We start from the raw sequence: 103,680 nt of genomic DNA on the forward strand, positions 1-103,680 counted from the left end.
AAGGCTTTCTAGTATCTGCAATAGTGTCTGGCACACTGGGAACATCCACTTCTACTGTATCACATCCATTTGGGGTAAGACTTGACATTCAAGAGACAAGAGGGCTATTTTCTCTCATAACGCCAAGAAGTTCTTAGCCATGTCTGCTGTAATATGCTTTGCTGCAATGAGGGAAACATGATTCTCTGTCCACCTGCAAAGATACAGTGTGTCTTGGACTTGAAGAATCTCCTCAGTCAAAGGCAGAGATCCTTGAGGAACTGACCACCAGACTGTCAAACATTATCAAAAGATTGGCAAGGGCATATCTCAGAACTGGGACTGGGAACTCCATTACATAGTGTATTTTTGTCTGTCCTTTGAGGAAATTTCAGTACAAGGTGTAGGGATTTCAAAGTCCCCATATTAAGAGGTAAATTACAGAAAGACTCCTCTCAAACCTCAGACACAAGTGAGGGGCTTTTGTAGTTCTGTATCATCTGCATACATCAAACAAGAAACTGTTCTACAGATACAAATGCAATGGATAGATTGCATTGCTTCAAGAACAACAGGATTTTAAAAAAAATTGTTTAAGCTTTACCTTTTCAGATACTTTGAATATCCCCTGAAATATCTGGTAACATAGTGGTTGGCAAAGGGAAGGAAAGGAGGGAAGAAAAAAGGCTTTTGGAAGTATTCTGGAAACAAAAGACAGTTAATCATTCACGTTGTCTACAATTCCTTTGGCTCACAAAAGTCTCAAGACAGACTCTTGCTTTATATTAAAAAACAAAAGTAATAAATTAAAATCCTCTACTGTCCTACCTTCTCTCTTCTACAATGTATGATGGAATCCAGAGTCACAAACTGCCTGGACTTCATAGGCAAGGGCATGTCCTGAAGCAGTTCATTTCATGTCTCCCTGACACACCGCAGGCAACCTTTCCCCTTTAAGCGAAGAATCTCACAGTATCATTTTGTGTAACATTCTTTACATATTTCGACTTACACTCCCAATGCACATTTGTTTCAATCAAACTGTGCACACGTAGGTTTTCTGGGAGATCTGCTGGGTTTTTTGGGTTTTTTTTTTTTTAACTTTTTCTTTAGCTTGATATTCTGCACTCTTTCTGAAGCTGGCCATTTTGATTAAAGATTTTGCTTTGTTATGAAAGCAAACCAAGTACTTCAACTTTGAAAGAGAGAGAGCAAAAAGAAGCAGCCAAAACAAGTGGTGATTCTTATTTTCCTTTTAAGAGTGACAAAACAGCATATGCAATTCAATACCCAAGATCAGTTAATTGTATCTGAAACAGCAGCTTACCATGTAAGTTAACATTTGCTATGATTATAACCTATACAATGCTAATTTCCTATGTAAAGCCCCTCTGGTGCCCACATGAGTCACCTTCACACTTTGGGAACATGGGCATGGGGCAACACAGGTCACCGGTTATCAGCCTCTGTTTTATTTTACGATACATTCATGATTCTCTGTAATTCCAACAGCAAATACATCATGCTTGGTTGGCCAATGCTGGTATCTGATATTCCATGATTACCTTGGCTTCAAAGTGAGACAGTAATGCACATTTGTGTTACTCTCCCTTTAATGCAGTACAAAGCTGGACACAGCTCAGAAAGAAATCCCTAAAATCCATTACCTATTTATGATCATGTACAAATGGATATTTATCATGTTAAAAGAGAACCATATGTTAAAGTGGAGGCTAGAGCCCAATACATCTTTTTGGATGAAATCCCTTTTCAAAAAAAGGAATAAAATAATTAACATTTGCTTTTGCCAGTAGAAACATTTGCTCATGAATCTCCTGGGAAGGTAAGGGCATTTAACCTTTTTACATGCCATCCCTTCAGACATCTCTGACCCCCACTGCAAAACAGACAACAAAGATTCCCGACTCCACGCTGCTGATTAAACCCCTTGTAAGAAACATCTGGATGAAATTTTCTTGGCAGTTGATTTGAAAATTATACAAGAAGTACAAGAAGCAGAACTAGGGAGCAGCCATAGTTCAGCTGAGTCACACAAAGATGATGCTATGTAAATGCAGATTTTTCCTTGAACGCGTTAACTCCTAAATATTAGTTTGTGACTGTGCAAGCGACCTCATTAGCACAAGGAAAATAAATCCCTCTTCTACTCTGCATGCCAGCGTAGAGAAGGCAAATAGACTTTGAAAGAAACTCAACTGGATAATATCAATTTTTAAAATAAAATAATAAAAGGCTTAAACAGTTTACCTGCCTAATACTTAACTTTAATTGTCAGGTAAGAGAGAAGTTGTCATCGTTAACTTCCAAAAAAACATTTCTTAAATTTAATTTCAAAAGCTTCTATGGTTTCTGAGAAACTCATCAAAAAGCTGAAAGTAATGTCTTCCTACTATCTCAGTCAATACACCCCCAGGCCTAAATTAGCAAAAGTGACCTATAATTTTCATGGCCTGACATTCAAAATAAAGGATGTCCCAGTGCTCTGCTGCTTAAGCTTAAAAAGCCTGTCCAGTGCAGCTTAATATATTGTTCCGTTTCGGAAATACAGACCCTGGAACTCTCACAGTTTTCCGTATGTGCAACAGATCTAGAAGTGAGAAATTTTCACTGTTGCTATTAAGTGAGTAGCAGCAGCAAAAAATCTACACAAACCAGGCCAACTTTACACTGCAGCTGCTATGTGTGGAAAAAAAAATAAAAAGAAGCAGCAATAGGGAACAGCACCAGAGAGAATGTGACACAAAGGTGCAGGAAAAAGAAAAGCAGTGGGTAATCTTCTGCCCACATCTGCCAGGCTGAGAAAATTCGAGGGGATGGGGCAAGGAATGGGCAGAGACACTTTGGCCTTTTCCAGAAGTCAAGGCATAAAGCACCTCAGACTTATCTAACTGAATTATAATTACTCTGACATATAAAAAAAATTAAAGTGTTATCACAGTTCAGAGCCAGCAATCTGTAATTTGCTATAGTTGTTGAAAATTTGATGGGGTATGGGAAGGGCTTTGACTTCTCAGCTGGGGCACTGATCTGAAAAAATACATGTGTGCTTAAAATTGATTGGTAAATATTTTTAAGTCATAAAGAAATTAACACATAGATACAAAATCTGATCTAAACATTTTATCTCCAATCCAAACTTCACATTCTAAAGCACCCCTGCTTATTTTGGCTACACCACTGCGATTCCAATAGATCTAAAGTAGGGGCGCCTATTCAAATTAGTACTGCTATCAGTTTCTCACTAAATGAACATATACACCAATGCTTTGTTATATGTGTTTCAACTTATGAGAAACCACGCTTTGAAATTTAGAAAAAATCTGGCAGATAATGAAATTTCAGCATGGGACAAGAACAGCCAAATTGAATGCAGACCAGAAATTTGATCACAGAGGTGTAAGAGTAAGAAGAACTAAGTCTGGAGCTGTTTTTCTTCTATCAAGATAAAATATTGTAAATATTTTGTACCACATTATTCAGTACTACCACTGGAATGGTAATGAATGAATAAAACCAGAAAAGAGGTTTAAAAAATCCCAAGTAAAATCCAATATTCATCAAAAATACTGGAAATAAAAAGTTGTCATGTAGAACATCTACATGCAAGGGCCACACTACTTGTCCAGGCAGGAGGTAATATCAGTGTAGATTTAGGGTAGCCACCTGCCACGCGTTCCATTGTAACTCAAGTGAGTTGATTTCATAGCTAAGAGAAATAGTTTAAGACTAAGTGCATCAAGGGAAAATCTGCAATTTTATTAAGACTCTTTGATGTAACCAGTGTATGCTTTGCAACTCCATCAGACACCTCCCTCTACACACTTGGTCTGTACCAAATAGGGAAGATGAGATATTTAGAATCCTGCAATGTGTATGCAACCAACAAACAATTAAACCAACTAGTAAAAAGCAGGTGACAGGAAAACACAGAACCAAGGCTTACAGTGTATCAAGAAATGTCCTTACACTTAAAAAATTATAATGCACTCCAAAATCCACTTGTTCAGGCAATCCATGTACAACAGAAGGCACTGTTATCCATATGAATCTATCAATTCTGCACAGCAAAAACCTGAGAAGTGCAACTCAATCAGATGCAGCCTGGCCCCTCCCAGTCATTCAGGTTCCTCGAGGACAAATGTTTCCTTTCAGTCCATCAAATTATAAAAACATCACAAGAATTTGTACATTACAGTAGCTGGTTAGAAAGAGCATTCTGGTGGGAGAAGCACACTGCTATTTTTCAGAAAACCTTCAGCAGCATTAAATTACTCTCCCCTGTCTCTCAGAAGTCATGATGATGTCAAGAAAATGTAATGATGAGACCCTTCCCAATGACCTTTGTAGCTGATCCTTCAGTTGCCACCAGGAGTACTTCCAGCAAAGTTAAAGGCTGTGATCAGTCCTTTGTTGTCAAATGTGTAGCCACTTTCTTGGACTATTGTCTTAAGTCCCTAGAATTCAAAGGGGAAAAGCATATGAAAAAGTCTATAGAGAACGTTTTTGCCAGAGACACTACAGCTCAGCTAAGAATGCAACGTTGTGGAGAAAATTCTTATTTGAGTCAAAATTTCATTCCTTAAATGCAGTGACAGTAATAAATTACACCCAGATTTTCTCTAAATGCATAAACACACACACCTCTACAACAGAGCTGAGAAATTAATCCTCTGCAGAATCCGTCTGTTACACTATCCTGCGTGCTTTTTGAATAAATTTGAACTTATTTTCCATGATGCAAGCTTTCTAAACATCTAAAACCTCACACTGACTGTGAAAGCAACATTAGCAGTTAAAAAGTTACAAAACTATTAAACACACAATAATCTATAGTAATCTTCATCAAATGCCTGGCTGACAGCTAGATAGTACCTTAATTTGCTCTTCATTCCAAATGTCAGATTGTGCAAAACTAGTTCGCACCCTGTTCAAACAGCAGCACATGTCAATGAGAAGGCAATTAATTAGAAGCAACAGTAATCTCTCTGAATAACACACAATTCCAGGCAAGGGATAATATAAGTGCAGTATCTTACTCACGCTTCTCAGGAAACGTTAATTAGCACAAAGATTTATTCTCTCTGCTGTTACAAATCACATGCAGTTCCAAGATCCCTGCAACAGATAAAATGGCCCCAGAGAAGTGACTCACCTGCAGCATTGCGCCGGTGTTCTGCTAATGTATGAATTTCCTGCAGCTGTTTCTTCTGATCCTCGCTCAACAGTGCTGTCAGCGAATGGTACCAGGCTGCATCTCGGCTCTGCACCGCTGTCAGAACAGGAATGGATGAAAAGTGGTTATCAGGTTACCTTGCAACTTAATTTCAGTAGAACAAAATGAAACACATGGAATCCCTGGTTGGTTTTAAAACAGAATTTGCACTGCAAAACAGGTTCAGTATTCCTGTTAGCCTTCTTAGCACAGAACCCCCACTGTAATAGAGGCAATTCATCTCGGGGAACTTAATTACATCCTCTGCTTTCTGAAACAGAAAGTTGACCATGTGGCCATTATTCATGGACAATGATCAAGTGAATCTTCTCATTTAAAACGCATATCAAAACTAAAAGCAACAGGATTAGTCAAATGGGAAAGGGAGAAAATTTCTCCATCATGATTTTAACATCTAGGAAGTGACAAATATTTCTATATATAGGAGTCCCTCTAGTGACTGAGTCCCACTAATTTAGGTTGTGATTTAGAAGTTCTGAAAGAGAACATGAAGAAAAGTAATCTCTGGCTGTATTTGCTACCGTTTAGTACTTGTAAGCCAAAAAATCTTAGCATTAACTTTAGACAGAAAGATCACATCTTCAGTTTCAATAATCTAAATTATTACTTGTAACAAAGAAAAGGGCTTTTCCCGGTGAGGACCATAAACATCTCCAAATGATTTCATCATATCATTCTGCCAAGAAGCAAATACATACCTAAAAGTGCTTGTGTAAAAAACTGGTATTCATCAACACCATTTTCAAGGTCAATAGGTGTGCTGAACCCTTCAAGGGCAGTCTCTTCCAGTGCTTCTTCATCCCAGTCATCATCATCATCATCCTCCTCCTCTTCCTCACCACCACCACCACCATCACCTCCTCCTCCATTATGTTTCTCTTGGACTGCCAGGCTCAATTCATTTGTCTCTTCCTCATCACTCGGTATCTCTTCTGGAAAAGCATTGATGTGTTTTGTAAAACAAGGTTTAAAAAGTATAGGAAAACAATGACTTATGAATGAAGAACAATTAATAAATCTACATTCTGGCTGGAAAGGGGACTCTCTGTTAACACCCTTCCACCAAAATCTTAGAATTGGAAAAATGAGGCTGCTAAAATGTTTCCTACATTCAAGATCAGTTAAACTTTTGTTTCTAAGCACACCTGGGGAACGTGAAACTGCTGCCTTTTTTCTTCCCTCATTTATGCAGTCGTTGTGCAATTATAAGATCCAAAAATGTTTAGGAAATGTGTCTTTGACAAAGTGCTCCATCACTGTGCTTTTTAGATTATGAACAAATAGAGACTTGCATAGACTTCCCAAATTGACACAAAACAAAGAGAAAAGCAGATGCAGACCACATGTCTGCCTGCCGTTCTTCATAGCGCTCCTTTATTTGAGTAAACTTAAAATAGCACCATTCACTTAGCTTTACTTTCTATTCCACTTATGAAACAACTATTACATCTTGAATTAAATGTAACTCCAACATGCAATTATAAACACTGCTATTTTTTACTGAAGGAAAAGTATTTCCAACTTACAATCAAGATAAAAAAAATCCCCCTCCAATTTCAAACCTTCAGCTCTTTCTGTGTTAACATTTTAGAAAGAATAAACATGACTATATCTGCAACAAGCAGGGGCTGAATCAAATGAAAGAGATTTAAAAATTACCGTGCTGTTTCCATACTGTAATCCTATGCATTGAGAAGAATTCTGTAATTCCATTACAGAAAATCACGTGTGAAATTTGAGTGGATTACATAATCTGCTTACATCCAATCTAATTTTCAGACCTCAAACTATCGATCTCCTGTTCCAAGTCAAATACAGCCACACTTAACTGCCTGCACTGCTGTGTAAAATTCACTCCCCACAATTCCCTCCACAAGGTATTCTTTGATGTTTTTTCTCTTCTGGCAGACACAGCAGTAAGAGGTCTGTCTACTCCAGGAACCTCAGCTGTCTCAAACTCCACTTTGCAAATCACTTTCCATTTGGGCAAAGACGACTTGCTAGGATTTCCTTCAAAGTTCAAGAAAACAAGTCTTTCAAACAGTTGAGTACTAGGAACAGCTTCTTTCCAGGAATCAAGAATACAACCAGTGCAGTCCTGGCAACCTCCTGCTGCCTATGTGAGAAGACAAAGCACATTCCAACCCATAAGATTGGACTTGCAAGTTTTATTGTTACTCTTAAACCAATACTACCCTTTCACGAAGCGTTAGCTGTTATGCATTGAAATGTTTTGATTATATTTTGGGAAGAAATATCAATTCCTAAGATGATCTTTCAAGCACCCAGTAAACGGAGTTATTTCCAGCAGATTGATGAGTTTTAAGAATGAACCGCAATTTCTTACCTCCTTTAAATTAAACCCAGACAAAAACCACAATGTGAAAAGGGGAGACACTTTACCATTATCTTCTGCAACGTGTTTTTCACGTTTAGCATGATCCTCAGGTTCTGTGAGTTCTCGTGAGGTGCGAACTTGTTTTAAGCCCAGGAAGAGGAGGAGGATTGAAGGGACAATCTGGGCAGCCACAGCATCCACTGTAGGCGGTCGGTTCTGCAATTCCATTAGGATGCTCAGTCCTATTATACACATCTTTCTGTCATGGCGTCTGAAACAACATACACTTGTTAGACAAAAAACAGATTTTCACTGCAAGGATATGTAGTGTCCTGGCACTTGACGTGGCAGAAGACAATGTCACAGAGACTATGTTCAAAGCTCCTAAACATATTATTTACTTTGCTTTGAATGCAAGTCCCCCACTGGAAAGGGCTTGTCCAATAACAATTAAATACCTTTCAAGCACAGGTCAAATTCCTGGAACAACTGTTTCTGATTACCAAATGCAAAGTTTGTAATGCTAAATAAATACTGTTTAATAATTATGTAGAATATCTTGTCTTCAATAAAGCATTTGATACAGATTATCATCATTAAATAGGATGGAAAATTAATTTGCCTTGGCTTCGACAGCAGTACTGTTGCAGGGATTGAAATTAGCAAAAAGACTATTAGTGAAGAGTAATGATAAGCAGGAATGCAGTGAATCGCAGGGTGCATTTATGGAGTGCCACAAGGCAAGCTGTATTTAAACATGTTTATTAAGAGTCCATAAGAATGGCTGTATTATACACCCAATTTCCGACACTAACTTGAGACACAGTGCTAACTCCAGTGAAAGCAGGGAAATATTTCGCTGTATCAAGAATAACTGGCAGTACACTCAAACAGGGAACTTGCAAATGAGTAGATCTCCAGTAAAACAAACAAACTATACATAATTCAAAGGAAAGAAAATAATGAAATTAGTAGCAGAAAGATTTTTATGTGACCGTGGCCAGGAAACTAGCTAGGAGCCTATGCTCTTAAAAATAAGAATTGATTTTCACTTCCAGAAACAGAAGTTATTTGCAAACAAGACAGGGAAAAATTCTCTAACTGCCTCTGCAGTTACTCTTTGGTTCTCCTTTACTGGAAACACCAGTAGTTTTCAACTCTTCTCTAACATTACGGTATTTTTCTATTAAGGGCTTGAGAGGAGCTTGTTTTGTTTGAACTATTCAACCTGATGCTGACAGCTTCTGTGCAAGCCTTCTGCAGGACAAGCAGTTCCAGCAAAAAGTTTCAGTAAGACCTACAGAAACCAAGCAAACCCCCAGAGTCGGAAGAAAATGGCCATCCTCCAGACTCTCAGTAGATACTTCCATTACTGAATCAGTTTTACTTTGAAATGAAGAGGATAAAAAAGGAGAGAGAAGAAACCAATGAGCTGTGTACCACAGACTGTAATAAAACTTACAGGGGAACAGCCAGCAGCTCAATCCACCACTTCAAAAATTGCTGCAGAAATACAATTTTAAAAGTGCTTACAATTTCATTACCAAACATGCCATACAACATGCTACTGAACTATGATATTCTTTAAGTAATACAAGTGACCACATATTAGAGCTTTCTGACCTTTACATGTGCTTAAACAAGACTGGGGATCTGGAGGGATTTCATTACACCTCCCACGTTGTTCATCTTGTTAGGGCTTAGTGAAGTGATTCCATTCTCAGAGTAGTGGACAACAACAATAAATTATATATGACCATGCGTAACATTATGATCACAGAAGACCTTCCAAGAAAAACAAAGTCACCTAGCATATCAAATAACACACTCTGTCACGTTGGGTTTGGCTGCTCCATTACACGTGTTGAAAAATGCACCAAAATGCAAGTAGGCAAAGAGTGTCCTTCCATCATTGCTCACTGCAATACTTTATTTTCAGAAGGAATGGGGCACAAAAGAGGACATATAAACCAATCAAAGAAACTGAGCGAGGGGAACAGGGTCTGCTTTCACAATAAAAAAAAAAATTAAACCCCTTACTCCTGCCAGTTTATCTATGTTGAAAACAAGCTCATCACCATTTGCTCTCATGCCAACACTGTGAAGACCAAAATCCAAGCTAAAGATGATGCTACCTATGAATGAAGCATAGCTTTTCTGGGAGAGTTGTCCTTACTGTAAGTATGAAAGGAAAGAACTTTCTCTACCTCCTCTCCCTGCCAGCATCTTAATCCAAATTTGACCAAAGCTCTGTAATCTATGCACAAGACTTCTCTCCCACATCTTGACACTGGAAAGGCATGAAATTTCTTCAAGTCCCAAATGTATAACGAAGCAATTTCAGTGTACATCCACCAGAGTAGTTAAAGACACTTGGCATTACCTTTTATAATACATTTGAAAAAGCTACCGATACACAATGCCAATTGCAGAACACAACACAGTGAAAAGTAAAAAAATCTCTAGTAATTAGTGGCTTCGCTTCATACTAAACTACCTTTCTGGACAGCAAGCAAAAGTGCAAGAATCAAGCATTGCTGTTTAAAGGGAGTCATCATTAGGAAGCAGCCCAAATGGCCAAAAATACAGCATATTTGTCATGCTCCATTTTCAAGCTTCTAAGCAGAGACGTTGTAAGAATGAACACGTCTTCAGAATATGCATGTTATTAGAAGACCCAGCAGGACAGCAGAAATCCAGGCATCAAGCTATCTTTAATGAACCTCAGCCAGAAGGAGACTTGTTTATTCCACCTGCCAGCAGACAAACAGCAGGACAAGCATCCGCCTTGCCTGAAGTTCAGCATTCTATTACGCCCCAGATGTATCAAGTACCCACAGGACTGAACAAGAAAAACATAGTTCTATGTCATTTGCATATTTTTGTAATGGCAAATAATGGTTTGAGGACTATTCCTTTGCATTCAAAAGGATCATTATTTCAGCACCCTTCCATCTGCGTGAGGGAGCCTGGATAAAACTCTCCTTCGTGCTTTGTCCTGGGAGATCCATGCTTATTTGCTCAGCGGCACAGAATGGTCCTCCCTAACAATCACGGACTGCTTGCTCTCTCAATGGCGTATCAAGCCTGGAGTGCTAAACATGCAACACATGGCAGTGCAGTGCATAACTCCCAGGCAAGTCTATTTTTAACAAGCTGTGTGTGGTCTTCATAATCTGCAGGACCTTTTCTTGCTAATAAACTTCCTTCCAATACAGGACAAAAAGATCTAAGAATCTTCTGTATTTTAAACTGAGCTGAAAGGATTTCAAAGGGAAATCACAAAGCCTTTTCTTTACTGCGTTGCTGTGCTCCTTTATGTGAGGATCAGGTTGCTTTCTATTACATCAGTCCAGTTCCTGGACAAACTGCAAATGATTAGCCATTTCCTTCTAGTTGCAAAGTTGGAACTGACCCCATTTTCCTATATAAGATTGGGATTTTATATACAATTCTGACAAAACTAGAATTTCTAACTATTTAAACTCCTACCAAATAAATCCCCCTAGCTTCTAAAAAAAAAAAAAAATCACTCAGGAGTTTTTTTTGAAGCAAGTTAGATTTTCCTTTCACCCTAGTTTCCACAGAAGAAATTTTAGTATAAGAGTATGCGTAAGTCATGCAGAAGTCTCACTCAAATTTCAGGCTGTCAGGGAAAAGGTGGAAAGCAATAAGGAACAAATGTTTCTACAAACGGTTTTTCAGTCTCTTGCTCTTAGTCAATTTGAAGTTATTGTAGAAAACATTTAGAAATAAATAAATACCATATAATGTGGTACATGGGCATTATGGGCACACATGCACAAATATGTAATATCCACAATGACATACCGGATTTATGCACAGTCTTACACTGAGTTCTGAGCTCTCCTTGCCTGGGTAATTTTTAACATTCCAAATTTCTAATCAGTTTTAAATAGTTTCCATGTTTTTAATGACACGGAAGAGCAGTTACTTATCTTACCATAACTGCTTTTCCCCCTGAAGATGTATTATTCCCACGCATTCCATCTCATCTGTTCACAAGTGCTGCTCAAGAAATACTGCATTCTTTTGGCAAACATGGTTGACTCCAGCCTGAGAGCATGCAGACGCACACAACCCCACACACTCCTGGAAGAGCACGTTCTGTGGATACTAGGACTTCACAGGAACAGAAGAAGGACAGAGGGGCGTGAGATTTACATGGAGAAAGCATCTTGAAGAGTCACTGTTACCAGTAAGTCACAGATTTCCTGCATGGCTGACAATGAAATGGCAGTAAGATTCACCTGGTCCTTCACACCTGGAGGTGGATCTACTTCGATCTTCTCCAGTTTCTCTAGGATCTGTGAGTCTTCCAACTGATTTGAATTTAAGCCTAAAACTGCCTCTTGATGGAAAGCAATCTAACTGTAAACCAGTGCAGCAGTGAACGATGGCTGGTGAGAAAAAGGACTGTTCAAATTAGAGTGCCTGCGCCTGCCTTCACTGATGAAGTCTGCAGAGGTGGACCCAAGAAAGGGTTTCAAGAAAGCCAGATTTTGTTTGCATTTCTGTCTTTTCCTGTTCAGTTAGGCCTCTGAATATCTGGCTGCTTTTCAGATGATGACCCTTTACTACCCTTACTAAAACAAATGGTCTTCTAGAAGCAATACTATCCTGAGGGAAAGGAACTCCCTTGCATCACATCACAGTGCCTGACAAGCAGTACTACAGCAAAACCCCTACACCTGGAAGCCTCATACTGAGGAGACAGCACTGAAGGAAAAGTGGGGTTTGGATTTAAGCTGTATTACAGATATTTATTTCACTGCTGGTAGCAGCAGATCAAAGAGATACATTTTAACCTCCTGTTGCCGTTCAAGTGCAGAGTCTGAGCACAATCCAGCATCATGATCTCCATGTTTCATTTTCATAGGCTTTGTCAACTTTTGTCTCAGCTCTGAAGAAGAATTTAGTTGAACAGTAGTTGCAGTAGCTGATGCTTTTTGAAAAGCAGCACAAAAGAACTGAAAGTTAAGCTGCACCTCACAGGAGTACTTGAGGTTGGAGCCTAGTCAGATCTGCAGCACTCTTCCCCCTCCGGACCTAAATAGTTTCTCACTGAATGCTCCAGGATGAACTGTTTAAAGCTATAAATCTCTTTCATTTTTTATTTCTTTTAAAAAAGGAATGGCAAGCTTACCACCTATAGGGAATATCTTCTTTCATACTGTCTCTGTATGCATTCATCATTTGATATGCAGAAGAAAAAATGACAGCACAAAGCACTGAATCTCAAGAACTTTGCTTCAGCCATAAAGAAAATCAGTACATGGAAATCCTAAAACTTCTTGCTTTTTTCTAAAGTTGGTAGATATAAAAATAATTTAGTAATGAACAACAATATTCCCACAAGGTGTGGGAGAGGTAGGCTTAAAGGTGCCCTTTTTCATTCACTGGCACTCCAAAAGAAAAGGGGGACATTTGGGTCCATTACGCCTTTTTTGTCACTGACTCAAGTAACCTCTCTAATTGATAAGATATGTATTTATGTTAAGATACAGAACGTACTATAGATATTTCATACACAGCAGGTAGAAGAAGTCAGAATGCTCGTGCTAATATGAACTGTCCATTTTTGTCATAAAGAATAAGAGATTTTTTTTCCCCACACTTTTTATATGCTTAATTTAGTGCTTTCAAATTTTTTTTTCTTCAAGGAGAGACTGCTAGGGTAATACCTTCAAACACAGACACACACAGGGAATCTGCACAAAGCTTGTATGCACCAAAGCAGGCAATTTCTCTTGTATCTCCAAGTGCTTTTCATTCTAGTAAACCAGACAGAATTAACTTGCAGACATGAAATAAAGTAGTCTATGCTGCAATTCTACAAACTGCTGCACTTTCATCCTCATCCCACTGAATTGTGCTTAGGACAGAGGAGGGAGGAAAACAATCTTTACTGTGTACATTTGGTACGTGTTTTAAAAATACTGCAAAGTACGCTGAGAGCAAAACCTGCATATGCCAGTTGGTCATTGACTGACTGGGAGTCAGTATTTTATTACAGATAAGAAAAAGGTAATGCAGTGCTATGATGCACCACACAGTTCTAAATTCAAGATGAACGCTGAGGCAGTAACGTAGCTGTACCAAGATGGCATATAATTCTGTTCAAGACAGATTAACACAAATAAGAACTGGTATGGAAAAAAGCTATTTGGATGACTAGGGAGTGGAGAAACCATCTTAAATGAAGGCCCTTAGAGACTTGTTTTGAACTGGAAAGACAAGACTGGACCAATAAAAAACACGTAGGAAAAGAATAACAACCTAAAATAAGGTATGCAATCTATGGGTCAGAAGCTGCCTGTCTTGGCCCCCTGTTCATTCACAGCATGACTCTTAAGACGCTAACACTTCGTCTGTTGGCATAGGCTATGCACAGAGATGTTCTAAGCCTATCTGTACACCTACAGTCAGATGTCAGCCTCCAGTGACAAAATCTAACTCATAGCAGGAAGGTGAGAGGTAGCTGTTAACTACATCTGACCGTCTGCTTTGCTCTTAAGTGGATTTGAATCTCACAGTCAGACACCACATCTCAGCTGAGGGGCAAGCACTAACTGTTAGGCACTGGACTTCACATCTGCCCAGCATCAACTGCCTGCTTAGCTATGTGATGACAGGCTTTGTCCACCTTCATTTATTTTACAAATGTTCAGCTCCTGCCCAAGTGCACGCTACTGCAGTGCAGACACGTGTTCAAGGGAGGTCAGAATAAAGTTTAAGGAAGTTTAAGGAAGTTTAGAAATATGCTAACCAGTCAGTACATCAGTTGCATAATGATAAATATGCAAAGTTGATCCTGAACAACTTACAGGAATTAAAATCAGAATGTGGATTCATTGGACAGAAAAATGTTTTTTCACATTAAATGGATAAATTAAAAATACTTTATAAAATATAGGACAGAAAAATATGTATACACTGTGTTTCAGAAAAAAAAAGTTAACATCTCACTGAGATGCTGCTGGTCAGCTCTGAACATTAGCCTCAAGGCATGTTGGACCATCTCTTGGAGAAGCACATAGTTTGTAATTAAGGAACTTAAAAGAATTCTGAAAAGTTTTATGTATTTTACCCTTGTATCCTCACAACACAGAAAATTCAGCAAGTAGCTCAACGGACACAGAAAAGCTACACAGACACAGGTCAGCTTTACTGGCATCATAGCAATTAGACCCGGTGTGGATTACTGTTATTTAGACTAACCAAGGAATGAGAACTCTTACATCAACGTGACTAGAGATACAAACAGAAGTCAAAACCATGGACTTTTAAAAAATAAAAACCACAATACTTGCCCAAGAAAACAGTCCGTGTCATTCATCCACTGGTTTATGAACTGTGCAGTGACAGGTGCAGGATTGTGTGGAAATCTCATGTTCTCTAAGGTGTGCAGAAGTAGGTCAGGATTGTAGTAGAGTGCAGCTATGGCAACCTGAAGACACATGGTACGAAGCTCACTTGTTTTAACTCCTCTAGTTAACCGCTCCAGAACAGCCTCCACAAAGAGTGGAATACACTGGGCATACAAAGGAGAAGACAAAAAAAAAACAATCACTAAACAAAAAAACCCAGGCATTATACATGTTGACAGGTTACACAAAAGTTTAAAATACTTTTATCAGAATTGATCTCCAGAGTTAACTGAAGTCCAGGTATAACCTAGGAATGCATTCTATTCACTTCCTAGTATAAAAGCCTTTTAAGCCTCTGATTACATTCTTATAAATCTTCCCCAAAACAGCTATTCTCTGAACTGAAAATTGCCAGTGTTATTCTCAGTATGGAGGAGAATATTTAGGGCCATTTGGTGGAATTTGTTCTAGCGTGTATAAAAGGTTTAGAAAAGAACTCAAAGACATTCTCATCTTTGAATAAAGTTATCCAACATTTTCAAAACTAACAGGCATTAAAAAAGAAATTACCTAAGTCTGCAAGAAAAAGAAGTTTTTCCTAATAAAACTAAAGTGATGTTAAATTCCTTATAAAAGTTTGAAATGAGTGAGTTTATTCAAATAAAAGCAAGTGCGCACAAATTCCTACACAACAAAATAAACACTACATATATTTCCATGTGCCGGTTTATGCTTTATAATAATTTGGGAAGCATTATGAATGTTTTAGTTTATGAGTTTCAGTTCAGTGTGCAACCATTTCAATTCACAGAGTTGTGCAGCTCAGTTAATCCTTCCACCACATACTCACTTCAATGCAAACACATACAATTCACTTTAATCCCTTCCAGATTTCTTTTAAAAATAAAATCTTTCGCGGAACCCTTTTATGTTCATTTACTTCAGCATTACATTAGTGAAGTTATATTGCTTTCAGTGAAATTAACTAAAAATTTATCACTGAAGTCCATGGATTGCACCGTGGCAACATCAAACGTGAAATGTAAAAGTAATTTAGGCTGGAGTGTCATGTAAAACATGAGAGACCGGAATTTAGCCCTTAATAGGAAAAGGACTGCTATCGAAAAGTGTGTTATAAGAAACTTTGGAAAATTGTGATTATTTTTTTCCCAGCAATCACAATCCAGCCACGCTAGAAATTCTTCATTTCCAAATGCACTGAGTAATAATTTAAAATATTAAAAAGGACCAAGTTCATATTGCTTGGAGAAACAATTTCAGTAGTTGGATACGTATACTTAACCTCTCAGCTGCAACAGTTTTAAGAATGTGCGTTTTGCGCCAAAGGGGAAATCTTATTAGGAGAAAGCCAAAAAAAAAGACAATTCTGCACATCATACTATATCCTTACCGTTCAGTCTATATTCATTTTCTGGTCATGCCCACTAATCTCTCACCTCAAAAAAAACCCCAAAACAAACAAACCCAACACACACCCAACCTTACAAACTCTCCTGTGCCCATTTACTTCTTTCTGTATTTCTCCCCATTTCTACTTTTTACATTTCCCTCAAACTCTCTAATTCCAACCGCTTCTCTCAGGAATCATATGCGTATCATTGGAAGCCAGTAAAAGAGAAAACCTGTTCAATATATATCACCTGGTCAATACCCCGTCCTTTGCATTGAAGAACAATTACTTCTAGGAGTTTGGCTGCATGGCACTCTGCATCTTCTCGTAAATCTCCTGTTAACACCTAACAACCAGAACAACAATTTAGTTTATCAGTATTAACCACTGACAATTTTGAAAGCAAGTGCTCCTGTAGATGCATACATCAAAAAATGTGGTATATACATATCTATTCGTGCTATATTTTGTGAGGCAATAAAACACATAAAAAATCATCTCTACAGGACATAAACCAGGATAAGAGGCTAAAGATGAATTTAAAATTTAGAAGAAATTGCTACAGTTCTTTATGAATGTTAGTATTCTTTATATGTCGTTGCTTTCCCTTTTTTAAAGGAAATGTTACTTATAAGAATCATTGATGTTTTCCATATGCTGTTTCTGTTTTGTGACTTCAATTCTAATAGACACTAGCAGATTAACAGCCCGGCAAAGTGAAGTCCTATCTCTAGACTAGTTTCTGATTAAAAACAAGATGTATGCAATCACTCTATGTATATGTGCATACATGTGAAACTGACTGCTTCTTCTCAGTATGTTTCAACCCTATGGTCAGTGTCAATCAAACCTGACAAAGAATCAGAATTCTCAAACACATTCAATCTCTCTAACTTTCCTAAAAATAAGCAGGTAGCTAGATGCCACTCTGTAATGCCCAAAATCAGAGAAAGGCTGCAGTGTGATCTCATACTTTATTATACATCAGAGAATCAGCATAAAAGAGAAACGTTATAAATGTAGGAAGAACTTCAAATGAGTTCGCACCTTAGCTGACAACTAGAGAATCCAATCACAAGATACACAGCCCAAGGAAATCAAGCTTCATTAATTCCTCTACTTACCAAAATAGCCTGTTCATAGAAGAGAGTCAAGAGGAACAGCAACTTTCTCCCACACAAATTTGTGCATGTAATTTTTTAAAAAGCATGTCACTTAAAAACTGTGAGGGTGCTATGTGTACTCAGAACGGAGGTGAGACCAAATTTCATTTCCTTCTGAAATGACTGGCCACCACCTGGCACGTTCAGGTCACTCCGCCAATGTGATTGTTAAGTAACAGTGATAAGCGTTAACAGTAATAAGCCTTACCTCTTTACACATAGCATAAATGATTTCTAAATGCTTTGGGTTAGACAGTAAAGTATCGGTGTCAATGGTCACATAATTATGCAAGAGAGGCATCATTTCTGCAGAAGAGGGAGAGCAAAAGAGAAAAAAATTACAAACCAATCCATGCAAGTGCTAATGAGTGAGGCTGTAGTCCTATAATGGAATTTGTTAGCTCAGATTCTTGGATATGGTTGGAAATTCAAACTCTGCAGAAGTCTATTCTAGCAGAATTCTTCATAAAGTGCATCACGCAGGTTGCATTCTCAGAAGAGTAAATAGAATAGGACTACATTTTAATTAATTCATTTGTAATTTCACATTAACTTGGTATATTTCAGCTTTCTTTGAGTTCAGGACCTCCTACAATAACTGATCACACCGACAAGATTTGAACATGCTTCTCCTACTTAAATATGCTCCTGTTACACTCCCACACTAAACAGATGGTCAGGGCATGACTCAAATACATGATCATTTTAAACCAAGACACTAAATGCAAGCGACCCTTATTGAGGTGGGCTTTATTAATGAATTCCCAAACAGTGGAAACATCAACAGAATAGAAGTGATCATACCTGCAAAGCACCCATACCAAACCTGTGGGAAAAACTCATATACAACACCTAAGAGCTGCCACATTTGAGGTGAAATCATCTGGCATGTCAAGCTGTAGGCCAAGGAGAGAATGTCTTCGTAAAACTCTGGAAAGGAGAAAGAACTTTAAGTAGGGTGCTTTAAAAAATAAATTTACCTTGCAAATACCTTGAAATTTGAAACCAAGGCCCAAGTCATACGACAACCAGAAGACAGCAATTAGTAACAAAATCAATACATGGTACAATAATACAAATTGGAAAAAACTCTTTTAGAATGCTCTTACGTTGGCTATAGTTACAACAATATGCACAGTTTTTCATTATAAATACACACTAGAAAAATATATTACCAGCACAAAGACATTGTGACTAAACAATTTACTGCAAAATATTTTTATTTTCCCAACCCTTGTTTTCATTTAAAGGTCTTACCACAAAACTGTGTAGCTCTTTAGTTCAGGTTACTGATAAAGCAGTAATTTAATTGCAGACCATGTCCATAAAATACTAATGTAATTGCAGACATTGTCCTTTAACACAGCTAGCTAGAACTATAATCAGAATTGCATCTTCAGCTTTTGAGTCTGACCTTCAAAACACAATAAACAGCCTGACTAATGTACAAGAGGAGATCAGGAAAAACAAATCATAACTGAAACTAACGTCTTTTTTTCTTCAAAGAAGCACACAAAAAAAAGATTAATTTCTGTCAGGAAGACAGTGTGGTTTACACTAATTAATTTAAGAATGTTTTTTAATGTAAAAACATGTAAATGTTTTTCTAAAAACTATCTCTAAAACATACCTATAACACGTTTCTGCATAACGAGGCCTATGATCTGTAAACAAATGCTCTCGAGCTGTTGAGTTATCTGAAATAAAAATATAAAGCAGTTTATTTTAAAACTCAGAAATACAATAATTTAATCAATGTCTTTGACTAATTCAGTTTGAGAAGTTCTTCAAGGCAAAAAGGCTTTTATCAATTTTTAAATGCTGCATTAACAATCACAATATTATGAAGTAAGGTCTTACTGATGTAAATACTCAAATTCTCACTAAGCAGTTTTTCTTTAAAACTTGTCACTTACAGCATTTTTCTTTATTTTAAAAAAATCTTATTTTGTGATTATTCCACACATCCTACCAAAAACTGTTTCTGTTGTCCTGTCTGGATATAAAGCAACATTGTACTCAAAAGTATTTCTGATAAAGCCTCTGTCCAAAATCTTTGAAGTAGAATGCGTAAAAAGCAAGAAAGGAAGAGATGCTTTTGCCTAAGGTCTACAGAGAGCCTCCCCGAGTAGGCTCAGCAAGAGGAACACATGCATACAACTGTGTTGAAATCGGGATTCAGCCTTGCCACGGTGGACACAGAGGCTATGAATTAAACTAAATTACAAGGAGAACTACATGGCCACTTTATAAGTCTAATTAAAACTAGTAAATACAGACATTTGATGTTATTACCACAGGCCATTCATTACAGACATAATCTTGGAGGATGTCAGGCTTTCTGGCCTTGTTCTAGTGAACGGATCAAGTATGTGACCACAGATTGATCCACTTATCTTCAGGCACCTGGCTCAGAAGCAATCATCCCCTAAACTCTCTCCATACGTAAAGGATTTCTAAGGATTTTTTTCTTTTTGAAAGGAATTTATACGGAGTTTTCAGCCTCATATATAATTTGTATATCATTTATATCACTTCTAAGATGATTACAGATCCTGAGATGAAGAGCACTCTGCACAATATTTTAGTTTGTGCCTCATACAACAGAAAAACAAGCTGCTAAGTTTATACCAAAAATATCCCAACTCTAAATGTTTTCCTAGGCTAAAACCTGAAAATCCACTTCAGGTTATCATTCGTGATGCTGAGCTTAGCTACCAAATTTTATTTTAGCTTTCAAAAGACGCAAGGGGTTTTTGTAAAGGAATGAAAAATGTTTTGAAATCCAAAGGAACACAATGGTCTTAAGAGAAAATAATTAGTATTTTAATTAATGTATTTTTAAAATTATAAGCTTCATAGCTTCATGCACAGTGAAACTTTCTCATTGTAAATCTAGGAGAAAGCACTTTTATGCCAACAGAGCTTAAGTTACTGACTGACTTTGCCTCTTCGGTCATCACTTAACTCCTTCCTACCTCAGTCAGCCCAGCTGGTATGAGCAGAAAGAATCTCTTTCTTCCCTGAATATGTGAAATGTAAACTTAAATTGCACCACAACTGCTAGACCAATTCCTAGGAATTCTATCCAAGAAACTGATGGCTAAACAACAAAATATGAGTTACTGTTGTAAAAAAAATGAACCTTATGCAAATTTTTTCTCCCTAAAATCTATTTTAACAGTCTATAATACAATTATCAAATTAAGTGCTTAACAGAGTAAGGGCTAAGGATTTTACCCTCAGGATGTAAATTCCCCTCAAAGTTGAGATCTAAACAATTAGGAAATCACAAAAGTAAACTGGGCTTTAAATTCAAATTTGTCAGAGATCACTTGGTACTAATTCACCATCCTGCTATAGTAAAGGCAGAGTCATGTCAGCTCAAGCAATGCGCCATACATGGAAGTGCTTGTTGTCATGAATGAAAGGCACGAGGCAAAACAGCAGGAGAAAAGATGTATAAAAGAAAATCTCACCTCCTTGTGATCTTCCACAACTGTCAGGATAGTGTCAATTGTGTGCAAGATGTCCGTGGCCATAGCTCCTTTGTCTTGGTCTTCGTCTTGTTCGTCATTCTGAATTATTTTACCAAATATTTCAGCCTATGAAAAAAAACAAGCAACTTGACATTCAGGAGTAAACTCACATTTCTAATTTGTCACGCAAAACCAAGACGGTCAATGCAACAGCAGCAATGCCTTATCTGTAAGAGCTGTCAGTGCTGAAAAATATGCTCCTTACTTTTGAAAGCGGAATACAGAAAATTGAAAACTCCTCTTTTCTTTGAGGAGTCTGGCTATGATAAGTCATTTGAAATGTTAAATAGTTAGAGCTTGTCTCTTTAAAACCAGTGTCAAAATTCAGTATCTTTGAAAAACCTATAGGTTTTAAAGATGCTGCATACAGAAAACAATATATTGTGAATACTATATGTGGACCTTTATAAAGGTTATTTTAAATGGTGTGCATGTCAAACAAAGCTCATTAAATGTTTACTGAACTAGGCATGTGCTTCTGACTAGACTGTTACTTTACTACTGTCTCTTACCAGGTGTTGAGTCATGTCAACGGCGATGGTAGCTACTTCCTGACTGTACTCACAGATCATCTTCTGGATTACATTAGTAAGATCATCATTTTCCGTCTCTCTAACAACGTGCAAGAGCTCTTGCATAACTGGCCTTACATAAGGCTTCACATATTCCTTGGCTAAAAAAAAAATAATTGAAATTAGGTGAAATCAATTATCCATAAACACAATTATACCATAACTCAAAACTATTAGTAACTGACTACTCTTGAACAAAGTAATTTTTTAAAGTTTAATTTGCTAAAAAACAAAAACAAAACAACCAAAAAGTCTACCCAAGGCACTTTTATAGCCCATAACTAGTAGACTAACAAAGTAAATAAATTGTACATTTACCACATTCAACACTGAAATGCCATCTACAACAAAAAAAAAAAAATCGACTGTTCTGGGGGACGCATGCCCTCAATACATAGGCAGCATTCATTCTTAAACATACACACTATTTTATTTCACTAAAGAAAAACCAAGACAGCTGCTGTTTACTTTATTAAAGGAAATATGTTGATTCTAACTTCTTTTGTGCAGAGACCTGTAGTAAAAACTTGAAGTCAGAATTCTGGGATGTACACAGTAACTGATGAGCAAGTGACACTCTCTAAACATGATGAGATGTTTTGAAATGCATGTCTTTAAATGGTAGAAGTGTTTAGATAAATCTGCACCAACCTCCTCGTCTACCAAAAAAAAAATAAGCAGTGTATACAACTGATGAATCACTGTAGCATACCTTGCTCTTGGTTGCTTATTAACATCTGAAGAGCTATGGCTGCTTCTACTTTGACAGGCATTTCCTTATCATCAATCAGGCTCTTCTTCGCCAACTCTACAGCATTCCTCAAGTTTAGCTCATTGTGAAATTTCAAAGCACTGAAAGAATGAAGCACCCAACAGGACTGCATGACAAAAAGAAAAGCAAGTTAGGGACTACTGCAATTTTTTAGCATTTTTTTAACTGATTCAAAAACAATGCTAACTACCTCTATGTTTCCATGCATTGCTTTTTTTAATTATGGTGTATTCATACAGTAACATGTAACAAAGTTTTTTTGCACTTAAGCAGTTCTTTATTTTCCTTTCACAAATTCCAATAAATTCAGTATGCACATAATTGGCATTCATAGTTTTGGTCCTTCTGGGGGAAAAAATCAGAACAAAAGTTAAAGAAAATTAACTGTTTGCTTATGACTGATATGGGCAGTCCAGGATTTTCTTCAAGCTACACTTAAACTGACATTATCTACTCTGTGGAAATCCCACCATCTTCACAGCCATCCAACCGCTCTAGTTATTGAGATCTGCTAACGAAAACTGGTCACAAAAGGGCCACGACCACTGCTCAAATTCTCCAGTCTGATCAAAGAGGTAAACAACAATATGACACAGACTTTCCATCAATTCATTTAACTGACAAATGATTTTTTCAGCCAACACACTGAAAAATTACTGCACAGGGTGGCTATTTGAAATTTTACTATGTATTTGCTTTATTTCTTTCATTGACATTCAGAATGAAGTGAAACTTGGAAGGAAAGAATCATGGCAAATACTGAAATTGATATAACCGGTGAACTTACTCTAGCCCTGAGGTACCCCAGGTTAGACATGAACAATGGAAAGACATGATTCTGTAACGTCAGCTCCATTTGATCCTTGAAGACACTCTTCTGTTGGTGTAAACAAAAATTAATTTTGGAGACCATTCATTTTACATATTTCATTCTAGCCAGTTATTCATTTCAACTATCAACCATGAGAAATGCAATGATTTGTCTATGTAATAAAGCTATTCTCTCATGAAGAGATCTGGATCTTGTACCTTGAACTGAACGAACCTCATAAGCACAGCAAGTTCAATGCCAGATAAGTGAAAGAACTGTACATGCAACTCATTACAATACTGTAAACTGGAATTTTCATTTTCTTTAAGGCAATTGATTCCAGCTGATTTTTCTTAAAAATCAATTAGGATAAATAACCTAGTACCTCCATTCTTCCCACAAAGGAGTATATACATAGCTGAAGATAAATATAAGCTTAGTATGAAACACATCAGTTTCAATGACCTACTATTACTATAAGCATCAAAACTAATTATTTTACACACTATAACAATAACTCACATCATTTTTCATGTTTATTAATGGACTAAGATAATTCCTTTGTGACAGAAATTTCCTTGGCTGGAGAAGGATATTTGATGAAAATTATCCTCCGTTATTCCAACCTTGGCAAATCCCAAGATATTCACAGGAAGTCAGGACCATAAACATGGAGACTTGTGACTTTCCCAGCACCTATAGTCCCGGGATACTAGAAAAGACATATGCTGGGGACTGTGTTACCATCGAAAGGAATGATTCAGTGGCTGAGACAGGAAAAGGGTGAAAGAAGACATTCAATACAACGTGTATCTCAGGTGATCACACATCTACTTCACCAATGCATACATCATTTTTCCCCACACTGATTCCCAAACCTTCAGAGAGGCAGATAAAGAACTGAGCAGAGAAAAACACAGAGAAGGGAAAAGAATTTTCCCTTGTGCACAAAGGTCAGAGGTTTGCATGCATTAAACCGGAGCCACTGTGGAGAGCCACGTGGGTAAGGCAGGGTCATTGTGTTTACGAGCTCCTTACAATCTGTATCTCAGTCAGCTCACCAGCCAGAAAGCACTTACAAGTCGAGTATTTTAAGCAGAAAGTTCATGGAATTTTTCAGTCTGCCAAACCCCAAACATAAGAAATTTAGAATTGAGAGGAGTCTGCAGTGTTTGGGGATTATTACTCTTTTGTAAAGTACATTATAGCCTCATGTTTCAAGACCAAAAATTTCAAATGAGAGCAGTATACTAGCATAAATCCCCTTTTTTTCCACAGGACAGAGATAAATGGGTTTAGAAGCCCACAGTCAATATGAAAGGCTCCTCACAACACAAACAATGTCCTCCTCTTTCACCGCTATACTCCAGCACAAGGGAGGGCATTTACAATGCAACCTAATCTACAAAAATTCTGCAAAAGTTACTGATGTTTCAGGATTTCAGATCAGATCAGGGATTGGTACATTGGTCAAAAATAAATGTTAGGAACATTGATAAGATGTGCCTTGCAACATGAAGACACATCCTGCACAGAGAGAGACAACTTGCATAAAATAAAATAAATTCCTTTAAAAAGGAGGCCTCCAGCACAAGGCCGCCATTCTCATGCTAAAAAATTATAACCTTTTGGCAGTTACTTTTGACATGGAGAAAGGGTATACTTTGGACTCCATTGTCTACAAAAGCGTAAGGGAAATCATAATGAAGATTACATTACAGAGCAACAGTGGAGATTAGACATGTATTCAAATTCCAGAAAAATACTCAGAATTCTGAAGATACTGTCTATACAGAATGGAGGAAGGACAGAAACTCTGTGCTCTTTGCAGTTATTTTCAAAACTCCCAACTGGCTGATGAAACAAGACTTACAGCCACACGTTGTAGGGTAAGAAAGCTGGAAAGCTAGACAAAACATTCCTGCAAGATGTTAAGTAAATATTTTTATGCAACCAGAAGCAGCTCACAATAGTACAGGCTGTTGGGGAGTTTGCTAAAGAATCATAGGCAACGCTATTGATGGAATGTTTATTGATGGCACGTTTGCTTTTTTAACACCCTTCCATTTTATTAGTAAAGCAGGAGAGGACCAAGGGACTGTTCTGTAGCAAACAAACACAGCTTTGGAGAAACTTGAGAAGAAAAATCTGCAAATAAAATGGGAATTTAAAAAACAGGAAAGAATGTTAATATCTTTAAAGAAACAAACCCTCAGATTCTTATCCCACAGTGCAATCTCTCTACAGACTTTATAAATACAGGTAAGGGCTAGCCATACTTTATAAACTAAGACTTTTTTATTGGCAATGGCACTTGATATTAAGAATTACAAACCTTTTTCACTTCTTTACCCACTTACTTTCAGTAAAATATCTGCTAGGGATCCTATAACATGCAAAGCTCCATCTTTTTTCCTCGGATCAACGTTTGGCTCTGTCAGAATCTCATAGCAATATGCCATCATTTTTGGTAACACCTATGCAAGACAGAAAACACTCAATCTCCTTTTGTCAGATTATTTTAATAGTATTGTTTAAGTCAAAATATTCACATGACATTTTTAAGTAGAAATTTTATTCTGGTCAAAGCAACTGTGAGGTACTACATGTAGCATCTTTGCATAGTTAAAATATAGAAGGTTCCTTTTTCAACTTTTAAGCCAAACTCGTCAAAATTAAATTAATCTCCTTGAAATTTCACATTAGTAATAGTAAATAAGGTATTTTTGTTGTCTTGAGGCAAATCAAAAAAGGTGACGAAGAGGCAAGAGGCTCAAACAGTACCTCACCCATTTTTTCTCCCCTTAAGTTCTCTTCTGGTTTCTCTCACACATATAAATACATACGTGTGTGTACATATATGTATGAACACATACATATCCAAGAACAGCTTGGACTAAAACCTCATAAACTTATATTAATCTAACGATTTTGGCAATAACTTCTAAAGTTGACTAGACTTAGAAAAGGTTTCTTGGCAAAACCAATTGTTTAATGTCATTTCCACACCCGATATGTGCTTTTCAGATATCATGACGTTTTGACGGTCTCAGTGCAAATTATGAAAATGAGGAGGTCAGCAGGCAAGGGCTGTTTTGACAATAAAGAAGTAGAAAGTTCATAGGCTATTCCACCTGACATAAAGACTATGCCCTGCTCTGAAAATCCATCTGGAAATGGAGCTCCATATTTACCAGATGGTAAAATGGTACCCAGAAAAAAGCTTGTAGCTCTAGCAAACTGACGTGCTTTCTAGGGCTTGGTTGGGTGCTTTTGCAGAGATCAATGGAAGTACAGAAAGATCTGCAGAAAAGTTATGTCCTCATTTAAAGAGCAGCTGTATGAAATTGGTTTCATTCCTGCTAATTTCATTGCTGTCAACAGGATTTAAATAGCATCAGTGAAAATTAATAAGGATCAGGTTCACTTTTCCCCCTACTGCTACAGTTTGGGAAGCTCAAAACAGCCATGACAGAGACTGTTTGTAAACTTGGGAAAAGGACATCTATTACAACTCAGTTCGTATCTGGCAGGTTAATTTTAAAACTGCAAGAGGAATCCCCTTATTTATTTATTTATACATAAACGCATAATTTAATACTCCCAAAATTCATAGTGCACAGGCAGGAAAGCGTGTGATTATGTATTAGCAAGTAGATTTTTCAAGACTAGCTTCCTGTAGCATCTTCAAATTTAAGGGAAAATGACATTACTAAGGAAACTTCAAATCATTAAAGACCACTGTTTCCATACCTCTTTTCTCTTCTTCGCAGCGGTATAAAGGAGATTCTGTGCTGCTGTTGTAGTGCATGCATAATCCTCAAATACATCTAGCAAATAAAAAAAGGCAAAAAAATTTCCTTTTCTGAATGACATAATAATAAGATTGTTATAAACCCTCTTGTTTGTGGGATATCACAAAATCAGGAATCAGGGTGAATATGTAACTTCAAAACTATTGACACAGTTGTCTTCACGTTGTGGTTAAAGAGTCAGACCCAAGCTTATGTCACATAGCTTATGAAAGCATTTACTTCATGCCTTCCAAATCTACTGACCACTCATCATTCCCTTTACTAGGAATGTGTTATTTATTCATTAATTCTTTTGAGACCATGTAATTTAAGGGATGAAAAATCCTAGCTTTTTTTTAATTAAAACCACTCTAGGAAGAACAACAATGTATTCCACTACCATCTGTATACCATATGTACACAATTTTGGTTTGATTTTATTAAAACCTCATGGGAAACTTTTTGTATGTAAAAACTACTTGGACCTGGGGTAGTTTTAAATCTGCTGGAAGTCGAAGCTTTTTAGCTTCGTTCATTAGAAGTAAACTTCCTTTAATCATATTGAAAATATAATTTATATATTGAGAAAAAAAACAATCTGTGCTGCCAAACATATTCTAATCCAAACATACCTACACAAATTGAATTACATAAAAAGATCTAAAAAGGTAATCTTAAAATGTGGTTAAAATTACACACTAACTTTTCCTGAGAACTTGAAGATAAGACATGATTAAGAAATACTACCAGACTACTGAAATTCTTGTTCCAAACCCAAATGTGCCTCACTAAACTTCAACTTAATGTACTTTCATGCTTGGTTTTGTTTCTTTTACTTTCAACTATACAATCTAAATCTGTATTTAACTGTCTCAGCTACATATAAAAATAGGATTCACTCCTTACACAGGAAGAACTGGATTCATTTACCAAAAAGCAGCAACGTATTTGTACACCAGTGATCAACACTATATCGTGATTAATTTTTTTGCATAACAACCCTCCAAGTTTTTTTAAATTATTCTATGCACATTTAAATTCTGTTTTCACATATGCTAATCCCAAATCAACTAATTAAAAGTTCCCATATGTTACATATCTCTGTAGTACCCACCTTACTGGAGTTTTCCAGCAAAATTTGCTGTATTTTTGAGTACCTTTTGAAAGAATACATACATCTAATTATCTGACAATTTAGTAATAATAATTGGGAAAAAAAATGCTGAAGACATTAGCAATTTTCAACAGGGAAAGAGCAAGTCAGGCCTCTTCTGGTCAAAGTGAGAGCTGCAAGAACTTGCAGACATCTGCAATTCGGGGCTCTGAAACTGGCATTAAAAAGTGAGCAAGCCAGTCTATTTGGGCTGCACGGAGCACATGTGAAGTAGAAGAAAACGTTAAGTGAATCATTTAGTTTAAAGCTACCAGCCAAACGGCCAAAACTCACTTGATCTGCCTTCTTCTTTTAACTACAGAATGGTGAGATTTAAGAAACAGATTTTCTTCTTCCTATTGTTCGGGACACTGGTGAAGACAGAGACATTACAGTGGCCGTGCTGTTAATTGAGACTATAGTGTACAGTTATGATGAAAGCAGAAAATAAATGCTGAACACAAACATTTACCAAATTTCATGCGGATATATTCATACGGATCCTCTTGCCAGAGCTCTTCATCCTCGTCTTTGTAGCACATTAGAGGGAATATCACTTCTTCTGTTATACTCTAATGTCAGGGAAGTCAAATACATGTAAGTACACATAAAATCAAATCCCTCCACTATGCACTAATTTACTAGACCTACTTTTCTGAACAGCAAAATTCTTTTAACCAGTGCTCATTTATTTTGGCTAACAGAAATAAACTTACTATATATATATATTTTCCTTTTGCAACAGTCCCAGACAGCAGTAATTATTTAATCTAACTTTATATTAATACAGTACCACACACAAAATATACTTCAGGATGTAGCCTATAACAGCAGAACATCACATTCTGCAGAAGAATCTCACCAATCCAACACTCAACATGAGAATGCATTTCAAAGTCCCTCTTAACGCTCATGGGATTAACTGACTACAAGAGGGGAGCTTATGATATGCAAAAATAAAAGCATGAAAATCACTTTTCACTTTTTCTTAGTTCACTTCTAAAACATGTCCTCGAAACAGAGTTCAGTTCCTTATAGTTCATGTTGTCTTTGCCCACTATCTTTGCACAACAACCAATTACGAATTTCCAAATCTATAGACAATTCTGAACACTAGCAACGAATAAAAGCCAGACTACGGCAGATTTCAAAAATAAAAATAAAGAATTTACGGAACAGAATCTTTAACTGAGTTAATATCTGCAATAAAAGGTAGTTATAATACTGAAAAAAAACCCAATCACATTTCTGTAGAAATGCTGTTTTCTGCCCAGATCCATTGCTGCATGAAAGATTCATGAAGCCTACTTTAAAACTGCAAAACTGCTGGGGATTTTTTGGGTTTTTTTTAATCACTCTGATGACATGCAGTTTTTATGACTGGGTTTTATACACTGACCTTCATGTGTGGCTTCATTTGCTTCCATGTTACAGAGTGAATAACCCCTTGGTTCAGATAATTTAACGTTAGCTGAAGAACACGTGGTGCAACATAGTCTTTTTGCCTGTATTGGTCTAAGATTCTTAAAAGAACCTGAAGAAATGAAAAAGTGGTTATTTTTAAATGAAGACTGAAAATTCTCTCTCATGCACAGACATGCAGTGCATCTCTTCAGTGAACATACATGGACAGATTAATTAGTTTTACAGTAGAGGTTCTAGTGCTAGTAATCAATGTAATGCCTTTGATCCAAAAATCAGAAATCATTTAAACATTGAGGAGCTAATCCTGCTAGCATTTATGTACATGTTTGCCTTTACTACTAGCCCCACCGTGTGATCACTTGTGATTGTAAACCAAAGATACACTTCAGTATTCACAGGCTGACAGTTTACACAGGCCTCAGCAAAGTTAGGAACAGATAAAGAAAAGGCACAGTGAGATTTTTCAAACTGGTTGGCTTCTAAATCCATTAGTGGCGTCTGTGCTCCCTTTTTAAGGACAGGCCCCTAAAGAAGACAAATTACTTTGGAAGAACAGTGATAAGAATAGAAATTCTAAACTAGAAAAGAAAAATAGGTTAGCACCTAAATCTGTGAATCAGAAGAGATGCAAAACCCTTAACTTCAATTACCCGTTGTAACCATCAGGTAGTATCACCTAGCATGCTATCACAAACTCTATCACACAATGTTTCCTTAATATAAAGGCTTGCTCTACTAAGAGGAACCTACAGTATAAAGCCATTAATCTGCACTAATGGCAGATGAACTATTAAGTGTTAATAAGCATAAAGAACTGGAACGTACCTGAATAACAATAAAGACCATTGGCAATGCATAAGAAAATACTGAGTCATGTATTTGCAGAAGGACAATTCTGCTTCATAATTCTTCACAACACTATAATAAACTTTATTTTGAACATAACTCCTTCCTTAGGAGTACTAAGTCTTATCTCAAGTCTTTTATATGATAGGCTCCTTTGGCAAGAATTGTCTATATCTCATATAGACTCTAGCATGATGTCAGCACTTAACAACAGATGAATAAGTAATGAAGGCTTAGCAATGTAATATTCACAATAAAATTCTTACTAACTCTGTAAGGAAATGTGACAAATCAGCATTTAAGAGCCAGAAATGCAAGAACTGTGCAGATTGTCCAGTTCATTTGTCTTGAAAGCTAAACTGCTCCCTCTACTACATAGCCTAATCTCTTAACAGACAAACTTTAAGTATTTCAAATGGCAACAGCCCATGGAAGTCTATTTTTCCACTCAGGAGCTAAACATTGCAAGGAGTTTAGAATAGATATTAGACTGTTTACTTCCCTTTTCTTTTCATTTAATGCTTACAGCCTTACCTTCCTCTCTTCAGTTCTTAACATTTACATATTTATACTGAATTAATACACAGATGGATTAACTATTCTGTTGTCAAACTGGATGGAGAAAAGTAATTTTGTTTTGCAGACAATCCTGGTATTTTGAAACCTAGTTTAAATTTGACGTGAAGTGACAACAACAGCCTGGCACCCTCCATCAAAGACACTGGAAATTTAAACTGTAAGAAGCCTGCAGATGCCACGTCAGCGATACTTCATCTGACAGCATGCTGAGGAGCCACATATTCTGGAAATACACATTATCTAAACACTTGTCACTTGAAAAACAGCATTCCCAGGTGTTTTGCAAGGTTTACAGACCAAATGCAATCAAGAGCCCAGAATCATGAGTAGGACAGCGTACTGCATTCTCCTGGCTTCTTAGAAGCCTGTTTGGAATATGTAACCCAAAAGCCTGGACAACCAAGAGCTTTGGTTGAGTCAAAAGCCTGGGAACTACCACTCCTAGTCATCTAGTATATGGTGGGATGAATGAGAAACAGGACGAGCTCTGCCAAAAATATCTGAGCTTGGGAGCCAGCACTCCCAGTGCTTTAGGCACCCAATTGCTATAGCTGTTCCACCAAACCAGGGAGATGCTGGAAACCTGGAAGCCCAATGTTCTCAGGGGCTCACAGCTGAGCTGGCAGAAAAACACACAAAACTCTGATGGGAACTACCTCTCTTCTACACGACTTTATCAGAACTGAACTGTCTCCACAACACCATGTTAATCACAAATAATTAGAATTCCCCAACAAAAATAATTTCCTTGCAAACTGTGAATTTATGCTATATTTTCATAAAAACGCTTTCTAGGTATAAAATAACTTTTATTGCTGTTCTCTAGACACCTTCTAATCTGCTTGTATCTTCCTGAAATAAAACAATATCATTGGATTACTGCGCCTAAGTTGTTTGCAGCAAAAGCACTTACTAAAGACTGGGCTGAAAATACACCCTTCTATGACATGAGGCCTCTGCATCAATAGTTTTTTTCTCAGCTATATCTAGAACCTTTATACATTACGATAACACCATTTTATCAGCACTCGTCTTTTCTGAGAATTTTCCTGCAGGGGTTTTTTTTTGAATTGCTGAAAATCTGTGTTATTATACTTCGGTTGTATGGCAATGAGTTCTAAAGAACTTCTCAATCACTGTAAGGAAAACCTGTCCGACTCTGTTAATTTTTCTTTAATGAATGAACGTCAATATGAGCACACTGTTGAAAACAATACATTTGTTCAGCCAAAATGATCTAATTCAGAAACAAATGAACTGTACTTACCTCTTGTATGCCCACAGCATAGGTTTTTAAAAAAAACTCTGAGAATTGAAAGTATTCTTTAGTTACATTTCCAGGACTTCCATATCTTTAAAAAGAAGAGAACACACATATTTACATTGTGAGAACTCCGATGCCTCAGGAAGACACAAAACTTTCTAAAACACAAAGGAGCCTGAGTAGTCACCCATCCCCAAAGGAACGCTTTCCCATAGGTTCCTTCTAAGTCATTATTTCCCATATAATGCCCCACTTCCCTTTTCTTTTCTTAGATTCTCATAAGGTACAATACTAGACACAAGCAAATATAGCCGCCTTTTTGTCACAAGCTCTGTAATTTCCATGTTTATGGATTTCTTTCCAAATCTTCCCGTGCCTTTATATTTGAGAACATAAGCACTTGTAGCTGGATGTAGTAACAATAACCAAAAAAAGTGGAAAAAAAGCATTCTTTTCCTGTGGGGCTAGTTTGTTATCATCTTAGAGAGCCAAATCATTTCACTAAGAGCTCAGACCAGTTGCTGTGCCAGTGCAAGGCAGAGGACAGCAGCAGGAACACCTCTTTGGTGACCATGAGCTGTTAAACCCACTAAACTGTCTTGTCTAATTGCACCTGAAGTAATGTTACAAATTTGTAACCCAAATTTAGTTTTTAATCAGTTTGTTACCGTTTAAAAAGACGAGCTACAATATGCAATGCCCACTTCTTGCATTTCCACCACACCAGCTCCGGTCTATCATCTTCATCAATTTGCAAAGTCTCCTATAAATAAATACATTTATTTTAAATTAGCTGTGTGTATTTTTGAGAGAAATGATGCTTTAATCATTTCTTGCTGAGTAAACGAATACAAATTCATATTGACTAAAGCTTTGGTTCTGTTAGCAGTTATATAACATTAAGGAACTTCCAAATATCTTAATTAGTCAATATAACTGCGTATGTGAAATACTTGTACAACGCCTGTACTTTAATTTTCAAAATTATGCATATTTTAAAAATGGAAACTCTCACATATAATTGACTAAACAGTGGCGTGCAACTGGCTTAAAAATAATGAATGATACTAACTCCTCTAAATATATACACCCCAACAATATACTAACACAAAAGCTATTAAAACAATGTTAAGGTTGTGAAATAAATATCTAAAGAACTTAGGAAACGCCAGTTAATGTTGTACACATACAAACAAGAATTTAATTCCTATTTTTATTTTGTTCAAGAAATATAAGGACAGATGAAAGAAAAAGAGGAACGGAGACAAATGATGGGCTTGTGATGAGCTTTTCGTTCTTGTTTGAGAGATCTGGCTAAAATATTTGGAAACTTCCAACGTATCCCAAATTGGAATTTACATGGTGTCAATTAAATTCTGACAGCTTACATGATCTTCCTATGTTTCTGTCAGAAACACCACTTATTCCAAAGATACGAATCTTAAATAGATGACCTCTTAAAAAAAAAGAACACTTACAAAACCTTCACGTTGACTGTTCCTCAAATGCCAAGACACAGGGATCAGAGTTCTTTAGAAAACTAAAACTTACCGGAGGTACATTTCTATCAATGATAGTACGGAAGAACTCCATCCACTGAGTCATAGTCTGGTTATTCAGCAACTGGAGCGGCAACACATACTGCAATAAAAAACACAGTCATGAAATACTAATTTTCTTGGAGAAAGTTCGAAGATGTTTCTACAGTAGTTACATTCTGAGGAAGATGAGCTTTTAAGTAAAATTAAAACTAATTAGGTTAGATATCAATACTGCTCTAATTGCATCCTTCTTGGCACAATTTACAGAGGAATTTTGGAGCAGACACTATTTGAGGAAAGCTCCTTGGTCTGAGAACTTGGTAATTCTTTTAATTTTTTCCTCTTCTTCACAATAGCCCAGCTGACTTTTAGGGACCACTGCAGCAGCTATACTACAGGGCTTGGCTAAACCAATAGCATTTTAGTAAGTGAAATGTACTCCTAATTACTACGTGGCTACTATCTACTTAGTAAATCTTAGTCCTCTATAAAATCCAAAGCAAAGTGACAATATTCAGGTAAGCTACTGAAAAGTGAAATAGGATCTCAGGATCTTTTTAATCCTCCCCACACCTAATAACAAACTATTTTAGCTTTTTAACCCCCAGTAAGAATTTTCAGGCTGCCCCTTTCACAGGATCTTGTTTTGTTTCTCATTCTCTAGAAGTACGTCCTCACCAAACTCATCTTTGTAAAAGCCAAACTCATCTCTGTAAAATGCATGTGCCTCCATAAATAATTTCTGCCAGATCTTCAGAAGATAATGAGAAATGCCACCTACTGAAGTGCACTCTTTGACAATTATACTACAACATGCACTACTGACACTTTCAGACGCCAACCAGCACAGTCTAGATACCTATACAGTTTATATTAGGTTATGTGTGACTTCATAAAAACAGGAACATTTCTCCAGTAAGCTTACAGAGAGGATGTGCAGAAGTACCTAGGTTCATCAAAAATTTAATCTGGGGGATCATGTGACCAGTTTTTAAGTAGAAAAATCTATAAAGATCATATTTTTGTAAAAACTGTTTATTCTTTATGACTTTTCCCATCCAAATTGGTATTCCTCTTCAATCACACGAGTGTACTGAAAGGAGTCGTTGTGCCCAACAAAGCAAAAGTTTTGGTTTTCCTCTACACAGATGCCAACCTGAACAAAAGCATAGAAGATTTTTAAGATTTGTTTCTGAAGCAGTACAGAGTAATGGGAGTTATCAGGCAGAAGCTGGATCATCTGCTGCTGAATCCGAGGCAAAAATATTTGCATTGCTGCTATGAGAGGACCTTGTTCCTCTGCTTTTCTGCATCTGCAAAGGAAACAAAAATGTTGGTCCAGGATCTACACACTGGAGATTCTAATGCCTATTCCTCACCAGCAATTTAATTTCTGTACCCTAAAAAAAATTAATTAATATCCAACACTCACTCATTTACTCTCCCCTTCTCTAGCCCGCAACTCAACAATTTGAGCAAATTCTCCGACTAGGAAAAACAACAACTGTTACCTTATATAAATGCTGTTATTAGGAGGAAGAACTAATGTTCTTTACTACTGAATTGTCAGCTCAGAGGAGCAGGCACTTGAATTTTTCTGACACTCGTATCAATGCCAAACCCAAGTTGGGTGCTGAAGAAACAGGAGTCAATAGCAATTGAAAGGGAAAGACCATTCCTTTGTTTTGAAAAGATTTTCTCTTTCTCTGTTTACATTTCTTTTACATACATTTCTAAAAGCAAATAATTTAAAAATAAAAAAATGAGTGAGAGAGCACTCTACACTTATCCTAATTTACACTTTCTGGATTTAGACCATCAGGAGGATGGTACAGGTAACAATATGCAATAGGAGTATATGACAACGACAGTACTGTATTCATGGCATAGAAGTAGAAAATAATTTGCTTTCATATATGCAGAATTTGGTGAATCTCCAAACAAAAGAAGTTATAAACATTTAAGAAATTTTTCACAGATGGGTTAAATCAGATCAAAAGTACAAAGCCTCAAGAAAAAACGTCAGTAAATCATACAGATTATTGCTGGCATCTCTGTTTTCAATTCGCTGAAGATATAAAGATGATTAATAGTTTTCATTTATTTGCAGGAAAGGAAGCATATGATAATTATTAATTCCCATTTTCTATCTGAATTCCTTGTAGAACTGCCAGTGCTTTTAAGAATGACGTTCTCAGTAATCAGCTGGGACTAAAAGTACTGATTCTTCATCTACTGATGGACACCAACTTACTCGTAATTCTTCACCAGCTCATACAGGCACAGGAGGCTCCCAAGCCAACTCCCACTGTTCTGAGACTGCAAGTAGTAGCCTATCTTGTCTACTACAGCTGTCCAATGGCCAGGAAAGTCATATGTAATGATAGCATGGAGGCACCTTGCCAGCTGGGCTCTATGGCAGGAGGGAAAAAGAAATACATTATAAATAAATAAGATCATGGTATGGTGTTTAAAAGGATAGATCCCAAATCTTGGTTTACTGGCCACAATATACATATTACCTAACTATCATACATATTTTAACAGCACTGAAAGAGTTCTGAGGAGCCGCAGAGGAAAAGCAAGAAAAAAAATCCCAGGGGATTTAACTTTAAGGAAGAAACTAATTTCAGAACACTTTAGCTACTTTTGTCCCTTCCTTTTCCCTCTCTACACCCATCAGGCAATACTTGAAAACAATTAATTGCTCAATGAAACCAGCTAGCTTTGTACTTTGAAAATGAATGTTTATACTTCTACATGCTTATGAGGCTGAAAGCAACCACAAAAACACACATTTGTACATTTTTATTAAAAAATATTGGCTTGTGTTATGATCCAAGCCAGAGTTTCCTCATGAAATTACAGGATCTTCTAGAACACCACTTCTCAACCTCTGAAGCACATGGTAGAGCCAATTAGGTAAAAACATCTTACTATTCCTCTCCCTCCGCATGCTTTTAGATGCCACTCACAATGGTGAGGCAACACAGGTTTGTCAATTGACTAAAGTAAGGTGTGACTAAAAAAGCTGAGCAGCACTGAACTGGAAGCTGTAAATAAATACTCTTGGCTCTGCTAAGGAATTAAAAAAAAAAAGTCCACAGAAAATATTGGTTCTTCTATATTTAGTTTCCCTTGGGTATCCTCTTGGAGTCTTTCACACAAGCAGCCACTATTACAAAGCAGTTCAGTAAGGGGCCCTTCACCTACCAATCCTTTTAGCTTTGTACAAACTTACCTTGTCCCTCAAGCCTTTGGAGTTTGTGCTCATTGCTGATTTGGTTCCACCTCCCCCCTTATTCTCACAAGTAAACAGTGAAAAATATCAGTATTACAGCATCAGACTAGTTCCAGTAAAGTTTCTTTGACTTTTTTAGCCTCTGAGAAATGTACAAGTTTGGCCATTATTTAGAAACCCTCTATTTTATTCCAGATGATTTTCCCGGGGTTTTCAACAATCCTTTTAGATGTAGATCTTGGGGGGAAGAAAAAAAAACCAATCTCCTCAAATTTCCATTATTTTGTGTTCTTTTGTATAAACTTAGCCTTGGCATTTATGACATAATGGAAGGGGAAACTACATGCCTTTATTACATTATCACAGAAACAACACGAGCTTCCTTACCTTGTAGCACAACCTTGGCAAGGAGCAACTACTTCTTTCAGTGGGGATTCTAGACATCTGTGTCAGAGCATGCTAGAAAAGCTGAACTGGAAACGATGTTTTAGTTCATTTTCCTGTCTCAGTGCAGGATCTAAGCAGTCCCAGCAGGTATTTGTCTAATCTATTTGTAAAGACCTCTAGTGACAGCAATGCTATAGCAGCCTAATGCGTTCCAGTGTTTCATTATTTTTTTAAAGTGTTTTCTCTAATCCTAATTTCAATCCATAGACAAGCACTCCTCCTCCAGATATGACTACTGACAAAAAAAGACACCTCTGGGCACCTAGCTGGTGGAGAGGAGGAGGAGACAATAGGAAGATTTTCTTCTGTTTTGCGAAGATGAACATCTATACACTACAGCCTAATCCCATCCTATCAGCTTCACTTTAGAGTGGTGAACAATCATAGACTGTAGTATGTCTGTGAATCTTAACTATTCTTCCAGCAAAAGAAGAAAACAGCATTTTTTTCATTCTTTCAACATCTTAAAACCAAGAAAGCTAGCACACATTTAAATACTAGGATTACATATAAAAAATTGCAAAAGTAATTGAGAAAAGGGCTACTAGAAAAAAAAAAAAAGATCTCCAGCAGTATTTCTCTGAATGGGTAATTCCGTACTACAGATAGCCCTCTACACTATCTGCTCTGAATCAGCCAAACAGGCAGGCTGTCACTACAGCAAGTGTTAGAAGACACTTTAAACTACACTGTAAAAGGACAAATCACATTACAGAGCTCTTAGCCAGGTTAATACATTTCTGAAAAACAAGTGCAAATAAATGTGGTAAAATTTACATTTTCAAATGCAAATTTTCAAATGTTACATTTTCAAAAGAAGTACTTGCTTCATCTCCCAAGAAACTGAGATTCTCACATTAACTACATCCTGACTACCAGTCTGAAAACTTGAGCTACAGAAATATCTCTACACAATATAAGGTACCTCAATAAGTCAGGAGAACGAATTATTCCTTCTACAATGTTATCACGAATCTGCTGACGATCATTTTCATGAATGTTGAATGGAAATACTACTTCTCCAGGACGTGGTTCACGGTCCGCCCAGTACCATCCCACCATGTTCTTCAGGTAAATGGCAGCTAAATACAAACATTGGGGAAATAATAATTTAATTCTAACACATCTCCACGTTACTCTGTGCTCAACACATAGTACAGCTGAAAGTAGAACAAAGAGTTGAAAAGACGACTGAAAACCACTGCATGAGTTCTTGACAATTATAGGCACTAAGCAGAGCTAAGTCAGAAAACAAATTTTTTTATGATTCCACACAAGATCCAGCTCAAGTGGCTGGTCCTAAACAGAACAGGATAGCATTTCAGACAGCTTCTATTGGAGTACATTCTTTATTACAGTAGTCTTCCCTATGGACATAATATTCCATCATTACAAACAAGCACACAAAAATCTATTTATCCGCATTTTTACTCATCCCTAAAACAACTACTCAAGCTCAGTAAGTGAAGTTTTGGAAGGCTTGTGTAAACAAATCACTGTGCATGCAGATGGGACACTCTGCTTGGGGAAATGCCCAGTATGAAACTGGCACATGGCCTACCTTCTATTCAGACAGAAATGTTTGTTGTGCATTCCCTAAGCTTTATCTCACTATTAGGATTTCCCATAATCCCTTAGAGTTGTTCCCTTCTGTCTCACATGAAAAAACACAAAAAATAAAGTTAATCTTCAACTGAAAGTAAAGCAGCATTTATGCCTCGGTACTAAAATGCCTGTAGGCATTTTTAGGAAACATAGGAAATATGGTATAAGACATTCTTAATAAACTCTTATCCCTGTACTATTTGGGCTGATTACTAGCTAGGAGTTTAAAGTATAAATAATATATCCTTGGGTACAATCATTTTTCTTGGTGAAGACAAATTACAAAGTATGAAAACAAGTTGTATGTAAAAGATTTCACAGGAGCAGGAGGAAAAACAGTTCTTTGTTTATGACGTGCCAGAATATTCAAACAAGAAACAGGTCCAGAAAGACCAGCCCAAGACTTTAATTTTCTTTGTCCATAGATTTGTTGTTATAGAAATTTCCCAGGGGAATCTGTTGACTTACATATGTAATTTATATGTGCTTTTCTATTTTATACAAGTACTTCGTAAAAAATAAAAAACCAAAAACTTTAAAAATCATGTTCTACATACTTGGGCTTTTTTTTTCCCCCTGAACAATACTGAAATGAGAGATTAAATTATAAAATTAGCCTGATGTAGTCTAGATTAAGCATCAAACTTTACTACAGAATGGTTTAACAATGCCATTCAAAGTTGGATTATCTTTGAAAAAATAAACGCCAGCATGACAAACAGCATATGTCAGCATGCACTCAGGGGATTAATAGGATCTGTACAAAAAACCCAACAGTGCTTCTATGGGAAACGCTGTTCCATAGGATAAAAACAGAGCTGTGAACGAAACAATATTGTCATGGTTTAACTCCAGCCAACAACTAGGACCACGCAGCCGCTCGCTTACTCCCCGCCTCCCCCCCGGGTAGGGTAGGGAGAAGAGGGAGAAAAGGAGGGAAAAGGGAAAAAACCTCATGTGTTGAGATAAAGACAGTTTAACAGAACAGTTACAGAAGAGGAAAATAATAACAACAACAACAATAATAATAATAATAATGGTAAAAGAATATACAAATTAAAGTGATACAACACAAGTTGCTCTTACCACCCAATGATTGGTTGCCCAGCCCATCCCGAGCAGCGATCATGGATTCCTGCCCCCCAGCCAACCCTTTTTTATATACTGAGCATGACATCTGTGGTCTGGAATACTCCTTTGGCCAGCTTGTCCTGTCTATGGTCCCTCTCAGCTTCTACAGGAAGCTGAAAAAGTCCTTGACCAATGTAAACATTACTTAGCAACAACTAAAACAGTATGCGTTATTGACATTCTTCCCATACTATATCTAAAACACAGCAGCTGCTAGAAAGAAAATTAACTCTATCTCAGCTGAAACCAGGACAAGTATTCATCAATTTCTTGAAAAAGCTGAATATTTTCTGTATCTGTCAAAAATATTGTATAGGAGTAGTTAAAATAAATTATGAATATTTAGAACCTGATCTTACACAAATGTATACCGTGAAGTCAACTACATCACCATTCCTGAACTTACAAACAGTTGGGCAATCTTTTTAGACATGCTGAGATTATAAATTTATAACTTATCAGTGATGTGACCTTCCTTCATATCTACTTTTGTGGGTGGACATCATAGATATTGACTAAGCATATGTGGCTACTCTTGACGAAGGGAACTGCGGGTTTTTTTCATTTTTCCAAAACTTTCATTTTTTCCAGGAAAAGGGATGCAAATAGAGAAACATGTATTCAAATGAGACTCAATTTTAACTTTTTTTTTAAATTTCCACTTGTCTTGGCATCACTACTTCATGACCACCAGGAAAATGAAAGAATACCTAAGGCTCCCTGGGTACCCAGTTTTAAGCAGAAATCATTTTCTTTTCGTATCAGTATCACAGCAATCCAGTAGGGATCACTACAAACACAGAGAAGCCAAAGAAGGAGTCTACCCTATATGCACAATTTTATCTGATCCTCTTGTAGGAAAGAAACAGCAAAGATAGACCCTTTTCCACACTCAGAACAAACATGAACTTACTTACATTGCAACAGCTCAATACTCTCTTGAAATAACAGAGAGACTGAATTTCTACTGAAAGAAAATGAAACGAGGAATTTATCTCACCTGCTTGACGCACTGGAAATTCAACTTCATCTGATACTATGATTTGGAGTAGAGTTGGAGCAAAATTGATGATCTTATAGGACTGAAACACATATAAAACACAGTTAGAAAAACACTATGTTTAAAAAAGACCGTATTACCAAAAGCTGAATAAGAAATACAAAATAAGGATTTTGCAGTGTTCTTTGACTCTCCTCATGAAGTATGAAAGTTTTTAGCACTTGAATTTATCCACATCTGCACCAATCCAAATAATCACTTGTAAAAGCCGAGCATATGATTGCACATGGGTGGAATAAGCATTGTGACAATGCTCTCTATTAGAGATTAGTGATAACGTATATTTAAAAAATTGTGAGACTGCATAATGAGAAACACTGCAGATCTGTCTTTGAATTATTTAACTTAACCTCATAAGTCAAATGGATATTGACATGCTTCATCAATACCTACTATTTATTTACAAAATAGATTCTGGTACAATAGCAATACTGGATTTTGAAGAGATTAAAAAAAAACATTTAAAATTATTTTCAAGTGTAAACAGCATCTGCCTTTGCCATATATTACACAGCTATCTTTTAACAAACTAGATGTATAGCGCGTCTTAACAGAAAAAAAACAACTGGGGAAACACAGCAGAATAACCATTTTTAATTAAAATCAAGCATAGGCAGATAACATTTCAAAACCCGCAGTCTTCCTGGGAACTTTTCAAACATTACATCAGTCATGGAGCTGAAGAATTTCAAAGAGAAAACAATGCTCACTGAACTTCTGAGCAGAGCATGCCAGATTTAAAAGATGTGAAAATCTGATAGCATTATACTGCTGTCATTCAACTGGGGTCCTCCAACATGAAGAATCGCGGACTTAGCATGGTGCAGTTACTACTAAGCCTTGGCAACATCAGTAGTTACTAGTAGGTCAGATCTTTCATCCATGTGCTTTACATTCAAAGAGAGATGTTTCTTAGGGCTAGATGGCAGAAGCTTTCTTTATTTCACCTTTTACAGTATTTCTTTCCAACTAGACTATGCCTGGGAGTTCTGTGGTTGTTTCCAGAGCTGTGCTTTAAGTACAAGTATACTGCATCTTCCATAAACTTTGCTGCATTCAAAAGCTGTGAAATAAGAGGTAGGTTTTACTCTTCATGTACCCAGTTCCTTGATCTAACATTTCCGTAACGAGGTAAAATTACATCGCTTTCATGATGCCTAAGTGTAACAGCTGCAACACAACACTATCATTCAATAATTTTACCAAATCACTTAACTTTCTGGCCCTCGTTTTACTCATTATAATGATTTTGTAATTCTAACCTACGTTGTGCTCAGAGACTCATTTGATGTTTATAGAGTAATCTGAGATCTCAGATAAAAGCAGTAACGGCAAATCAAAAGCATATTTTCCTGCAATTCCCTTCTCTAAAAAACTTTAATTATCCATAAGAAATGCTCTAAATAAAGTAAAAGCTGTAACAGACAGCACAGGAACTCCATTTATCTATCGACACGTTGAAATACCAGCTTTCAATGTCAGCTGGTTGAGGTGTACTGGATTCCAAAGATCACCCTTTAATCGAGTATCCTGGAGTCCAAAGTTTGTCCTTCAGTCACTACCGGACAGAATCCGTACAACGTTGGTGGGTTCTGACAGGGGCTGCAGTAGCCTCCAGCACTCAACACCCAACTTCCAGGGAGATAAGGAAAGCACAAGAAATCCCAGCAGCACAGAAAACCAAAAATGTGTGTGAACCCTTAATCATCTTTTTTCTTCTAAGTAGTGCCAATATGCTGTTCTCAGACCCAATCTACACACAGTTTTTACTACTATAAACACACTGATTAAGAATGCAACTGTTTTGGGGGTTGTTTTGTTGTTTTCTTGTAGTTATCCAACAGTATCACATTTAGGGTGGATACACCGATAACAGCATAAATTCTTTCCCTTTCTTTGACCAAATAACTTTTACTGAATCTACATTAAAGTCACCACTACTCCAGGGAGCTTTATTAGTACCACTTGTGCTGGCATACAACTGCCATCCCTGAAGTTTTGCCAGGATGTACACAAATATGGTTATTTGGCCTGCGCAGCAAATCCTCTCAGCAAGCGCCTGGAGTGACAAATGACATGTTACGCAGAAGGTACGCACAGTGTCTCAGAGGGGGCCCCATCCCTACCAGCACACTGCTATGAGGGTTTCTTTAGACTTTACACACCGACACCCCTCAAGAGATCACGGGGACACAGTATCAAGCTCCCACTAAATCCTTCTACTCCGTACTACTGTCATTAGCATAATTCACATTTTTATAAAGCTTTGTTTTCTACTCATTTATCAGAAACATAAATGCTGCAGAGATCAAAAGAGATTGTGTGCCCATTTTAGAAACAAGACACCCGATTCTATTGTAGTTGTGAAGCTCAAATACCATCCTGCTCACTTGTGCAGCAACAAACCCCATCAGGAAAACCACACACCGCTTGCAATTTTTGGAACAGAGGACTTTCTAAAAAGCTGCATGCAGCAACATTCTTTCTATAGCAGCACATTCTCGTTGGTTTAGCTGTCATGCTAACTGTGATCTGAGGATGTATCCTTTCCCTGCCTTGCTCGGGAAACCATACAACAGGCACCTGGACACTAGTGAGTAAAGTGCAGAGCAATCATCAGGTGTCCACTGTGTAAATGGAAAGAGACAAGGAAGAGACCTCGGAGCTGGATGAATTCATTTGTATTGTTACAGCCACACCTGAACTTTTACAAAGGGAGAGCAGGAATACCATCAGTCCAATGGAAGGAATGGAAAGCTAGCTGCCGATTTTGAAGAGCCGTGCCCAGGAGCCGCAGGGAGGCACCAGATGGCTGAAAAAAGACCTTCAGCGCAACTCCCATAACACAGCACGCCGCTTTGTGCAGTTTGTGAATAATTACAGTGCCTTGAATTCACACTGTTGTGATTTGGTAAAACTTTCTATGAAGGCGTCGATCAATGGGGGCATATGTTTATTTTGAAGGAGAAAGTAAAAGTTTTTGAAAAATAAACTTTCACTGAGTACTTACAAAGATTATTTTAAAGCTGTGTAAAACACATACTGACTGCTCTTGCATGAATCACAGATCAGGACATTTATGCTAAAAAAAAAATCTCATTTAATTTCCATTGTGATCAAGAGGATGGGATACAGCATGTGCAAGGCTAGCAGCTAAACTGGGAGAGGCATACAGCACTGGTAGGATACAATTGGGTAAATTTACAGCAATGACCAAGGAGATGCCTATGTCCCCACAGATCTTGTTCCATCTGTGCCCACTGTCTCAGGAGATCTGTGCACTGTGCACAACTTCCTGCACCTGGTCCTTTCACACCTTTGGCCTAACACACATTCTTCCCCGCCTCAGCATCACAGTTCCACTCTTCAAAAACATCAGAGAACAAATCAATTTTTTTGCCTGTTTCCTTTTCCATTTGGTTGGGCATAGAACAGATGATACCCGAGAAAGCCTAAGATGGGCCACTGAAAAACAGCAAGATGAACATCGTCACATGCAAAGGACTACAATACAAAGAGAGATAAGCTGGAAAAATATATAAAAATTTCCCCAAATGGATCCTACCGAAGCAAATACTTTTCATGTCTAACACTCAGATTTGGCTCCCAGGTTATGATGCATTATATATTACTAAACTCATTTCAGTAAGCATTATTCTTGTGTCTTGTTTCCTGTTGCATTTAAAGCCCAGAGCAAGCAACTGCTCCATAGTCACATCTGTCACTAAGCTTCCCATTGCTCTGATGACAACCACAGTGGCTGAATGCAGAACAGCACTAGAAGCTGTTTTTATCCCTGCAGAACAACAATGGGACGATCTAGGACAATGGATAGAGAAAACCAGAGCCTTCCCTCAGGTTCTGAAAGTGAAGCCACGGCCATCCCTTCTCCACCAGCGATACACATTTCTTTCTCTGTACCTCTGAATCCAAGCATGGCATGTAAAAATTGCTGAAAAATCAAGGCACTACATCTTTATTTGCAAAGATAATACACAGAAGAAATTTGTACCTTGAATACATATGAAATTACCTGTTTACAAAGGTTATTTTAAGGCTTACGTACATCTGATATGAATGCTTAATGATCTGGTTTACTGAGCTTTATTTTCTGTTTGCTGTGCACTGAAAATGTGTTACTTAAAAATTCCGTCAGTATTTGTCACACTCGGGAATATTTTCGCAGTTCTTAATACTATTTTCTCTCTTGTTTTTTACACTGTCAGTCACAGACAGCTGTTAAAACAAACTAGAACTTCAAAAGACACTTTCTTCTTTCCCCGTCTACACGCAAAGGTATTGTCTGGGGAGGGGAAAACACACAGTGTTTTCATACACAGGGAAAATAAGCATGTGTAAGAACCTACCTGAGCTTCTTTCCTTTATGGGTTCTGCTGTCAAATTCACTCAGTCTCAAGCAAACTCCGCTTTCCATGGAACTTCTAATCACGCAACTTCCTCATCAAATTGCTCTTCAATACAAATACCTGAGATTCCTTCCTCTAGGTAACAAGAGGTCTTCATTGTCACTTTCAGAGTCACCTTAGGATCCCTGTCCACTGTGGCAGCCAGCTCAACAAAGATATGGAAGCCCAACTTTATTCTGGACTCTTCTGCTTTTGGGCAGTCTTCTCACACTTCTTACTCTTCTTCCAGCACTGCTGCTCAGTTCCCATCAAAGTCAAATTCTGCAACTCCTTCTCGATATTTAAACAAACATCTATATTTCTGCAATTGTGTTCTTATTTTCCTCTCTGTTACAGGCCAAAGAGACATATTACAGCAGGTTGAGCCAATGAAGATTAATGCACAAAAATTGTGTGGTAATCCTATCTGAATTGGAATCAGAGATGACCTTGTACGTTCACACAATCAGACAGTACATTCCACAGCACCCCAAGAACTGGCACATGAAAGCAGTATTTAGCCATTTAAAAAAAAAAAAAGGAAATTAAAACCAGCAAAAATCCCTGAAGTCCATGAGACAGCTCTAACAAGAGGGAACAGCCTAGAACAGACATCAAAGAAAAGTGCACAGAAATTGAGTATCTTTCTTGATATAACTGACTGTTCTAAGTAGTAAAGTGTGATCGATAAACATGATCATAAGATGCACACCGATTATGATGTGACAGAGCTGAAGAAAAAAAGGGTGGGAGGGGACACGACATAAGAAAAGAAAAAGAGGGAGATGGAAAGATGTGTACGCTTAGAAAATCAACAGGCTAACAGGGAAATTAAACAGTTACATGATAGAGGTTACTGACCTGGCAGGAAATTACTGCTCTAGTTTCAAGAATCACATTTCAGACAAATCCCGCACTTACATTTGTGTTCAGGTCACTGACAGAAGTGAAGTTTGTTGATGACTCAGAAGCAGCACGCATCATCCAAGCAGAAAGATCAAAAAAATTCTACTAAGAACTGAATGATCTTTAGAACTGCACCAACAAAAATGGAATGGGGTAATAAGACAAAGTACATGGTCATACACCCAAAGATAATAGGAATTTCTCCTAAAAGCTTCAGGTTTCTTAGTGAGGAACCATAGGATAAAAGGACCTCGGTATATTAAGTGATAAGAAATATGTACACATTGGACATGAAGATAATTGTAATTTTAGGATGTATCAAATGAGGTATTAGGGGCATTGAGCATGAGACTTTCTTGAATGCTGCAAATACAAATGACCAAATTACACAAGAAAGATTAATCCAAATGGAAATGAGTATGCAGAAGAGCTGTGCTCTCCTATTATTAGATTTCATAAATTCAGTTTTATGATATGGCAGAGGAAATACAGCCTGTTGAGGCTAGGAAAACAGGCTGGTAGGGATCAGCCGTGGACAAATATGCCAGAGCAGGTACCAAAAAACCTATTCTAGCTAAGAAGTAAGATCGGCACAAATGGATATAATTAGAGCATAAATTAATTTAGGCTGAAAACCAACACTTATTTCTAGCTGCAGGAGGAAGAAAACTCACAAAGAGCCTTCCAATAGATATAATAAGGGGGGAAAATGAAAGGAATCTTGATTCCATTTCTGAATGCAGTTAGATGATAATCCAGAAGGCAGACAGCAACTTCATTGATTTAGCTCTATCTTTACACAAGCGCAGGAACATACTGAAGAAAAAGAGGCATTTTCAAACATGCTGGGACTTCTTACAGGTAGGCAAGCTTTCATTCATTTTAACTCCATTCCCCACGCTCCACACTGTAAGCAAGCTATGGAGTCAGGACTATTATGATACTGTTCTAAAGGACTATCTGTATTGGTAAAAGCAATGCAGTGCCTACAGAGAGGTGCTGTATTGGGGGACTAGTAGGATTTATACTCTCTGGGAAGCTCCTGTCACTACCTGGATTCAAACTTGAAAACCAACGTACACTGCTGATGGGGATAACACAAGAGAAGTTTTACCTCAATACCCACTAGCGTGTCTCAGGAGCAGCACCAGTTTAACTAGCACATAGAATAATGGTGACCCCTATTCTGTTTGGCCAAATGTTGTATTTCCACTTCAAGTACTTATTGTTGGAGGGTTTTCTGTTTGGTTGGTGGATCGGTTCCCTTGCTAGGGCAAGATAAAAGCTAGAACAGCATCTGGATTCCAGTACTGGCAGGAGCACAGTTACATGTCAACACTATCATTAGATACACTGCGTCTGACAAGTCGCTTTGAAGTCTCGCTTCAAAAGCATTGAAAGGCTTCAAGATGTCAAAGGCCCACGTTCAGCAACATTCCTCAGGAGCACTTTTGTTTCACTCATCCAAAGAATCATGTCAAACTACCAACGCTGCATCAGTACATTATATCAGATACATCATGCTTCATTTAGTAACAGGAAGCCTACACAATAATAGGTATGTCTTAATTTCAAGATTCACTCTTTATAATAGTCAGAAAAGAGAAAATGTGTCACCTATTTTAAATAAAAATATGTATCTCAACCTGTGCTCAATAAATACACTTGCAATCTTGAAACTAAAACCCAGGTCTTTCACGCAAATTGCATTATCCATCACTTGAACTTAAAACATGTCACCGGTGTCAGTCTTAAAACACTTTTAAAACTTCTCCTGAGCCTTGCAGTACTTATTGGTGATGTTAAAATGACAGTGTTAGGAGCAGGACCCAGGAACCCAGACAGCTGCCTCTTTGTTCTGAGCCTGCCAAACACGCAGCAATTTATTATTGTAGTTTTGATTCCCGTGCAACAGGCTGCTGACAAATATTTATACTTTCCCTCTCAGTCCTTAATAGCAGGGATAAAAATAGGTACTGATGAATTTTTAAAGTTACTACGCCAAATGAAGAAAAAAAGTTTTGCATTTTTATCTAACTATCCACAAGAGCATTCTCAATGTCCAGCACTTAATCCACCGATTTACTAAAGGAACTTGCCAACTGCTATAGCAAGGATTAGCTACAGCTAATTCAGAAGGAGTTTTAAGTTGCCTAAATAGAAAATCAAGCCAGAGTAGCAGTAATTCCTGAAAGCCAATTCTCACTGACCGTTTTGTTAACATACCAATGCAGTCTAAAAAATCCAAGACCTCCAATAGAACCAAACAAATATTCCATCGAATTATAGAGGTTAAAGTTTTATTTATGCTGCGTAAAGGAACTTTCTCCTTTTTCAAACATCCAAATTGAGACTGCGGTCACCGTGTTGATTCAGTGCATACTGGCGCTACATTAACCGTGGGATGCTGTGACAAATGCTACCCACAAAAATCCAATGTGCCTTTCCCAAAGTTTTACTTGGCGTACTGCTGGACAGGACAAAATCAGTCCCCGACAGTCACTGCTGTCTGTCACCTGTGAGAGCAAGACCGAGCGACCTGGGCAGCGCGGAGCCCAATGTCGTGCCTTCCAGCACCCGGCTCGGGCCACGCCGAGGATGAGATCTGCCGCACTTCGCCCCGCTGCGCCCTGCTCCCCGGGTCACGGCACTCAGGACAACATTGACTGCAGGCGGCGATCCCGCCCAGCCAACGGGCACCCACGCACCGGGGGCCACCTACGGACCAGGGGCCACAGACCACCCACGGACGGGGGGCCGCCGGGGCGGCGCTCCTCGCCCGGCGCCCAGGAGGAAGCTCCGGGAGCCGGCAGCGGCAGACCCCGCCCCGGGGGTCCCGGCAGCCGGAGCGGGGCGGGTTTGCTGCCCGCCCGCCAGGCCTCCCTCGAGCGGCCGCTGACAGGCAGCTCCGGCGGGGGATGCCGCCGCCGGCCTAGCCCGGCTTTCCGCTGCAGCCGCCCCGCGGCCCCTCGCTGCGGAGCGGAGCCGGCCGGTACCGGCGCGGAGGGGGGAGCCGCCGCGACCCCCCCCGCCCCTGCCGGCGGGTCCAGGCGACCCCATACCGGGCGGCGGCCGGGTCTGAGGCGCGGCCGGGGGCGGAGCTGAGGCGCCGCTGAATTCCCGCTCACCTGATCGAGCTCGTTCTCGGCGGCGATGCGCAGGTTGGGGTCGATAGTGCCCCGCAGGGCCTGGATGATCCTGTTGGGGTCCATCTTCCCCCTTCCCGCGCCGGCGGGCAGCGCTCCCCCGGGGGCTGCGGGAGGAAGAGGAGCCGCCGCCGCTCGCGCTGCCGCCCCCCCCGGGCCACAATCGCAGGCTCGCGCGCCCCACCCCCTCCGGTTCCTCTCCGGAGCCATTCACCGGTTTGCGACAGCTGGGTATCGGGAAGCGGGGCACTGCTTTACGGCCGGCTGCGCGCAGAGGTCCGCCAGAGGCGGGCGCCATGTTGTTGTACGGATAAAAAAGTCCTCCGGAACGGCTGGCGGTTTCCGGGATGGAGCTGCCGTGGGGGCGGCTGTGGGGCCCGCCGCGCCCCGCTCCCTCAGGGAGAAGGCGGCCGCGGAAGGGGATGCCGCTGCCACCACGGTGCGTGTGGAGCTGCTGGCTCCTCTGCCGCATCCAGGGGCGCCTGCCCCTTTCTCCGTCCCTGGAGACGCCGACAGGGGACGGGCCCGGCGGCACAGGGCCGCGGCGGGGAGCGGGCGGCGGGGAGCGGGCGGCCGGGCCCACCGGTTCAGGCTGTCACTGCTGCGGGGGTGCTGAGGTGCCGCCCTCCGTCCGCCGCCCCTCGGTGGCCTCTGCTGGGACCTCACGGGGCGGCGGCGGCGCCGGCGGAGGCACAGCGGCCCCACAGGCCCGGGGGATGCTTCCAGACCCCTCTCTCTGTGCCAGAGCGGACTTTCACTGCCCTTAAAAAATACATATATATATATATAAGAAAATCCTATATTCCTTTCTTAATAGCGTATTCCTTTTTGTAGTAGTTTCCCAGCTCGAGTACCGGACTTGATTGCCCGGTATTTGCTACCTCATGAGCTGGTGGTACAAGAATTAAAGTGAGAACACCAAAACTGAACAGTGGCATGGTCAGTGAGAACTGACGTTATCCCTCTGGCTACCCAGGTACCTCAGGTATGTGCTGCCGCACGAGACGGGCTCGCAGCTGCGGGAAGGGAGAAACTTGCTGCAAGCAGCTTCCTAAAACGCACATCATGCTTCCCACCATGCTCCTGGTACTTCTCCTCATCGTTTTGTAGATCAGTAGACCCTGAAAGTGGTTTGCTTATCTTGATGGCATTTGCGTGTGACAGTGGGCTGAAGATGCATTCTACTCAGTTTGTCAGAAATACACAAACACCACTCCTAACTGCAAGCATTTACCCCGCTATGATTCTCCTCCTCTGTCCAATATTTCCCCTTAAATCCTAGAACATGCAGGTGAACCAAACGAAGGTTTAAACATCTCTTATGGTTTGAGAAACCGACAACAATTTACTGTCATTTAGAAAATTATTCTATCACCCAATGACTCCTCCTCACCAGGAAGGAGAATCAGCGTGAAAAAAAATGAGGAAGCACGAAGGTTGAAATATTAATAGATTTAACAGAATAAGGTTAAATAATTAACATTAATAATGCTAAAGAACCAGTATTGATCCTGATACCAATATAAAATCTACAAGGATTATACTCAGACAGTTCTATCAGTGGGAAGCTGTGCACTCCCAGCAGTGGACGGCAAATGACGGACACTGCAAACACAATGGCTTCGGGAGGAAGAGAGGGCTCAGGGGTCTGGCATTGGGGCAAGGAGTTCTCTGGAAAGCCACCATGAAGGGAGAGAGAGAGCATGCTATACAGCAAACTTGCAAATTTATATTGAATGTGTCATTCATGGTACGAAATAATCCTGTTGGCCAGCCTGGGTCAAGTGCCCGGGTCTCGCTCCACATCCCTGCACCTGGCAAGGCTCAAAAACACCAAGACCTTGAATCCCAGATAGCCTAGCTGTCTATAAAGTAAATATTTTGGCAAATTCAGATACTAGAGTCTTCAAAAGCGCAGTTTTCCCAAGCATTAGACAAGAAATTAATCCTGTGTCACTCAAACCAGGACAACATCCGTGCAGGCATAAGATAACTATCAAAGGTGCAGTTCACAGCTCAACAGCACACCAGAAAAACCTCATGTCTAATATGATCTTTGTGAGCCAAATCCTTCGGTTACTTCTGCAGGTGATGTTTTACATAACATTTACAAACCAGAGACCTGTTATTAACTGGTAGAAATAACAGAAAGACTATTTGCTGTGTTTTGGAATAGTCAAACACAAGGGCAATTACAAGATGCTACTGTTATATAGACGCCTTAAGAACAAAATTGGACAATATGTCATTTGTTCATTGTAATTACAGTATAAAGTGTAATTTCTCATTACTGCTCCTCAATTAAGAAAACAGCAGTACTTCCCTCAACTTACATATTATGTGACCTATAGTGAAGAATATTCTTCTTAACAACGGTGAACATGCAGGAGTGCCGTTTATGGCAGGGATACCCTTCTCTTGCTGAGGGGACTATATGGTAATGCTTGCCACAACATCTTTACTGTCACTAAATAACGTAAGTTCCTAAATTGCTTACAAGGAAAATCTTAAAACATCTAATACTATAATGATTTTATACAAAAACATTGTCCCTTAATAAGTTTGCCCAGAAGAAAAGAAGACTCTAGCTGTAAAAATGAATTACACCTACCCAGCATTCGGAGGTTGTGCGCTCTGTGGTTTTCATCACTTTTTGCGGTGGTGCAGAACACCTCATCGTTGTCACTCAAGAGCTGGCTTTCTGTTCTCCAGTGACGCAGCTCTGCAGCATCTAGCAAGAAATTGTAGGTACTTTCACTCATCTTTTAATTTCTTCTTAGAAGCAGGGGAAAGTATGTCTGGTAATCATAAAATATAAAAAAAAGCACACCAATGTGAATGTAAAAAGTATTTATTGTTAACTATGGTAATTTGTCGTTTTGCCATTTTGGTTAAGACAGTAAATAAGATTAGTCCAGTGAAAACTGCCTATTTTAAAGATCTTGAATCATGCATCATACTAAAAACAAATTATTTTAAAGGATTTTTATCTCTACTTCCTTTTCCAAAATTAGAATGTTATGGATAGCTGAAAAGCGTTTTTGTTTTATTCCATTTCTGTGGCAGTACAAGAACGTAAAAGTTATGAAATTGATTCATTGAAGGACTTGAGTCATGTGAAGCTGGTGATGTAAAAGATATCCATAAAGAACAAAATATGCTTAAAGACTATTTTAACGTCTTCCTAAAATGTTTTTCAGAATGTTATTGCACTTACCACTTGTATTTAAAACAGCACTTTTAACACACAACATTCACTACAAAACAAAGTGGAAGAAATTTTACACCCAAGATTTTCCTTTCAGGACCCACCTTTTGTGCACATAGCAGCCATCAAGGAAGCAACGCCAGCAAGTACCTAAATCGAGCAACATCCAGTTCAATAGTGCTCATTTCCTTCCTTTCCTTCCTAGTCATGGAAGTATTGTTGCAAGCATTTTAGTCTACCTATGTGCTGGGTTTGAGGTTTGCCTGATATTTCTTCCTGTAAAACATGAACCTCCATAGATACCAGTGGCTATGTTATTCTAAAAATAAGTTTAATCATTAACCGAAATATTTTTATGTAACTTCAGAAACTTCAGATTGAAAGTAACTACTCGTAAGCCAGAACTCATATGCCTTTTTGTTGGAGCAAAGATTCTGTTAATATTTCAGGCTTCATCTACTTCAAAATAATGGATCAGGAACTGAATTAGAATTTTAAAAAAAAATAAATCTGGTCTGCTACTCTGCAAAGTAAAGAATCTGAGGTAAAACTCTGAGATTTTCTTGTCGGCTATCTAACGTGCTGCTGAGATAAGACCCAATGTGAAAAGGACAAGTGTTACACAAAGAAACTAAAAACAAGTAAATGAAATGCAAGTTGCACCAGCATGCAAGTACAGAAAAAAAGGAGGAGAAGGGAAAAAAAGGAAAGTGGGGAGATAAGGGAAAGCAAAGGGTTTATTTTTTTTTAGAAGCTCCAAAAGTCTGCAGGTGCACTATAGCAACAGTTTTATGAAGTATTTAGGACAAGCAATCATATTTTGAAACTCAGTTGCTGAAACCAAGGATTTTTAAAGCAATGTAAGTTTGACCTCAATGAATACAGACCAGGTTCCTGACAAAGTGGCTATCAACTTGATTAAGCTCAAGAACTTTGGGAGGTGGAGAAAAACTAGAAAAGCCTTATGTATTGCAGGTTACTTAGAATTAGTCCTTTGACTTTGGGTTGTTTTGAAACATGGGTAGCATTTTAGCTGAACGCTGCGTGTAGCTTACTTTCTGGTGGCGTAGAACGGCTGCTACGTTATCACGCCAGCCAAGTTCCTCCTCCTTCGCCCAGCTTGTAGTGGTGAGCACAACATCGTGTGCTCTGGGGTTTCCCTTTGATCCGATGTGGTCAGGGGTCCCGGCTGTGTCCCCTCCCAGCTTCTTGTGCACCCCCAGCCTGCTCGCTGGTGGGGCAGCAAGAGAAACAGAGGTGGCCTTGATGCTGTGTGAACCCTGCTCAGCAGTAGCCAAAGCATCCCTGTGTTATCAATAAGTGTTTTGGTCGCAAATCCAAAACACAGCACCACAGCAGCTACTCTGACAAAAATTAACTCTGTCCCAGTCAAAACCAGCGCACCCTTCCGTCTCAGAGTAGTTCCAGTGTTTCACTGAACTCACAAAAGGAAACATGGAAATTCACTCCCTCCAAATCAAAACCTTGAGTTAGTTCCTTACCCTTACAGTTTGTCTTCAGCAGGCTGCACAAGATACCTAAACTGGAGAGAATTTAGGTGGTATCCAATTTGCATAGCAAAGACAGCAGTAGGAAGTTACCAGAACTATGATGCCCCTTTGTACATTTTATTTATACCCGATTATGATCCTTAGATAGTTATAAGACACTGTTGCCTAGTGCAACAATTCAAGCAACTTCATTTAACAACTACGGAGGAAAAAGGTATCGGAAGACACAACATTTACACGAAGTCGATACCGGTATTACCTCGAATGTTTGCAAGGTGTCAAACTCACCTGTTCAATGCTTTACCCAGAAGGAGAATGCAGGTCTAGGTCTACAGTCTGGACGCACCGAGGCAGGCTAAAACCGTGCCAGTTGGTAAATAACGCACTGAAATACTCTGAAGTACTTTGAGAAGCTTTCAAAACAAGTATTAATCTAGAAACATAAAGAATGAGGATCAAGATATTAATATCCTAGTGTTTATCATTATGGGAACTCATACAAAATTATATTTCTAGGTATTTTGAAGATTAGCAATTCTCTACCAGTGGATTTTGGCCAGCTATTGGTGTGGAAAACAGGTGTTTTGCTTGGTCTTTTGCAGTACTATTTTCAAAAATGTAGCCTTATCATAGAATACCTTGGGTTGGAAGGGACCTTTGAAGGTCATCTAGTCCAACCCTCCTGCAATGAGCAAGGACATCTTCTACTAGATCAGGTTGCTCAGAGCCTCATTCAACCTGACCTTGAATGTTTCTAGGGATGGGGCATCTACCACCTCTCTGGGCAACCCATCCCAGTGTTTCAGCACCCCCACTGTAAAAAATTTTTTCCTTCTCTCTAGTCTAAATGTATCCTCTTTTAGTTTAAAACCATTACTCCTTGTCCTATTGCAACAGGCCCTGCTAAAAGTCTGTCCCCACCTTTCTTATAAGAGATGAAGATATTAAACAGTACTGGTCCAAGTATGGAACCCTGAGGGACACCACTTGTCACCCACCTCCATCTGGACATTGAGCCGTTGACCACTACCGTCTGGATGCGACCGTCCAACCAGTTCTTCTTCCACCAAACAGGCCACCCATCAAATCCATACCTCTCCAGTTTAGAGAGAAGGATGTTGTGGGGGACCGTGTCAAAGGCCTTACAAAAGTTCAGATAAATGACATCCACAGCTCTTCCCTTGTCCACTGTTGTAGTCACTCCATCATAGAAGGCCACTAGGTTGGTCAGGCAGGACTTGCCCTTGAGGAAGCCATGCTGGCTCTCTCTAATCACCTCCCTGTCCTCCATCCTTAGCATAGCTTCTAGGAGGATCTGTTCCGTGGTCTTCCCAGGCACAGAGGTGAGGCTGGCAAGTCAGTATCTCCCAGGGTTCTCCTTTCTACCTTTTTTCCAGTCACCAGGGGTTTTACCTGACTGCGATGACTTTTCAAATATCATGGAGAGAGGCTTGGCAACTGCATCAGCCAGTTATCTCAGGACTCTGGGATGTGTCTCATCAGGTTCCATGGAATTCTGTATGTGCAGGTTCCTCAGGTGGTCACAAACCGTATCTCTTACAGCACGAGGGTCTTTCCTCCCCCAGTCCCTTCCTTGTGGTCCATCCACTCCAGAGGTGTGGGAAGAGAGGTTTGCCAGTGACAACTGAGGCAAAAGAGTTGCTGAGTACCTCAGCCTTCTCATTCATTGTTACCAGTTTGCCAGTCTTGCTTATCAGGGGGGGAATGCTTTATTTGACCTTCCTTTTCTGGCTGACATACCTGTAGAAGCCCTTCTTAATATTCTTTGTATCCCTTGCCAGGTTTAGCTCCAGCTGTGCCTTGCCCTTAACAGTGAAGGTCCAGTACTAACCTTTTGAGGCATATCTATTCTGAAAACTTTATGTCAGTATCTGTTCCTTTGTACTTACATTCCTTTCTGTAACAGAGGTTAGCTAGAGCTGTGTTCACAGATCCAATTAGACACACGGTAGTGAAAGCCAATAGTTTTAGCTAAGGAGGTACTACATGAGAACACTATAGGATAAAATTGATCATACGTTCATTTACCATATGGAAAAGAATTGTCTGAGTTGTATTTTTTTTAAATAACAACTATCAGGGAAAACCAGACATTTTATTTTAAATTGGCTGATATTGTAGAGATGATTCCAATTCAGTCTGATAAAGCTTACAAAAAGTATGAAGTTCTTTTAGAGCCATCCATTGTATGATTTACAGTCAAGTTTGCTATCAACAAATAGCATAATGATTAGAATTCATGTTTCATCGTACCTTCACACTTCTTGCTGCGATAGTGTAGTCCTTTAATTAGGAATTTAAAAATCCGTCTTATGGAGATGGACAACCAGCTCTGAAAGCAAGATGCTTACCTCAGATATTTTAAACATATGCAAGCCAGAGATACTGGTAGATCTGGCAAAGCTTTCATGTAAGACGTAAGTCTCAAACAAATGGGTCCACCAAGCAGTTGTCCAGGCTTGACTGAACTATAGCCTTAGAAAGCAACGTGTGCTTCATGTATTCACAGTGATCACATGGCTGAGATTGCCAAAGGCCAAGCTTATTAGTAGTGTTAGAAGTACTGGTAACTAAGAAATCCATCATACAAGAACATATAATAAAACTAAATAGAATAAGCCGCATACTAAATGAAAAGGCCTATACACAGCACGCTGAAGCACAAGGGACACCCTGCTGCTATACACAGAATAGGGCTCGTTTATTTACTAGTCCCTCTGCAGACAGCATGGGAGAAGAGTGACTGGGTCAGTGCTCTAGATGTCTAAAAAAAAAAAATAATAGTAAAAAAAAAAAAATCTAGAGTTGCAGGTCTGTTAGAAAAGCAATGGAGTCTGTTTGTCCACAGCTGCAAAGCCATTGCAAGCTGAAAATTATGTTAGCACTTAGGCCTATCTACCATATTAGTACACAAGGAGAATTAACAGCTTGGGAAAATTGCTAGTTAAACTCCTGCCACTTAGCCTCTGTTGAGAGGGTTCTAGAAATAGGCATCTTTAATGGCTAAAGTCAGAATTAGCATGTTTAAAAACACTAAATATAGGCTTAGTATTCACAGTTAAGGCTTACCAATTTTGTTTGTAGTGGTAAAAAACTAAGTTCCCTAAAGCTTTATCCCAAACTTCTCATCTCAGAAGTTGCCAAAGGAATTAAACCAGGACTTGAAGTATAATCACTCTCAAAATCTGTATGAAAAAAGAAATCCAAGCTTGGAATAAAACAAAGATCTTTATGCCAGTAGCTGTATGGAGGCATGCCAGACAACTTGTTTTGGCATCTGCATGGTAGCAGGGGAGAACTGTGTAAAATTGGAAGTTCTGAAGCCAGTTACCAAGAAACAGCAGCTTCATATCAGGTCTGAAGTACATTCCATTTAGATTTTTACTTTCACTTAAGTAACAGTTAGCTGAACTGTTTTTATTTTGCCCGCTTCTGGTTTATCCTTAGATGTACCAGTCAGGCTTTTCCACTAGCTGCCTTAGTACACTGATAGAATAGTTCCTACTGCTAAAAAAAAAAACCAACCAGCTACTAAAAGTTTTAAAAGTAGAAAGAGCCAATGACCTACAGTCTTCTTACCTAGTTCAGACCTTCATTTTAAACATTGAAATGCTGTACGATATTTCGCATGCTGCAGCTTACACAAGGACATATGTCATAGCTCTTCAGTCCTTAGGCCACAAGAGATTGCTGAAGACTGGTCACACAGCCCTTTAGCTGCAAGAAAGGAATGTCATAAACACTTCCTAGCATTTGTATTCAGGTTTGGTTTAAGACACAAGCACCAGACGTCAACTACAAATACCAAGTTCCTCAGCAATTCTCTGAAAGGAAGAGATACTGGCATTACAAACCAATTCCAATCTCATGGGGGAGAGAAGCCACATGTTTGCACTACACAAGGGTCAGTTTTAACTTCAAAATGTATTACAGCTGAATGAGATCTGCATAACAAACAGTGTCAGCAAGCCCCCCCGTGACTGGTTTGAGATTTAAAAATTTCAGCAAACTACACCACTACTGAAGCAAAGTCAATGTGACAGGGTTCTGCCCCCCTTCCCAACCCAACCTTTACCTCCCATAACCCTGTTCAAGTAATAGCCACCAGTAGCAGTCATAATGGGTACATCTGGTCTTGATGGCTGCATCCAGCTCAAAGTGGGTTTGGGGGAAAGCAGATAACACAATAACCAAGGGCTAACTTGATCAATGCGCCCACCTAACCACAGTAATGGTAATCAAGCCAAATTTGAAAGAATAACACGTGGTCAGTATGCAAATATGACTATAAGTCAATCATTTTACCCCATCAGTAGCAAACAGCCCTTTGAGCTCTCCTGCCACACCTAGACTCCTCTCCGAGGAGTTTAGAGAACAAAGAGGTCCTCTCTGAACATCATTACTCAACAGGAGGCTCTCCCTGACAGTTTTGTCCAACTGTCCTCTCTGCAGTAAATAACCAAGTGTACCCTGCCATCAAGCCTTGTTAAACCACTGTCACATACACTATCAAAGTTTGTTAAATCTCTTGTGAGTGGAGTGCATCACTCCTTTGGCAACAGTGACAAAGCTAGATTTTGACAGGATATGCATTTAAAATAAGCAGTCCTAATCAAGTATTTAGCATTTCACTCCTGATTTCTGGCACTTTCAGTTAAAAATCAGGTACGTAACTAGATCTTGAATTCATTTTGATCAAGGGAACACTCTTGAGAATGGCATCAATCAAGAACTAAACAAGTCATCCCATTTAAACTACACAATTTACCCTGAATTATTGTAATTTGAAGACCAGTTCTATGTGCTAACATGCATGTAACACCCCACATCAGGAATAAAGCTCAGTTTGATATATTTTAAAAATAAAGACTACTGGCAAGATTAATACTAAAATGCATATTAACTTGTTTTATTGAGGCACAACAAGGCATTGTGAATAGCCCATACTTGAGGCAATCAATAGTGTAGTAAGCTGGACATTAACACAGTTTAGGGTAAGTGCAAACAATATACATTCACAGCTTTATTAGCAAGGCTACATCACAACTGATAAAGTGCCAAATTAGTGCTGATTCAGTACCCCAACTCCATGATTTCACCTTGCACAACAGGACCATCCTTTCCCCCAATAATGGAACCACATATCTTCTATAAAGTCAGTAGTAAGTGCGAAGCTTGTCCCACCCCCCTCCACCAAGGTGTTTGGAGCAGCTCTTTTGTAAACATCACACTGGATTTTAGTCCTGATAAAGGAGGTATCCCGAAAAGGTGGAATATTTCCAGCTGCTTCCATAGATGGCTCCCCGATGCAGACGCAACCAGATCTGATCTCCCTGGAACAGCTGCAAGACTGCATGATTACTAGCTGTTTCATGATCAGGAGCCCCATCATTTGCATATGCTGACACTAGAACCTCTTCATTCTTCATAAGATTCACATAGAGGGGAACATTTACAGCCAGTTTCAGCATGTGGAAGATGAAAACATATGTACCATTCACTGGACAGTTGAACCTACCAAGCTGGATATCAAAAGTTTCTCCAAGGTTGTTCAGCAACAGATCAAACACAATTGGCTGGTCTAGAGTTCCAGGGGCCAAGTTAGATGTTCTAGCGGCAGAGAAGGCAACTCTCATCTGCTGTGGGAGGGGGTAGACATGCACTGGTAGTATGGTGGCAGCTTGGCTTGTCACTGGCATATCAACAGGGGTGATGCTGCGGGAGTCTCCCTGTCCAGAGTCCCCACTGTTAAAGGTTTCATTGTCTCGTTCTGGGCTGCTCACCTGAGAGGAATCACTCCACCCTGCTGTTAAAGATCATTAGCAATGATAAGTAAGTATTATAGCAGAAGAAAACCCTTAAACCTGTGGGCATAGTCTTAAGCAGCAAGTGTATGGACTTTCCAACAGATTTGTCTTTCAACTACAGGAAGCTGTCAGAGGACCCCACTGAGAACAGAACTTTGAAGCTGGCTTACATTCACCACACTCGCAGCATTCAGCAGGACAGACCATAATTTAGCTATGAACAATGATGCTTCATACTTTTAAGTAGGAGAGGGCACTAGCTTTGAATAGTTTTAGCTTTAGTGTTTGCCACAAACATATATTACCATAAAAAAAAGCATATGCCAGCTTCTGAGTAGAGATAAATTATAATTTCCGCAAAATTTAGCAGGATTACCAAAAACCAAGTAGTCATTTAGTCACCTTCAAGACCTGAATTTGCACTTCAAGTTACCTCAACACTATTCTTCTAGAGCTGCATTCTTAGTAGGTCATATCAACTTATGATGCTAGAATATTAAGTTTGAAGAATGAGAATTGCTTTTAAGCTTTGTGCACCCCGTTCCCCAAAACAAAGCTGTAATCTTTTCAAATATCCAAGTTAAAAGGGTCTAGAATGAAAACATTAATAGATCTAAGAATTTTAAAGCATTCACTCTCAAGTTTCAAGCCACTGTTATTTCTACTAGAAAGGAACACCTCAAGATATTAAATAAAACTAAGTAAAGTTGCTACTGATATCTATCTCGTATCTCTTAATTCTCTTCTGAAGTATGTTCTGAGTCCTCCCTGATTGAGACATGAACCTGCTTTATCCTAAAACAGTTTCCATGATATGTCATAATTTCCCTTTATTCTTTGAATTAGTGATCTATAGTTATTCATCTTGCTTTTCACCTATAGCACTGTAAGTTCAGCGTTTTCCATCACATTTTCCAGGATTAAATCACTTTTTTTTTTACAGCTTTTCCAAATACATGCTATTTATGCTTGGATTGAAACAACTAGTCTTGTGTATTTCTTTAGGTTTTTGTACTCCAGCATGGAAGTACAGAGTGAACCTGTATTCCCAAACACACTATTTTTCATAGAAAAAGTTATCTTACAAAGTCTGTGATCTGATAGCTCACTCAGAATCAAGTGAGACCATACAATTAAGGGATGAAGACAAATGCAATATGGGAGCCACCTGTGAGTATTTCCTGGTCAGTTTATTTGTGAAGAAATTTCAGTAAGGTACCATCATGTCAGAACTTTGATATGTGAAGACGCCAAATTGAAAGGTGAAATTAGATCTACTGCTATGCAATGCTGACTGCTAAGAACGGTACTTAAGCTTTTCTCTTAGTTAATTTATACCAAGCTTGATCTGTTTGACCAGTGAGAGAACACTTTCTCACTATTCACAATAACACTCCAGCATCTGCTACGCCCAAGCACGTACGTGTACGTCTGGGAACCCGAAGTTAGCCTTACCTCTTGAATTTGCTCGAGGACCACTAGTTATCCCACCTCGTTTATAGCACTGCTGGTAATTAACATCCTAAAAAGAACAGAAGTATTAGTAAGGTTGAACAGGGCTCTGAGCAACATAATTTAGTTGAAGATGTCCATACACATTGCAGAAGAGGATGGACCAGGTGACCTTTTAAGGTCCCTCCCAACCCAAACTAGTCTACAATTCTGAGATTGTTATGAGTGAATCTCAAAACAAACAGGCTAAATACAGTTATATTGTTTCATTTGCACAATTAACTCAATTTCTAGAATAGAGAATGATGGAGTTCAGAATTAAGATGTAGACAAACAGCCTGATTTATGGAAAATTTAATTTTACAATAGCTTGTATGAAATTAAAGAGCTATTTCAATGCCAGTTCTAGCAAGTTATCTTCTGATTTAGACATTCAGTTAAGTTTATTGAGCATTACCTTAAATACCAGGTCTGTTAGAAGTCTGTACAGAGGCATATATTACATTTCAAAGCTAAAGATCCTCCTTCTACCAGGAAACCTTTGCTTTCTTACACTGTTTTTTTAGGTTGGTTTTTTTTTTGCCTAACCACATTGAGTAATCCATTTAAGAATTCATTTTTTTACACTACAGAGGCACTGAGGACTAAATTTAAAAATCTATAGTAAAATGGACTCATTATGCCACATCATCTTTGCCATCTGTTTGCATTTTGCAGATTCCCTTCAGACTAAAATCAGCCTGTCATACAGAAATGTTATCTGTCTGAATTGACTTCCTATTTCAACTGCTGTCTACCACTCCAGAAAAAAAAAAAAGGGTGCACCTGTTAGGACAATGAAAAGCTACAGTGCTAGAAGACTTCTCCTGTACAGTGCTCAAGAAGGCTATGGAAATGAAGTCAATGCTTACCCTCTGAGAATATGGCATTCCAGCATAATCTCTACCAGGGAACTGCAACTGGCCATAGTTGCCATTAGCTATTGAAGGTGATCCTCTGTAAGCATCAAAACCTGTCAAATAAGGTTGATTATTCAGCATTATTCATTGTTTGAATTACAAGTATAAGTCCAGAATACAACTAGAGCTCCCTTTTGGCAGTTATCATGTATATTATGTGATGAATTACACATCTATTCCTTATTTCAGAGCTTCACTACTCCTATAAAGAATGCACTTCATTAGCTAGCCTGAACTACCCAATGTATGGAACAAAATTACACATTTAGAAGTATTAATATCAGGCCTGTTTGATATTAATAGGACTTCACAGAACAGCTGAAAAACTTGCTACATCCAGAGACGGGATTTAGCAGAACTGTGACATGCTTTCTTTTGCTATTACAGATGCTTAGCTATACCTGTTATACATTTAAGTACTATAATATTTAGCATCTTTAGCTATTACACTAACCACATCCTTAACTGCTGTTAAGTTAAAATTAGGTAACTTATTTTCTGGTACACGTTCCAACAAGTTATTGAGCAGTCTCAGCCCAGTACCTGAAACAACTTCTATCACAGACTAAGTGTCCTTCCACTTCAAAGCGGAATAGGCCACAGCTATCAACAACCTTAAGTTGGTATCTGCCAAGAGTCAGCTGAAACTTATCATAGTACTTCAGCTAGCAGCAGAATAGCAACTGATTTGGAGAAACCAAGCAATCTTTCTCTTAAAACCCTTCAATTTGTTATTAATCCAGAAGGGCTCTCCACTACTGGGAGCCTCTCCCCAATCCCAGTTTCTGCTGGTAATATTAAAAGCCAGCAGTGCTAAGCAAAGAGTATCTTGTTTTGGGCAAATACTGCAAGTGACATCTGAAGAGAAGACACCTGCCCAGGATGTTAGCAAGACTGATGCCAAGAGAAACAATGAAGGGGGTAAAAAGTTCAGAAGGGCAAATGAAACAGCAAGAACACTCTATACAATTAAGTAATTTAATAACCTATTAGTGAAAGTTTCTACTTTCGTAATTCAAAAGGCTATGAGATCTCTCTGCCAGTTCACCTGACACCCAAAGTACAGGGACTACAAATAACTCAGAATGAACTTGCTTAAATTCTACAAAGGAAGACCTAATTCTCTGCACATTGCTTTTTAAGTAGCCTTGTTTTAAGAAGTTCCACATATAGAACCTAAATGTAATAACATGTTGTGTTAAATCATGTTCTAGTGTTATTACATTAGATTTTTTAAAATTTTTTGAGGTGGTAGTAAACACATACATACCTTTGTACCCACCAGGGGAACGATATGAATTAGCCAGTGACCTTCCACCTCTAGCAGATCCTCTGACAGACCCACGACTGTTAAGGTAAGGCTGAGGGGGTCTGGGAATAACATTAGTCTGTGCTGGATAAAAGGCAAGGCTACCATTGCTAACAGGAACAGCTCCATCAGGTTGATAATTCACTGCTTAAAACAGAAGGCAAAGATGAATTCAAAGCTTTTATAACTGTAGTAAGTTACCACACCTAGAAGCAAGGGCAGCATTAGTAAATTCAGAGACTGATTAAGCTGCTCTGAATATCCTGGTTTTGTGCCCCTTCATTACTGCAAATAAATGAGGATCCTCCCCTCTGTTCTGTAGAGTTTAATGCTTGTTAAAGTATACTGTAGACAGCCCAGGCTGTCAGTGTAAGCCTCTAAGGCATTCAACAAAATTCAGCTGCCTACATCAGAACAAGCTTGCTAGCAGCATCAAAAAAATAACTGAGTATCCTGGTTTCAGCTGGAATGGAGCTAATTTTCTTCCTAGTAGCTGCTGTGTTTTGGATTTAGCATAAGAAGAATGTCCATAACACGTACTGTTTTAGATGTCACTAAGTAATGCTTATATTGGTCAAGGACATTTTCAGCTTCCCATAGAAGCTAAGAGGGAGCACAGACAGGACAAGCTGGCCAAAAGAATATTCCATACCGGAGATACCATGCTTAGTTTACAAGTTGGGGTTGGCCAGGGGGACAGGGATCCACAATCGATCATCAGGTGGTGAGCGCAATTGCATTCTCTTCCTTTACTGCACTATTAGACTGTCTTTATCTCAACCCACAGTGTTTTTCCCCTCCTTTTTCTCCCTGACCTACTTGAGGGGGGAGGGACAGTGGGAAGCACAGGATAGTAAACAACTGCATGGTCCTAGTTGCCAACTGGGGTTAAACCACAACACCAAGCTAGAATAAAATCAAGTAACATCTAATTAATATTTTTCACTTATAACCAATACTGTTCTACTAGCAAGACCTCAGTGGTCTTTCTGATAAACTAAGTCACCTCAGTGTTGACAACCTTTAAAACAATGAGACAAACTCAATCTTATCTAGATAGCAATAAGACAACTGTGGAAAGCTAGATATTTGGGTTCAGTCTCTTCACCAGACATTCCTACCACATGTTAGTAGGCAGTTCAACCCCAAGGAACACGTATTCGAGAATGCTTTTCACTCACAGGGTGGTTGTGTGGTTAGTTTTAAATACAGACCTTGCAAGCATGAGTGGGTTTTCACACAACCATGCTTTATATCAATCCAGAAAGCTTAAAACTGATCCAGGGTGACAGTCTGAATCCCTTTCTGAAGTCTGTGCAGAGCCACTGCACAAGATTAATCAAGAAATTATGATGTTCCATCAAAAATCTGCATGGGAGGTTGATCACCTGTAGTCTCTATGATGAGAAGCATTCAAGCTAAACATCGTTTCCTGACTGCTATACTTATGTTGTTCTTTAAAGCTCAATCTTCTTGTGTCTCACTTCACACAGTATCAGTCTATTTCTACCATAATTCCTATGAAGAGTCCTCTGGCAGAAAACCAGCAATTGTAAGTGACCTTCAGTCACTTAGATACAGTCTTATAAATCCAGATACCTAGCTGTCAGCTTCCTTTCCCCCAGAGCCTGTTTCAGGCAAATTTAGGGTCTAGTCTCATTTCAAATTCTTAGTGTCAGCCATATAAATTTACTGAGTACGGTATCTGAATGTCAAGCAGGTCAGTTTTGTGTTGAATAGGTAGCTCAGGACCCTGCTTATCAGAAGTTTAGTATTCTTCGGGTCAGACACTCAGACTCAACCAGCTAATAAAGTCAGCACTATATAAACAGAAGTAAAAGGAGGATTATCTTTTGCTGCAGAGTAGGCTGTCATCAGCTTGCATCTGCTTCATGCTAAAAGCACACACATGAACAGTTCCTGCAGCTCAGCTGAGTCTCAATACCACACTAAATTACAGTAACTTCTGTTTTTGAGGCCTCCTAGTTAGGAAACTAGCCTTCCTAGGTAACAAGTAAGTGACAAATTTAGGGCCTAATTAGGAACAACATGGATCTCTGCTACAGAAAGCTAGAACTTCAACATCACAACATACATCTGGAGCGATAAGTAGAAGTGGCAGACCTGTCCTGTCAGTAACATCTAGAATGCTTACCACTAATATAGTAAGGTGTAATATACACACGAAAATTTTGGCAAGTATAGTACAGTCAAGCTTAGCCCTATGTTTTACAATAATTACATTGTGAGCTTTACATTCAAAGGAAAGATGACAGCCCATTCTTAAAACAAGAAAATTCTAAATCCTAAGCAGCTCTCAGATGACACATTTTTAGTCTTGTACCAGTAGCACAAAACACTTATCACTTTGGGTAATCCCCCTCAGCACTGAGAGTTTCTCCCAAGTATCCTATTTATCATTCTGCAGCTCCTAGACCTACAGACAGCACTAGTGTCTGTTACCAAAGACCAAATTAATGGCTCCAAATGAAGTACTCCATCACTGCTTCAACTCCAAGCAAACACTTTTTTGACTGACAACTATCACCGCATACTTGAGTTTCCCAGTAGGTGGGAAATTATCTTTCAGGCCTGTAGGTGGCACTGTCCACACAACTAGTACAGAAACTACTTTGAAACAGCCTTCCATTCTGCTAGCAGTTTTGAAATTAAGTTCACATACCATACCATCAACTAGATTAGAATTGATGTAACCCTAATGTTAACAGGTGCTACATAACAGTGGTTCAGAATTTCCCTGAGTTAGAAGAACCTGCATATACTCACAGCACATGTTAAGGAATTGAAACACTACTATAACCTGAAGAACTTTAAAGTCTACTTGAAGTACAGAGAGACAAGCACAGTTCTCACCTGAAGACAGAGATTCTTGTGAAAGAGAGGTTTGTTCTGCAATATGAGAAGATTGCAACTGGCATTGAGGAGGAGTCTGTGTACTTGCTGTAGAGAAACTCTGGTTATATCCTGCTGAATATGAAGAATCCTCTTTAATTTCCTGGTCTTTACGTGGAGGCAGTGGTGCATTCACTTTAAATACCTACAACATATTTCAAGACAAGTGTTTAACACTACCAGCTGAAGTTTCTGCCTAATGCCATCATCCTGCTATACTGTGGTTTAAATCCATACACCTAGATCAGTTTCTAGAACACCTACTGTCTCTTAGAATCAAGAGCACTGTATTTCAACCCAACCTTTTCCTTCTCAGTAAGCTTCTAGAGTTTACTTGTATTTATGTAGCTACTACCCAAGAAATATAACTTGATTTATCATAGCTACCATGTTTGATCAACAGAATAGCTACCATACAGTAAGCTATTTTGCTTTTACGGGAAGTCAACTGTTGGACTGACTCATTGAATACCTGTCCTACAGCTTTTGACCTGAAGCTGGGACAGCCTACACTGAGATGAGATATTCATGTTTGGAAAGAATTTGGGTCTTTATACACATCTTGGAACCTGATGCAACTCTGTCCACTCAGATAAATACCATATTAGACAACCTTCACCCCTTTGATAAATTGAGCCTCAACTTTCCTATTCTTGTTTTAAGTTCCCTCAGAGTAAACATGTAGCCTAAGTCAGAGTCCTGTAATTCAAATTTTAACATTACAGCCTGGGCAGTACGGTGGTGCACAGATATTACTGTTAGCTAAATCTAATCTACCAAAGTTCAGTCACTCCATTGCTATAAAGCAATACAGTCAAATAACCCAAAATTACCAGAACTGATGCTGTCAAGTGATAACTAGTATCAAGATCAAATAGGAAAGTAGTCTATTTTGAGTAAAAGGATCTAAATTCCTTATAAAGAGTTGTCAGCAGTACTGATACTGAATATAGAGGTGTATCTAACCGTTTTCCAAGACTATAAACTGTCTTAAGACTACCAGAGGCAAGACTAACTTCAGCTAGATGCAAGGAACAGCTTCACAGCTTGACAGTTTTGTCATTTGCAGAAGCCTCTAATTACAATGGGAAATGAACACTTTTTCCAGGGTTAAGCAGCCAAGTATTTCCTCTAACCAGGAGCCAGCACAGAAACCCCTCATGGTACTGAAGTATTGAGTATAAAGCTTGAACCATTATAAAATAACACAAATTCTAGTTCTGATTTACTACATGAAGTGGTCAAAGAGATCCAAAGCAATCTTCTTTCTGAAAGAAATTTGAAGATGCTCTACAGTCAGGCTGTCAACAACCACAGCCTGGACTATTTGTAGCAAGTGGTCTACTTTTTCCTACCAGTGAAGGTTACAGGTGGAATTCTAATAAGAGTACTTTGGCTACAGGTAGAATCTGCCTTTAAGCTTCCATACACACAACAGCAGCAATAGGGCATTCAGACATCTCTAAGGACATGTAATGAGAGGCTTCCATTACTGTCACTGTACTATCACTATTTGGCAAGAAACCATCTGACTCAGCTATCTACCGAAATCCAATGGCTGCTTTCCTGGCTGCAATGAGAATCGAAGTAGTGTAGGAAGGAAAATCCTGCACTGCAAAGTTAAAGACTGCCACTGCTACAAGAGGAATTAACATCCTAGCAATTTCATGCCAGGTGTTTGACAGTTTGATCCCAAAATCCCAAGAGAAATCTTGAACATTTAACATCTCAGAAAACACCACAGCATTAGTTCAAGCAAACTTTCAGTGATACTATTTTGATCGAAAGGACTCTGAACACAGACACTAGGTTCAGATGTAATCAGAATGACTGAGACTAAGACTCCATGTTTATATCATGACAGATTGCTTATCTTATAGACTAGGTCCCCAGGAAGACTCTGGATTCCTTGATCATAGCATGCTGCTATTTCTCCACTTCCATGAAAAATCACCACCTAGCAACTTAGCATAATTTAAATAGATCTGGCTTAGGAAGAACCACTTCCCTACCACCACTTGCCTTATTTATAATGTATATCAGACTTCTGTACCTCTGAGGAAGGTTCTAATTGAACCTCTTCTACAAATACAGAAAACCAAGTAGGAAAGAGTCATTATTTACTCTAGACTACACCAGGATGTCACAGATGTTTTAGTCACTAATTCCTATGCTTTGAGAGGCTATTAGCTACCTTCTTCCACCAAAACCTACTACATATGTCTCAGTACCACAAGATGCAGACTCTCCAGCAAGTTGTGGAACTGCACTGTACATTTGTTAAAATAGAATCTCAAATGACCTCTTTCTAAGCTTGCTTTTGATCAAGAACATTAAATGAAGGTTTCTAGCACCTTCTGACAAAGTTATCAGAGGAGTAGATAAGCCCAAATACAGGGAAGGAAACACTAACAACTAAATGAAGATCCTTCCCTCTGAGTCCCTCTAAGCTTGCAATGCAGATTACTACACAGTAGCAGTGTTAGTAATGTTACAGAACATTAGTAATGATTTATGGCCTGAAAAAATAGTATCTATTTACAAGAAACAACACTCAGTATGTAGACCATTTCCTAGACATCTATATCAACTGCTTGTTAACAAGATAGGATAATGAGCTACACCAGTCTATCAAGGACACATTTTCCAGGATTCCAGTGGACTGAGTTTTACCCCACACTAAAGCAAACACTTTAAAAAGCAGATGCATTCGTGTTTCAGAAAGCTTTTAGTCCTAACAGCTATATACTTCAGCATTCCCTCTCTCCTCTGCAGTCCATTATGTGAAATCTACACATAAGAACAGTTTAAGTACAATCAACTTTACCTTCTGGCACAGCTATAAATCTGTTGATTTCAGGTCTGACTTCTCCTTATTAGTTCCTTGTGACTACTAGAATATCCCAGTATTAGATTTTGGGACTATACAGAGCAAAACCAGGATGTCTATTCTTAGACTATCTGATTTAAGTTCTGAAGGCATCGGAGAAGCAGAGTTCTAATCTAGGTTTTTAACATTAAAACCTAGTTGTCTAGGTTTTAACATTAAAACATTAAAACAAAGTTATCTATCAAGTTCTGTGCTGTATCAAGGGGAACTAGTTCCTCACTATTAGAACTAAGTTACTAGCATTATTGTCAACTATTCTTCTATGGCCTCAAGTTGCACACTTACAGTCTGCATAGCCTGGAAGGGAGCTGCTGTTATTGTGACAGAACTGCTACTTGCTGGAGGAGACTGAAAGGTCTGCGCTGGTGGTACCGGCGACATGGAGGTGCTTGAAGTAGGCAATGGTGACTGTGGCTCACTTGTGAGGGGAATAGTTGCCTGAGGGAAGAACAGATGTAATGAGAGGTCACTTGATAGTTATTCAGGCAGTAACAGAAGCAGTTAATTTGTTCTAAAGCCTAGACTGACAGAAGTCAGCAGTTTCTACAGGATGACATTTGGACATAGTAGAGCTACAAAATAGCTTTTGCTTACAATTTCAAATCTTGCTGTGCATTCTCAGCAAACAGTACTTCTATTGCAGTCTCTGCTGATTAAGTGAAATGTGCCTATGAGCTACTATACATACCACTCATTGTAATAATTTCACAATAAAGAGACATTAGGTATTTTTCCCCCATCACTAAGGAAACACAGAACACCTTCTGTTCCATTTACTGGAAGACTATACTATGGCTGATATGAAAAGTGACTTCTCTTTTCCAAAGGAACTTAGGAAGTTTAGAGGGGCTGATTCCCCCCAACTTAATCAATTATGTTTCAGATTAGAAACAATGCTGAGTTGTCCAGACAAAGTATTAACCAGCATTAAATCTCATCTGTGCAGATGGCAAAATGAAGTATTGATTCAGAATACCAATATTTATAGGAATCAGTAGTTAAAAGGAATGTAATGCTCTAAACGCATTTTAGCAACCAATATATTTGCCTTACCTGTATTTATGATAGCTCACCTGGGCAATTTCAACCTTTTTAGGTATCAGTGGCTCAGAAATATGTGAACTTGTCTGATACAGTGGCTGGGAAGTATATTTCTCAGTCTCTTGAGAAAGCGATGCTGATGCCTGGAAGAAGCCATACATGTGCCTGCTATTACAAACAGTATTGCAGAAAGCACAAAGTTCTACTAGAGCTATGAAATACCAGTGCACAAGTTGAAACAAGTGGATTTTGAAAGACCATGACAAACATTAAGTCCAAAGTAAATGTACTAAACAGTTGTCTTAACCAAAAGCTTCATGCTTTAGAGATTCAGACTTAGATTACCCTTCTTACACAACAGGTTGTACAACTAGCCCTGCAAAGTCAGATACTTTTAAGAATTGCAGATTGCTTCAGTCTATTATTTGCAATGAAGTCTGTGACACACATGGAGACACATGTCTGATGTTAAACTTTTGGTAAGCTCTGTTGAACAAGGCTTCAGAGCCAAACTTTGGTTTGCTTTTGCAAAACCTGCATGTGCTACAATTAGCTCACGCTTGTAATGCTAAGTTTAAGAGTTGCTTATGCTTAGATACACAGCCTAGGGCTAAAGACTACCAGTCCCATTCTGACCATGTATACCATCACAGGTGCATCAGACAGAACTGCACATGCATAGCAGGAGAGTGCACTGTCACCACATAGTGTATTCCCTGGTTGTGCTGGGACCAAACAAAGCTTATCTACTACTTACCATGAAAAGTAGGAATGGAAAAGAAAGACACCACACTTCAAGCCTAAGGAACTAGACATGCTGAGCACAAGCAACCCTAATCCCAAACAGTAAGTTTGCAAAAAAACTTGGAACATTCTACCAAATCACATGTTCTACGTTATAGCACAGCACAAGTCTTCGATGCATATTAAACAGCAAAATTATTTAATCCTTGCAGCACAAGTAGTCTTATGAAACTGTAGAAGTGAGAGAAGGTGTCAAGAACAAGGCCAAAACTGCTGATTCAAGAGGTAGAAACACTATAATATCCCTGTCAAGACTTCTATTCAACTATGTAGTATACTAAGGAGTAAATACTACATGCACAGTATACTGATAGCATGTACATCAGCAAAACATATTTTAAAAGCATGAACATTTCTGCATTATAATCTACATACATTGTATTAGAGAATCCAAAAGGAAAGACCCATGTGTTTCTGAACATGGCAACACTTAGCAAGAGATCTTTACAGCAGTGATATGCCTAAATTGAAATACTATTTCCAGCCCTAAATAATATCTGAATGCTAGTTGAACATCTAACTGCACATAAATACAGTTAAGGAAGGAAAGTTTGAGGTCTTGGCTAAAAAAATCAGGAACTCGGATTCCCAGTATTTCTTCAGTTAGTGCTTGAGAGAACGCATCTCAGTCTTCAGCTTACACAGAAGTCTGCTATTTCATGACAATATCCATCCCAATTTATGCATCCTCTATGTTATCATTAGAGGAAGTATTTTACACTAACCAAAGCAAATATTTATGCTGCTCATATGTTCCCAGAAGAATACACACCACACTTTCTAGCCTGCATTTTTCATCCCACACCCTTCCCATTTCAAGGGGCAGGCTGTTCACTTTGCATTCATGCAGTATTAGGAAGACTTTTCCAACCATCTTTAAGTATTCCTGAATGTAGGGTATACTATTGTTGTTACTTGCATTCTGTCCTTGTATGTTGATCAAGTACAGTTATTCAGGAGAGGCCCCACCACAGCTTTCTGTTAGGGCTGGCTATTGCACAGATCTTTAAACGCCAATGAACTCCAGGGTATATTACCTGTGGTGCCTGTGGTGTCACCAAGTCTTCAGTTTCAGAGCCAGAAAGAGTCTGATCAGCAGATGCTAGGGAAGTATTTGAACCATGCAGTGTCATGGATGATGAAGCAGCCTTGCAAGAAGAGAAAGCTGAGATAAGGTTTTGAAAGTTTATCTTAAATGTTTGGTTTCACTGAAACTCACACTCTGGGCATTTCCAAGTAAACCTCAGAACAAGGCAGGAGCTGAAGTGCTTTGACCAGTTAGTCAAAGTTTCTTAGGAATTCTCATTAGTGGTGAGGAAACCCATTTAAAAACCAAAGTAGCAAGACAATGCAAGCACAGTTAAGTGAATTTAAGGTTCACTTAACCATGGCTGTCAAAGCTTGAGACACTGTATCTTCAGCATGAGTGAGGATCTCAAAGTTGAAGACATGCACTGCCTAGGAAAGAAGCAGCATGTTCTCCTGCACACAACTATTAGCTATGTCTCAAGTCTGTGGGTTAAATATTCAAACTATTTCAGCATGTCTTCGACATGCTGTTTTACTTCAAGAAACTTCAAACATTTGTTGCTGCTTTTTTAGGCATAAGAGCAGCCAACTTTGTCAGCATGAGTGATCTTAAGTGTGCAAGCTACTAAGTTATATGAAGTTTATTACAAAACTACAGACAACAAGAAAAACAATTAAAGTACTAAGTCTATTCCAGTGAATAACCTCTACATCATTCTTTGGCTACAGCTCTGCTTCTTCTGTCCTAACTTCAACTTACTTGAAGGGGCTGTTGAAGAAAATCACTCTGACTTGGCAGTTTCTTTTCTTTTGAAGCTGTAAAAAAAGAATATGTTAAGCAACATTTACTTTTAAATTCAAACACTACATGTAGTTTCAGTGTGCACTTCTACTTTTTGAAAACTTGTTATATGAAGATGCACGCTATTTTTAGTGAGCACTGCAAATACATAGACTTAGCATCAGTAAGCTACACTCAAATGAAAACTTCAGTTTTTTGTAAAAGAGGATAGGTATTCAATTATAAAAATATTTCTATCACTATAGAGATACTTACTTTCCAGATAAAAAAGCAATTAAGTATTTAATAAACTGGGTAATTGTGTTTTACAATCCAAGAGCCACCCAGTTTCTTAACATGGACCATTGTAGACAGTTCAATTTTTTTTTTTAAGTGTAGCTAGATAATTGCTCTTTATCCTGAGCTCATTCATGCATTTATATACTTGTCTATATACATCTAGACAAATTTGTTACACAGATGCAGCATGTCAGTTCTGCAGCTGGGTTCAGGTGCATATGCCAGTCAGTGATTATACAAAGCATTCCATTTCCAGGCAGATGCAGCAAATTAAGCCACCTCCAGCAACAAATAAGCAGGTGAGTGGCTCAAGCTGCAATTTTTTTTAATCAGACATTACTATTCTTTAATTAGACAAGGTGTCTTCACCAGGCCTACTGATCTACAGCCCAAGCAGACCTTGTTAGTGTTTACAAGATCTTACATACAATTTACACTTACAGTATTACCTACCTACAGGACTACTTGCTGGAGTAACTGAAGGTGGTTGGGATGAACCAATGGCACTTGGTGAAGCTTTATCAAAATCCAGAATGGACTCCTTTTGGAAAAACGATCATCGGTTAAGAGAAAAAAATTAAACTCTAGATAAAAATGAAACATTCTCAATTGACAAGTTGCTGTTAGCTAGAGACAGATTCATTCATTGCAAACATTCATTGTCAGCACTGTTTCCCCTAACCCAGTAGGAACTGGAGCTTTGTGCTACAACAGCAGAGAAACATACTTGCATGAAGTTGTAAGTCCCTTGAATCTGAGTCATCAGATCCTGAAGTTTTTCCCTTCTCAATACTGGATCTTTTGGAAGAGTTGAAGTAGAGCAAAATTCTGCAGCTGGCTGATGTACAGGTTTAGGCACCTAATAAGGAGAAAAGATATTAAATCTAATACTGGAAGCAAACACGCTGCCTTATCCAACATACTTCCAGAGAAACCTATAGGTGTCAGACACCAAGGGCCAAAGAATTCTGTGCTGTTATTGGTATTTCCTAAATCAAGATTTCACTTTGTTAAAAAAGTCAGCATCCTGTTGCCACAACTAGTTAAGCCACCAAATTAATTCGTTTCATTCTGTTTCTTACAGTCATCTGTACAGAAGACAATAAGTTGCCTGCATTTAGTGCAAAATTAGGCACCTCCATCTAAGGAAACCCATATATTTAAGCTGAAGGGCAGAACAAACTTAAAAATCAAAGCTGCATCACTCAAGATTTAAAACATACTTCCTCCCAGTAGAGCCAATGCTAGGAAGTACAGATCTTTTAGGATGTCATTTCCAGACATTCTGAAGAAACTGCACCCGAGAGATACATTGCAAGTAGGTTACTCAGGATTAGACCGAAGTGCTTCCAATAACAAGCCAGATACTCTCAACGCACCAGCTCCTGCAGAAAGTATTACATTGAACTTTTCAAGTTTGTCATGGAAAATACACCTGTGCTCCCACATGGGAGCCTAACTTTGTAGCTAAAGACTTCTGCAGGGCCTTATTGCTCCTTGTTGTTTCAGATGGTCCATTAGAGTTCACCTGAACTGGTTTCTCACTTAACTTTAAAAGAGGAAAATAGTTTATCAGAGAATAGGCAGATCTAAGGTATCAGAAAATTCATGATAGTAAACTATTTAAACAGCAGAAGCCCTGCTATTTACAGAGTGACAATAATACTAAGACTGTCTAGATAGTCTAATGTCTTTTGAAAGCAACTTGGGGAAAAAGTAGGCTTGTTATAAGTATTTTTAAACCATAATTTTTAGTGCTTCTCTAAAGCTTTGCTGCTCTTATGTTTGTCTACACAGCTAGAGGGAGGCAGATCTGAAGACATTAAGTAGTTGCATTATTTCAACTGGCCCAAATTTTGAGACAGAGAAACATGTGAAAGCCTTTACTTTCCTAGAGTACAAACATTTGTCATTCTAATAGAAGGTTACTACTTCAATATATTGTATAGCAACATAGCTGAGTATTTATATGAAGACAGTAGAAGATGATATGGCAGAGGGGTATAGGTGTCATGACATTTAATTGTCACACTACATTCAAAACAAATTGATGAAATGCTCTTTGTCCAATTTTAGGACAAGAAGCCAAAATACTCTTCAACAGTTATCTCTGAACCTTATCATTAGCATTTGCAGAGATTCCAAAAGCATGCACAAGGAAGAAGCTCGCAGGGTTTAGTGAGCCTCACAAAGCATAATCCATGTACACACATTAAGTCTGGAGGACTCCATTTCTAATATCTGTGTGTCCCACACAACAGCTACTTGTTGAGCTGTAAGAAGTTTTACTTTATTCTATTACTATATTTATATATTTATTTTATATATTTATTACTATATAGAAGAGTGCATCTTTTTACTACTCAATCTTAATTGGAATTTCTGATGCGCAAGCACTACCTTTAGCTACTCACTACGCAAGTTTTATTGCTGTATTGTTTCCAAAAATGAACAGGAACTAAAGCTATTAAGGATCTAACTGTAGGACAAAAGATACAGTTGAATAAAGTTAAATCTGAGCAAGTTTAGATTAATTTACTAGGAATATGAATCTTCCTGTCCATCACTTTATTAGCCTTCACAAGCAGACAATCTTAAAACACTTGCTGTCATGGTAAATCCATTATGGGTCAAACTGACTAATGCTTCTATTACCCTCTTCCTCCTCACTACAGTTTAGACACAACCACACTGGTTCTAAATGTTTGAAAATGGATAACAGAAGCTTTTCACCTTTAAGTCACCTAACCAGGTCAAGTCTGGCAGTGTCCAAAGCTATTGTCCACTAGCTACATAAGTTAGACTTGTACATTAAACAAAACCAAGTAAAAACAGCCCCAAAAGCATGGAAGCAGAAGAGACTGCAGTGTTTCACTTGTAGTTGCAAAGATGATACAATCTTCTGTATGCTTTTACAATTTATTAGTCTTCATCTCCTTCCCCAGCTCATGCTCCATTCATTATGCTGGTAGCATTCTTTAACTAGAAGAGCAAGCATACAGGGTTACATATGTGATATTAGGGCTTTAAGCCGAGATTAAAACATTAAGACTCTCCATTCTGTAGAAGTTATTTTCTAGTTCCTGCAAATATTAAAATACACCAGCCAGAAGCAGCTATAGTGAAGTTATCTCACATTGATTTGCTGTTTTGCTGGTACTTAAGTGTTCAAAATGAGAATATTTAAGTGTAATACAGCACTACACAAAAAAGCATCAGAAAGTTAAAGTATGTCAGGTTTTATGCCTTTACAAAATAGATGCTTTGAAAAAGAGCAGGAACTTGATATCCTTAAGATGGTTTTAAAGCAAGTTCTCTTTCTAGCCTACAGTCAGATACATTTCTGGAAGTCACTACAAGCTGGTAGCAGATTGTGAGTTTAGTCACCTGTTAGGCCAGCTCACATCAGACTTACACATGCTGACATCACTTAACACTATGGTTCAAACAACATTCACATTCATTTTACACAGTACTGATAAGTTTAGGGTCTAATTTGTCATAATGTTTCTGAAACCTAACGTCAACATTATTATACATTCAAGAAAAACTGTTTTGACATATAACCAAAAAGCCTGACTAAAAATGGAGCTGAAAAACCTAGAATTTGTTTTAGGACCTGTTAAACCATTGCCAATAAGCCAAAGGGCACTCTGACCACTTTGGAATTTTACTAGTCAAAGTGTTAACATACTAGGTATTCCTGTTAAAGCTTGATTTATATTTTTTTTTTAGAGACTGAAGGTCTACTTATACATAACACTAACATACATTTCAACCACCACAAATAGTAGTAAAACCCCATCCTATGATACAGGACCTCAATTCCTCTTCAGGTTTTTTTAGCTGTGGAATACTAAGTGAGCTGGAATGGTAATACCTAAACTGTAATCACAACAGTGATTGCCAGCTGTGCCATGTAGATATACAGTTAACATTTGCTTTCTACTCAGAGCAGCATTCACAGCAGGTATGAATTAAATGGCACTGGATGACAGCAAGGGACAAACTGTTTTGCTTTCACACAGCAGGCTACAAATTCAGCTCTAACCAAATTTGCTGGTCCACAGGTTGTGCAACCATTTAAATAGAGTAACAGTTTAACAGGGCTGTACATCAGCTCACTCTGCTGCCTTAGGCCCAACTTCTTAGGTATTGTACCTCATAGTACATTAAGTTAAATAAGCATATTTAAGATCTCAAAACCTAGCAGTTTATTAAAAGATGTCTCAGAGCTGTAACAGTTATTGCAGGGAGTAAAGAAAGGTTAATTTCCTCTCCAGAAAGCAGCAGCAGTGACATAAGCCTTTTATTTACCATGCCTAGATCCCTGCACAAGGTTATTTTAGGTTCTCCCTGGGAGTGAAATGGATCCAGCTATAGCACTGCATTGCCTCCTCTTCATATAAACAGCAAGAGAGGTTTCATTATCCAAAAAGTTTAAAATATTATTTTAATTGTTCTTTATATGCACAAGTCAAATTAGACATTTATTTTCTAAAAAGTGGTTGTGGAAGATAGGTTGAAAATACACTATTTTTACTCATTCAATATTCTTTTGATATTAGGATTGGTCAGTAGCTACTAAACAAATATATAGCCAGCTGGTATTTCACTGTGGTCTACTATGCAAATCAAAGTTTGAAAATTTTAAAAATATGCTTAACTTAATTCAGTAATCCATCTTAAGTAGCCTTACATTCCAACATTCCATTTAGTTTAATTTGACTGACTTGCATATTACTATGAAGATCCCTAGGCAGTTAGCAAGTTTCCCCAACTGACTGAAGACCCTCCTTTTTCCTTACTGCAAAGTTTTGCCCACCACTTAAACCATGCGTCTTTCCATCCTATACAAAAATAAGAGACTCATTTCATTAGGAAGCATCTTGCATTTAAGCTAATCTGACACCAGAAATTCCAAGGCATCTTAAAGTGCTTGAGACTATTCCAGTATGATGACAATTTCAGTTACAGTAATACTATGCATAGTTGGGTGCACAACACCTTACTTGTGCTCAGAGCTACTTAGTGAGGCAACCAGGTTTTGTACCTGTACCACCACCAGTGGACACAAGATTCTACTCAGCTTGAGTGTAAAGGTGAATCAAGCTGGAACACCTTAATCCCATTGTTACCCAGTGCTGCATGTTACCTACTCTTTTAATTTCATGTTCAACCTTCTGTTTGCGCTCCCGCCTCTAGGCACAAAAACATCCATTTTTCAGTTATGTCAAGTTTACTGACAAGATTTAAGCTTCATCATTTGCTATGAGTAATACAGAATGAATTGATTTCTGCTTTCTTGCAGAAACAAGGTAGTAGTGCTAACAGCATTGTGTACAACAAAATTGTTCAATTCCCTCGATTTTCTTCCTGAAGTCTAACTCTAAATTAAATACTGCTCTTAATGACATAACCGCTTTGCCTACTATCCTGCTTATTTTCACAGTATCAGAATTGGTACTACCCAAGCACAGGTGAGAAAGAAAGCAGGCTAGCAGCCTGCTCAGCTGTAAGCCCTGCAATAACTTTCATTTTACATTTCTAAAACAAACTATGCTATTGTTAGACTCTCCAGGACAGCGGTATGGCTTATGCATTCATCTGGAAATACATGTTTAAGCCCCTGTACAGTTGGTATTGCTTGATCTAGATGTTACATCTCTCTTGAATCAGCAGCCATTTTAATCAAAAGCCTAAAAAAATTACTGAAGTGCTATTTGCATGCAGCCACAGACAAAGTATTTGATCCCTGGATGAGTCATACCTGCTTTGTACTGATAACAGTGGGCAGAGCCAATAGCTGGGCATGAACTAAGTTAATTCTTCTGTCTTATGCATAAAGCAGTTATTCAAGGCTCCAACACAGCAATACTGTGTTGATGTAAAAAGCAAAGCAGTCCATCTTGCTATTCATATGTAAAATTTAATTGCCAGAACTATTTCCCCCAAAAGCAAAATAGGAGTCTAAATACAGGCCTACAAAACGCACCTTATAAAGCCTCTGCTAATAGGTAGCTTTAGTCCAATACACTATGTGAAAAGCTTATGACAGGTAATACTACATATGCCAACTCACTTCTTTGGGTTCCATATCAAACTTCTTTGGCCCAACACTTGCAGCTCCCCAGGACTTCGGAGGGTTCTGTAACTGCTGTGATGACACTTGCTGCTGCCTGTCAGCTTTTCCCCAAGCCTCTCGAGTCTCCTGCTTCTTTTGTTCTGGCTCCTCCCTAACATGTGCAGCCCAAGCCTTCACAGGCTCCTGCTTCTTTTGCTCTGGCTCTTCCCTAACAGGCATTTCCCATGTTTTCACAGGCTCTGGCTTCTTTTGTTCTGGTTGCTCCCTAGTTTGGGTTACCCAAGGCTTTGGAGATTCCTGCTTTTGTTCTGGTTCTTCCTTAACTTTGGTTACCCAAGGTTTTGGGGACTCCTGCTTTTTCTGTTCCTGCTCTTCCCTAACTTTCGCTACCCATGGCTTAGGCGATTCCTGTTTCTTCTGGTCCTGCTCTTCCCTAACCTTTGCTACCCAAGGTTTGGGGGCCTCCTGCTCCTCTCGGACACGTGCTGCCCAGGCCTTTGGAGCCTCTTGCTTCTTCTGTTCTTCCTCCTCAACACGGGTCTCCCAGGGCTTTGTAGACTCATGCTTCTGTTCCTCCTCTTTAACACGAGCTTCCCAAGGCTTTGGAGAATCTGGTCTTTTTGGTTCTTGCTGCCTAACACGAGCTTCCCAAGGCTTTAAGGTCTCTTGTTTCTGCTCTTCAATGTTAACAAGCATTTCCCAGGACTTTGGAGGATCTTGTTTTCTAGCACACTCAGCTTCCCAAGATTTGGGCTCTTCTGGCTTCTTCTTGACAGAGTATTCTGCTTCAGGCAAATAACGCCTGTTGAGAAACTATATAGACCAAAGAAACTTAATGGCTCCCAAGAAAACATTTTGCTACTACAGTTCAGGTCAGTTAAGTTAGGTCACCCAGCTACTGAAAATTTCTGACTAAAAACAGAGCCTAGACAGTTTAAACACTAGCCATAGTAAGTATGTGGACAGCCACGGCTTTATCCTACAACACTACAGACTAGCTTTGCTTGGCATGCCACAGAGAAGCATGAAACAGTCCTGAACAGCACCAGTAAAGCATACTTCAGCTGGGTAAATCTATTACCCTTACCCTCAATGCTAACTGATGTTCCCTAGGCAGTGACAATGTCAAGTGCAGTTGTGATTTTTATAAAGGTAGCTCTCCTCCTAAGCATCTAAAATGCTGTGGTACTATATTAGTAGACATTCTGCTAAGTGTAGCAGCACAGTCTAACCCTAAATCTTTGACCCTTTGAAGCTCCAATAACCAAGTATAACTGTCATTCTTAGAGTGCAAATACTAAGAAGTCAGGTTCTCAGATTTAGTACCAGTGGACTTCTCCAAGTCCAGGCTGTGATTACTGTCACTGAGAGTTCAATGAAGTTTTCCTGAGTTACTACTTTGTCATAAACAGGAAGCATGTATTTGAAGCAAAGAATGTACAGGGCTCACTGGCTGAGATTATTTTTTCCCTGACAGATCACCAGAAGAGCTTTAGTCAGGTAAGTGTTACCAATAGGTTATAAGAACTTGTTCTAGACTACACCCTCTAGTGGGATACCTGGGAAATAGGGATTCAGCAATTTAAGAGACAGTATTTCCACTTACAGAAGGACACCCCTCGTCAACTTTTGAAGCAAGTTTAGTTGGTTTTATGCTACCGTCAGTTGAAGCTTGAGTATTTAACCCATGAGTCTGAAGGGCTGTTGAAACAGGTCTACACACACCTGTGCACACAAGTCTGTCTTGGGATCCCTACTTTTCTGACAAATCAGAGCAAGACCTACATCATTCTCAACCCCACCGATATCAATTCTACTGCAATAAGCTTAGCTTTTAGAGACGAGTTTAGTAGATGTGTATTTTCTCTGTCCTGTAGTACACAAGATCAGCATTTCCACTCTAAAGGCTGATGCTTTGGTTTATTCAGAAAAGTGCCAGAGCATTAAAGTACTATACTGCTTCATGTAAACCTGCACCATTTATCCCAAAATACTCCAGAGAAGCCATAAATGTCGGGTTAGAAATAGAAACACAACCAAGTCTTTAATGCTTCCGACATAAAGCAACATTTAAGTTGCTGTTCAGACTCCCTTTTTAAGTTTAAAAAAAAAAAAGGGCTGCAGAAGTGCAGTTATGTTTCTGATAAATCACAATACTAAAGAAAAGCAATTAGCAGTGGAGTATCTTACCTCCTGTGGCTGTATTTCAGACTTCATAAGCTCCATAATGGATTCTAGAGAAAGGATGTTCATTTGTTTCAACTGATCAAATGCAGAAAGGCAGACCAAACAGTAGCAAGTCTTTCATCATATTTAATTAGGAGTGCCAATTGCTAAACCAGATATACTGAAAGCTCAGCTTGTCATTCAACATGCTATTTTTAGACAAGCTTTTATTTTCTGATTCGGTTTTACATTTGGAGACATTTAAAGTTAAGCATGAAACATTTTGTTTTATCCATAATTTGGTTATTGTAATATGTAACATCTCCCTACACTGGACAATTCTTACATCTTCAACATGGAGGCTTGCTCAGAAGGCAAAAACATCCTATTACTATGAATTAGATTTTTTCTACAATATTAGCCAGAACAGGGCTGAAAGCCTTGCAGGTTCTGTTTTAGTTACTACATTGCAAGTAAGCTACAGCACAGGATTAGATTTAGCATCAAACTACAAAAAGTCAATGCTCAGTTCAAGTTTATCCCAACATTATGCTACAGAAATTGAAACCTGTAATATTCCACCTGGTTCTTTGACAGACTCTCCTTTTGACATCTGTCTTGTTCTCTCAGGTTTTCTATTTACTTCTTCCAATTCTTTTACTGGCACAGTGGTGCGAGGAGTCGGAATACTTTCAAAGTAGCCGGAGTCCAGAAGTTTGGATAACAGGTCCTTCATGTGTTTATCTGAAGAGTAAATATCCATGAAGTTAAGACATGAAAATTTGAATTTAAGGAGTATTCAGACTACAGTTCAACACTCCTTACTTCCTCCTGTTAGATAAATTGCAGCTTCTCCAAGTTCACACATTGTACTGAGTTACAGCAATAAAATGCTTTAGTAAAAGAAAGTATTTGTTAAACTGCCTTATATATTACAGCTGAAAACATCTTCACAATCCAAAGGTAAGACTGCAGCTAAACACTGAGCCACCTGGTCTCCCACATGCTTCAAAAGGGACTTGTTTACCCTTATAAACTAGCCAGCACTGATACTAAAAACATGTTGTGCAGACTGTAGCTTAGGTAAAGCGAAACAAAGTCATCATAGAACTGCCCTACAAGACCCTCTTCTCCGTGAGAGGACGGTAAGTCTCAGAAGGAAAAGTTAACTGCAAAAACAAGTGGGGGAAAGAAAGCAAGAGACTGTTCCAGACTGAACTTTCCTCTAAAGTTTTGGAGAAAAGTCAGAGTTTACATAGTTGAAGAAAACCATAACTGTGTACTCTTTCCAATGAGCATTGTCCGGTTTCCTTCATGTGAAAAGAGACAGCAGCTTGGAGTGGAGAGTAAGACCTTAGAAGTAGCAGTGATACTAGAAATTGTTTCAGAGGAGCTAGAGACGAGGCAGCCTTGAGAACAGGAAGAATATTCAGTGAAAGATCATTCCTACCAGTGACAACCATATAAACAAGAATAGCAGCTAGAATTTAATACAGATATAAAAATTGCCTTCCAAGGCAATGAATGCTAATAGGTCATAATAGCTTTATCTGACATTTAGCTTGCACACAAAAGAATGGAAGACTGACACTAAAGGGATTGAAATACTAACAAAATAGTCACAAAAGTTTAGATGATAGCCAAAAAGCTACAGAAATTTGGAGTCCAAGATAACCAGGCAACTATCAGTTCATGTCAACAGATACAAAGGATAAAGTTACCAGCTTGTAACTCTACAAGGCCAATATACACTTTGTCTAGGACTACATGGATTTATATGACTTAGTTGTCAGTTCAACTATCTGTATGTGGAAATTAGATAGGGTACATTAGTGCTCTCATATAACAGTTTCAACAACATTGTTGTCAATGACAAATGAAAGATTGTTGCCACACAGCCATTACAAGACTGGAACAAATGGGACAAGCAAGGTCTGTTTGCAATAGGAAAGACACTACAACCCAAGGAAGGACAGTTTCCTCACAAGCAAGTTCTAAACAGGAACACAGAATACATGTTAGCTCACAAACAGGGTTTCTGAAACTAAAAGCCACAGATGGAAGAAAATATGTAGAGTCCCACAAATTTTGTTGTGCTTGAAAAAGGAGGACATTTGCAACAGGTCAAAGCAAGACTGCACTGTGCATGATTAGAGATCACAGCAAGTTCCATTATGACTATCATTCTTCAGTGTGGTATCCTGCATTGCAGTCAGACAATGGGTATGAGCCTGGAATTCCTACAAGGCAAAATCTTCAGTCTGGGGGACCTTCAGCCTGGGGCCACTGAAGCTTTGTAATATGTATCAGTATACTCAACTAAGCATTTCATGCCTGGGAACACTGTTCCAGCCTTAACCATTTGCACATAACTACCCAAAAAGCTTCCCACTGCTAGTTCTGTAAGGTATTCATGCATCAGCTTTTGAATTACTACAATCATTATTCCCCCAAAAGGTGTAGTATGTCAGTAGAAGAACATGCTTTCTTTTACCAGGTAAAGGCTTACTGCATCATTCTTTATCTGTACTTAAACAGAACTTTGAACAAACAGCAGTTCGTCTTTGGATAACTGAGTTACAGCACTTCAGAGTGCTTAATTTAGTATCGTCCACATATATTAATTTGTTGTAAGATGTTTAAGCGGCACACAAATTTCAGATCTGTAAGTTATTTCTCTGGATGAGACACTCACATGTTGTTCCAACCACAGCTTTCTCACTTCCTTCTAGAAGGTCCCAGAAGTAAAGAGATGATTGTTCCATCTGGTCTTCAACACTAAAACAAGTGACAGTTTCACCAGGTAGAATCATAGCCAAGATCAAGTCTTGTAGTATCCCAGTATCCCTCATTAAGACACTGACTAATGTTTAACCTTCCACATTAAGACTGCATACATAGAGTGAATCCTAAATCCATTATCCACTACTGAAAGTGATTCATCTATATCTGTTTGCAGATGATTTAATCAAGCAAATGTAAATTCTTTTGTTGGTAATTAAGACAGATTAGAGAGCCTACCATTATCCCACAAGACCATATGGCTGGACTTCATTCCAAGACAGGATTCCCAGACAGGGAAACAATTGCGATTTAATCAGCTGATCACCTTGTTTATTGGATGCACATGTGCAGGGGCAACCATCAACACCTCCTGCCACTCCACTAGTCATTGAGAAACTTTGACATAGACCCATTATCCACCCCACCCCTTCCAGACAATGGATGTATTTATTTTTAGGGTGCACCATGATGAAATTTAGTGTCCCAAAGGAAAGGATTATGCTTCTTGTGGAAGTGTAATACAATGAGAATTATAAGCTAGAAAAAGTTATTTCACTGGGATGAGAGACTCCGTGTGGCTTTTTATAAGTAGCTGTTCTTTAGATATTAACTTCAGAACAAAGATTAGGCATGTTTAACATATGACAAGTGATTACAAGTTTTAGGAACTTAGTCATATTTGAACATGGAAATAATTACTCTTATCCATGGTGTTTCAACTTACCACTTAACTGCTTTTTTGAATATTTAAATACAATTCTTACTACACTATCTTAAAAACAAACAGGCTGTCATACTAAACATAAGCATCAAAGTACAAACATGATGCCACATTAGTAGTGACATACATCTGTTGACAACCTGTTACCTTAAAATGTATAACATTTAGTGCAGAGGTATCAAAAACTTCAGTCAAATTTTTAAAGCTACTTTGAAGCTAACAGCAGGAGAGCCTCAGGAGTACTACCTTACATTCCTTTGGAATAAAGAAGCATATCTTTCCCAGATACACAGTTCTCCTGTGTTTACCACACTTTTTCCATTTCATGAACAGTGAGACCCCAGGGAAGCAACATACCACCAGCCTCTGATATAATGGTATTGGACTATCTCCCCTCAACCCCACAGGGAGACATAAGACAGCAGGGCTTGTGTGTAACTCACAACTGAGGCTGTAATTACTGCAGCTTTCCTTTGATGCTCAGAGTGAGGTAAATCTGCTACATTCCTAGTCTCAGACTAACACAAGTTTACTGAACAGAATTTTAATTAATGTCCCAAAACATATTTCAAGACATGGCAGTGTCAGAGGACACTTACTGTAATGAACGAAGCATACCAATTAGATGAAAATCTTGAGCTTACCTCAAGTTCTCATTTCTTTCAGGACATGTCAGTTTTGCAAATCTTATGAGGTAGTCTAGTTCTTTAGAAGGCAAGTATATTGCACCATTCACACCACCTTTGAAATCTTTTTGAACGTGCTCTTGAGTGAAGTTCTGCAGCACATACTGAACTTGAAGTATTGTACGCAGTTTTTTCTTCTCCGCTTCAAGCTTCAACAGACTCTCTCTTCGCTGCGCCTTCTTCTGTGCTTTCAGCAGCTATTTCAATACATGAATTCAACAGTTTAGTTTAGTAACAGGATTCTAGGATAAAACACACCAAGCTCAGTATTGATCACCATACATTGATCAAAATAACTATTAATTTTTGTTAGATAACACAAGTTCCTAATTCTTTCTTCCAATACCCAAGATCTTTCAAGCTCCTCCTCTGGAAGAGCTCCCTATTTATCCACTAATTCTCTACACATCTAGCTTTTAATCAAAGTGGATACCAGTAGCTTCACTTGTGGTATGTTTTTATGATATTTAGATCCTCATTATGCCTGCTGTTACTTTATAACAGTAGCTTTCAAAACTGAATATAAGAAATTGATAGAATTAACACCACTGCACAAACTCAAGCCTAACTGACCTCTAACATTTGTCACATGAAGCTAATAATGCAGAAGGTATCTCAAATTTTTCCTAGTGAGACAACTGCCTCTTCACTTTTGAATACTCCAATTTAAGTGATACAGCAGAATCCTATAGTTACTCTTATTTCTGTTGGCAGAAGACAGCAGAATCCTATAGTTACTCTTATTTCTGTTGGCAGAAGACTAAAGCACTCATTAAATAAGCAACAACACAAGCCACAGAACATAAAGAGCCCCCATGCATTTGAGGAGAAATTTCCCAAAATGTACCAATAGAATTATGCAGCAGAAGCTATCCAAGTAACCGCCGAATTAAAAATGCCTCAATATGGGGTACCTTATGTTTCTTTGCAAGGTCTAGGAAAATTTAGTTTTCTAGAATGCACTGTAAAGGATATAAGGATGTTGTTGCCAGAATGCCCCTAGTGTTCTACTAATGGGTATTGGCCATATAATCCATACTGGTAGAAGTAGAGCCAAGGAAAAAACAAAGTGGATTAGGTTAGCCTTTAAATATAGCCTAAGTTCAAGAACAAACATGAACTGGTAGAAGTTAAGGCTGGATTACTAAAAACACCTACCAAAAGATACACTGGGTCACATTCCTTCATTTCTGATATTTAATGGACAGCTACACAGAGGAAAGCAATATGAAGCAAGCCACATTTTGACATTCAGCACAGTAGTTTATGTTCATACAATGACTGTGGGAACTCAAAGGAGCAACACTGCTGAAAAGGCTCCTAAGTCTCTGCTCACATATTCCTTTGAGAGTTTTACTGCACTACCTGGAATTACTACATATACAAGAAAATCCTCTCTAGCAAAATTGTTTGGGCCTTAGTCAACACTGAGACAAGCCATTTTACCAGTCCTTCAGCATTTTGGAAGGGGCAGAGAAATAATGCCAGAGCAGTGACTAATTATGTTTAGCATCCCAAGCATCACCTTGGATCAAATCTTCTCATAAGGACAGTGTTTGCTTGAGCCAAGAGACAAGTTTCTCCAAAGATAAAACACTTGCTTACATGAAAATAATGCACGTAGTGTTTTAAACCCTGAATAAAGACCTAAACAAAGCTCTACATCTGTCACATAGACACTTAGAGACTGCCATAATTAGAGACAACTACAACAGAACAAGTGACAAGCTCCACAAGCTTCGGTAAAATTTTACTAAGAGCTGTGGTCCTCACTGAAACCAAAGCGATTTAACCTCAGCACTTTCCCTCACTAGAAACATCAAAACATTCAGTTTGAAAGGAAACTTGGGATGTCATCTAGCCAAGCCTCCAGAACAAAGGCTACACTGAATCAAGATGAGATTTTTTTAGAGTTTTGTGCAGTCAGATCTTTGAAAAGGTCCAAGGAGAGATTCTACTACTTCTCTAGGCAGTCTGCTCTGGTGCTGAATTATCCTCAGAATGACTATTTTCCTCCTATCTAGTTTGGAAGCTACTGTTTCAATTTATGATCGTTCCTTCTCCTACCCCATCTCTCAGCAAAAAAACTGGCTCCATCCTTTCAGTAATCTCTTTGGTATTTGACGACATCTTACTACATCTCCTGCCAAGCCTTCACTCCACCAGGCTCAACATGCCCAGTTCTTCCAGGCTCTACTCAGCAGTCACATGTCTCAGCCCACAGCTGCCCACCACTAGACTCACTGAAATTTATCTATAGCCTTTGTGTACCAAGTGACCAGAACTAGACACAACTGGTTAACAAGTACCAAATATTCAGTTCTCCTTTATGTACTGGTCCTCAGTCTAAGTCTAGCCTTCACTGCTCCAGGGGTACACTTAATTTACTTTGACTGCTGCCCACAAGGACCCGCATGTCCTTTCCAGTAGGGATGCTCCACTGCCAGTCTACAGCTATAGAAGGGATGAGCCCACTTCAGGCACAATCTACCAGTAAGATCATTAATGCTTTCAAACTTAAGTAAACTGGAGTCATCTTAAATGCAGCTAAGTTCCAGTGATTCGATTTGCTTAAGCACAATTTCTTACAGGGGTCCACAGTGAATAACCATATTGTGGAGGCCAGCAGTACTCAAAGTTGTCAACATTTGCTCTACCCACTACTCCAGACAGTTTAGGCACATTGTTCTTCCATGTTCCAAGAAAGAAACTTCTTAGTATTGTGTGTATTGGCATATAAGTGTAGCACAAACTTTGCAGCTACCCCCACCCCTAGAATATAGGAAAGAGCATTTTATACTTACATCTTGGCTAAGTCCTGAAAAAGTCTTCTGAAGCTCCTTGGCAAATTCCAAATTGTGTACTACTTCATCATATTTCTCTACTGCCTCCTACAAAGGAATAGATAAAAATGTATTTTTCATGCTTAAGGCTACTGGTTGCACCTCAATCCCCTTGTACTTAAATTCTCATTGACAACTATTCATTTAGCATGTACTGCCCTGAAACTAACTTCTTTAAAGATACTATGTAACCACTATTTTAAATTTAGTTGTGACTATCACTGAGCTGTGACTGTCTGAGATGCCATACAAAGCCAGCCCACACCACTGCACAGATATCCTACAAGTTTGTCTGTATTAGACTTTCCAGGCAACATCTTGTGCAATACTTGGTATACTAGTGTTGAAACAGGAAAGCCTGGATACCAGTTATTTCATTTTTCCTTTTGTTCCCATAAGTCTTAGCAATGAGGTAAACAGCTACTTAAAATCAGATATTGATATGAAAGCCTAGAAGGAATACAGGAGACAGACAAGTTCAGCACAGATCTTTTACCTTGATGCTTATCTGTATGCCTTTACAGACAATTTGCACAAACTTTAGAAAGCAAACAAGACAGAAGGCAAGTCATACTTTCAGGAAAAAAGTCTTTCAAATTTAGTTTCCACAACTAAAGCAAGTGTTCCTGTCTTCACTTATGATTTTAACCAATGTCTTAGCAGCCAGTCTTCACAAAAGACTACTTACAGTAGATTAATTGCATTTTGATAGACCCTAATTTTTTTTCATGAGTTTTTCCCCCACTGAGGAGTCAGTTCATTTTTATAAGTCTCCTTGACAGCTATAAAGATTGCAAAATGCTGCAGTTCAGAGATGCTGTCCGTATCCTCATACCATAAGGCATGCTTGGGAAGTAACAAGTTAAGTTTAATTTAAGTTGTTCACATGTGCTCTACACTCAGTTTAGTTTATGCTCATGACATGATGATATCAGAAGTTTTCCTAGAGTGGACCTGTCAGCCTAATATAAAGCTCTTTCAAAGTAGTGTTAGTGTTAAGTGTTTCATCAGTGCAGTGACAAAAGCTTAATCTACTGTCCCAATAAGATTTGGAACATGCGCAAATTCCATATGTGTTCCTAAGCAACTGGAAAGCAAGTTACACGTTCATTTGTTCTATCAGTTTGATGTTCAGTTACTTGTATTCACTTATTTGTAGTATACTAGACATTACTAGGCCTAAATGCTACTCAGCACAACAACATGCATGAGTTACTGTAAAGCACTCATCTGGTAGTTTAAGTTGTCCTCACAAAATTTGTCAAGCAACTTTTAAGAACTAATTAGCAAGTTCACTTAGCACTTATTGATTCCTAAGGCCTTAATGCCTACACATTTAACACTTGAGGAAGACTCACAGTTTAACACCAACATCTTACTAGACAGATTGCAGTAATTGTGCTTTTAACCATGCAAATCCAAGAATAAAACTCCCTTCCTGAAAACATCAGGAATGGTTACCACTGCTCTGATGACAAGCTATAACTCAGCCTGCAGGAAAGCAATAGCTTTCTTTTGTCACACCTGCTATTAACATTCATTAACAGCATGTTGGAGGAACAGTACTGAGGAAAGTCTGCTCAGCTTGCAAAACAGCACAATATTGCCAGAGAGCACATTTAACTTGCTGGAAGCCCCGCATTTTTGAAACAAATGTTTCCTAAAGTAAGGCTAGCACACACAGTGGCTCTGGCAGGCATATACCATAAGTAATTACAGTTTAATCCAAATTGCTTGCAAAATAAGTTCATCACCAGATGCGCGCTTCTTCCTCTGTGTGAGAAACAATGAAAAATATAGAGGACATCAAGTCACATTAGAGCTCCACTGTATTATAGGCAGTTAGGTTTCTTTAGGCATGTGTCCCAATTATTAAGCTCAGCTCTAGCTGCAGTCACCAGGTCCCAGTATTTGTACATACATCTGAATTCACATCTGAAAGGTACAAATGCAGTATTTCTGTATCTTAACCACTGAAGTGTAGATCTTAACTAAATTAAATACTGAGTTCATACATGCTTCTATAATAGTATCTGAACAGTTTGACTACCACTTGTCAGTTCACTAGCAAGACTGAATCCAATTCCCCATTTTAGAGCTATCCCAGAAGCTGAGATAAAAATACTGATACTTAAAAAGTTAAGCTCAGGTGGGAATAGTGAAAGCCAGTAACCAAGTTAATTGGCATTTTCCAAAGTTAGTGCTGCTGGATGCATTTGCAAGAAAAACATCTACAGAATCATTCACCTCTTTAGTTCCCCACATCTTATTTCACTTTCACATAACAGCTTTTCACACTCCAGGGTGTATACCAAAGAAACAGTCAAATTCGAAGTAGCTTTAAAACATGTTCAAGACTAATCAAGCTCACACACAATACTGTTCAATAGCCTCACTGTTAGTGACAGAAGAAAACAGATTGTATTTAACACCTATGATCTGAACACAAAAGGCTGTTGCCCACCTGATTCCAGATTGAGTTTAGAGGAATTAATAGGTCATCATCCTACTTCAAACCATCAGGTTTAATTAATTTACTTCTGCACTTGAGATGGCAAGAGACTACAGATTTTGTGGTTAAGTGCTAAACGATCATTCATTCCAATAGGTAAACTTGCTACTTAAAAGTAGGGTAATCCCATTTATGTCTAGTTCTCATTTAGAAATTATTCAGAGTAAGAAAATAGTATTTGTGTTCTCATACAGCTGCACTGTGATAAAGCTAACAGTCAATAAAGGATTTCTCCAACTGGTTCATTAGCAGGATCAGCACTACCACTGAAGTGTTGGTGCCCTTTATCACACACACAATTGTTCTTTAGCATGTGTGAAGAACATTCTAAAAATGGGACTCCTGGATGACTAGGGCAGTAAACCCTTTGGATTATGTGATACTGCTACTCAGACATACTTAAGAAGGAACAGCTTTCATGTTATAGAAACTTGGTTTCAGTTCTAGAATCCATTCTAGTCCAAGGTGGAAGAAAAGCCAGAACCACTGTTTTAACATCAGGCAAGTTTAAGCTAGATCCATGAAGCAGATCTCATTTGTTTATTAATGATCTTGCTCCCTGGCATTCCAAACTCTAGTACCTTAGGTACAAAACAGACATTTTTTCTAACATCATTTGAGAGTGCTGGCAACTCCCAGCCATCTAATGGCAGCACTAGAAGGACAAGGGAGCATTCACAACTAAGTCAGTTAACTCTTGGCTAGATTCTTGTATTAGGGAAGCCTTTAGAACTCATGCAAGTTAAGCCAGCATCTTTTGTACCAACACAGACCATTTGTCAATTATACTTTAACAGCTACCTGTAAACAGCAGCACTGTGCAGCCAACAGGCAATTTCAAGTAACACCTGTTAGTGAAGAAGTCATGAGTGTTAATTAACTACCCCAGAAATCTTGAGGTTTGGGTTCTAACACTGCAATGCCGTATAGATAAGCTGCATATGGACACCTCATCAAGAAATAAAAGTGCAGGAGCACTGAAGCTGAAAGTCTTCAGAGCAAAGATAAACACAGACCTTCTATTACTTCAGTACACAACATGAAGGTTAAAGTAGGAGACTTAAAGCTTGCAGTCTCACCATTCAGCTTAAGTACCTATAATTTGTCCATTTGGTTTTGTGAGAAATACCACTGCAAGCCTGCAGGCATTACTTCTGTAAAAAGTAACCTCCTTTAGCAACCTATCCCTTCTGACACATTTGAAGGTTTTGAGGCCACCTACTCCTGCATAAAGCAAACTTACCAACTGGTCTTGATTGAGGGCTTCTCCCTTCTTCAGGCGATCTTTGTAGTCTTCTAGTTTCAGCTGTAGGAAAATCCAAAGTAAAATTTTTATATTGATTTCTGTCTAATGTGGGTTATGGGGTATGAGTGAAATTACTCTTTCTATGTTTTAAGCCATCTGCATACTGCAACAGAATTGGAATTTTACTACTTCCTCTCATTTCAGGAGAAAGGAATGTAGAAAGTTTTGCTACACCTTTAATTTGGCAACCTCCAGGACTGCCTACTTCCCTTTCCTACCTTTGATCTTTCATGTCTTACTTGCTATCTTTGTTTCATTTAAGAGAAACCAATGCGTTGACCCTAGATCTTTAAGGAGCTCCAACCACATCCAGCATCCTTATTTAGAATTAGGCTTTTTTAGCTTTTCCAAGACAATACTGGAATTTAGTTATCCTTGAATAATCCTACTTAATTTTTGAGAGCACGTCTTTCAAAATCTGGCTTCAGTTATGTCATCAGGATTTTATAGCACTATTTCCTAAGAAATTGGACTAATATCTTTAGGGAAGAAATAAGATTTGTTTCTAATATACTGAAGCAGTCTTTAAAAGCTGATGTAAACTATACAAAACTAAACTATTAGATATTACAAGCTTCTTTATACACACAGGGAAAAGAAAGGGGAGTTTACTGCCATGGAAGTTGAATACTATTTCATTTGTCTATCTACCCACAAAGGGTTTACTGATATAGCACCTACAGGAGCCTAAGAAAACTTTCTTCTCGTTCTAGTAAGTCACACTTTGATTTTTCATATAAATAATATGGCCTTGCCAGCAAGTGAAAGATACCTGAAAAATTCACAACAAGCTTCCTTGGACAGAATTAGAATCCAACACAAAACTGGTTAATCACACAAGGAAACCATGCTTATCTGACATTATTCAAAATAACAGCATGATGCATGACATGAGACAGCAGTAATACTGCATCTCCTGCAGGTGGATCAAGTCCCCTAGCCACATGGCCAGAAGTCTGATCTATTCCCTTTTCTCACCCTAGGATATAATACAGAAAGCACAGCATATTCATACATTTGCTTTACTTGTAATCCTGACACAGTACCAAAAGCAACAGCACAATTATTTATTTTATCTTACAGAAAATAGAATTTTTTGCAATTAAAAGTCATGCACATAGTCTTCAGTCACCTGCCAATCAACTGAAAAGTCTTAGAATGCAAAAGTCTGACCAGCTATAGCCACAATCTTTTAAGTGTATCATTATCTCACTTCTTATTCTTAAGACTATTCTGCCTCCCCCCACCCCAGAAAAGCGCAGTTCAAAGCAAGAGAGCAGACTTTGGAGGCTTTCTGTTTAAAAGCTTTCTAGTGAATAACATTTGTCTATATTTAAAATACAGAAGTCAAAGATTTATGTGAAATGCAATACATATTTAATAGCATTTAATGTTTCCGTGAGTCAGAGGAAACACTGTTCCTAATTTCAAATTTTACATACATTTCTACATCCTAATATTAGGTGCATATAATCAATAGAAGAAATATGAGGATTTCTGCAAGACCACAATCCATCTCCAAATCAGTTCCAAGTTAGTTCTGACCTGATTCAGTCTATTAGAGAAGCATCCCCGGTTTTGATCAACATTCAGTTACTTTTACTAGCTATTGAACATGCACTACAAAGCCAGCAGCTGAGAACAAGTTTACAGTTAGCTGCAATCCTGATTCCCTGAAACAACGTTACACTCACAATGTCAAACACAAGAAGCCCATCTCAGAACCATAAGAATAAAGAACACCATTCTTTACTATACAAGGGTTATAAATGATAATAAAAAGCCACTAGCATATCCACATTTAGGTCCTTTCACGGGTTATTTAAAAAATAAATCAATGATTACTCCCTATATAGACACAGCTATTCCAGCTATTATAAAACAAGCACTGAGTTTTACAATTAGCAGTTTAAATATACACCATACCAAATAAAAACAAGTTACCTTCTTTTTCTCAATGTTCCTGATCTTGTGTTTGAGGCAGATAAGCCCATTATCAATGTAAGTCTCATACGCCTGGGAAGGAGAGGCTGCCGAGTTCAGCGCAGACTGCAGGGGGCTGGAGGGAGGTTGGTTCTCCCCAGACGGGTTCACCTGCTGCTTGGCCGCCTTCATGCTCTTCTCCTCCCCCTCCTCTGACCGGCCTGAAGGTGATGATGGGCAATGGAAAGGGGCTTGGGAAAGCTGCACCATTGAAATGGATGGAGCTGCAACAAAACTCCTTTTATTTAACTCTCTCCCTCTCCCTCTCTTTTTTTTTTTAAGTTACATCTTTTCTTACCACACATTCAGAAAATGTAGCCACAAAATTGAGCCTCAGTGAGAATTCATCACAATCTTTCACTCTTCTCCAACCCCCTTTCAAAATATCCGTAGCAGGAATTTCAAAGCAAGGCAAACTTTGTATTGTTCAAGTCTCCCCACCCATCCAGACACCAGAAATCCTTTACATAGGCAGAATCAGACAGCACAGGGGATGATTCCAGAAACCCAATATAGTGTCCATATAAAACTAGGCGGGTTTCCTGCACACATCACCCACAAGGGAAAAAAAAACTGCAAGCAAGCAATTGCAAATCACACTGCCGGCCTCCTATCCAGGCTGCAGCCTGAATGGAGATTTAGAAGTGGCATGCCTAAAGGGACAGCCCCTCTTCTTCTCAGCCCCCATTAAATCAGTTTTACCCCTTCATGACCTTTGCAACAATCCAACTAAGAACTGAAAAAGATTTCAATTGAAGAAGTGAAGAGAAAAAAAAAAGCTTGATAAAGCAAGCCACACACTCAGTTACAACAGCATCATTCTTCACAAGGAATTGGTCTCTGCCTACACCCACCCAAAAGATGTGCTTGTGCCGTGGCAAGACACCAGGCTTTGATGGGAGGGGCCGGGCTTTAACCTTGAACAGAGAATTTCTGTAAGAGATGCTCCACCACCCTCATCCTCAACTACTTGCACCTGCTCCTGGAAAGCAATGACACCACATTTCTGTGTCCCTTCCCTGCCAGCCAGGCCTGCAGCGCCATGACCCCGGCAGGCACCAGCCGCCCACACCGAGGGAGGCCAGGGGCTGGGGGGAGGAGAAAACCCGCATTTCCTCGGGACGAGCCCGCTCAGTCCCCGCCGGCGTCACCGCATCCCGCCGGCTCCCTGGCCCGCCGAGGGGGGAGCCCAAGCTCAGCCGCTCATCACGCCCTTGCCGGGGACGGCGAGCATGCACCTCCCGGGGAGGGCACGGCCGCCACCGGGCCCCCGCCCGACGGAGGAGGAGTGGGGGGGAAGAAGACAGCAGCGGCGGGCTCCCTCCCGCTGGCGCCGCCGTCCCGGGGAATCACCATCACCACCGCCGTCGCTTCATGCGCCCGCTTCCCCTGCGGTGGCAGCCGCTGCAGGGCCCCGCACCTCCCGGCTCCCGCCTCCCCGCTCACCTCGGTACCCGCACACGCTCAGGCCCGCCCTGCCGCCCGCCCCCCCCCTCATATAGGGGCGGTGGAAGGGCGGGGCGGGGCGGGGGCGGGGCCCGCCGCCGAGGTCACCGCCTGCCTCCCAATCGCCGCCGCCGTCTCACCTGTCCGTCCCGCCTTCCCGCCCCGCGCCTCACGTGACGCGGGGGGGGGAGGAGCCGTTAACCGTCAGCGCGTGCGGCGGGGCGGGTCTCGTCTCCGTGAAGGTCGGGGCGCCCCAGCTGGGGCGGGGTCGCCCGTCAGTCTGGGTTCAGGGGTTGGGGTGTCGATCCGCTGCGCGGGACCTGCTGCTCCGCCGGAGCTTGGCATGGTGCAAGGGGCCCTGAGGGATGGCCTTGGGGGCAGGTGGGTACAGGGTGAGCACGGCGCTGCCGCCCGTTTCGTAGAAAAGGGGCCTGTGGCCTGACGGCGCCCCGGGTCTTGCTCTAGGTGAGGGGGTTGCACAGGTCCCTGGTGAAGCCATGGTCCGCCGTTGAGTTCCGTGTACCGCAATGGCCTTTTAAAACATTTGGCCCAAGACAGGCTGGCTGCTCTCTCCAGGTAGCCCTGAGGAAAGGGCCTCATCACCCCCAGTGCAAGGGGATCCCCACCTCCGCCTATTCGCAACACGGCACCCTCTTTCCCTATAGTGTGGGTTGGGCAGGAATGGGGCAGTAAGAAATGTTGGTTTGTGCCTGTTTAAGCCAGCAGAAGGGTTCCTCCAGGTCAGTACAGAGCCCCTTGAGGAGACTTACAGGACTCTGAATCATCTTATGTAACAAAAGATGCGTACGTCCTCTAAAAATGCAACCCAGTCATGTAAACACTTCATAGCTAGTAAAAGCACTTAAGTCCATTGAATGTTGACAGTAAAATAATCACAAACAAACTTTTGTTAACCTCTAACGAAACTGGAGAGGTTCTTCTTCTGGAGAAGGCTCCAGGGAGACCTCATAGCGGCCTTCAGTATCTGAAGGGGGTCTACAGGAAAGCTGGAGGAGGACTTTTTACTGGGGCATGTAGTGATAGGACGAGGGGTAATGGCTTCAAACTGGAAGAGAGTAGATATATATTAGATATCAGGAAGAAATTCTTTACTGTGAGGGTGGTGAGGCACTGGAACAGGTTGCCCAGGGAGGCTGTGGATGCCCCATCCCTGGAAGTGTTCAAGGCCAGGCTGGATGGGGCTGTGAGCAGCCTGGTGTAGTGGGAGGTGTCCCTGCCCATGGCGGGGGGGTTGGAAATAGATGATCTGTAACGTCCCTTCCAACCTGAACCATTCTACGATTCTAACAATGCCATCAGGTATCAAGGTTGGAAGACGAGAGAAAACAGACCTTCCAAAGACCAGAGGACTAAGTTGGAATTACATTTTCTGTTTCTCTTTTCATGGTCATTACCTCAAAAAGCAATATATAATATAGCAAGTTCAGAGAGATTCTGAAAGTTGTGAAAGTTAGGAAAATAGAGACATTTTGAAAGAATAATGAGTCAGTAAGGAAGGATCATGAAGAGAGGTTTTACAGAACACGAAAGGTGCTCATGTAGCACACCGGATAGATGAGAGAACTGGGGAGGAAGGGCTCGTACAAAAGAAAGATTGCATTTAAAAGTAAAAACAAGCAAATGATAAATGATTCAAACAACAAGGAGAGGTATTGCAGAATCAGATTCAGCCATATGGAACCACCTGTAGCATCCACAATCTTGCCACTTTTCCTGGTTTAATCACAAGTCTCAAAATACTTTATTTTTCTTAAAGCCCTGGCTCCTAGAATAAGGTCACTTTGCGAGGTTAGTTTTCGTGACTGAGAAGAAATGCTAATGAATAAGACACGGCTTGTGTCCAGGATCAGCAACGTACACTGAAAGTCCTTCAGTAGATTTCTGTTCTTTGTGCACTTTTATTCAAAGCTAGCACTGATGGACTAGATCCTTGCAAAGTAATTACAAAATGAATGATCGGTTAATGCATATATTAATAATAAGTCATAATTAATGTGCAGACACCTGGGACTATTCTATAAATCATAATTGCAGCGGGCAATCTACTTTATAGTGCACTTTTACGATTCGGAAATTGTGTAAAAGAGTAAAAAACTGAAAGGGAGATCCATATAAGCCAAATCTATATTTAAAATCAAAGGATATTTGAACTTCATTTTAAAACAAATACAGAATAACTACTTGAGACTGATGCTATATACATTTATAGTATATGTGTGTAGTCTCTAGAGTACTTCAAAGAGTGTTATTAATGTGGCAAGGTCAAACACACCAAAGTTAGGAAATGCCAGGATTAAGAACAGCCTAAATTAATTAGTTTAATGCCATTTTGCAGATCCATTGTGAGATCATATTTAAGTAGGCGGCCATAGCTTATCACAATCTAGCCACACATCGATCACAGCCACGGAGTCCTAGACTCTCAGTGCTCCGAACCCAGGGCTCTGTGCACTTTACTCCAAGATCTGAAGGGGATTGTACTCTAATGGCTGAGGAAAAACTGTTAATTTCTTCATGTTTGACTGATTCTGCTTATCCCCTCCAACTGGGGACTGCCCTCATTTTTCCCAGTCCCAGCGGTTTATCCCACTCTCATTTTTCTTGCATTCCTATTTTCACTCCTGAACTCCAGGCTTGGTCTTTCTGCCCAGGTCTGCGTGTTGTCCAAGTCACGGGCTCCTCTGAGAAGCAGTATCTCCTTTGCACACCATTCCAACCCTTTGCCCGACCACTTCCACTTTTCCACACCCGACTCTTCATCCAGCCTTGCAAAACCCTTCCTAAACCCAGTGGCATCCAGTGTCAGCCTCCAGCTACAACGGGCCAGTCCCCGCCCGGCTGTGGTAAAGACTGAGAGACCAGGTTCCTGCTTTCATTCCTTGCCATCCCTTTTATTGTTGTATTGTGAAACACCAGAAAGTAAATGGATATGTAGAATAAGATCAGCTGCCTGATAAGTTCAGGAGAGAAAGACATATAATAAATGTGCTGCAAAGATCATGCAGTGATGGACTAGAGAAGCCTGCTTCAGTCATGGAACATCCCTCAGAAAGGAAGGCTGAGGAATTCTGGAACCAGCAACGAATGAATAAATTAGATTTCACAAAGAAGAATAAATTAGTCAGAATTGCACCCAATTTATTGGAAGAACCTGGAGGATCTTTGGAACTATGTTGCTGCAAGGCTATGCTATGCTGCAAGGAGTTTTTTCACGTTATCTACCCTGTGGCTAACTGTCTGCTGTTCAGAAGTCAAAGCCAAGGAGTCTGGTGAAAGGGCGCTTCACTCAGTGTCCAGCATTACACAAGCTGCTGCACATCATCATGACTTCTAACTTTTGCAAATGCTTCTTAACAATACAATTCTCCCTTTACACTCCAGCTCCTTGTCTTCTGTGTTTTCTTTACAGGATCCTAGTTTCAGATTCCTTGTATGGAAACTTTTTCTCCTTCCTTTTTACCTCCATTTTCAGTCCTGCCTAGCAAACTGGTTCACATTCCTGTTCTTCTTGTGCAACCAGTGCCAGGCACCCTTTCCAATTCCCAGCCAGTTTTAATCTCCTCAGTCCATCCTCATCTCACCAGAATTCTTGATTCTATTGACTCCTTTCCATTCCCCTCATTTTTCTCCCCGCCCCCCCCCATTTTCTGCATTTTCATCAGACATTTTATTCTTCTATAATGTTCAAGGGAAAGAGGAAAAGGAGCCATGCAAGTAAGCAGAAATAGTTACTGTGCCTGGGAGCAGCCATTACAAGCATAGTCAAATTTCACCTACGTAGCCCCAGGCCAAACAGAATACGTTTAATTAAAGCCCGTGTTAACACCTATAAGATCTGTGAGGGAACAGAGTTATGCTCCCTGGCAGAAGCATCTTTGGAGAATTTACAAGTTCGGCTGAAAGAGCTCTCTGTGGAGTATGTGCCGACTGCCTGCATATAAGCATATTGCACAAAAGCCACTCCTTGACAGCAAAGTTGAAATTCCTGTTCCCAGGCTGCGGGTTTCTGAAATTTCAGTGAAAGCGCAGAAAGGGTCCCATGAATTGCTTCTTTTTTTCAGTGCCATTCTTGAAAATGGCTAACCCAGTGGGTCTCAACTCAGTTTGAGGCAGATACATAGAATGGAAGATTTCATCTGGAACTGAAAAAGCTGTTAAAGCAAAGGCAAATTAAAAATAAATCATAACTGGGAAGTGCTGTGCAACCTTAGTAATCAGAGGAGCCAGCTGAGATGAAGATGTTGTGGTCCAAGCACTGCATGCAGCAGCACCTGCTTCTGTTAGTTTATCTGTCCTCGCTCAGGACCTTATCAAATCTCATCTGCAAAGGTGAAACATTGCAGACCAGGCATTCACATGGGATTTCTTTTTTGTCTGTGTGTGAGTGAAAATTTCAAAAGAAATCCACTCATTTCCAAGGGTGAGACTAAAGGCAACATTTGCCCATAAATACTTTGCAATAGGGACTGGCACGTGAAAGTGGATTTCTTATTTCTGTCAGAAGCATTTCCTTCATTGACCCTATGAAAAAGGTTTGCCTACTCATAATTCTTGGAAGTTGCAACTCACACCTGTGCTTGTTGGGGTTTTTGGCAGCTAAACTCTCTCTAGAGTTTATGTGCGGTGAACACGCAGACTGTAAGGCTTTGGATGGCCACTGCACTCTGCTGTGAGGACTGCCATCATTTTCAGGATGGGAATCATACTTCCACGGTGTTTTCTGTGTTTGTGCTGCTAAGAACATGGGCAAGAAGATGTTTAACTCAGATGCAGAGGAGATAAAAGGGAGGAAGATAATATATGGGACAGAAGATTAGTCTAAGTGATAGACTATTGGGGAAACCTTGGAAAGTTGATGTTAAAATACTAGTAAGCTTGTAAAATTAGGGACTGAGAAATTAGAAAATAGTAGAAGTAAATTTTCCTTTAGAACCAATATTAATTCAGTTCATTTTCTGCCTGGCTGTTGACATTTTGATAAATTAACACATTTAGATTGTTATTTTCTCCATGAAACCCCTCCCTTCCCCCTCTTTTGTTCTGTGCCTGGTGTGGATGTGGCCTTAAAACAAAACTGGACTGTGCATTAAAACAGTTGATGAGTTCAGGACTCATACCTAGTTTTTGCAGGATTTAGAAGGCTTACAGGGAATAAGCAAAATAACTGCAGGAAAAGATGCTTTTATGGATAATGCAAGTGAACACTAATGCTTAAGATAAATTTATCCCTAACTCTGCAACAAACTTCTGAAGAACTTTACATGGATATGATCTTCATTTTCCAGATGGCCTAGGATCTGGTTGTAGATATTGAGCATTCACAGCTGCAAGTAACATAAATGGGGGGATGCTTTGGGTGTAATATAGTCCTTTGCATACAAAGTATTACACAGAATGAGGCATTAAGTGTTTCAAATTATGCACTCAAAGTTAGCAGCATCTGTGACAATCTCTTGGTGTCTTAACTTTTGCCTGTAGAAAAGGGGGATAATCCCACCTCCACCATTCACAGGAATGCTGACAAAAAGCTTCCCAGTGTATTTCCCCATTCAAAACCAACTCTGTTTCCAAAACAGACCTTTATTATTTAGTTTTGGTAGTCTGTGGAAATAATGTTTTCTTTTCCTAAATGTAAGGGCGAGTTCTGCGATGGGAAGAGTTTATGACAAATAGGAACTGTAGACCTGTGCATGCTCACCATTCTGCACAGGGATTAACTACGTGATACTGTGAGCTACGTGTGCTGCCTTCATCTGCTCCTCTGGCAGAGCCCAGACAGTCCACTGCTTCTTTGCTTCCCAAGAAGTAGCTAGAAATTGCTCCGTGACCCTGTCCTTCCATTGCAGCCCTGAAGAACCTTTCAATGCTGTAGGTCTCCATTAAAATATTATTCTGTGATGTTGTACTTCTCTGTTAGAGCATTTTTTTGCTATGGCTTTCATCCTCATTAAAGTAGCTTACCAATTGTTTTTTAAAACCTTTCTCAAACATCTGGGGGCCTTCTTTTTCAGATTTCTGAGTTCTTACACGAACACATTTTCTTCTCACAGAATTTGATTTGCTTGCTTGTCCAGCGACTCAGCTGCAGGATCCTTAATCGCTAATGGCTCCAGCCTCTGTGTAGCAGAGGATCTCCAAGCATCTCACAGGCATGAATCTCTGGCTGACTGTACCTTTATGACCATGGGTGCACAGCTCAAAAATGTTTCAGTCAAAAAGGTCTTAAAATGTAACAGCCTGACTTGGTTGTTTTCTTTATCCAGTTGATCATCTAAGGTATGGTTTAGATAGTAATGATTTGGACAGCTTAGAAGCTTTCATGCCTTTCATCCTATGACCAATAGCTCTAACTCCTCCAGAGAAGCTAATGAATGTTAATTATTCCCAGGGAAATACTAATAACAAATTTATTTCCTTCTTATTGCCACCTATACACCTTTGATCTCAAGCTTTTCAGGTGGACCTGTAGAAAATATTTTCACTTGTGTTTCCCTTTGAATCTTACTATGTCACAATTGCATTCTGGGTCTCAATTAATTTTAAAGTCTGACTTCGGACCATCGCAGACTGGTTCTGCAATCTGTTATCTTTCTCTGCATCATTACCCAGTATGTTATGGGGAAAGAAAAAAATAGGCCCCACTTTCTGATGACTTCTCGTTAGAAAGAAAGGATCAGTGGCAAACAAATTGACATTCCTGAAATCTGTCTGTGATCTGAACTCAGGACTCAATTTTTGTGGCTTCCTTTTTTTTCTTCTGCAAGTTCTGAGCAATTTCATATGCAAAATGTTATACACCTGTATGTAATTGAATAAGAAGAGTGGCAGAATTTAGTAACTTCACAAAGTGCTAATATGAGATTCAGGCAGGAAAAAAAAACCACCTGAAATGATTAGGGAAGAAAGCTTGAAGACTGTAGAGATTTTTATTATCAGTTAGCTTATTTTGTGCATCTGCATTCCTGTAAAAACTTAAAATTCACATGAAATAGTATGGTATTTATGTGGGGAAGATGTTAACAGAAGAATAAAATGCATGGTAAATAGAAATTATAGGAAAAAATCATAAATCAGAGACCCAAACCAGCCCCTTGATAGCTTTAATAAAGTGGAGAGGTGTTTTCTAAAAATGTACATGCAGATGCTCAATTCTGTGTTGCCCATTTTCTCGCAAAATAAAAGAATATTGATGACACGAATGTGCATAAACACAAGTTTAAGTATTTATAGGATAGGGCCTCTATTTAAGACCTCCAATGATTCTTGTAGAATTCAAAGTATGAGAAACAATTTTGATCAAAGTCCTTAATTTTCCAGGCTGTTTATGA

General features: G+C 39.2%; 2 protein-coding genes across 4 annotated transcripts; both read right to left on the reverse strand.

The window, feature by feature from the left end:
• Positions 1-1,081: 1,081 nt before the first annotated feature.
• On the reverse strand, positions 1,082-49,954 carry IPO8 (importin 8). Of its 3 annotated transcripts, XM_054203022.1 has the most exons (26): positions 49,757-49,954; positions 41,257-41,338; positions 38,446-38,602; positions 36,087-36,245; positions 34,989-35,145; positions 33,843-33,932; positions 32,960-33,054; positions 32,295-32,379; positions 29,577-29,711; positions 28,650-28,749; positions 26,984-27,060; positions 25,591-25,707; positions 23,207-23,296; positions 22,360-22,525; positions 21,588-21,748; positions 21,016-21,141; positions 19,167-19,233; positions 18,341-18,466; positions 17,745-17,842; positions 16,624-16,719; positions 14,906-15,126; positions 7,637-7,842; positions 5,932-6,165; positions 5,153-5,269; positions 4,642-4,643; positions 1,082-4,454 (listed from the first exon to the last, which is right to left on the reverse strand). In XM_054203022.1, exons 1-26 carry the CDS (start codon positions 49,838-49,840, stop codon positions 4,356-4,358), a joined length of 3,147 nt encoding a protein of 1,048 aa, XP_054058997.1. In that variant the 5' UTR covers positions 49,841-49,954; the 3' UTR covers positions 1,082-4,355. The 3 variants fall into 3 exon arrangements, with proteins under 3 accessions (XP_054058997.1, XP_054058981.1, XP_054058989.1); XM_054203006.1 differs by lacking the exon at positions 4,642-4,643 and having other exon boundaries at positions 49,757-49,953; XM_054203014.1 differs by lacking the exons at positions 4,642-4,643; positions 41,257-41,338; positions 49,757-49,954 and adding an exon at positions 37,461-37,546 and having other exon boundaries at positions 38,446-38,570.
• A 9,797-nt stretch (positions 49,955-59,751) lies between these two features.
• CAPRIN2 (caprin family member 2) lies at positions 59,752-96,337 on the reverse strand. Its single transcript, XM_054210926.1, has 19 exons — positions 96,332-96,337; positions 94,847-95,046; positions 92,840-92,902; positions 89,046-89,132; positions 86,200-86,438; positions 84,746-84,828; positions 82,633-82,794; positions 82,075-82,118; positions 79,882-80,697; positions 74,527-74,658; positions 74,253-74,340; positions 73,479-73,534; positions 72,727-72,837; positions 70,130-70,282; positions 66,916-67,099; positions 64,003-64,188; positions 62,685-62,785; positions 61,777-61,843; positions 59,752-60,320 (listed from the first exon to the last, which is right to left on the reverse strand). The coding sequence occupies exons 2-19, from the start codon at positions 95,015-95,017 to the stop codon at positions 59,752-59,754; spliced, it is 3,312 nt and encodes a 1,103-aa protein (XP_054066901.1). The 5' UTR covers positions 95,018-95,046; positions 96,332-96,337.
• Positions 96,338-103,680: the final 7,343 nt, after the last annotated feature.

This window comes from Rissa tridactyla, chromosome 1 (genome assembly GCF_028500815.1).
Source record: "Rissa tridactyla isolate bRisTri1 chromosome 1, bRisTri1.patW.cur.20221130, whole genome shotgun sequence".
Taxonomy (NCBI): Eukaryota; Metazoa; Chordata; class Aves; order Charadriiformes; family Laridae; genus Rissa; species Rissa tridactyla.

Excerpts from the sequence above, each read along its gene's own strand:
- IPO8 (XM_054203022.1), bottom strand. The coding sequence starts at position 49,840 with ATGGACCCCAACAGGATCATCCAGGCCCTGCGGGGCACTATCGACCCC. Across the intron at positions 36,246-38,445 it reads CGTTCTCCTGACTTATTGAG|AGCCCAGCTGGCAAGGTGCC; the intron begins GTACCTTATATT and ends CTCCTGCCATAG. Across the intron at positions 21,142-21,587 it reads TTGACATGACTCAACACCTG|GCTGAAATATTTGGTAAAAT; the intron begins GTAAGAGACAGT and ends TTTTTTTCATAG.
- CAPRIN2 (XM_054210926.1), bottom strand. The coding sequence starts at position 95,017 with ATGAAGGCGGCCAAGCAGCAGGTGAACCCGTCTGGGGAGAACCAACCT. Across the intron at positions 84,829-86,199 it reads GAAAGAAATGAGAACTTGAG|TGTTGAAGACCAGATGGAAC; the intron begins GTAAGCTCAAGA and ends CACTTGTTTTAG. Across the intron at positions 62,786-64,002 it reads TTCCCCTGGTGGGTACAAAG|GTTTTGATGCTTACAGAGGA; the intron begins GTATGTATGTGT and ends CTTATTTGACAG.